This window comes from Ornithodoros turicata, chromosome 1 (assembly GCF_037126465.1).
Source record: "Ornithodoros turicata isolate Travis chromosome 1, ASM3712646v1, whole genome shotgun sequence".
Taxonomy (NCBI): domain Eukaryota; kingdom Metazoa; phylum Arthropoda; class Arachnida; order Ixodida; family Argasidae; genus Ornithodoros; species Ornithodoros turicata.
Genome location: NC_088201.1, coordinates 53427348 through 53571526, shown reverse-complemented (window position 1 = coordinate 53571526; position 144179 = coordinate 53427348). Strand labels below are relative to the sequence as shown.

Sequence of the window (144179 nt, the reverse complement as noted above, 5' to 3'; positions counted from 1 at the left end):
CAATCTTCACTTAGCAACAACAACGGAACTCATTTGTAGGCTGGCGCTCGGCAGTATGTGACAGGCTCCTCTCGGCAGCAAATGCTGAGGCGGCGCCGCTGTTTGAAACGCATGTGCACGAGCCTACAAGGCCCGTTTCACGACGTTTGGGGGCGCTCGGAACCGTATTCCACAGCGCCATTTGCGGTCGTGTAGCGGCTCTGAAAAATCGTGGCGTAAGGGTTTCCACAAATGAGATGATGTTCCCGGTACGGTGGTAAGGCAGGGACCACGCCGGACACGGCCGTCTAGTAAGGGCGCTCCGCGCTAGAGAAGGGCAGTTGACGCTGCGGTCGCCGTGCGGAACTTTGGTGCAACAAGCCCTGCCTTTCCTCCTCTGAGCACCGCGCTCTCACTCCCCTTAGGGAATGACATCACGCCGCCGGACTTCTGCGGCCGTGGAAGCAGCGCTCATCTTCAAAATTCGTTTATTTAATATCTAAGCGCTTTTCGGATGAAACAAATAGCCGGGTAGATTGTCCGCCGATGTCGAACATACTGGTATTGGATTCATAGATGGGTTTCCGTATGCGACCGTCCCTTTAAAGTGGGACTCCGTAACAAAATCACAAAGTTTGTGGTATATCTGTAACTTTTTGGGACGCCAAGAACATGTGTACGAAATACCTCGTTCCAAAACAGCGCAGATTTTATAGAAACGAATTTATTACGAAGCGAGCGCTTCGCCTCTGTGAAGCGGGAGGGCACTGAAAACAACACACTGCTGACATCATCCGGCATCCGGCACGGGAGAAAGCAGGTTTCGAAGCAGACAACATTGCTGGGTGACGTCACGGTATCCTCCTCCGGACGCACTGCCGTAGCATGGAGCTCTGTTTTCTGCTCTTGGCATTTCGGTTTCGGTTTGCTATTGTCATCATTTACGAATTAATTACTCGCGCAAATTGAATGCGAATGTTGTGTTCGGTATCGAGGGCGTGGTTCGTGTTAGGTATGCTGCTCACCTATTTTTAATGCGTTAGCATTAGGAGTGTCAAAATGGAAAAAGCTGTATGTGTATACATATGTGTGTGTGTTCGTGTATGAGATGGTGAAGCCTCGCTGAGGCAGCGCTATATGTATGACACGTAAACGGGATATAAGAGGGTAAATGTAAATGGAGCTAAATGATTTGAACGTATAGTAGTCGAAGGTAATTAAGAGTAAGAGTAATTGAAGGTTATTAGAGGTAATTAAAGGAAATTAAACCAAGGAAGTTGAGTTTAAAGGTAATGAATGCAAGATATATGTAATTGAGAGAAAGATTAGATTACATTCAAGACTACCTCATGTAACCTGCGGTTACCTTCGGTAATTAAAAGGTAATTGCAGTGTATTTGAAACTAATTGAGGCTAATTAAAGGTTAATTAAAGGAACCTACATATAATAAGTGAAAGTGTTGAACCTGAAGTCAAGTATAGACCGGAGGTGGATAACCACAAGTGGAGAACCGAAAGTAAAGTTGGACCGGAAGTGGATAACTCGAAGTCGGGTTTAGAACCGATGTGGACAACCATAAGTTGAGTTTAGACCGGAAGTGGTTACTAAGAAGTCAAGTATGCACCAGAAAAGGCGCTTAATGCTGGCGCATTTCTCCAGCATGTACTGCTAAATTGCCACGGATGTTTTCTTTTCTTTTTTCGAATCCTTGCGAGGTCTCCCTTTAAGACACCGGTCCAACTGGTCCCTCTTCAGGGACTGTCAGCCAGACCTTCTCACCAGCTGAAATGGTCCGTCTGCTCGTTGCAAACTACACAGATTTGATACACATTGGGGTGGGCTTGCGTTGTTCGTCTACACCCCGAAAGTCCCTCACAGTAGCGTGCACAAACTAAGCAATGAAAATATGCGACTTCTTAAGTGCAAACTTTTCACAGTGGTATTTTCCTTTCCTATTACAATACTTGTGGGGAAAAAAAGTGAAACGACATTTCACAAATTTAACCCGCTCCTAACAACGACGTAAGCAGAATCATCGATGATTAATTCGAGTGCGGTAACATTGTGGCGTCTAGGTGCAGTCTATAAAGCATTTGCGCAGGAAGAACCGAGATGATGGACGAGTTCATGCCCGAGCTGGAGGCGTTCCTGAGCATGATGGATGTTGACAGCGGTATGTGTCAATGGTCGGGACCTATTACATTATTTTGCATATAGTATTTGAGGGTTTCTTGCATTACTTGTTGGAATTTCACCACTTGGTAAGTGCGCTCTGTTGCTGCTCAACAAGACATACAGACACCTCTATCGATTGCTACGTCATTTGAAGAATTGTTGGGGGGGGGAATTCGAGCGGTCTGTCTGCCTAGATTGGCGGCGCGTTGCTCGGGGAAGAGAGGAAAGGGGGTGGGGAAGGAGATACGGGAAGGTTCACACGTCTGGTTCTACAGTACCTACACTACAATCGACCGTGATGGTCCACAACTTTTAATTAAAGGCGATATTCTTAATCCATATGGTAAGAATCAAACTTACAACTTTTATTATAACACGTCTGAGGTCCTTATACGCGGATATAGTTGGGCAACCCGCTGCTCGATCGTTTCGAGACCGGACGAAAAAAGTAATAGCTGGGAAATTCCGGGCGCACGGAAAGTGCCACGCGAACATGCAAGATTGCTTGACTGCTCGGGATCTGGCAAAAAAAAAAAAAAAAGAAGAAAGAAAAAGTTGCCACCAAATGATCACCACTCGCCATGATGCTGCGAGGGTGTCCGCCTTGGCATGAGTTGTTGACTCGGCATTACTCGCAACGGTGGTTATCATCGCGATGTTTGTTTGGGTTTGAGACGATTATGTAAAGGTGTATGCTGGCCGATATCACGCGGATACGATGCTGTTATCTCATTGATACGCGCAAAGGTGGACAGCAACTCCAATAAATTTTCCACTAGACCCCGTGCATCCTCATTTGTTTTATCACATATCTGAAAATGCCCCACTGAGCGAACGCGACCACTTTCGCGTGTATCAATGAAATAAAGGCATCGTATCCGTGCGATATCAGCCGGCATACACCTTCACATAATCGCCGCAAACACAAATAAACATCGCGACGATAACCACAGCTAAGGGCAATGCCGAGTCAATAGCTCATGGCAAGGCTTACACCTCCACAGCAACACAGCCACAGTGGGACAGTCGGAACACTATTTGCCTTTATTTCTCGTAAGAGCCGCTAGGGTTGCTCTCTCCCCGAGTTTAGTTCCGCCAGTCGAAGTGGCGTTCCAGTTAACTCTGCCTCGAGATGTACATCGGATTCCCGCATACTTGGTGGGAACCGCTCACCCTTCCTCCTCTCCCTGTTAAACGGTAGACGCGTGTCCTTTGAAGTATCCCGCTTTCGGTGGTTCTGGGCGCTTGGATGAAAAGATCATCTGGAGGGGTATGGGTCGCTGCCACCGGCATGCCCAGATCAACCGAAAGCCCAGAACCTCCGAATATTTTTTTTGAGGAAATGAGCTTTTGGTTGAATTGGGACGTCGGTGGAAATGGGCGTTTGGAGCATATGATCTGCTACCAACGGCACCTGCGTAGATTTCGTGACGACCGGACCGTTCACCACATCAACACCATCTGCAATGATTGGTGAGACCATGAAGCCATCATAGCTACTGTGTAAATAGAGTACACTGTACACTGCACAACAATCTGCCGGTACACTGAACACGCTGCACATGCCTGGTAGGCATGCGAGGCGCTTTGTCCTCCCTTCTTACAATGAGCATCGTAAGGACTGCCGTGCAAGAAACAAAGAAACCAGTGTGAAACGTGTCGAAAACTGTGCCCAGCGTCTTTAATAACCTTTCCGGAAACATATCACAAAACATTTTACAAGCAAATTTGCATACCGTAACGGAAAGTGTTGCGACATTTAGCGACAATGTCTAACGTTTCGTCACCGTCAGCAAAAGTCATTAACAGAGCTCGGTCATTCCACGCGAAAGGATCCAATGAGTGCGCTCGACCTACCACCATTCGAGTCGAAAAAAAATTGTGGCACCTCTTGGGTATCTATAATGTAACATGACAAAATATTTATGTTCTAGTGGTAGCCGTTGTCGCTTCAGGCGCCGTTAAAGAACGAGTTCCTTCTAAAAACCACCAATCGCACGAAAGTTTGTAGCGACGCTCCGCGATCTCCTAGAAACTTGGGATTTTTCTAAATCGTAGAAGGAGGTCTATTTTATAATCGCAGCGAAATTCCCGTCTTTTTACCTTCCCCTGTCATTGCCTACGGAACCCGTCACGAACGCAACTTTCGTGTAATTTTGCGTTTTTTTTTACGCCTGATGAGTCTGCTAAATTTTCGTGAATATTTTTTCACTGGTAGCTCTTGTGACACTGCTCATTCAAAAAAATCTTCAGAACTGAGGGTGTAGTTGGTAATGCATTAAAAATTGGTAAAGTAGCCATTTTTAGCTAAATCTTCAATGTTCGGAGGCGAAATTCGGAATGAGGAGGTCGGTTTGGAAAAATATAGTTTGCGTCGTTGTATGCGACGGACCTTACTGTACAACATATAGAAAAATATCGAGGGTATTTTTTGATAAGCGCGAGAAAAAAAAAATGCCGACCCATACGTCGCCCCTCCGCTGGGTGAATTGGCACCGCGCTCGTGCTTCCACACTTAATGTCGGTGGCCCCTGATAGTTTCCTTTTTCTATTTGCTGTGTATGTCTCGTTCGTCCGGATAGGTCGTCGTGTTTTTGTGACTTCCACATCAACTCACCTAGTCTTAGTCTAAGACTAGTCTTACATTGAATGGAACAGTTCAGTTCCTTTTGATTTGTATTTGCGTAAGTTTTACTTACAACTGTGAGACTTATGTGACTTTTCGTTTCGTTAGCGTTGTCGTTGCTACAGCCCTGCACAGGTCCGGGCCCCCGACCAGGCCTAGCCCTACCCGGCCCGTGGGCTGGGCCAGGCTTGTTAATGGCTGTGTGCCCTGGGCCCACAAAATACGACAACACCGCGGGCCTGGCCGGGCCCGGGCCGAGAAGAGACGCCAACACGGCGGACCCGGCCGACATACATGTTTCAAAGGGTCAGGCTCGACCAGGTCACACAATAATCCCACGCAATGGAGGACTATATCCTGTGCATATATTTGCAAAGACAAGCAAGGGACACTGCATTATGCGTATGATTCGACCCTCTATAACATTCCCAAGGCCACTTTAGAATGCTCCTGACTCCTCACGTATTTCACAATCACGTTCGCAAAGCTTGGTGAGTGGGGTAAGGATTGGGAAGACTTTGTCGACAGCATCCTCACACACAGCATCCCGCGTGCGTCCTGGATTTTGTTTGGTCTCGTGCTGTTGTGGTGTTAAAGCGACCGTTCTTGTACGTTTGTGGCCGTGTCTTCTCTTCTTATAAATTTACTGATAAATTTGTGTGATGAGCGCTAGAGACGCCTACGTCACGGCTGGAAATACTAGCCCGGGATCTGCGCACTGAGTCACAGGGCCGGGCCGGGCTCTATTCACTGGGCCATCGGGCCGCGCCGGGGCGAGCCGCGTAAAAGCATGAAGGTCCGGGCCCGGGCCGGGTCGGGCCATTTTTCGATGCGCACGGGCCGGGTCGGGCCGGAAAAGTCGGCCCGGGCAGGGCTCTAGTCGTTGCCTCTCAACCCACCATGTGTCTTGTTTGATAGAACAGCCACCACAACCCACGCATACGCTGCCCTCCTATCCTTGCCTTCAGGTAATTTGGTTCAGATGTGGATAAAAGAAACCTACCTGGCGGAACTGCAGAGGTCATCTGAGCTTCCTGATGGTCTCGCTTCGTCCATAGTGCACAGACTGATCGACGAACGCGACGCTGAATATTTGTACTCGACGCGTCGCGTCCAGCCTTAGCGACGCCGCGTAGCGAGACGCAGATTCCCTCGCGGAGACGTGGCGATGTCTCAGTCGGCAATTTTTTTCTTCTCGCGCTTATTAAAAAATACCCTCGAGATTTGTTTATATGTTGTATGGGAAGGCCCGTCGTATACAATGACGCAAGCATTATTTTTCCAAACCGACCTCCTCATTCCGCCTCCGAACATTGAAGATTTAGCTAAAAATGACTACTTTACGAATTTTTATTACATTACCAACTAAACCCTCAGTTCTGACGATTTTTTTGCATGAGCAGAATCACAAGAGCTACCAGCGAAAAAATATTCTCGAAAATTTAGCGGAACCTTCAGGCGTAAAAAAAATGCAAAATTACACGAAAATTGCGTTCGTGACGGGTTCCGTAGGCAATGATGGGGGAAGGTAAAAAGACGGGAATTTCCCTGCGATTATAGACCTCCTTCTACGATTTAAAACGAATCCCAAGTTTCTAGGAGATCTCGGAGCGTCGCTACAAACTTTCGTGCGATTGGTGGTTTCTACAAGGAACCCCCCCCCCCCCCCCTTTCATGGCGCCTGCAGCGACAACGGTTACTACTACACTCTAAAAACGGTGACACTTTAGTGACACGTGAAATTGGTGTGACACTTTGGGGCGAGCCCAAACTTGGATTTGGAATGTGTCACAGAGCGAACTTAGTCCATATACAGTTACCGGAAACGCGTTTTTGTTGCCACCGAAGTGGCTGAGGTGTCGTAGATGATTACTGAAGCCTGGGAGGACGTTTGAACACTGGATCTGTGACACTTGCCGCAGCTTCGGCCGTTGCCCGTGACACATGGTTTGATATTTTCGCTGTTTGAACGCTTCGGATCTCGTATGTTTTCTCATTCAGTTACCAACAATGGGCAAGTCTTTGGCATGGAGGTAAGAAACTAAGGAGAGGGCTATAAGATCGGAGGGCCGTGGGACCCCTCTAGCGGTCGCTCCTGGCAATACCACGCCCATCTAGTTGCCCGGTCACGTGATCCCCACATGTTTCGGCGTTATGGCGGTCTGCTTGACTCGGAGGATTGGAAGTTTAGCAAACCTCATCTTCAGCAAACGTCTTACCTTCAAGGAGTAGGAGTCCATTCGCACAATACTTTGAAGGTTATGGGTTGTTTTAACATTTGCCGCGTGATAAATCACAGCAAAAGTTGAGCAAAACAGAAGAGAAGCCAGGCAATGTCACGATGACGTACGTACGTCTTCTAGCGATTTGTGATCTATTGCTTCCACACTGAGATGATCTATCTTGTGTTTCAACGGGTGTGATAACTTCTAAGATGTTATGAAAGCGGAAATAAGTTATTCGGCCGCAGCTCGTCTCTGTATTCAGGTAAGATACGCCGCGGACATGGAGGACGCCATGTTTTATGACGTCTTGGCGTGACGTTTATGGGTCACGTGCGTGGGCAACTAACCACAATGCCTTGCGCGGGTCACAGCACGCTCGCTTGCGTTGGGAGAGGCGCTTAGGGCATCTCCTTAGTTTCTTACCTCCATGGTCTTTGGCCAGTTCAAGCGAGGACGCTCACGAGGTTTCTCGCGTCCGGTTTTATCTGCTAATGTAGCTTATTTAACTCGCTTTCGGGAATACTGTGACGACTCAGACGTTGATGTTACTGGAATATCTCGAGGAATCTGTGCGTATGACCCATGCTAGTGTTTGTCATATATGAGGTCACACCGTTCACACCCGTGTGTACGGCAGGATGGTGCATCATGTGAGGGCATCCTTCAGTGAAGCACGGACGTATCGGTAAGTTATTTGGGGTTTGTTTTCTTTTCGGAACGACGAACGCAATGAAACCATGTGAATACAGGGAGGCTGGAGGATAAATTGGAGCAAAGTGTGCCGCATTGTCTCTGTGTCTCTGCCCCCTGTCGAACGCGAGCACACTTTCGGAAACCCCACCTTGCTTTCCCTAAAGCATTAGGAAATACTTGACTTTATGCATGTGAAATTGTTACCAAGCAGACAATCGCATGCGCGCGTCTGCACCACGGGCACGACGCGTATTCGCGTAATGAGCATCCTTCACCAGTGCATCTGTGCGCCATAATTCTTTGACATCCGAAATCGCAAGTTACAGCGATGGAGAGAAATTCAAAGGTTTTTGAGTAGCTCCCGAGAATGGAGGCTTTGCGGCCTGTTTTTCTTCATACTTCATTGCGCCGTTTCTTCCGATTACGTTCTGCATTTCGTTTGTCTTCACTTATCTTTTTAAATGTGTCGTGATCTAAACTGACCACTTATGTTTAGGACCTGCAGAACCCTTATTAGGAAATTTCAGAATAGCGTGTGAGTCGCCAACGCAAGCGCAAATGAAGCTCTTTTGCTAATTATTCAGTTACCATGCTTCCCTTCAGGACACTCCTGTATTTCGAGATGCAGTTCGAGCAACGATTGCCATCTTAGTCGGGGTTCTACGGAATCAAGCAACCAGGAGGGTCTTGCACTCCGTGCTTGCCGCGCGATTACCTCGCAGTGTATCGATTCTGAAATAAAATGTTTCTCTTTACACGTGACCCCTAGCATGTGAGCGTGCCTTCCACATACGAGTACATCAGGTGTCAGTGTCCGCTGCATGTTTCACCCATCTCTGAAGTCTATGGAGCCACATTCTGGGAGTCTTCTGCATAAAAGTTAAGTAGCTGTCTCATATTCTGTCTCATGCTGTCTCGGACGCTTTGGCTCCTTCCCCGTGTGGGCTCGTGGAAGCGCACTCAATGCACTACCAAGATTGTCAAGTTTGAGATTGAGACAATACACTCAACTTTTATGCAACTAGGCGATGTTGCGACCACGAGGGCAACGTCATGACTGACGCCGTGGGGGAATGTCCGTCCTGTGCCGACATCATATGGCTCAAAGTGTCTGAGGAAAACCCAGGAAATACCCCAAGCAGCACAGCCGGCACCTCTGTGAGGTCGACAACCGCAAGCCATTTCTCTAGCACCACCAGCACAGTCGTGACCACGACACCAGCTGCACACTAAACACAGAGCTCATCGCATAGCACGCCGACGGCAACCATTGTACAGATCGATGTCTCCATCACTGTTGGTTTGTTGAAAACGCGAGGGTAAGCCATTTCGGGACACTTATCATAACTGCATAAGTGTCCCAAAAAGGCTTTCGCATCCTGTTTTCAGCTAACCAACAGTGATAAATGCATCATTCTGTACCATGGTTGGCCTTCGGCGTGCTATGCGGTGAAGTTCTGTTTTTAGAGTTTGCGACGTTTTTTGTGACACTTGTTGTGGGAGCTCTCGTGACACATGCTTCAAAAAGCAAAAAGGAACAAAAAGCGTCTGGAAGTGACACTTGAGCAAAGCGTCACTTTTTTGCAAAAAAGTGACGCTTGCAACGCGTCACAAAAGTGTCACCATTTTTAGAGTGTATACAAAGGGTAAATAGCCGAAGCTCTGTAGCTGCACGTTGAGCATATGTTTACAATTTGATCGTGCACTCCCAGCCAAGTACAGCTGTTTCGTCCTACTTGGGACTCGTCAGCCTGGCGTAGGGAAGTGACACGATCTTGGGTCGGCGCTAACACTGCGTCTCAGCGAGACGTCAATGTTCCACGGTGACGGCCGCAGTGCAAGCTAGCAAGTACATATACAAAGGGTAAAGAGCCGAAGCTCTGTAGCTGCACGTTGAGCATATGTTTACAATTTGATCGTGCACTCCCAGCCAAGTACAGCTGTTTCGTCCTACTTGGGACTCGTCAGCCTGGCGTAGGGAAGTGACACGATCTTGGGTCGGCGCTAACACTGCGTCTCAGCGAGACGTCAATGTTCCACGGTGACGGCCGCAGTGCAAGCTAGCAAGTACATATACAAAGGGTAAAGAGCCGAAGCTCTGTAGCTGCACGTTGAGCATATGTTTACAATTTGATCGTGCACTCCCAGCCAAGTACAGCTGTTTCGTCCTACTTGGGACTCGTCAGCCTGGCGTAGGGAAGTGACACGATCTTGGGTCGGCGCTAACAGTGCGTCTCAGCGAGACGTCAATGTTCCACGGTGACGGCCGCAGTGCAAGCTAGCAAGTACATATACAAAGGGTAAAGAGCCGAAGCTCTGTAGCTGCACGTTGAGCATATGTTTACAATTTGATCGTGCACTCCCAGCCAAGTACAGCTGTTTCGTCCTACTTGGGACTCGTCAGCCTGGCGTAGGGAAGTGACACGATCTTGGGTCGGCGCTAACACTGCGTCTCAGCGAGACGTCAATGTTCCACGGTGACGGCCGCAGTGCAAGCTAGCAAGTACATATACAAAGGGTAAAGAGCCGAAGCTCTGTAGCTGCACGTTGAGCATATGTTTACAATTTGATCGTGCACTCCCAGCCAAGTACAGCTGTTTCGTCCTACTTGGGACTCGTCAGCCTGGCGTTGGGAAGTGACACGATCTTGGGTCGGCGCTAACACTGCGTCTCAGCGAGACGTCAATGTTCCACGGTGACGGCCGCAGTGCAAGCTAGCAAGTACATATACAAAGGGTAAAGAGCCGAAGCTCTGTAGCTGCACGTTGAGCATATGTTTACAATTTGATCGTGCACTCCCAGCCAAGTACAGCTGTTTCGTCCTACTTGGGACTCGTCAGCCTGGCGTAGGGAAGTGACACGATCTTGGGTCGGCGCTAACACTGCGTCTCAGCGAGACGTCAATGTTCCACGGTGACGGCCGCAGTGCAAGCTAGCAAGTACATATACAAAGGGTAAAGAGCCGAAGCTCTGTAGCTGCACGTTGAGCATATGTTTACAATTTGATCGTGCACTCCCAGCCAAGTACAGCTGTTTCGTCCTACTTGGGACTCGTCAGCCTGGCGTAGGGAAGTGACACGATCTTGGGTCGGCGCTAACACTGCGTCTCAGCGAGACGTCAATGTTCCACGGTGACGGCCGCAGTGCAAGCTAGCAAGTACATATACAAAGGGTAAAGAGCCGAAGCTCTGTAGCTGCACGTTGAGCATATGTTTACAATTTGATCGTGCACTCCCAGCCAAGTACAGCTGTTTCGTCCTACTTGGGACTCGTCAGCCTGGCGTAGGGAAGTGACACGATCTTGGGTCGGCGCTAACACTGCGTCTCAGCGAGACGTCAATGTTCCACGGTGACGGCCGCAGTGCAAGCTAGCAAGTACATATACAAAGGGTAAAGAGCCGAAGCTCTGTAGCTGCACGTTGAGCATATGTTTACAATTTGATCGTGCACTCCCAGCCAAGTACAGCTGTTTCGTCCTACTTGGGACTCGTCAGCCTGGCGTAGGGAAGTGACACGATCTTGGGTCGGCGCTAACAGTGCGTCTCAGCGAGACGTCAATGTTCCACGGTGACGGCCGCAGTGCAAGCTAGCAAGTACATATACAAAGGGTAAAGAGCCGAAGCTCTGTAGCTGCACGTTGAGCATATGTTTACAATTTGATCGTGCACTCCCAGCCAAGTACAGCTGTTTCGTCCTACTTGGGACTCGTCAGCCTGGCGTAGGGAAGTGACACGATCTTGGGTCGGCGCTAACAGTGCGTCCCAGCGAGACGTCAATGTTCCACGGTGACGGCCGCAGTGCAAGCTAGCAAGTACATATACAAAGGGTAAAGAGCCGAAGCTCTGTAGCTGCACGTTGAGCATATGTTTACAATTTGATCGTGCACTCCCAGCCAAGTACAGCTGTTTCGTCCTACTTGGGACTCGTCAGCCTGGCGTAGGGAAGTGACACGATCTTGGATCGGCGCTAACAGTGCGTCTCAGCGAGACGTCAATGTTCCACGGTGACGGCCGCAGTGCAAGCTAGCAAGTACATATACAAAGGGTAAAGAGCCGAAGCTCTTTTGCTGCACGTTGAGCATATGTTTACAATTTGATCGTGCACTCCCAGCCAAGTACAGCTGTTTCGTCCTACTTGGGACTCGTCAGCCTGGCGTAGGGAAGTGACACGATCTTGGGTCGGCGCTAACACTGCGTCTCAGCGAGACGTCAATGTTCCACGGTGACGGCCGCAGTGCAAGCTAGCAAGTACATATACAAAGGGTAAAGAGCCGAAGCTCTGTAGCTGCACGTTGAGCATATGTTTACAATTTGATCGTGCACTCCCAGCCAAGTACAGCTGTTTCGTCCTACTTGGGACTCGTCAGCCTGGCGTAGGGAAGTGACACGATCTTGGGTCGGCGCTAACAGTGCGTCTCAGCGAGACGTCAATGTTCCACGGTGACGGCCGCAGTGCAAGCTAGCAAGTACATATACAAAGGGTAAAGAGCCGAAGCTCTGTAGCTGCACGTTGAGCATATGTTTACAATTTGATCGTGCACTCCCAGCCAAGTACAGCTGTTTCGTCCTACTTGGGACTCGTCAGCCTGGCGTAGGGAAGTGACACGATCTTGGGTCGGCGCTAACAGTGCGTCTCAGCGAGACGTCAATGTTCCACGGTGACGGCCGCAGTGCAAGCTAGCAAGTACATATACAAAGGGTAAAGAGCCGAAGCTCTGTAGCTGCACGTTGAGCATATGTTTACAATTTGATCGTGCACTCCCAGCCAAGTACAGCTGTTTCGTCCTACTTGGGACTCGTCAGCCTGGCGTAGGGAAGTGACACGATCTTGGATCGGCGCTAACAGTGCGTCTCAGCGAGACGTCAATGTTCCACGGTGACGGCCGCAGTGCAAGCTAGCAAGTACATATACAAAGGGTAAAGAGCCGAAGCTCTTTTGCTGCACGTTGAGCATATGTTTACAATTTGATCGTGCACTCCCAGCCAAGTACAGCTGTTTCGTCCTACTTGGGACTCGTCAGCCTGGCGTAGGGAAGTGACACGATCTTGGGTCGGCGCTAACAGTGCGTCTCAGCGAGACGTCAATGTTCCACGGTGACGGCCGCAGTGCAAGCTAGCAAGTACATATACAAAGGGTAAGGAGCCGAAGCTCTGTAGCTGCACGTTGAGCATATGTTTACAATTTGATCGTGCACTCCCAGCCAGGTACAGCTGTTTCGTCCTACTTGGGACTCGTCAGCCTGGCGTAGGGAAGTGACACGATCTTGTGTCGGCGCTAACAGTGCGTCTCAGCGAGATGTCAATGTTCCACGGTGACGGCCGCAATGCAAGCTAGCAAGTACATATATACAAAGGGTAAATAGCCGAAGCTCTGTAGCTGCACGTTGAGCATATGTTTACAATTTGATCGTGCACTCCCAGCCAAGTACAGCTGTTTCGTCCTACTTGGGACTCGTCAGCCTGGCGTAGGGAAGTGACGCGATCTTGGGTCGGCGCTAACAGTGCGTCTCAGCGAGACGTCAATGTTCCACGGTGACGGCCGCAGTGCAAGCTAGCAAGTACATATACAAAGGGTAAATAGCCGAAGCTCTGTAGCTGCACGTTGAGCATATGTTTAGAATTTGATCGTGCACTCCCAGCCAAGTACAGCTGTTTCGTCCTACTTGGGACTCGTCAGCCTGGCGTAGGGAAGTGACACGATCTTGTGTCGGCGCTAACAGTGCGTCTCAGCGAGACGTCAATGTTCCACGGTGACGGCCGCAGTGCAAGCTAGCAAGTACATATACAAAGGGTAAATAGCCGAAGCTCTGTAGCTGCACGTTGAGCATATGTTTAGAATTTGATCGTGCACTCCCAGCCAAGTACAGCTGTTTCGTCCTACTTGGGACTCGTCAGCCTGGCGTAGGGAAGTGACACGATCTTGTGTCGGCGCTAACAGTGCGTCTCAGCGAGATGTCAATGTTCCACGGTGACGGCCGCAATGCAAGCTAGCAAGTACATATACAAAGGGTAAATAGCCGAAGCTCTGTAGCTGCACGTTGAGCATATGTTTACAATTTGATCGTGCACTCCCAGCCAAGTACAGCTGTTTCGTCCTACTTGGGACTCGTCAGCCTGGCGTAGGGAAGTGACACGATCTTGGGTCGGCGCTAACAGTGCGTCTCAGCGAGACGTCAATGTTCCACGGTGACGGCCGCAATGCAAGCTAGCAAGTACATATACAAAGGGTAAATAGCCGAAGCTCTGTAGCTGCACGTTGAGCATATGTTTAGAATTTGATCGTGCACTCCCAGCCAAGTACAGCTGTTTCGTCCTACTTGGGACTCGTCAGCCTGGCGTAGGGAAGTGACACGATCTTGTGCCGGCGCTAACAGTGCGTCTCAGCGAGATGTCAATATTCCACGGTGACGGCCGCAATGCAAGCTAGCAAGTACATATACAAAGGGTAAATAGCCGAAGCTCTGTAGCTGCACGTTGAGCATATGTTTAGAATTTGATCGTGCACTCCCAGCCAAGTACAGCTGTTTCGTCCTACTTGGGACTCGTCAGCCTGGCGTAGGGAAGTGACACGATCTTGGGTCGGCGCTAACAGTGCGTCTCAGCGAGACGTCAATGTTCCACGGTGACGGCCGCAGTGCAAGCTAGCAAGTACATATACAAAGGGTAAATAGCCGAAGCTCTGTAGCTGCACGTTGAGCATATGTTTAGAATTTGATCGTGCACTCCCAGCCAAGTACAGCTGTTTCGTCCTACTTGGGACTCGTCAGCCTGGCGTAGGGAAGTGACACGATCTTGTGTCGGCGCTAACAGTGCGTCTCAGCGAGATGTCAATGTTCCACGGTGACGGCCGCAATGCAAGCTAGCAAGTACATATACAAAGGGTAAATAGCCGAAGCTCTGTAGCTGCACGTTGAGCATATGTTTACAATTTGATCGTGGACTCCCAGATCGTGTCGTACAAGGCACGCCTTGTGCCTTGGCACGCGTGCCTTGTACCGATGATGACGTCACACACCAAACCTATTTAAGCAATCTGTAACCCCCTGCGCATCTTTTGTCCTGACGAAGACAGTGCCACTGTCGAAACGTTGACCCCGTTTCTCATTCAACTCTTAATTTCTGCCCATTAAATGAACTAGTGTTTCTAACTTCCCTAAAATCTGTTGTCAGCGTCTTTTTCCTTCCACAACTGTAAAACTTCGTGGCCGTTTGACTTTTGTACTTCCCTCGACCTATATATATACATATATATGTGTGTGTGTGTTTCTGAACCAGATGATGTATAAAAAAAAACTATGAGAGCAGCATAGATACCGTTTTCACAGTTGGATTATGTGGCCAGGAACACATCATCTCATAGAGAGTATGTAAGTATTATATTGTAGTACTACTAATTGAATTAACTACGTCTTCTTAACTATTTGCATCGTCTAAACATTGACATTGAACGGATTTCTTTCAGTGAGCTAAAGGTGATAATGTTTGATTTTGATGTTGTGCTTGTGTAACCTGCACTTGTCTCAATTTTTGAGTATACAACAGTCATTGCCGTGGATTAATATTGTGTTCTCTTTTGCTTTTTTGGTGTGTTGTACTTGAGTTTTGTTTCCATGTCTTTTTCTCCGCTTTTGTACAAAATGTATTGTTCCTTTTTTACCCTAATCTTCTATTAGCAAAAAACCAACATGGCTTGTCTCCGGTTCTGTTCAGGTGCTGCTTCTGTAATCCGGGGACGAGGCTCCCCTCAAGCTTCCCTAAGCTTTTTTGCCTCGCCTCCGTCCATCTTGTGTATGGAAAAATAAATGAAATGAAATGAAACGTAAATTTCAGCGGTAGCTATTGTATGTGGATGCTGACACTTTTATTGCCGATATATGCAGAACTACTTTAGTACTAGGTTACTAAAATCGGGACAAAAGCGGGGCAGGAAAGGCTGAAAAATCAGGACAGTTTCCGGGACTACGTACCGATATCTGAGTATGCCAAAACTGCTTTTATTAGCTTTAGATTATTTTAACTTGTTTTGCATCACCGAAACCGAGGGCTTTGTGACACAGCCACAGCGATTTTCCCGAGACCTTCCCGTTAACAGCTACCCCTGTAAAAAAAGAAAAGAAAAAGAAAGTAAATAAAAAAGGCGTCAATAATAGCTAGCTAAGAACCTGTTATTGTGGCTCCAACTTGTATATAATCCACCAAGAGAACACCTTTGGCATCCTCCCAAAAAATCATCATGACCTTAAGTGCTGATCGCTTGACATTGAAATCATTGGGGATGGAAAACCAGGATGTTTCCATTGTTTTACAATAGACCTCTACCGGAGAAACGTCATCATGACGTTGGTAGACATACTGAAATCGAAGCAAATCGGAAGGGGAGGGCTGGGTTCCACGAATGGACACTTGTTCGCTGCCTCCTACTGAAAGAAAAGTAGGACCGAAGGTCGCGTTCCTTTCAGGGACCTTCGTAATCCCCTCAAGACCGTGGTTTTTGGACACGACCTTGGTCGCCCCATAGCTTCGAGCATATAGTTTGTAGCGGTTGGCAAGAAAGGAGACGGAGAACTGGTTGCTGTTCTGTCGGAAGCCAGAACCGGACTGGCCCGAGATTTATTTCTCGCGCCCGGTGCGCCAGAGGCGCTGGCGGTGTCGCTGGCAGTGTGGTTGCTACAGGGTCCCCCCCCTAGCGCTCTGCTTGAGGCAGAGAGCGATAGCAGTGATAGTGAGAAACCGCTGGGGACCGTGCGACGTGGCGAGTGGCCGGAGGTGGGTCTGTCGGCCTAGCAAGCAGCGGAGATGAGCAGCAGGCGTCCAGCTTCTGAACAGAGAGCGCGGGTGGAGGGCATGAATACTCGAGGTAGGCCGGCTTCAGTCGGTGGAGCGAGATGGTGTCTTGCCGGCCGTCTATAGAGATGGTGAAGTGATGTGGGTCCTTCCGGACGACGGGAAATGGTCCCGTGTATGAGGGCTGCAACAGCTTCTTCACGGCATCGACACGGACAAAAACGTGGGTGCATGTGCTCAAGTCTGGGTGCCGGTAACCGGAAGAGGAATATGCTGAGCGGGTGGGGGCGGGACGGAGGTTGGCCATGATACGACGAAGGCGAGAAACGTAGTCTAGCGTCGAGTCGGGCACAGGGTCTTCGGACGGGGCGAGGAGTTCGCCCGGAAGTCGAAGGGTTGCCCCATAAACCATCTCGGCGACGGTGCAGCCGAGGTCGGGCTTAAGTGCGGCTCTGAAACCAAGGAGCGCGATAGGAAGCGTCTCAGGCCATGGGGTGCTTCTGTTCGCGCGTAGGGCAACCTTGAGTTGGCGGTGGAAACGCTCCACGAGTCCGTTGGCGGCAGGATGGTATGCCGTTGTTCGAATGCGTCTGGTGCCCAACAAGTTGGTCAGGGAGGCGAACAGGGCGGACTCGAACTGGCGCCCACGGTCGGTCGTGATCACTGATGGCGCACCGAAGCGTGCGATCCACGCACTAATGAGGGCGGTGGCGACGGTGGGTGCTGTCGAGTCGGGGACAGGAACGGCCTCGGGCCACCGGGTGTACCGGTCGATGATCGTGAAGATGTATTTGTGGCCTTGGCAGGGTGGGAGGGGTCCGACGAAATCGATGTGGATGTGATCAAACCGATGATCCGCATGCAGGAAGGATGCGGGGGCTGGTCTAGTGTGCCGATGGGTCTTGGTGAGTTGACAAGGCACGCAAGGTCGCACCCAAGACTTGATGTCCGCGTTCATCCTTGGCCAAACGTAACCTGACCCGATGAGTTTCTGTGAAGCGCGCACGCCAGAGTGGAAGAGGGCGTGAAAATGGTTGAATATCGGTCGCCGGAGCGGTAGGGGGACGAATGGTCGAGGACTGCCCTGAGACGTGTCACACATTACGGGGCGTTCCGTGCCAGGAAGGTGAATCTCTTCGAGCTTGAGGCTGCTGTTGCCGTTTGAACGGAGCGCGGCTAGGTCTTCATCGGTTGTCTGCGCGGATGTAAGCAGGTCGAGAGAGAGAACAGTTGATGAGGGGTCCTGGGCTGAGTCCACGGAGCACAAGCGACGCAGGGCGTTGGATACAGGATTGTTGATGCCGCTTACGTGCTATATGTCTGTCGTGAATTCGGAAATGAAAGCTAGGTGCCGGATTTCGCGTAGGGTGTATCCGGTTCCAGATGATGAGAAGGCGTAGGTAAGTGGCTTGTGGTCACTGTAAACGGTAAAAGGGCGGCCTTCCAGGAAATGTCTGAAATGCTTCACGGTGAGGAAGATTGCGAGAAGCTCCCGGCCGAACGTGCTGTAACGTGTCTCGGGGGTCTTCAGCTTCCGCAAAAAAAATGCGATTGGCTTCCAGACGGAAGATACACGCTGCTGGAGGACCGCGCCGACGGCAACACTCGACGCATCCACCATGATGCAGGTAGGTGCATCGTGCCGAGGATGGATGAGAATGGTGGCGTCGGCGATGTCTTGTTTGATCTTGTCGAAAGCAGCAAGGTCGTCAGGAGTCCATTGGAAGGCTGAAGGGGTCCTCTTGCCTGAAGTGAGCAGGGCTTCGAGGGGGGCCAATGTGGCAGCACACGACGGCAGAAACTGCCTGTAAAAATTTACGAAGCCAAGGAATCGTCGGAGCTGCGTAACTGAAGTCGGGCGAGGAAAATCCCGAATCGCAGCGACCTTGGACGGTAAAGGAAGGGTGCCATGTTGGTTTATGCGATGGCCCAAGAAATCGAGTTCCGGTACGCCGAATTCACTTTTGGAGGCATTGATGACGATGCTGTTATCCTGAAGGCGGGAGAAGAGTGTTCGCAGGTGTTCGGCATGTTCTTCGGCGGTGGTGCTGGCAACTAGAAGATCGTCTATATACGCATAGACGAATGGAAGGCCTCGGATGATGGAATCTATGAAGCGCTGGAAAGTCTGTGGGGCATTTCTTAATCCGAAAGGCATGCGTAGGAATTCGTAGAGCCCAAAGGGTGTGACAATGGCTGAATTCGCGATGTCCTCTTCAGCCGTAGGTATTTGATGATAGGCGCGAACGAGGTCGATTTTTGAGAAGATGGTGGCGTTCGCAATGTTTGCGGCGAAGTCGAGGATATTCGGTACAGGGTAGCGGTCGGGTACCGTGGCACGATTCAGAGCGCGGTAGTCGCCGCAAGGACGGCAGTCACCAGCTTTCTTGGGCACCATGTGTAATGGTGAGGCCCAGTTGCTGCTGGATGGGCCGATAATGCCGCGGTCGAGCATATGCTGGAACTCTGCCTTAGCGATAGTGTATTTTTCGGGGGCGAGTCGGCGCGGATGAAAGTGGACTGGTGGGCCATGGGTAATGACATGGTGCACAATGTCATGCTTAACAGGACGAGTCCAGTCCGGTGGTTTCGTCAGCTCTGGAAAGTCCTCGAGGATCGCCGAATAGGCTGACTGAGGTGCGCAGAACGATAGTGTGTGGTAGGGTGGTATGGGACTTCGAATTCCGTGAACGTAAAGTCTGGTGGTAGAACCGAGAAGGCGCTTCCGAGAGACGTCGACGAGAAGCCGAAATTGCGTGAGAAAATCGGCACCTACACTCTTAAAAATGAACTTCACCGCATAGCACGTTCGTAGCCAACCATAATTTCAAATAATATCGTTATCTGCCCTGATTTGTTGAAAACGGGAGGCGTACGCCTTTGCTGTGACACTTATGCTGTTCATAATTGTCACAGAAAAGGCGTACGCCTCCCGTTTTCAACAAATCAGGGCAGATGACGATATAATTCGAGATGATGGTTGGCTAGGAGCGTGCTATGCGGTGAAGTTCATTTTTAAGAGTGTATGATAGCTTGGGAAACGTCGGCGACGTGGTACAGCCAACGGAAGTCCCTTCGGAGGCCGAGATTAAGGGTAAAGGATTGCTGGCCGTATACAGGGATAGTCGAAGCGTTCGCGGCCTTCAATGTGAAGCAGGGTTGATGGCGTCGATGAACTTTAGTGGCGGGCAGCACGTTTACGTCGGCACCGGTGTCTATGAGGAATTGTTTGCCGGACACACGGTCTACGACGTGGAAGAGGCGACTTTCCGCAAAGCCCTGTCTACCTGTCGCCATTAGTGACTGCGCGGGGCGTTTCCCGTCCACGAGCACGGTTGAAAACAATGTCGGGCCTCGGCGCCGAACCGCTGATGGTACCAGCACATCCCGTTGGCCTGGGGGCTTGAGAAGCGGCGGCCGCGGGAAGAGCGCCACTGACGGCGGTAGCGACGGGGACTGGGTGAACGGCTTCGCGTGGCTAGCTGAGAGACCAGGTGGGTGAGGCTGTTCACCTGTTGCGTAAGGTTTTCGATGGCAGACAAGCATGGAGAACGATCATGCAGATGTGCTTGAGCAGACATGGGAGCAGGAGGAATCAGAGGTGGTACGCCTACATTCATTACAGTCGATGAGGCCACTTCCATGACAGTGTCAGCGAGAGTGGCTAGCTCGTCTGTGGATAGGTTCGAGGTTGCGGCGAGAACCATCTGAACGTTCCGCGGGAGTCTTTGTAGGAACAGCTCCCGGATGAAACTGTCACTGGTTGATGATGCTCCGTCGCCGAGTAGTTGCTTCATACGGCGCAACAGTTGTGTAGGGCGTCGGTCGCCGAGCTCTTCGGCCGATAGTAGTTGTTGAAGGCGCGCGCGGTCCGAGCAGGTCGCTTGCTTGAGCAGGGCAGCCTTTAGTTTGTCGTACGGGATGTCCAAGTGAGGCGAAGCAATGATGTCGTAAACCACCTCAGCCGCAGATGGGGAAAGTGCGGAAATGACATGATAGAACTTGGTGGATTGTTCAGTAATGCCGGCCAGATGGAACTGGGCTTCGGCTTGTATGAACAAGGTGGCAGGGTTCCGATCCCAAAAGGGTGGGAGCTTGACTGTGACAGCGGTGACGGTGGCGGGCTGTCGAACCGGGATGAAGGGGACGGTTAGTGGTGCCAAATTGGGATCGCCGTCTCCTGTGGTAAGGGTAAGACTCACGTTCGGGTCACCAGTTGTAGCGGTTGGCAGGAAAGGAGACGGAGAACTGGTTGCTGTTCTGTCGGAAGCCAGAACCGGGCTGGCCCGAGATTTATTTCTCGCGCCCCGTGCGCCAGAGGCGCTGGCGGTGTCGCTTGCAGTGTGGCTGCTACAAGTTCGACTCTACCAAACCGGTGGCTCTGTCGAACACTATGACGCCCATGAAAGAACTAATGTTCTGAGGCTGGAACAACATAGAAGGGACAAATACATACAAAGCCTCAATTTGCATAAGAAATTAACGATGAAAGATGAAAGTCATTGAAAAGGTTAGCCAGCTGTAGGTCTCGAACCCACATCTTCTGGATTGCCGGTCCAGGGCTCTACCAATTGAGCTAAGCTAACACACCTTCTCAGCGACTTCCAGGGTGCGTCATCTGAAGGGACAAACCAGCCACTCTCTCTCACTCATCCTTCTTTGACTCTTAAATTTTTGCTCGCTCACACACACATTCATACGACGGGATCGACGCAGGCGGCAACTGATGAACATGAAAGAACTGATGTTCTGAGGCTGGAACAACATAGAAGGGACAAATATATACAAAGCCTCAATTTTCCTAAGACATTAACGATGAAAGATGAAAGTCACTGAAAAGGTTAGCCAGCTGTAGGTCTCGAACCCACATCTTCTGGATTGCCGGTCCAGGGCTCTACCAATTGAGCTAAGCTAACACACCTTCTCAGCGACTTCCTGGGTGCGCTGAGAAGGTGTGTTAGCTTAGCTCAATTCTTAGCCTCGACGGCAGGCTCTGTGATACAGGTAAAAATATTGAGAAAAAGCGAGGGGCCTCGACACCACAATATTTTTACAACAAAGTGTTTTCAACAGCGTGTTTATTTTATTTTAGTACAGTGTGACATTGTGCCGAAAAAAAAAAAAAAAACGTGTCATTACTCTCGCTAACAGCCTGTGAGAACTTCGCGTACTCGGCGACCCAGTGGCGGCCATTTTTGTTGTGGCACATGTTTGAGGCCAATTTGTTTGATGTTGGAAGAAGGTTTCCAGGGGGTGTTTCTAAATCAAAAGAAAAAGAAGGTATTGCGCGCACGCCTAAAAATTTTGCCGCCGTTTACTCTTATCTATCGTAACTGTCATCATCGCTTAAGTGACACTTACTAAAGCCGTTTAGCAAGCACGCAGTGAAAGTGACGTTCGCTTAGTTGGAGTGCACTTCACGAAAATGACACTAAATTAGCCCGTGTGACAGGGGTATTAGACATGAACGAAAAAGGAAAGCAGCGTGTTACAGAAAAAGTTCGTACGAAAGCCATGCTAGTAATCATGGAAAAAGTGGTTAGGTTTGTGATGTCAAATTAAAGCTGAGAAGATAACACATGTTCAAGCAATTTGTGCGGCACACTTGCCACCGAAATAGGACGGTAGTTTAAGGTAGAAGATCCGTCACCTGTTTTAAAGATGGGAATTACTTTGGCCAAGCGCCAGTCATGTGGAACTATCCGTAATTAAGTAATTGCGAAAATAGCACAGATGAGAATTCCGCTGAGGTTAACTTTGTTTTCTTCAGGACCTTCACATTAATGCTATAAAGGTCACACGACGATGATAATCTGATTTGGTCAATTACATTTACCAAGTCAATCATTTGGTCAATTACATTTACAATTCCGTGAAATGAAATATTGACTCCTTGCATTTGTGTAAGATTATACTCCGGTATACCAGACAGAGTAGCATGTGTGTCACCATCAAATGCAATCCTTACAAACGAACAAACAAACAAATAAATGCACTATTAAATATTTCAGTGCTTACGTCATCAGGTAGGACATTTTCGGACTGATCGTTCAGTGAAATATTATCATTGGACCTGCGATTAATCATTCTCCAAAATGTGCGTGGTTTGGACGACAATAACTTAGGGAATCCTGGAAGGAAAATTAAGCTTAGCAATCAGATACTGTTTTACACAGTGACATGCTGCTGAATGTGCACAGGGTCGGCACTATTCCCTCTGAAGTCTGCCCAGGACTGATACTAACCTCCTTCCTGCTGACCTCTCACCATCTGTTCACATCTGTACGCCGCTAATAGCCACAGTTGCTTCGCGGCAGTAACACGGAATAAAAAAGAAGAATGCATATAGGACATAATTTGAACGGCATTACGCAGGACAGCAATTATTGTCACTGTCCAGTATGCAACTTCCTCCCTCAGACCAAATATTATGGTTAAGAGTAGTCTTTTAAAGGATGGTGCAGTGTATGTTGTATTTCAGCTTTGTTGGAGCGTTTCATTGATTGTTACGGGGAAATTCATTAATCGTTATGAACACCCACACGAACACATTTCACGGCAGCACGTGTTTAGAGGTAGATACCCTTTACATTCTTCACCCCCCTCATGATCACATTTTCCGCGCATGATTATGGGTGAGATGTACACGTAACATGTCTGTACGCAAGATGCATGACTATGTACATGAATTACTATACATGCGTTGACTGAAGCAAAATCGCGCCTCAGGTCGGAAACCGAAATATTGGCGGCCTCTGACCTCAGTCTTTGCTTCACAGGATGGCTGGATTCTCCACTTTTCGACTACGTATACACCTGTGTTGGTTATATAAAGTTACGGTGGCACGTCATTGACTGTAAATACGCGTCGTGGATATAAATGGAAGGGTGGTTGTACCATCGACTCCGAAAGCCGTCTTCCCCTAATGCAAATAAGTGTCGCTGCAGTATGTTGGTAATGCAAACCCGACAAGTCCGGAGCAACAAAAACAAGGGAATGTTGCACTGACGCAGTGGCACAGCTTCCCAGCGTGATGCCCACAGGATTTGTGCCCCGCATGCCGTGACGAGAACGCTAATTCCGTGGCACGACTGTCGACGATGGAAAGGGAGGGTATGTTCGCATACCGCTAAACTACAAGCGGCGCTGTACACGCTGAGGATTTACACTTGCACCTACATACTGCTGTAGAGAGAGAAGCGATTTGCTAGTTATTTCGGTATTTTTTCGGATGCCTTCCGCTTGTGCACCTTGGATGCTATCGTGTGGAGAGTCAGAGAGATTTTACCGTGACACTCTGTATTATATTCATCTGTGAAGACATCGAACAATTGAGGTTGACTTTCTTACGGCGTGGGGATCGCGCGACCGGAGCCCTTGTGGAATTTTTTCTGGACATTACGGCTTCTTACATATATGCTATATTTTCTTCCCCTTTCGTCCTTAACGCGCGCATGCATGCATGCACAAACATGCAGGGGCGGCGCAACGCCTGAATTCAGGGGGACCCTAGATCCCAACCGGCGCCCCCTTCCATGCCCAACCAAAAAATTCAGCATTCGATTCAGGAAGATGGTTTATGGCATTTTATTCCCATGGGGCACCTGAGATAACACTTTGGCGCCTCAGCTCCATGGGAATTTTGCGCCCCCTTCTCAAATTCAGGCGGTCTACAGTAACCCCTGTAGCCCTTCCGCCGTCCCTGCAAACATGGACACATTCATTCTTACTTCTAAGTGGTTTGGAGTAGCCGGCCCCTCGGTTAACGTCATAGTGGTGGACGCACCAGGGAGAAGCAAAAATACTGAGAGGAGCGCATAGAGATAACCTACCCTAGAGAGGCACTAAAATGCCCGCACAAGTTTACTTCAAATTACGTTACACGCTATGTTAATTTCGCACTTGTTGTCGTAATTCCGAACTTTGATTCCGTTATGAAGCTACAACACACAATTATACCGGACTCTTTCTTGCCTCGGCACTATTTATCGAACGTCACTTCGGCTCGTGCATCGGCGCTTTTAGTCCATGCCGCGCGTCCCACGCCATGGAGCAGCTCCGGCGAAGAACATAGCGCGACTACGAAGCGGACTTGTGTCGCTGTCTGAAGGACGCGTCACTAGAACATTTGTGATTACTGTTGTGCGCTACAATTCAATGAATTGGTCTTGAAAAATGCAGCAATGCGCGTCATGCCACGCATGTACGACCGGACCCGTTCCAAATCCACACGCACTCGATAGGCATGTTTGATTGGATGCTGCCAAACTTTGCTTCCCGAGGATTCCATTGGTTGCCGCCAAAGACTGCTCTGTTTTCTTGCCAGACGCTTTCAGACATATGTCGGCACAGTTCCCTTAGAAGTCGGCCCAGGACGCACATTCCCCCAGGGCGTCAGTCGTGACGTTGCCCACCTCTGTGAGGCCGACAACGGCGAGCCCTTTCATCACCACCGCCACCACTACCACCAACTTGGCGCTTTTTTTCTAAACGGTAGCGCTGTGTGAACTAATTTTGCTTGCATCACAGTAATTAAAATACGGACTTTCATTTGAGAACAAGTTGTTTTTGCATTTTAGTGCCCCTTTAACACATTGCCTCTGTGACAATACCATCGTCACGAAGCAAAGCGGTGTCCAACCTCTAGCACTTGGCCTGACCTGCCTCGAAAGGTGTAGTGTCTATGGACTGCGTTGTGGTCGCTTACATGAACACCAAGTGTTTTGCGGAGACCACCTTGCACTCTACAATTCGCTACTTTCACCTATGGTGGCGCCGCACCACGGCTCTTATGTCAGTTACTACGGCGGGGGTGCCGGAGGCAGCGGAGGATTGAGAAGTTATCACGCAGGGTGAAGGTATTTGCGTTTCACCGTCGTTACTGCATTTTACTCGGAGATTGCGGACTTTTGCCGCCACTATGGGCCGACTGAAGCTAAAAGAAAACGTAGGCGACGATAGCACAAGTGCAGGTGCACTCCATGGACCAAAAAGTAAGAAAATGTGCTGCGTTCCGCAATGCCATAACCGGTCAGTCAATGGCCGTGTTAGTCTCCATGGATTTCCCAAAGACGCTGCAATGCGTAAGCTGTGGAAAGCCAAGCTCCGGATTGGAAAGCCGCTAACATCGTTCATGAATGTGTAGCGGGCCGTGGACAACGACGAAGATGGCCACGCGCCTGGAGCACCGGCCTCAGTTCCACCGGCGCGGCCATGGAGATAGGCCACCGTCATCGCCTCTCCGTGGCATACCATCATCGCCGGTCGGGGCTCATGTAGAGGAACTCCACCTCCTCTACATTTGGTGACCCGAACGTGATGAACATCAAGTTCGAAGCAATTCGGCCCTTCTCCATCCCAAATTTTTGACAAAATCGACTAGCACTACCAAGGCAAGCTATCCCTGGAAGCCACCACCATTACCCGACGCATCACGACCGACACGCCGACCGCATCCGTCCCGCTTCCGTCCACGCTACCGATCCGACCGACCACGCAACGTCCAGACTCATCATCCCATGCGCCCACCGACCCGCTCCACGGCTTCCAGGGACCGACCTGCGCTGTCCACGGCCCCCGGCACACTCACCACCCTCTTCATTTCTGCATCTCAACTCGCACCCACTGCCGGCCGCGACACCTGAGCAACATGCTCGCCTGCCGGTTTCGGCAGTCGCGGCAGCCGACGCCACGGCACGCATCAGCCGGCGTCTCGGCAGTCCTCACGGCTACGCAGCCTCACCTGGCGTCACTTCCTGGGACCCTACGAGCTCTCGCTCCCGTGCCGGTTGCGGCACCCCAGGCCACGACTCCAACGCCAGATCACGACTTCGACGTCGTCAACGTTCATCTCTGGCAAGCCTCATCTCGGCCGCTCCCGCCCCACTCATCAACCTCTGCCTGCAACGTGCGCTGTGCCGCCCGTGGACATGTCCAGCAGTGCGCGTCATCCACGGTCACTCTTGCTCTCTCCCTCCGGTATAGACGTGATTCTTGGATCTTTCTTATCGCCGCTCCGCGTCTGATGGGGGGAGCACTGTAGCGGGCCGTGGACAACGACGAAGATGGCCACGCGCCTGGAGCACCGGCCTCAGTTCCACCGGCGCGGCCATGGAGATAGGCCACCGTCATCGCCTCTCCGTGGCATACCATCATCGCCGGTCGGGGCTCATGTAGAGGAACTCCACCTCCTCTACAAATGTATGCAGCGATCATTTTCGGCGAGATGACCTCTTCTGGCACAATGTTGGTAAGTTGATTTTCGGCGGGGAAACTGATAGTATCACGTTCACTAACACAAACTCGCTTGCAGATCACTCTATCTGGACGCCGCGACTGAGGCGGTTAAAGAAGACTGCTGTGCCGTCCGAGAACCTTCCTAAACGCAGCCACGACAGCGTCCACACGTCTGCAAAAAAAGCTTCTGCAGTGTCTCGAGAAGCACGAGCTTTGGCTCGAGCCATCGCGACTCACGGACACAAGAGGTAAAAGACGAAAACCTGACTGTCACGAAATAACGTAGCATAATGTAGATTCCACGTTGTTAGTACCCATAACGATAGTAAGCTGGGACTCGGTTATGTGAACGCATGACTTCCCTGCCTTATTCAGCCGCTTTGCCCCTTGCTAGGTAGCAATGAATCGCCACCACACATCGAGCCTGCTGAATGTGAAAGTGGCTCTGCTGTATGTGACAGTGACAGTGTGCAACTCTCGTCATTGGAACTGCCAAGGACTACTAAAGATGATGGTGTTTGTGAACAAGAGGTACACTGCAGTTGCTGCCGCCAAAGAGGAGAAACTGTTCTTTCCAAGGATGCTTCAGTCCAAGCCGATTCAATGGAACAAAAACTGAGAAAGCTCACCCTAGCAGACTTAATTTCGAGCAAAGGTGCCTTGCAGAAGTTCACTGGTGATAGTTTGTTCGCGAGGCACAGAATCTGACGACTGACGGGCAGAGCATTAACCATGTAATGCTATAATATTTTAGGGCTGTCATTACACAAGCTTGCAGGTAGCACCCCGAAGTCACCATCACGTCATGCGGTGCGTTTGCGGGAGGCCACTGTGTGCATACATTGTGTTCTGACAAGCATCAACGAGGACGAACAGTTGTAATAAAGGGAGCCAGTTTTCTTCGGTTTCACTATTTTTGTGTTTCCCATCCACCGCAGCGACACAGTTTGGGAACTGCCACAACGCTTCAAAGTAACGTGTTTTATCCCTGGATAAAGCTAGTACTAAAAATGCAACATATTGACGTACTTACGTTATAGCGTTTCACTTTGCAATGGCATTATTTCGTAATTATTCACTGGGGGAGCGTCTTATACAACGCGATATGCAAAAAGTGCGAATTCGTAAATTTCGTGTTTTTCCATAACTTTGTATGTATGGATGGGACGGTAACGTCCCCCCCCCCCCCACACACACACACACCAAAAAGAAAAAGATCAGGAAAGATCGTAAGGGTTGTTTGAGTGGTAGAGGATTATTTCCAAGAGAGGTTCTTTTCCCGTTCTAATTGCACTACCAACGGTGCGGGTTCACGGTGGTGAACTCTACCTCGCTATGCCACCGGTATACGCGATGAACGTTTTATTGCAGTGAGTAGTGTATGAAGGCAGTAGACACAAAAACATGGCCTGTCTAACGCCTAAAGTAATGGGGCCAATGAAACGCAGGTATTGGAAGCTACCAGAGGAGGGGATCGGACTTGAACCATCAGATTTTTGCACTCTAAAAACCGAACTTTACGGCATAGCACGCTATGCGCCAACCATGGCGACGAGCTATAGGGTCGTCGCTTCTGATTCGAAGAGAGAGGAGAGCGAATGGTGTTTTGTGTCAGTTACCATTTATCCGAATTGACACAAAGGGGGGGGGGGTAATGGGAGGATCGGCTCGCCGTTGTTTTCCACACAGAAGTGGCCGTCGTCACAACTATAGGGGGAAAAAAAAGGAGCAAGACAGATGGAGGATAGAGGATGAAGGGTGTGTTAGCGAAGTAAGAATCCATCGCCAGGCATCGCTGCTTCTCTAAATACAGGTATCGAATGACAACGGAGGCGCCCCGGCCGACGCCCGAAAGAGAGAACCACGAGACACGAACGAAAGCGGACGCGTGGCCGCACGAAGCGTTTAATTTTATCCTATATCTAGTATGTAACCTACGAAATAAAATTCAGTTATCCCATTACGGATTCACTGTGACTACAGTGCTCACAACTGACAGTGGAGATGCGTAGAGGGTGCATGAGTTCGTCGGGGGGAGCAAAGTGTTAGATGGGTCGTTGAGCAAGACCTGCCTTCTGCTGAAAGAGGACAAGGCTTCTTGCTTTAGCAGAACGTGCGGCAAAAGAACTACCACACACACACCATTCACACAAAAAAGGTGTATGCTCCACCATGTCCTCCAATCAGACGTGAGCGCTATCATTCGCGGCTATGGCTTGCGCAGAGCGTGTTCTGGGGTGACGCTGCTTTACTGTGTTCGAAAGGTGCGACCTTTACACCACACCCGTCTCTGCTTTACATCACACTCAACACCTTTGACTGCTGCGGAGTCACGGTAGAAAACGAAAACACACAGCTTTCATAGCACTCTCTCCTACGCTCTTTCCCGCTCAGTCTTATTTACGAACGCTTTATGCATTTAGAGGCATGCTTAAGCACACATAATTCGAACGAACCTGTTGCAGATGGGTTATGGAAAGACGATCACTGGCTAGTATACTGTCACGCATATTCGTCTCTATACTCTTGTAAGGAAAATGAGCTTCGACGGGGCTTGCCCCCGAACGTCGCAGTAAACGGACACAGCGGCCAGCGTACACTTCGTAGAATGTCACCGTCCACGATCTGTTTATTGTACACTATATACACTCGTCCCAAGGACGCAGCATTTGGGAGACCACAGTTCCCCGAAACGGGAAGGGCGCCTGTCAGCTATTGGTCTGGGAACGGCGTCCACCCACACACGCGGCCAACAGGGTCCTTTCGCAGGCCATTTCGGCCGACTTGAAACAATTCCTCACATTCGGCCATCCTACTATCATTTCGCCCACGAAATGAGATTGACATAGCATCACAACATATATCAACAATATTCCGGCAGTAACATAGAGCAGCAAAAATATTAGCCTTAGCCGTATACAAATACAGTACTCGTATCGTATTACACAAACCTTATCTCATACACATCATCAATGGTAGTACCAATTCCTAATTTTGTAAACATTACTTCAGTACAGGTATGTGAACACATTTGTACCAAAACCGTTTAACAGCATTTTACATATCTTAAAATTAACCGAGCATCACTTCAATTGTGCAATTACTTGATCAAAGTACATTATAGGGATTGCTACGTAGAGTCATTGCACTACCTTGAACTATACACTTCGCATTTAAATCCATTTACGGCACCAGCATATGATCATTGAAACGACCTAATCAGGCCATGGCGAGTACCTTCGTAGATCACGCCTCCTCATGTAGTTAATGTTCCTCGCGTCTACTGTTTGGTCGTCTGTGCTCTTCTGCGGTCGCCTGCAGTATGCTGAAGTTACCGATGCGATACCGCAGTATTCCTCCGTGTTGCTTCGTGAGATGGCAGAACACGGGAAGGGTGGCTCACTTACTATAGACACCTCGTTTAACTCCTCTTCATCGCGATAACCTCCCCCGTGAATTGCACCACATGAGGATGTTGCATTCCTTTCCTTAGCCATTGTGACAGTGTCCTTCGTTAACTCGCTTGGTGACGTACAGGATCTACTGCACGCAGTAACTCCTGCTTCGTGGGCGTTTGCTCGTGGTTGTCGGGCATCTAAATTTCCTTCGGCAGCGTTTTGCTCCTCGTTTTGGACCGACACTATAGCTTCGACTTCCGGTACATCTCGTATACATTGGTCGTCTTCAATTGGCACTATGAGTCCTGCATGTCCTACTTTCATAGGATGGAATCCTTCCTTCTCAGGTGCACAATGTGGCGCTGACGTTTCCGTTACCGTAGGAGTGTGCATCTCATCGTAGTGGACCACATTCCGCGGCTCCTCAACATCGTCTGGATGACGGACGTCATGCTCTGGATCGCTGTATCTTGGATAAAAGCCATTGAATGGACCGCTCTTCGTGCAGTCAAAAAGTCTCACTTGATCTTTCGCTTTTATGAACACAACCTCGTGCCGATCAATGAAATTCCGTCCAATCAACATCTCATGCTGGAGTACTTTGTCTTCGACAACGTAAGCTTGAACGGATGCGAGAACGTCGTCAACTGAAATTTTAAGTGTAGCCTTTCCTAATGGCATTATTTTGGCTTGACCCAGTCCGTACAAGGCATCATGGTCGTTAACCCTCTGTACCACAGTACCGCAACGAAGCGCTGTAGATGCCGTGATAATCGTTGTTTCGCTACCTTGGTCGATGAAAGCTTTTACCATTAGTGTATTGTTAATTGTAGCGTCCTTTATGTACTTTCCTGCGGTGGAGTTTCCTATGCAAAGCGTTTCATTTCGTTTTGTCTCATATAGTTTACAGTCACGCCTCCCATGCCCTTCTTGGTGGCAATTCGTACAGAACAACTTGCGCTTTTCCTTTGGACAGTGTTTAGATATATGACCTGCATACTCATTGCAGTTGAAACACTTCAATCTTCCGTCTCTTGCGGGCGCGTATCTTCCACCTTTCTGCTCTGTCGCACTTGCGTGCTCTTCCTCTCTTTCGTGCGGCGTTTTGGAAGCTGCGCTTGCAAACAGCTCCCTGCGCTCATGCTCTAACTGGTCACATCGTTTCATGTCATGCAACAAATCTTCTACGCATTCATGCATTTTAGGCATCAGCATCTGATACAATCTTGTGTCTAGAGCGCCTAACAAAATCTGATCTTTGGTCTCATTATCGCTTAGATTACATCGCTTGCACAAGTGCAATTTGTCCATGAAATACTGCATGATGGACTCACCCTTCTGCTGCACTCGCTTCCTCATATCGTCAAACTTTGACACCAAACTCACACTTGGTACAAACATTTTTTTAAGGTTCACTTCAAATAAGTCCCACGTCGTACAGTCCTGTACCTTGCTTCTGTACCACTGTGCTGCTGGTCCGGTGAGCTTCGCATGGATCAGCATCAGCTTGGAATGGTCGCTCCACCTGCACTGCGCTGCGAGCTGGTTGAACGTGTTGAGCCATTCCTCCGCCTGCCGCTCGTTGCCGTAGCCGTCGAAGGCTTGTACCTCTTTCGACAGATCTGGAAGAATTGGCCCAGCGAGAGGCACGTCATCCCTGGAGGTCCTGGCTTGCAGTAGTTCCCGTATCATCGAGTCTCGGGTAGCCTCTTGAATTCGCAGGTGCTCGAGTAAGAGATCTAAATCGCTTCGCTGTCTCGGTTGGTTGACATCGGTCATCGTGTCGCACGTTCCGTCGGAGTTAACGTCGTTGTCGTTGTGTCCCATCGTTAAGGAATCTGTCGTTGAATCTGACCCGTTACTTCGTAGTGTGGGCGGCATCGTCGTTGTCAGTTTACAGAAACTTCGTAGCCGTACGTCGTCGGTCGCTCGTGTAGCGACGGAGGGGCTAAAGGGAACTGATCCCACTTCTGAAAAACTGTAAGGAAAATGAGCTTCGACGGGGCTTGCCCCCGAACGTCGCAGTAAACGGACACAGCGGCCAGCGTACACTTCGTAGAATGTCACCGTCCACGATCTGTTTATTGTACACTATATACACTCGTCCCAAGGACGCAGCATTTGGGAGACCACAGTTCCCCGAAACGGGAAGGGCGCCTGTCAGCTATTGGTCTGGGAACGGCGTCCACCCACACACGCGGCCAACAGGGTCCTTTCGCAGGCCATTTCGGCCGACTTGAAACAATTCCTCACACTCTCCTTATGCGCTTTGCTATGCGGAGCGGAATGTATTAAAAAGTGGCCACATCTATTCTCAAAACCTTCCTATAGACACATGGGTTTTCGTGTCGTAGCTCCCGTAGAAGGCTATTTTGCAGACCGTGCTCTGTCCTCAACACCCATTCTTTCGTCCATACCTTCCTTAACCGCTTATTTTCATGGCAACATTCACTATCGTCAATGAAAACAGTAAGAGCCACCATTTTTCGCCTTCTTTCGTCCATTGAATACCAAGCGCCATGCACATAAAATTAATGCTGCAACCTTCAACCGCAGCGCGAACGTTATCGCCGGTCGCTAAGCTGACAGCACATTGGACAACACTATCTGTGTAGGCATTCCAGGAGTGCGTAGCCTCAGTGCCTTATCATTTACCCTCTCGCTCCTTCAGTCGCTGCGCCGTCAGAAAACACGCTCGTGTGAATACACGGTTAGTGACAGTTGGGGTCGATAGAGGTGGATATTGTGCAACAGTCCTCTTGGTAATATTGTGATTGGTTTCTTCTGTAGGATAAGAAATTTCAACAGAAGGCGAGAAAGGGGGGAAGAGTTTAGTTGCATCATAGCAGGGGCAGTAGTGTTACATGGAATGTGGAACACAGGGCCAGAGGCTTAAAAAAATAGAACTCCCGCTCATTAGTAACCCGCTGCTCGTCACGCAAATGCATATCCGGACCGGTTCGTAAAAATATATATGTGCCATCTTCATGGACAACGCTTTTCACTTCTGAGCACACAACGTTCCACCGTAGAGCACAGTATATCTACTCACGTCACTGAGCAGTTCTTCGCCACTATGCTACGAACACAAGAACACCCAGAACACAATATGTCTTGTGTAGTAACACTGTAGCACGTGTCCATAAGCAAGCTGAAGGATGTATCGCTTGGGAATTCCTCCCCGGAAAACAGACTAGCAACACGACAGGACGCGGCGAATAACAAGCGCAATGCATACAGACAAGAGGAAGCCAAATAAGGGCCACGTGTGCCTTTTGCTCAAAATGCCTAAGAGTCTTTAACGTAAAAGGACACTTCCGGCTTAGTTCGTGCATGGCAAACGCGCAAGACAACCGTGAATTTATAATTTCATTCAGAACTTCATGTAGAGTTCTACATAAAAAAATGCAGAATAATCTATAGAACGGTTTGTCTCGTTTTCGCTTTTGTTTTTCTGTAGGATATATCTCGGAGTTGTGTCGAGTATGTACCACCTGGCCTGCATACACTCTCTTTGCTCCTGTAAATGATGTCCCGCAGAAACACATCAAAGGAAGCAATAATAATGGGAAATAATGAAGCATATCTCAACTCGACTTGACAGGAGAGAAAAAAAAAGAAGTGTTTACATGTGTAAAGAGGACCGATACAGATAGGTGAAATTCACTGCCTCATTAACGCTAGTGTCGCATGAAATTACGAACACTGTGAAAGTACCGCTAGCAATTTTCAGTCGAATACGCAGGAAGGCTTGCGGCTTTTTCAATCTTGCTGTCTCTGATTGCCCTTTCGTTGCTGCGGCTTGGTTTTGCTTCGATGGGGACACTTGAAATCCTTTCTTCCTTGCACTCGCAAACAGAACTTCACCACATAGCACACTCAAGGTCGCCCATAGTACAAAATGGAAGTGTTATATCACGCATGAATCGAGGACTGCACGTGGTGTACGGCTTTCTGTGAGCGCCAGCATGAATGCAAAGTGTTACAAAAATATATGTGGCTCCCATTTCCAACAAATCGGGAGCGACAAAAAACACATTTGGAATGATGTCTGCCTATACAGGGTGTTTCACCAAAAGTGACAAAAAATTCTAACTGGCGACGTACTCGCCGGAGGATTGTGGGACTTTCGGCAATTACCTTCTGGAAGCTTTTACCGCCATTTAGGAAGGCCTTGGACGATTTTTAATTGAGGGAAATTTATTTTTTTCAATTGAACTTTGAAAATTGCCAAGCGAACCTCACTTTTTTGACAGAAATATGAAGTCCTCCACGGATAACCACAGACCCAACAACAACTATGCACAGTATCGCGACAGTAATAGTCGAAAAAATTAGTAAAAATTCCGCTTTAGCCCCACCTGTTTATTGTCGCGCGTCGCTCATGATCTCAGTTGTCTCGCAATGTAAACCCCCAGTTATTATGTTTATTGTCGCAAAGAAGAGCGCACGGAAGACGCGGGGAGAGGAGAAAGTGTTCTCGGCTCTTGTTTGACCTTTCCTTCCCCCACTATGACCTTGATGCTGGTGACAACCGTTTTATCACAAAGAAAAGAAAATAGCCGTCTTATCACAAAGAAGGCAAAACAAATGAAGGCGGCGACACTTCCTCCTCTAGACGCACATTTCGCGCGCGCTTCTTTACGAAAATCAAGCAGGCTGGGCTAAAGCGTAATTTTCACTCATTTGTTTGGGCCATTTCTGTTGCGATACTGGGCGCAGTTTTTGTTGGGTTCACGGTTATCCATGGAGGACTTCATATTTCTGTTTAAAAAAAAGTCAGGTTATCTTGGCAATTTTCAAAGCTCAATTGACAAAAATAAATTTCCCCCAAATAAAAATTGTCCAAAGCATTCCTTCATGGTGACAAAAGTGTCCAGAAGGTAATTGCCGGAAGTCCCACAATCCTCCGGCGTGTACGTCGCCAGTTAGAATTCTTTATTACTTTAGGTGAAACACTCTGTACAAGAGCGTGTTATGGAGTGGAATTTTCTTTTCGCTGTCTCTACGTCAAGAGACGAAGGCCAGACGGCACGGTAATTAAAATACCGTACAGAACATTTATCAAGTGCTAATGTCACGAAAGGGCAAAACAGGGCTCTCTTGGAGTCATCGCTCTCCTAATAATGACCCGCACCATCAACGCAAACGACCTCAGTAGCCATGTTATTATTCGTCATTATTCGTATACACATTATTCGTCAATCATTACAGATGACAACTTCTTATTAGCCAGTGTTCTTTCACCTTTTCTTTTTTTTTTAATTCCGTGTTAGCGCCGCGAAGCAACAGTGGCTATCAGCATCGTACAGAAGTGGACAGATGGAGAGGACAGCAGGAAGGAGTGGGGGACAGGGGGTTAGTATGCGTCTTGGGCCGACTTCAAGGGGAACTGTGCCGACATTCGTCTGGAAAGTCTGCCGGAAGACGGTGCGGGGATTGGAACCCGCGTCACCTCCCAGTCTGGTCGTGGAAAGCGGGCATTCTAACCGCTATGCCACGGGAGCTGGTCAGTAGCCATGTGCGAATATTCGAATACCGAAGCGAATAATTCTACGTATATTCGATTCGGTTTCCGAATCGGATACCGAATACTAAAATATTTAGAATCGAATCCGTGTCTTGTCTCTTCCAAAAACGGATTATATTCGAACAGTTCCGAAGCCGCACAGGTAAGATCGAAATCGGGCACGAAAAGGACACGAAACAACCAGTGCCACTTCATATTCTGGTCCGTATATGAATATATCGCGTATGCATACACATGTTCATCTCCGTACATGTGCTGCAGGTGTGTCTTAGTTATACAACTACATAATTCCCTTCGTATTCGATTCGGTTTTATAACTATTAGCTTCGTATTTGCTGTGTATTAACTATGTACACTGTTCGAAAAAAAGTCGTTGAAAAACGGCCATTCTTGCGGATATATTTATGCAATAGATTTGCCCATTTTACAGGTCACGGAATACCGCTATTTTACAGTCCTCTTCTCCGTTCTCCATTTTTAACGTTGCTCGTGTTCGTACGGAGAGTGCTTCGCCTTTTAGTTTACAATAAGGCGGGAATCTACCACGATGTAAGATATCTTTATCTTACACCGTGGTTTCTACGGACGATGATTCGCTCCGCTATTAGGGTTCTCCGTTTATTTAGGAAGAGTTCGTTTGTTTCGTCCCAGCCAGGCGGGTGTCCTCTTTATTCCAACTCGTATACTGCACCTGCCCTGCATCCATGCTCCACATTATTTGAGCTATAGCTATGAGCAACTGCTGCAAAGCCCAGCTATTCAAATTTTTTCTTCTTTCTTGCCGGTATTTACCTGATAATAGCATAAGCTAATACTGCAAGTAAATGAGGACAAGTTTGAACTACATTTTGGTAGAACGACATACTATTTATTCAGAGCACAGCAACATACATTTGCGTTACATGTTTTTGGCTCCTTGAGCTGTGAATTCTTGAAATGTTGGTGAAACAGCTGTGGTGCGGCTGCTGGCGTATGAGGTCGACAAGTTTTAGTGCGTTCTTGTTCTCCTTCTTCCTCTTGTACTTGGCACCTCGTTGCTCATGATGTGCCTGCAAAAAAGAAAAAAAAAGAGAGAAAAGATTGTAATTAAACTTCAAAGCCCGCAGACATGCTGATACTCCCACTACCGCAGCCTGAGCGAACGAGCAGATGTTCACTGCTGGTGGTTTAATTACCTGGTGCGTTCTTTTTTTTTTTTTTTTCTGCAGGGTTGTGACTCAGTCTGTATTATGTTGTATGTGCATGCAATTTGAGTAAATATACTGAACAAGGTAAAGCAAAAGGGATGAAAAACTGTATTCGATTAAACAGTCTGTCTTACTAAAAATGCAGAAATTGGTATGCATTTTTAGTAAGAGTGACTGTTTAATCGAATACAGTTTTTCATGCCTTTCGTTTCACATAAGTCTGCAAGTTCTGTTTTACATAAGTTAGAAAGATCAGCTTGCGTAATTGCATGTTGATTTTGCTGTATCGCGCAGGACAGCTAATGTTAATCATTCTGAATTGAAACACTTACTGCTCAATGAACTCTAGTGTGGCGATGACTTCGGATGGGTATTCTATGTAGTACGCAATGAACAGCAGTAGGACAGCATAAAGAAATGTCCGTACAGCTTCAAATAAGATGACATGCTCTACGACAATAAAGAAGCAATTTTTGCTGAATATATCTCCACCTGTAAGTAAAGACATTTAATCAGGAACATTTTGGAATTTCCCTCCAACGTTATCACTGACATTCGTCGATCGACTGACCGAAAAGACGGCTGACGATTTTCTGCGACGTCACTGTCGTCGCACATGAGAGAGGGCATGTGTTATTCTGTCACTGTCGGTCTCTGCCCGCCCGTGCTCCTTGTGAAGCCTCCTGATATGAGAAGCAAGCGAAAGGTATTTGCAGAAAACCGCTGCACAGTACTCATACGGGCACCGTACGCCGTTGACGACGCTGAAGTGATACCGTTGGTGTTGGAAGTAGTCGCCGAGCTTCCGAAAATGCTTCCGGCAAAAGAAACACTTGAACGTCATTTTGCGCCCGATTAATTTGCTCCAGCTTCAAGCAGTGAATTCCTCAGCAGTAAGCCTCCGCGCAGTCTTCATTGTTTCACGCGTCCAACCCTATCAAAGGCGAAAGCAAGTTCTGTAGAACAGTGTTCCCGTACGTAAAAGCAACGTTCGATGTAACAACCACAGTGCAAGCCAATTCACTCAGACGCTACGCATACTTTGCCCCGGCCATAGTACAACCATGCTTTCATCTTTGCGTCCACATCGACAAAACTGACGCAACGGCAAAGCTTAATTGTCGCACTGACATTAAGACAATGCCAAGAATGAGAAAGGAAAGGACATTAATTTCGTTGAAGGGGTGCCGAAATAGCAAGTTGACGGCGTGTCGCGTTTTAGAGCCCCTGTTCAGCAAACTTTCCATTCTGGTTGGGCAATGATAAGCATAATGTAATCAATAATGTCAGTGCATGCATCTGCTTACCTTGTTTTCCCGGAAAGGCACCAAAATTGTCGATTATTCTGATACGTATCCTCGTCGTGGCTCTTTCGCAATCACAACGGACGCTCTCTTTCAAAAATGCGTCTCGAACGCGGGAGGGCGGGAGCAGTGACGGGTGCACAGGCGCGACCTCTGTGGACGCAGCGACCAGGAGTGATGACCACTCTTTGGAAAACGGGCGCATCTCCTTACACACGCGTTCTACAAGATTACGCACGAATCCGCATTAAAATGACGGGCACTGTTCCATAAATAGAACGGGTCATAATCTAAATATTGTGGGAAAACTACCGCCCCTGCCCAACTGGGCACAGGGCTCCCACTCTCGGGGCCTTCCGCATCCGTTCGCCTCGCCGGAGGTAGTACGAAACAACCATTCAAATAGCAGAGAAACAACAATTTATTACCATACTTGCATACCCTGCGATGCCAACGATCCGTGACCAGCTCGAGGATCCCCCGGGAAGTGTCCCAATACAAACACTCCCGCCCCTTTTAAGGGTATCGATGACAGCCTTCAGCGCCCCCTACTACTACACGTGTACGATATCAACGGACGATAAGCGGCTGCACCGGCCGCGAGATAAGTCACTATCTCTAAACCCAACACTCCCCCGACCAAAAAGCTCGACGTGCCGTCACGGCACTGAAAAACAAGAGATCCCAAGGCGCGATCACACACGAACCAGTTCAGTTCTCATATTTTCAGAGAAGGTCGTCCATGTCGTCGTCGGGGATGTCGATTAGGACGTCATTTCCTCTTGGCGGCTCTGCGGGTTGCTGCTCCCTGTCCCGTAACATTTCCGGTCTGTGTCTTTGGATGATCGAAGGGCTGCTACCACATCGGCATCTCGAACCCTCGAAGCTCGTGCGGCCTCTGTCCTGGGGCGGTGGAGGAACGTGGAGGTAGGGGCCTCCTGCGACGAGAACTTGCTCGATTCCGAGGTTGCTGGGACGCCTAAAATAAAAAAAAAGGAAAGGTAATACAGGAAAGTGACCAGAAGGAATCTCCTGACGAAGAAGCGTTGTTGGACCCTCTAATCACTATGAAGTCGCGGTCGTGTGAATGACAGCGAACTGGATGCCAGGACGAGTCAGGAGCACTACGTCCTAGTGACCGACGTTTCGGCGGCCACCTACACGGCCTGTAAGGTCGCATACTGTAGGCAGTACTGTATCGGTCGTGAGTCCGTCTGCATGTCGGCGCTCAACCGAAATTAATCCCCGTCGAACACGTGCAACGCGGTTCTAACGCCTGATCTGGCGCAGGCGGGGATGGTATTTGAGTTCAGCTAAGAGGTCGCATTGTATAGCACGAACCTCCTACGTCATCCTTCCCGGCTGGTGAAGTGACGGGCTCGAAAATCGGGCGAACGCGTGAGTGGCACTGACGGATAGCCGATGCGACCTTCCGCGCTTCAGTCGCAGAGGGAACAACCCTACTGAACGGCCGAAGTGAAGCCCGAACGAATTCTACATGGCTCTCGTCGCAAGGATGAGTACGCTTATGCAGCTCCTTTCGGAAACGGCGCTCGTAATCCGGCGGGAGAAATTCGTTCATGAACCGTGCTGGGAGTCATGGAATGACCTGTACCTCGGCTGCAGCCGATGCCCGCGAACGGCCTCTCCGAGCGTGCCGCCAGCGCAGCTGACGCGGCGTCAGGTAGCGGTAGCGTGTGCACTGCGGACGCTAACCTGTGCGGAGTCGTGGATGAGACGCCATCGATACGTCGGACTGCCGCGCGAGCCCTGCGGGTACTACTGCGACCAAGTCAGGCATCTTACTAGAGCAGGGCCGGGGAACTGCGAGTGCCTCAGTCTTGCTCCACAGTCGCAGCCACGTCGCAGCCTACAACTGACCGGGAGCGACGAGCTGGTCACGGAGAACAAACATAAAACAATTAGCAACGCCGAAAACAACTTGCCGGCCCAAACCGCCAACATACGTGGCACATGACATACGGGAACCCTCCACCGAACGGACTCGGGCCCCACGTTGGGCGCCATTGTGGGAAAACTACCGCCCCTGCCCAACTGGGCACAGGGCTCCCACTCCCGGGGCCTTCCGCATCCGTTCGCCTCGCCGGAGGTAGTACGAAACAACCATTCAAATAGCAGAGAAACAACAATTTATTACCATACTTGCATACCCTGCGATGCCAACGATCCGTGACCAGCTCGAGGATCCCCCGGGAAGTGTCACAATACAAACACGCCCGCCTTTTTAAGGGTATCCATGACAGTCTTCAGCGCCCCCTACTACTACACGTGTACGATATCAACGGACGATAAGCGGCTGCACCGGCCGCGAGATAAGTCACTATCTCCAAACCCAACAATCTGTAAGCAACGGCCTGTTATGCCGCTATCGTAGCGGACGGCCGGTCGTCCGTGGAAGTTTACGGACGACGGTACCAGAAAAACACTTTTTTTTTTTTTACAGTGTATTTATTTGTATGTATGTATCATTCATATTTACTATGTATCGGGTCGCTTCGTATTCCACTTCGGTTCTGTAATAGTTATTTGCTCGTGTCTAGACTTCAGTACCGAAGCACTACAAGCCTATGCTTGTCACCTGAGTTCTCGTACCTGGTTTTCATGCATTTGGTATTAAGCAAGTTTCGGTTTGTTTGGTTTATTTTTTCCACTTTCAAAGTACACGCACACGTACGCTCAATTGGAAACGAGTACCGTGGTCTCTTCCCTTTGCGATGTCGAAGCCTACTTATTGGACATTCTTAACTACGTTACCCAAGCGGGACCTGGAGTCAAATCACTCTAAAACCCAATGTCGTCCGATCAAAGCACCGCTGATTGGCTGAATCACTAACGAATATTTGTCGCTGTCAATTGATTAGCCCTGCGCTCACATAATTCATGCCAACCACGAGGGAAATTGGCCAAAGTAGGCCGTCGTGGACTAACTCTGACATTTAATTCGGTTTTAGTAGTTTGGAATGATTTACGCAAGCAACCTTCTACGTACTCTCATTAAGATCACGTTTGCTAATCCAGTGGTTACTCCGATTAGTGAACAGTTTATATACTAAGGAAACTGAAATGTTGCACCAGCATAGGTGATGTACTTATCCCCATCGTACGCTTGAACAGTGTTGTTATGCAGCCTCTGTATCAGATTAATGACACTTCAGAACGGCGTCTGGAATTTGTTGTGTGAGAAGGAAGTGGTTCAGAACGCCAGACATTTTAGAGGCGCTAAAACCCCGGTGCAGGGGAGAAAAAAAAGGACTGAAAGACAAGACCACCGGTCATTGCACGGAAGACATTTACGATAATGATGATGATGATGATGATTAGTATTTTTATGGTGCAGCAGCGACGAAGGCTATAATGCGCCAAAACGTTGTTAAAAGTGTCATCAGTTAAAATGGAATGATAAGGTTAAAACCGGTGCATGATACAAATTAATTCAAGTATTTTTTTAATGTTTCCTTAAGATTACAATGCATTTAAAAAACCGGTGTCTCTAATAAAATTGTAGACTCTACTAAAGGGTAAAAGAGCTTCATCATCCAGCAGTAGGGCTGGGTGGAGCGCACCAAGGTAGAAATTTGGGGTAGTTGGTACATAGCCATGAGTAAAATCTTGCAGCCAAACAGAGGACGGAGACACAACGGTAGACATACACAACAGTTCCGTTGTTGTGTGTTTCTACCGTTGTGTCTCCGTCCTCTTTTTGGCTGCAAGATTTTACTCATGGGTGGAGCGGTAGGCATTGGCGATTAGATTATTTCTTGGAAGAATGGTGGAACTTGGAATTTGCCTTCCTGCTTCCTTGCAACAACATTTAACAAAAAAAAAGTATTGCTAACTCTATAGGTGCGATAACTAAAGGTGGATTCTAAAGTCGACTCGAAATTCCTCTCTTAGCAACAGTTGTATCTGTCGGCTTCTGGTTTGTGAAGTTTGTCGAGATAGGGTACTAAATCTATTTAGGCTTAGCTTTTTATTCGTGTTACGATTTCCGCCCTGACTGTATACTTGTCAGTATACCTGTCAGTATACTTTGGCTACGCGTAATCTGTACGCTTGCGCTCTTGAAAACGGTAGCACGTTTGTGACACTTTCTGAGCGTCACTTTTTTGCAAAAAAAGTGACTTTTGACAAAAACTGATGATTTTGTAAAACACGACCTCTCAGGTTGCAACAGAGGAGAGGGATATGGGGTTCAAACTACGTGATCTTAATTTCACACATAGTACATATTACAAAATCGGCTTAGAACATTTTTGATATCGTTTTGATATCAGATGATATAAGTGTCAAATTTGATCAAATTTGTCATTTGACCTTCGCGAGTGCCGTTTTGGAAGCGATTTTGTGAAACACGACGTCTCAAGGTCGAACCGGAAGAACAGGTACGGGCATAGGTCGGCGAATTCACTCACAATGGCCATCACGGACATCATTTGCCATCATATCACTCAGAATGATGTGACATTGAGTGATGGGCAATGAAGTGATGTGATGTTGAGTGATGGGCAGTGATGTGATGTGATGTTGAGTTTGGTGTTGAATGGTGGCATTGATGGGTATGATGCGATGTTGAATTATGGCCACTTTAATCATGGTGCGTGGTGGTGTATCATGGGTTCTTCGCATCATGCACCATGATTAAGGGGGTCTCGCGTATTTCAGAGGGCTCTGCTGCCTCCTTTTCCGGGTCGCCTTCATTACAATCCCAGTAGAAGTGCATAGCATAAGCGTTGGTAAGATCTCTTTGGCACCGTGATGCAAGTGGTTTCGTTCGTTTTGCAGTGCTCTAATGCCGCCTTTTCCGTATTTTGCGGTCGCCTCTGTTGCAATTGCAGCAGAGCTCTGAATCCCAGTAGAAGGGCATAGCATAACCCATTGGTAATATGTCTTTGGCACCGTGATAGAAAGATTTTCTCTGGTTTAGAGGGCTCTGCTGCCTACTTTTCCGAATCTTGCGGTCGCTCTGTTATGTGATCCCAGTAGAATGGTATGGCATAAACCATTGATAATTCGCGTTTTTCGCCAAATCGACGCCGCACAGCAGTGAAACTCGGGACTAGCCGATCCAGGTACACACGGCCTACCCCGCGTTCTATTGCGGAGAAGTTGCTGCTTTTCGCATGGGATCGCTGACCTGCACCTGTATTTTGCTGTTGAAATCATCGATGAAGGGAACAGTGCAGAGAACGACCAGCAAATTAAACCAAACTACCTTTGTTCGGTGCCGCAATGCGACTCTGCGCGCCAAGGGGACAGCAGTTTGTCTTTCCGCGTTCTCTTCTTTCCACACATGGAATACCGCACCTTTGACGCATCCTCGGAAGAGATGGATTGAGCGACTCGAAATCAGCAAACCTGTTACATCAGCAATGGTTGTGTGTGTATGGCAGAGCTCTTGGAGCGGTACTGCCTACATATCTGTTGAACGTTCTTATTATTCTTTTTCTGAAGCACACTTCTGTGCAACTCATGTCAGGAAGGGAAGCAAAACCTTGTCTAGGCAAAACAGAACGTTTTTTTTTTTCAAACTTGAGTAGCCATTATGTGCAGGAAAGCGCAGGGGATAGCGCGAAAACGTACACCAGGTCAGTTTTGTAACTGTGCATTTCAATCAGCGCGTCAAATCACTTGGGGAAAGAATTCAGAAAGAATGCGACGTTTCGTTAAGGTTTCCCAGAAACATGCGCACCAGTGACACACGGGTGTGGCAACCTTACCCTGTAAATTCTAAGCTACATTCCTACACGCGCTACACACTTGGAAGATCTTATGTGTAAGAGAGCATCAGCACAGATATCGTGTGCTTGCATGTCTCTGACATTCCTGCAGCGGAGGACCACTCGCTGCTTCCTATTTCGGCCTCGCAACCGGTAAACGTGAAACTCACCGTCACGGAGTGTGCTTGATCGAACAGGCCGGAACTAAGCTAATAATACGCTACAACTATAGCCGTCTCTTTGGACAACTCGGTTACGCCTGCCATAAGTATATGAGTAGCGTTTAATAAACGTTCGCCTTCAACGCATCAAGAATCAACATTGCAGTTCAGCAATCTCAAAATCGAAACTAAGCGACAACCTAGTTACGTCCGCCGTGTTGGAGGTTAGATGCGCCACCTACAGGTCGCGCAAAACGCGAATACGTCTTTCGCTCCGTGATACAGGGGGTGTCGCCCGTTTTAAAGGGCCCTGCTGCTGTCTTTTCCGAATTTTGCGGTCGCCTCTGTTACAATCCCAGTAGAAAGGCATAGTATAAGCCGTCGCGAATATGTCTTTGGTACCATGACACCACGGGGTTCCGCCCCTTTTAAAGGTACTGTAAAGTAGCATCGATCAAATGTCATTTAGTGTGGCTATTCGATAGTCCAAGCCACCAGGACAAAAGCTGCGTAGGTTTCATTTCAATCGACGGTGTAATTAATTAGAAAATTACAATTAAAGATTACGGGCAACACTGTACTAGGTATTCGAAATGAATCCGTACTCCTGACACATACGGCGGCAACCACATTGCATGCGTATAACTCTGGGCCCGACATAACAATCCACCACAATCCACCATAAAACCCGCCCCTACAATCCACACAATGATCCACATCTGAGGATAAACGGATAATCGAACTGAAATGAAATGCTGAGCCGTTGAAAAAAATGTGTCAGACGTTCAAGAAGCCAGACAGCGTCGGGACTTGTTCACAGAGGTTCACAGAGCGAGTTTGTTCGTTCGAAAGAGGCCGCGAACAGAAGGAGGGCGCAGGCGCAGCAGAGAAGTAGGGAGAGTCTCCATCGAACAGCGGCCAGCGCTGGGTTACTTCGCAAAAACAGGGGTTAGCAGGTTAAACTGTTAACAGGGGTTTCAGAATGCATAGGTAAACGGGAAAACTAATGATATGGTTACTAAAATAACGAAGTTCCGATGTAATAGTGTGTAATACCAATTTTCAGTGTTGCCCGCTGTACAGGGTGTTGTCTGACACCAGGCGTCGCACCGCTCCACTACGCCGCATCTTTCATGGCAAATTAAAAATATTTATAGCGCGTTGTCGGTCGTATGGTTGCGCATATGGTATTTAGAAGCAACAAAGGCTCGAGTCACATCACCGGCATATCATGCTTGTCTGATGCTTTATCTGTCTGTCTGCTGCTTGTCTGCTGCACTCTGCTGCCGACTTTTCCGAATATTGCGGTCGCCTCTGTTACAATCTCAGTAGAAAGGCCTAGCATAAACCGTTGCTAATATCCATTTGGCACCATGACTGAAGGGGTTTCGCCTATTTTAAAGGGCTCTGCTGCCACATTTTCCAATTTTTGCGGTCGTCTCTGTTACAATCCCAGTACAAGAGCATAACATCAGTTGATGATAATAGCTTCGCTATGTAGAATACACCAGTAACCATTTGTACTGAGTGATGAGTACTGGCTTGTCATCATATTCCTTGGACGTTCCTGCCCTTATCGGGGTTGCATAAATTTTTTTTCTTCTTTTTGCAAAGAAGTTGGCAAGTGAGGCAATGTCTCAGAAGGAGACTGTGGGTCACCTTTGCCGTCAAGGTCATTGCTTGAATGTAGACGTGCACACAAAGCATGGACTTATGGACGCTTCGATAAAAATAAGTCGATTACCATGAACAGTGATGTGCAAAAGGCTTCGTAAAGGATGCGAATTTTCATCTATCAAATATTCTCCTGAGACTTCAGCACCAGCGCTGGTAGGTGTCCCTTGCCGTGTAAGTGTTCTCACTACGGGATATTTGTCGTGCAAGTTCACTTTTCTGTCTTGTATCTTGGCAAGCTTTTGACTCTTGCCATATCCTCGCGGCTCTCTTAAGCGAATTCAAATGAAATATATAAGCTTTTTGGCCAGTTTCGCAACTCGTGTCAGCACCGAAGAGCAACGGCAATTTCTTCTTTGTCATTGTTGTTGCGGCTGGCACTGCACTAGCATCAGTGCGCGTAGAAGCCAATATACGGGACAGGGTGCGATAAGATGTCTGCGTGATTTCGAGTGGAACGAACCGTCCCGAAAGACTACTGTACAACTACATTCGCATCTGTATTATGTCGGTGGGCTAGTTTAATACCACACTTCAGACAACAGTGGCTGAAGTATCTGTTCCAATTATTCAAAAGTGAATTCAATCGCCACACCTGATAGCAGATGCACGCGTCGCAAGACATAAGCATTCTCTGGCCTTACAAGAAATACCGGTTCGCACAGACGTCTTCAAGTTTTCTTTGTTTCCTCGCACAGTCGACGAGTGGAACAATCTTCCGGCGAACATTGCTAACGAACAAAATGTCTCTGTTTTTGCATCGAAGTTAGAAACTGTCTTGTAAACATCTGTTGCAATTGCTTGTTCTTGTTGTCGAGTGAAAGAGACGTGGTTTGGTTCACTCGGCAAGAAAAAGCCCCTTTATTGTTCACGTACATTCTTTCAAAGGCACCGCATCAGTATGAGCGGCCAGTAACAACGAACAGATATATCACCTACTTCAGAGGCGCAACATTCCTGATAACAGCAATCGTGTCTGGTTATCGCTACACTTAAGTTGTTGTAAATTGCCCACTGCCCTATCCACCTGTGACTACGACACAAGACGAGTCAACAGTGCTGTAAATAAAATAAAATTCCCTCAATGCTCTATCTTCTCACCGCCTCGTGGGTCGGTGGCCTTCTCCATTCGTAGCCACTGCAGGGATTTGGGACGCCCTCGATTCTGAATATAGTTGTATGTATTGGGATGTAGCTCGTAATAACTCTTGATATCAACTAGATATTGAAGATGTCATCATTTAATTACGTAGACTGTATATCGTCTGCGGACCATAGCTGTTTCCTCTGCGGCCCTCTGAGAAGTCGCACTTGGTCAATTCGTCGTCCAGAGTGGCTAAGTTCGTTCAGTGTAGGGATAACTTGATGCGTCGAGATAAGTAATCGAAACACGCCTATTGGGCAACGCTGCACACGGTGCTGCCCACTGTCAAATAGACCGTTCCGACTATTTTTCTCGTCGCATCGGGGTTATCTCAACACTGAACGAACCTAGCCTCCCCGAATGCAATCACAGGTGCCAAACTGCCAATTTCATCTCAATCTGCTCGATACCTCGAATGTCTCGTGCTCATTTCCACTGTTATACACCTCTTCTTTCACTACGCGCAGGTTCCTGGGCGTTATTATCATGTGTACCCGGTTTTGTTATCATGTGCATCCGGTGTTATCATGGTCATGCCGCCTCAGGTACGTCCTCCTCTCCGTGCTCAAATATTTTCCTCGCCGCGTGACTCTCGCACTACCGTGTAAAGTTAGCTTCCTTGCGTAATATTCTGCTATTATGCCAAGCCGACTTTCAGAAGGTGTACGCCGGAAGCGTATTTCCAAATCCGCTCCTGTACAACAGATAGCCACCGCCGCCTCCAGTTAGCGTGGCGGCGGCGGTGTACTGCGTATTGTGGCGGCGGTAGAAAACCCTGAAATGTCATCGCGTACCTGCAAAAACAGCAAGTAGCGCATGTACTGAAGTCTGTACGTAGTGACGTAAACACAACACTTAAGTGTGTACGGATACGTTTCGAACAGCCTGCAGATTACTTTTAGTGCCCTGATACATAAAACACAATAATTTGGTTACATGGCAGTGGCTGACATTAGAAAATCCACTTGTTCAGAGGTTCCAAGGAGCGGAGCAAACGGTCACAGTTGCTGAAGTTCATCAGATAAATCAGAAGCAAATGTTAAGCAAACAAACAAACAAAAAAAGAGCGAGTGAACTGACTTTTGTAATGCAGCCTGCAACTTTTTCATTTGCATATTCACATTGCACGTTGGCGTCACAATATAAAATACCCAGTTACACTGATGTAAAGTATGTACTAGATAAGTGAAAAGTTAGTGTTGGTGAAGTTAGACCTGTGCTTCTATTTCATTATCTCAACTTGGTAAATGCCTAATATTAGCATCGGACGCTGGAAAACCTTTTATATTCACGCTTGCTCGTGCAACAATGGCCTACTCATGAGCTGTCCTGAAGCTCCGGGGCAGGACAATTTGCTGAAAGCCATAATGCTGTACAAATTCATCACAGTCCCTTTGTGGCCTTTTACAATATGCCAGTACATGAATTCGTGCTATTGAAAGCGTTCTGGTAGTTCGAGTTTGGCATTGTGGGTCAGAATAGTCTCAATATTTTGTACAAAATTTAATTTTAAGAACTACTGGTGGGTGTTTTCAGAGCTTATCGGATAAAACCAAAGTTTTATCCCTAGTCATGCGATACTACCATAATTAATGTGCCGTGTTCTGCCCATCAGACTGAGATAATAAAAAGCTGCTACTGTAGTGGCAAAATAAGGTGAAGGCTGTTCAAGCATTGAAGGGTGTGTGAAATAAATGAAAAGGTTTCAGTACCAAGACAAATGAGCAGGCACTATGATATGCGTGTAGATCAAGCAAGTAATTCGCTCTGCAACATATACAGGGTGTCTCAGTTAAATCCCCGGGCTAACTCCCAAGCAGCACAATGTACTGAAAGTCGAGTGCGATAGGGGTGGACGGTATGTGTCTTATCAATGTTCTTTAGTTCCACCAGTCTGTTCAAGGCATTTTACCTACCCGTCCACCCCTATTGCACTCGACTTTCAGTACATTGTGCTGCTTGGGATAATTCGCGAACGGGTGCACAAATCGAAGAACGTTCTGTTTTACAAGTATCTGTCGGATACCACCTACAGGCTGCGCACCGTGTGAATGAGTGGGAGGTGCTCGTTATTTAAATAAAAATTCAAATGAGTTTCGTGAAAAACATAACTTCTAAAGCAGGGCGCCGTCGGCATTAAAATGCGTACTACCCCTTTTAGAACCTTCAGTGGACACCTTTTATAGAAAAATCTGCCACCGAAGCGGGTCATTGGTTGCGGTAATTAATTGGTTTAGATTTACATTTTTTTGTCGCGGCTGGTCGCGGTGAAGTGCAAAAGGACGCTCTTCCACTCCCTTATCCATCAATGAATTACGTGTTCTACACTCTTAAAAATGAACTTCACCGCATAGCACGCTCCTAGCCAACCATAACCTCGAATGATATCGTTATCTGCCCTGATTTGTTGAAAACGGGAGGCGTACGCCTTTTTTGTGACACTTATGCTGTTCATAATTGTCACAAAAAAGGCGTACGCCTACCGTTTTCAACAAATCAGGGTAGATAACGATATCATTCGAGATTATGGTTGGCTAGGAGCGTGCTATGCGGTGAAGTTCATTTTTAAGACTGTAGAGCTTACTTCGCAATGGGGAGTGCTGAAGAAAAAATGGAAAGCATGTGATACCAAGATACTATGTGATTAACTGTGTTTCGTCCGTGCGATCCTAACAGAGAAAGGGCGCATATCAGTCAGATAAGCGGGGTGGGGACTGGCGTAGCCTGTTTGACGCTGTTATTTTTTCTCCAGCACTCCCCGTTGCGAAGTAAGCTACCGAACACGTAATTCATTGGTGGATAAGGGAGTGGAAGAACGTCCTTTTTCGCTTCACCGCTACCAGCCGCGACAAAAATATGTAAACCGAAACCAATTAATTACTGCAACAAATGACACGCTTCGGTAGCAGATTTTTCTGTAAATGGTGTCCACTGAAGGTCCCAAAAGGCGCCGTACCCATTTTAATGCCGACCGCGCCCTGCTTTAGAAGTTATGTTTTCCAAACAACGCATTTGAAGTTTTATTTAAATAATGAGCGCCTCCCACTCATTCACGCGGTTCGCAGCTTGTAGGTGGTACCGGACAGATACTTGTAATAAAGAAAGTTCTTTGATTGGTGCACCCGTTCGCGAATTATTTAGCCCGGGGATTTAACTGAGACACCCTGTATAGCGATTTCATGGAAATGACACAGCTGCGCAACACTACAATATCAGTCTCTCAGCACTTTAGATTCTGGAAGCTGGGATACGTTAGGAAACATGATAATGGCGAGATGAACAAAGATGACACATTGCTCATCTGACAGGAATAAGTTATGCCTTTTTTGCATAGCACGGTAGCGCATGATGTTTTTTACTGGGCTGCAGTGCTCTTGGAATTGCAAACGCAGCATCATGTGGCACTTAAACCTCAATTTACACGTATAGATGTATATGTGATGTAAGGAAGTAGTGACATGATGGTTTGAGTATGATCAAGATGAGGTCAAGTGAGTGAGTGAGCACGGGTATTGGATATTTTTTTAGGTAACACCTACGCCGTTTATATATTCACCGTCTGTGCGCCATATGTGCTCGGCAGTTCCGGGCCGAAAGTACGACTTACACATTGACTACGACTACATTGTCAACAGCACTTTCACCATAGGAACACCCTTCGTTTCCGTCTGTTCCAGATTGGCTGTAACGACTTTTCGTTGGCCGCTCTTCTTGGCCTTGTCTTGCACCCCAACAAGTGCACAGTTCCCTTAGAAGTCGGCCCAGGACGCACATTCCCCCAGAGCGTGAGTCGTGACGTTGCCCACATACGTGAGGCCGACAACGGCAAGCGCTATCACCACCACCACCACCACCACCACCCCAACAAGTGGGCTGTCACTGCCGCTCTCCTCGGTTTTCTCCAAGCTTCAGGCCTCGTGAAACACATGTGACTTCGTTCTAGTGTCTATTTCCTTGTTTCTTTCTTGCCTTTTCCTTCTTTTTCTTTTCCGTTTTCTTTTTTGGAATAGCAACCCGGCTCCTTGCCTATATAACTTTTCCTATCTATTTTCTTAGTATGTTTACTAAGAAAATAGATAGGTACGCCTTGGCCAGTAAACGTGTGGACCTAGAGGTCTGTTTGCCCACTGTATCACTTCTTTCCTGGATAATAATAACCTGAGCACAAATTTACACGAACATACACGTACGTTCGTGTTGCTCATGCTCAAGCTTATTTCGTCACGGGTTTCGTCCACCACCTACACTCTTAGAAATGAACTTCACCGCATAGCACGCTCCTAGCCAACCAGCATTTCGAATGATATCGTTATCTGCTCTGATTTGTTGAAAACGAGAGGCGTACGCCTTTTTTGTGACACTTATGCTGTTCATAATTGTCACAAAAAAGGCGTACGCCTCCCGTTTTCAGTAAATCAGAGCAAATAACGATATCATACGAGATGATGGTTGGCTAGGAGCGTGCTATGCGGTGAAGTTCATTTTTAAGAGTGTAGACTGCGTTTACGCTAGTTTATCAATCACAAACGCCTTAGCTCCATGATTTATATCTGTGGCGCAAGTATCCTTTGCTATGTTCTGCAGAACGAATGCGGCTTTATTTTACTGTATTATCCCTAACAAAATACTCACTTTTTTTTTAAATTGATTTTGGTGCACTACTTTTGTACCACAAACAATGCAAAACAGTGCACATATTAAGGATTTTTACTTTATATTTAGAAGATTTTCAGCGCATAGTTGCATGCATATTTTGGCAGTGTTTAGTGCACATTGATTCATGCTCTAATAATAAGAGCAAGGATCAGCGTTGGGGGCACCTCATTATTGTAAAGCTACCTTTCTTTATTCAGACAGCTGATGAGAAGCTGACTACATTGCGGGTCCCCCTGTATACTTTTAAACCTAACTTGTCGCTTTTGAGTTCCGGTAACTTCTTGAAGAACTTGTTCCTTTTTTAGGTTACTTGGTCAGAGTAACTTTGGGTAAGTTCCAAGTTCCTTTTGAGACCCAACATTCCCACAAGAAGAATATCCCAGCAAATCTCTGTCTTCTATTGTATTTCCTACATGATTCAGAACTGACAGCAGAAGGGATGCTGATAATTTGACCAAAACAACCAGGGACACAAGGTACAACATGATGTAATGCACTAAACGCGGGCACTCCTGAGCTTTTGATGAATTGCTTGCTATTAAGAGTGGGATATCAGAAGGAAAATGATGAGGGAAACTCAGCACAATTAATTTACGTGAAATGCATGCAAAGGGGCATGCAGGTTCACATGAAGTGTGACAAAGTGCTGACTGTGGAGTGCGCAGTGGAAAGCACGCTGCGAAGATATACAGGCAAATCCGAAATGAAAGACACATGAGATACAAAGCAAAAATCTAATTGACAGACTGTGGTTAACATCACAAATGGCCATTAAATTTAGCTTTGAATATTCCTTGTGGAATGTGCAGTGGGGGCATGTGGTAAGGTAGAAAATCAAGTAATGTCTTATCTAACTACGCAATAACGAATTGATAAAAACCAATGAACATATCCCTCCAAACAACAAAAAGTGTGAATGGCATTCTTCACTGTGATGTGAGTAATGCAGCATGCTTCATAAGGTCATCATGATAGGTACCTATAATCTTGTGTTGTCCTATTCGTATTGTGTGTTCCTCAAACTCAAGGAAATGTTACCTCTTCCTATGGTTTTCGTCTTTGCTGGTAGCCTTTCATTCTGTTTTATTCTGTTGCTATTTGGTACACTTGCTGTATTTGAACATACTACGTTTTGTGCATATTATGCATGCTATTTCTCCTGTTCGTTGCCGCAATTACGCACTTGGAGTCAGAAGTACTGAAGAAAAAAACATCATCAGGAGAAAAGCTCCGTAGATTCTTTGTTGTAGTAGACCGTACAGTTGTTCAAAACTATTGGTTACGTAAAGATAGTGCAGCGTCTCCACTTATACCTAGTGTACATCATTTTTATGTCAACTTGAAAGAAGCCAATAAGTACCAGCAAAAAAGTCTAAGCAGAAAGAAAAGGACATCATCTGAATGCATTAGCAGGGCTCCATTTCACAGCGAATTATAAGTTGGAAAATACAACCCGAATCACACATCCACCCCCGAACCCGAAAAGTTAGGACGCACAGGTGTCCTTACACACAGAAGTGCTATCTTTTGTGCATGTACTATGTACAGACTTCAGTACATGCAGTACATCTTGCTGTTTTTGTAGATGCGCATGACCATGTCATGTCATAATCCGACGACGGTTTATTGCTTTAATTACTTAATTCCAATGTTCCTCGTAAATAACTTCAGAGAGAGTGGTCGCTATAAAGAATCGCAGTAAAGAACGTTACGACGGGATTGGCAAGCGTTATTTCTGATACTGGTACACTACATCGAAGGTGCCACACACAATAAACCCGTACTCTATAATTGGTTTTCACGGTTCGCGCTTTGTTTCTCAAAATAATTTGAACGACAATGACCATTCATGCCATCGCAAACCGAAGACACTAAGCAGCAGCACATCATCACTTTCACTGAAAACGTTGACTATCCGTGGTCTCACGTTCCCAAAAGCAAGACACGTAAATGTTCCAAGAACTTGTACATTGCTTATCGTCATCCAAAGACACCTAAACACATCTATAATTTACTTTGCACTCATTATCCGTACCGTAACACACTCTCATCACAAACAGCCAAACATAGCAACATAGGGGGGGGGGGAATATGTTTAATGATAACAAACAAACAAACAAAGAAGAGAAACGAGGGAAAGGTCAGCCAGACAGGGTGTCGGCTTGCTATTCCCCCAAAAAATAATATTAAAAAATAAAAAAATAGAAAATAAAAAGAATATAAAAAACAAATAAATAAATAAAGAATCAGAGAGGGAACATAGGGTGTATGCTATAAAAGGTCAGTCACATTTTCGCGCGTGGCGCGATACCTACTTGACAGACAGACTTCCGCTGCCGCAGAGTGAAGAAGTTGCGCCAGGAATCCCTACAAAAAAAATCGCCGTTATCAGGCACTGAGTTACAAAATAAATACGGCCACGCAAACTTTCGTCTTCATGAATTTCCTATGCGCTATATCGACGTAAACACGCCAGTCTGTCGATAGTTGTTTGTAGCTTCCGCATGGGGCGCTAGTGGCGTTGAATCCGAAACAAACTCATGTGGGCGCGTATTTCTGTTATGCACGATACGTACCCGTGGTACTCACTGACATTTACGTTTAACGAAGCTTGATACGATTTGGTTTAGATGTTGTCTGCACATGTTGCGGTTCGTATGCCGCTTCCTAGCGAAACATTTCAGCTCCTTCTCTTAGCAGACGACAGTCGCTCTTAGCAGACAGACGACGACGAAAGGACGGAACTAAGGTAGATGGAACAAAATATGTATTGCCATAGAAGTGAAACGAAAAAGAAAGAAAGGTCTCAACGAAAAAAAAAAAAAAAAAAAAACGGTTTGTCGTGCCCCAGCAAACACACATGATTCCCAGATCATCCCGTTTTCATCTCACGGCCTCATCGGGATGAGTTGATCCATGCATTGTCCCCCAGATCTCCGGGAGCGAGCAATAGGAAATCGTCCCATATTCATCCCTGTGAGAGCTGCCTGCGAGAATGCAGACGCCGCGAACCCTTCGCGCCTCCAACTGCGCTTGCGCGGTACGCAACTGCGGCTGCATTTCGTAACGTTACTACGTGATCCTTAATATGGTCGTTACCGAACACGATGTAAAATTTATCAATTTCATTCTTCATATTTACGCATGGCATATCCAGTATTTTGTGGTTTTAATAAGGTACGCGACTTGCGCGGCTTCTAGGCGGCCAGTGGGAGCGATATTCAAACGTTCAAACCGTTAGCAAGCTCGTCCGGGTTGCAGGATGGATGTGTTGTGGTGTGATGTTACAATTGTGAGCGAGTTGTGCGTTGTGTTGTGAGTTGTGTGAGCGACTTGAATTGTGTTCATTTGTTTGACTGCTTGTGAGTGTAGCTGGGAGAAAAGACACCACTCTGGAACCAGACTGTACGCTGAGGTGCCAAAAAAATGTGGATGCCATCACGCACATCTCGACGAAATGTCAGTGTTCCCGTGAGTGAGAGCCTGCAAGCAATACGTTCGTAAGGTACAGCGGCGAAACTAACAATGTGACGGCAACGAGGGTAGCCGGTACCCTCAGTCAGGGCAAGATAATACGAGTAACAGCGGTCCAATGCTCTTGGAACACGGCGCGTTTCTATCCCGCAATTCTCAAACAAGTGGTTCGCATGTCACGGACATTTATGAAGACGCTTCCGATGAAGGTATAGAAGAAGTACATGTGCTACACCAGCGAGGGTCACATATGGCTCATTTGAGCAACGCTTGTACGGAACAGGCGTTACCGATGGCAAAGTGTCGATGACTAAAGTGCATGGACGCTTGTACAGATGTTCAGTCACAGGTGCAATTCTGAAGGACACTCTCCACTAACATACATGGACTTGAGCGACGTTCAAGGTAAATTAATCTATATTACCACAATTTAGGAAGCGTAGAGTCAGTATATTTTTCTTTGTAGAAAATTCTGTCACGCCAACTTCTGCAGCATGACTGTTCTCCCGCACTGAAAGACCTCCCTTGTATGTCAAGTGAGTTATTGTTGCAGAACATGATCACTCTTTGTTGAAAATAGGAGAAATGCTGTCACGCTGTCTCTGGTGCAGCGTCAAAAATCGCAGACCAATCCAAGATGTGCCGCCTCCACCTACTTGGCAACCTTATTCTCACCGTATGATTCATTCCAGTGTTTCATGGCCTTGCATTGAACGTGTTGTACTTTAACGCTGGTAAAATTAAGACATTCATCATGCAGTGAATGAAGCTGGGCATCCGGACCCTGAATTTCCCATCGGGGTACGCAGAATTATGTATTTCCAGCCATACAAAACGCTTTTGAACATGCTTTCAGCATGGTTGGCAAACCAGTCCAACCTAAATTTTAGAACCGCTGGATGACCTTGACACTTTATGCGCTTCATATCGCTTTCGACATTGTCACACAGAGTCCCACACAGTCCGCCAAGTATACAAGGATGCAATGGCAGACGAGGGAAATGAATGAGCGTCTACTTCAGCCAGTGTGGCAGTCAGCCCAGCTGTCTCAGTCCCAGCGAATAAGGCAACCAGACGCACAAACTTCACAGTATGGTATGCCAATAGAGATTCTCCCAAACGATATTGTGATGCGTTGACTGTTGTATGGTGAACTAACTGCAAAGCAGCTGTGCGTATCCCAAGCAGAAATCAACAAGATGAGCGGCCCCTCCCCCGTACTGCTGCAGTGTATATCCTGCACATGGTAGGAACATTTTCCTGTATGTTAGAAGTGCATTGCAGATCATAATTCATTCTGTAGTCAGCATCATAAAAAAAAAAAAGGATCGCGTACTATACCAAGCATACGATTCCCTCTGTCATTACTTTATTTCCTTTTCTTTCTCCCAGATATTGTGCGTGAGTAGCTGGTGCTCTTAATGAGTGCCTACATCTCCATTTTTCTTCTTTTTCATTCCATTCACGTTGCACATATTTCCAAATCTGTAAACATATTTTTAACACTCTGTACTCATGAGACAATCATGTGCTTTGACGTAAAAAAATGTCATCTCCTGTTTAGATGCCAACATCTTGCAGCGGAGCAGATGCTTTTCACATCGGTCACAGGTGATCAGAATATTTTATTTAACATAATTATCTAAGTACACAAGTCACAGGTATGTAGCTTTCAACGTTTTCCTTGATTTTGTGGCAGATTGCAACTTTTGTACGTTGTTTCTTCTTCTAGGTCTTGGGGTGTTAATAGGTGCTTCTCGAGGGCTGTCTCAGGGGATCTCCCCACATCGGAAGTAAATACCTCCACTTTGCCTCTTTGCTTGCAGCGAAAGGGCGCAAAGCAATTAACGTCATTTACTTTAGCCTTTACAGCTCAAGTGCTCAGAATGGTGCATACCATGAAGCTTATTCAGGAGCACCACACCGCGTGGCTTGACCTCATATAGGCCAAGTTAACAACGGCACCAACGGAAGGGCCTGCAGAAAATGACATCTTCAGGGAGCCATTCTAATATCGTCAAGAGCTTCTGCGATTCGATGTCTCTCCTTACCATCACAAAGGCTATAATTGGTACGTTCTGCACAATCCACGCGCATTGTCTACATGTATTTTGGATAAGGTTGTGCGTAAAGTTCTGTTTTCGTCAGTTGAGTATCTCATGGCTTTTCTTAATGATGCGCGAGCACGTTCTTCTGAGATGTGGGGGCAGTGACGAAAGAGACACCACTAGACTGATTTTGTGTGAACTTATGTCAGATGATGTGGCACAGAACTTCAGCTACAAGGGTCGTAAAGGGAAAAAAAGAACTTAAGCGCCCTCAGTCTGGGGCAAGATTGTCATTCGTATGTACTTTACTCTGCATACTAAAGTGCTCATAACACTCAAATCATGCATTTGCAGCCTTCAAACTGTCTTGTCAAGTTCTCATGCATGCTCAAACGACTAGAATGTAGCCCGCTCGAAGCTTCTGCTTGCCAAAAGTGAAGAGGGGAGTTATACTGTGATATTTTCTGGAGCATCGTTTATCTAATTGAAGTACTGTATACAATATTTTCTTGTGATCTGACTTAAAACGTTGTTCCTTAAAACTTTATTATGCGAGGTAAAAATCGAAGACTTTTGTCATGTACAGTATCTGTCAGCCACATATGATGGAACGAGGAATGTAACAAGAAAAGGCTATAAGTGTTGTATATCAAGAACAGTTGTTGAATGTTTCGAAAAGTAGTATGTTTTGGTCACATGTATCTTTTCCTTGAGACAAATTAAATAGCTGTGAGTAATTGCCTAATAATGCCTTACGTAGACGATGTTCGTAGCAAAAAGATCGCGAAATTACCACAATACGAAATAATATCAGAAGTGACAATCTGTCACGAGCTTTGTGCCTTTCGATAGAATAACGTCCATGCTTATGTGAAAAAATGTCACCTTTTCTGTGGATTTCCAAGCTGCAACGCGGTGCATTTTTCTTGAAAAAAGAAAAAAAGTGTACTTTGACTGAGACACAGGGGTAGGTGTTTCTGAACCCAGTCTGTACCTTCTGGTTGACACATAGACCCTATATAAGAAGTGAAAAACTTTGCTTTGTTATCCCTAAGTTATTTATTAGCAGCATTGGGGGGAAAACGGGTAGGCAGATTAACAAGGTTCATCAGCTGCTGTTCGCGTAGAACGCTTCGCCTGTTTTAATACCGTGGTTCACACTATCTGGGACACCCTGTATACAAACATTTCTCAGTTTACTGTTCAACCCACCCTTTTTCTATTTTCTCTTCTGAGAGAGATGAGAGAAGTTTGTGAATGTGTTTGTGAAGCGAGAATAGGTGGAACCTTGCACCTCCACTGAGTTTCAGAGGTTTTTCCAACAGTGTGTTTATGTACTCTCGTTTGTAGTACGTGTTGTGTACAAGGCCATGTGCGCTTAGGAAATAAATATATTTTACTGAAATTCCAAAGCAGTAGTTTCAGTGCTCTTCGCCATTCTGAGCCACGGCAGTGGGCGGGTAGCGGGAGGAGGAGCTACCGCGATCTCTGGGCTGCATGCATGCTCCACTGCAATACCTCAAAAGACGCACGCAGTATCGTCCCAGCTTGATCGCTCGGGTGATCCCCGGGTAGCTTGCGGGGACGTTACTCGGGTGGCCAAGTTGTGCGTTTTTCGGAGTTTTTTCGGGGATTGGCATGCCTACCGGGAACGAACGCATCGCCCCAATGCGTGGTTCGGGGTTCATCGCAGGTATGGATTTTGGTTTGCTGGGGCGGTTCGTTCACGCTGGCCGCGGAGGTGCCGGTGTTGATATTTCTGCGGTGGGTCATGTAGTTAACACAACTCTGCCCGTAGTTTGGTGCCGCAGGGCATTACATTACAAACTCACCGATAGATACGTGCTTGACGGGAAGGTGCCCGCACATGATGCGCCAGCTTGCCGGGTACAGGAAACGCGAAATGTTCATTCTGATGATGATGATGATGATGACTAGGGTTTCTCTAGCGCATCGACAACAATGGCCATAAGAAATGTTAATTCTCATGTAGGCTGTAAGCACTCATGAGTCGTTCATGCATATCCCTCGGTGTGTTCCGACAAGGTGGACGCATGAGCACTCATGGAAACTGGTGGAAAAGGGAGTTTCCAAGAACCGCCACCGGACGCTAGCAATCGCGCGGGCGTTCATTGCCAAAACTGCTGGGCTGACGCTACCGTTCCTTGCAGACGAACAAACAGAAGCAAATATCCAGGAGCCACTTTTTCAAACGACGTACTACCAGCAACGACCACATCTTCCACGAGTGTCACAATTCACAATGTCACGGCCCCGCCGGCAGGCTAAAGGAAGGCGATTCGTTTACTGCAGGTCTCTCAAACACATTGCCCGCGGGCCGCATGTGACCCACAATGACCTAAAGGCGGTGTGCAGAGCGACCGCCGCACCGTCATGCGGGAGACAACCGCAAACGTGCTGGGAGTCGTATGCTGCGGCTGGATTGAGAGACAAGCAAATCCACAAGGAGTGATCCAACTACCGTGTTCGTTCATCACCGTGTTTCATGAAAAAAGAGTCTGGACGCTTCTCTCCACAAGGAATGACATGCTGGAGATTATTTCTGCGGAAATCAACGGCGTTCGAGCATCCGACGCCTCCGAACTGCGCCTCCCGTACAAAACCTGCCCTCAGTAGGAATGGCAGCTACGAATTACGGTCTGCACCCTCTATTGTATTTTACTCTCTTTCTTGTGAAGGAAGGAGAATTCGACATTGTGGTGGAAATTTGGCTTGACTGCTTTAAAAGGTGTGCGCCACCAAAAGTGGTAAAATGGAAAGGATTTTGCGATTTTCTTCTTTTGGCAACTGACATATCTCACTTTTTTTTTTTCGAGCAAGGCCACATGAGTAATTTACAATAAAAATCGGAAGATATGCTGCTGGACTAGCTATCCGACAGAAAAAGTCGCCAAACCTAGTACTTTTAGACAGTTTTTAGAGAGCCTACAGCGAGGCTAACAATACGCTATGCGAAGGATGGTAAAAAGGTAGCAATTAAATATAAAGGTCGGCACGCATAAACCGATCTAATCTGGCTCTTCGAACTCCAAAGTTAACAAAGTAAACTTAACATTTGTTAGTCCATCACCTTGCATAGTCCATACTATTGCAATAGGAACACTGCCATTTTTGCATTGCATCTGCGAGAAGTTTACATATGAAAATTGTCGCTTGACTAAGCGGACGTTGCACTTGGCCTTCGCCTAGAGTGACTCATTGTGGAAAGAGTGACTTTTTTCTATTTTCTAGCTCAGTTAATCGCATTAGTTCAATTAACGCGTGACATTGGTGCAATCTGCCGTAGTCGTCCCATCCCATCCCATCGTCATTCATGTATTCATTCATCATTCGTCACTCATCGTCATTCATCGTCTTGTTGTTGTCGTTGTTGCCGTAGTGTATGGAAAAGGTTTTGTGAGTGTAAGTCACATTCTTGTGTGGTGCAGACTATTCTCAAGAGTTAAACTACCCCCTCTAGACATAAGTGCAGTTTTCCTTTCTGAGAGACCCAGTCGAGTTCGAACACCATGAAACAGCGCCATCCAATGATATTGTTAAATTGTAAATATATTGTTTCCACTTTATCAGTATCATTCGGAAGTGAAACTAAACAGCCTTTTTAGCTTTTGTAATAGCCTCGGATCTCCCAACGAGTGTGCCCACCATTCTGGAAATAGTGAAGGTGAACCCAGCAATCAGGATATTCGCGAAAGCCGAGCATTGCTGTTGAAAAGGAAACAATTTCTCACGGGTTCAGGAGTTTTGACAAATGGAGGAACATCGGGCGAGCTGCAACCCGCTGCATGTCAAGATATTGAGGCGGTTTGCCTGAATGCCAGCAACGACACGTGAGTTATGTGGTAAAAATTACGCACGTTTTACCCTTACAAAGAAGTGCCTGCTCGAAAACTGGACACACTACATGTAATATGAAGCAATCCTACGAGAGTGTTGCAATAAACATGAATGCAAACGGGCGCAGCGTCGTCTGCTAGCGCTGAACGTCTCCCAAAGCATTTGCGCAATTTCTCCGCCAGGGGAACGAGCAGCAGCGCCCCTATAGGCACTGCACACCGCCTATTCTGTGGCCCGTGGTCCCTTGACCACAAAACAGAACGAACCTCTAAAAAATTAATAAAGAATCAGGAATACAACCAGATTTTCATGTACCCTTGCCCAGCGTATAGTGTTACTCCTATCCGTCTTAGGCAGTACAAACGCATGTGAGCACTTCTTGTGGCTCATGAAACTCAGCAACATAGGGACACAGCAACCTCTTCGCGTGCACTTTGGTAAACTACATTCTTAAAAAAAAGGGTGTACTTTGACTCCTTTTTTTTTTTGCCACATATATAACACCTTTTGGAGAGTACAATTACGCTCAAAAGGGTGTCTCCTCACTCCCTCAAGGGAGTAGCATAACACCTTTCTCCCTACTGGAGAGTAATGTTACTCTCCAGTAGGGAGAAAGGTGTTATGCTACTCCCTTGAGGGAGTGAGGAGACACCCTTTTGAGCGTAATTGTACTCTCCAAAAGGGTGTTATATATGTGGCAAGGACAGGAGTTAAAGTACACCCTTTTTTTAAGAGTGTACAACCACAACTAATGTAATGTTTGAGATGGCTCATCTTAATTATCATCCTGAGTTAAATGGTGATAGACTAACAAAAAAAAGAGAGCGAGAGAGATTGACAGTTATGTACAAATGCCATTGTATTTTTAGGAGTCATACTAAAATAGCGAACCCGAAGCCATCCATACTCAATAATGTGAGCTGGCAGTTTCTGTCTGACTTTTGTATTTCTTTCCCCAATCTGAAACTGTGAGCTAAGGCTGTAAGCTTCAGCATACCGTGTGTAACTAGGAGATAATTTCACTGCTCCTGAACATTGACATCCCACCGTATTTTATTCGAATCGTTTTTCGTATCTCTTAATACACGATTTCTTTTTAATCTGTTAATACACGTTTGTGTGTGTGTGTATTTTTCTTGCATGTCATATTATAGCATTTCATGGTAATTACCGTCATTTCTTTTCTGCGTGGCCCTCTTGATGTGGTCTAAGGTCAATGCGAGCCTGCATCTGATAGTTGCAGAGTCGAAGTTTGTGCTGTGACACTTTGAAATGCTTATTTGACGAAGGCAAAAAGTGTCACGCCAATCACGTGATCGTGACCGATTTTAAGGTGTACGCTTGCTCCTAACCCAATGTGGTGCGATTGCCGCGTTGCGGAAATTAGAGCACCAAATTCCTTATAGCTATTCTAAGCCATCTGTCTTTGCCCTCCATGGTCCCAGCAAAAGGCACAAATGATGCCCTGTCTCCATGTTCTTTCTTTTATTTTCTTTCTGCGTTTCTTGCTTTCTCCCTCCCTCGCTTTGTTCTTTTCCCCCGTCTCTTCAGTGCAGCTTGACTGTGAGATGTATGGTTCCCTACCAGGCATCTGAAACATTCCAGACACTTGTTCAGAGAAATTCGTCTTCTTGTCTTCCCGACCGCAGTTTTCGAAATGTGCCAGACGAGATACAGGTATGCGTTAGACAGATCGACAAATGGCAGATTCTATGGCATGGCACCTAAAGACTTAAATCGATGTGAGATGTCGAAAGCTGGTCAAAATATTTCGGATGTCGGTCACGGTTGGCGAATCCAGATCGTCTCGAATTGCGGTCCATACCACACTCTAAGAAAAAGGGTGTAAAAAGGTGGTGGCTTCTATAGTTCCCACCTAGGTCAACGTAGCGTCTGATAAACGGTGTAAAAGGGTGGCAAAAGCAATTATCATATATCCAAATTGCTACAAAAGGGAGTACGCCCACCTCGCTCGCCGAATCAGAAGCGGTGACCCTATCATTGGTAGGTAGCAGGTAGATCTTTGCAACCATTTTGCACAACATATGCGACAACTATTACCTCTTAAAAGGTGCAACTGCTCCACCCTTTTTTTCTGAGCGTGCAGATTCTTGCGAAGATAATGACCTTTACAAGCTCGGCAAAGATGTCGCGGGCGTTACCTTGCCTACACTCTTAAAAATGAACTTCACCACATAGCACGCTCCTAGCCAACCACCATCCCGAATGACAACGTTCTCGACCCTGATTTGTTGAAAACGAGAGGAGGAGCCTATTTTGTGCCGTGCATAATGGGCACAAAATAGGCTCCTGCTCCCGTTTTCAACAAATCAGGGGCGAGAACGTTGTCATTCGAGATGGTGGTTGGCTAGGAGCGTGCTATGTGGTGAAGTTCATTTTTAAGAGTGTACGGAACTCGCCTTTGGTCGGTACCCCGTCATTTGCTTTGGATCCCAAGAAAAAGAAAACACCCATACAGCACCAGTAGCTGCCGGCGCAGGCACCCAGTCACCACGCAGCTTCAGCATGCAAGACAGTGCAAAGGCGTCTGTCACCCGAACGATGACATTCGGTATTATGTTTGGCTAGGTTGGTTTGGCTATCGTTCTGCCCCCTGATTGGTTAAAAACAGGAGGAGTACGCCCTTTTTTCACAGTCACGCAGTGACTTTAATTGTGACAAAAAGGCATACTCCCCGCGCTTTCCACTAATCAGGAGTGATAACGGTATCATTGCGTCGCATTGGTTGGCCTTCACCGTGCTATGCGGTGAAGTTCTGTTTTAAGAGGGCATCCTGCACTCTTAAAAATGAACTTCACCGCATAGCACGCTCCTAACCAACCATCATCTCGAATGATATCGTTATCTGCCCTGATTTGTTGAAAACGGGAGGCGTACGCCATTTCTGTGACAATTATGAACAGCATAAGTGTCACAAAAAGGCGTACGCCTCTCGATTTCAACAAATCAGGGCAGATAACGATATCATTCGAGATGATGGTTGGTCAGGAGCGTGCTATGCGGTGAAGTTCATTTTTAAGAGTGTGCTAGGGGCTCTTGGGCTGTCTGCACTCTAAAACCAGAACTTCACCGTATAGCACGCTCTGCGCCAACCATTGCCGCGAATATGATAGGGTTGTCGCTTCTCATTCGAGGAAAGAGGGGGGGGGGGGGGCGAACGCCTTCGTGTGTCAATTTGAATATATGATAATTGGCACAAAAAGACGTACGCCCTGCTCTGTTTCTTCGAATAAGTATACGAACTGAAAAAAGCTCCGGAATGCATGCAACTATGCACTGAAACTCTTCCAAATATGCAGGAAAACCCCTCAAGATATGCAATGATTTTCATTGCTTTTGGTACGCCCTATAAGCGATAACCCTATCGTTTGTGGCCGTGGTTGGCGCAGAGCGTGCTATGTGGTGAAGTTCTCTTCTTCGAAGACAGGGAGAGAAGTACCACGTGCACCATTGTCACCCTATAACCTCAGGCTGCACAGCATTATAATTGTGACCATTGCTATGACCTTCGCGAGGGATAAGCGGGCCATCTTCACTGATTGAACTACTAACCCAGACATTTACGACGCCCCCCCCCCCCCCCACGTAGTCTCTCATTTGCTATGTGCTCTGTCATGCGTGTGTGTGTGTGTATGTCTCATCTTTTTCATCGCCATCCTACTCATATATCGTACATGCACTGAGGTGTGGTATCGCAACTGTTTCGGTGAAACACCATATCCCATCGTCATTCATGTAGTTGTTCTTCGTGAAAGCATCGGTGCTTTGATGAAGAACAACAACTACATGAATTACGATGGGATGAGGTGTTTCACCGCAACAGTTGCGATACCACACCTCAGTGCATGTGGGATATATGAGTGCATGAGTGACCTTTTGTGCTCTCTCGCAAGAGAGCACGAATGGTCACGATTGAAGAGTGCTATGGAACAGTTACCCCGTATTACCCAAAAGGTATCAAAATGTATCAAATGTCACACTTGATGCACGGCTTTCGTTGCCACATGTGGAACGTGTAACACGGTTGTTCGGCTATTTTTCTAGCGTACATTATGCTCTTTCTAGGGTATCTGGTATTGTGAGAACATAAAATGGAAGCCCGAGCACGAAATTACTAAGTCATCTTACTTGGGCATTACCTCGGCGTCACAGTTTATCCTAATCACTAATATACCCTTATATCACTTTCCAATACAGTATGTTTGGATACAAGGGTTACAGAGCAATATAACGTTCTCATATACAAATGTGCACATTAAAATCCGGACCATGGTGCAATAACGCCTTGCCGATGAACTGCAAGCATGCCTGGATGTTGGCTGGCAGGTCCAGTATAAAGCAAAGGTGTCTTTGTTTACACAGTATTTCATTAGCTTAGTGAGCGCCGAGTCCCAGGGCGACGCCGAGCCCCGAGGAAGTGTACCCAATAAATACCCTCAGCCGGGGCAGTCTTGATTGCCGTCCTTGCTTTTGGAAAACAGCCTTACTCACTTGAATGGGGCCACGTGTGGGAAGAGTTGCAATAAAATGCTCCGAAGAAAATGTTAATGCGAGATTTAGATCTGCGCAGCGGCTTAATGTGCTCTCCTATGAGCAAACTCACCGGGGAGACGGTTATGAACATGGTAAGTCAGCAGGATACAAAAAAGAAAAAAAAACGCAACACTTATTAGAGAAGGCGCAGCGCACAAAACGTAACTGTTTACGTACGTCGGTGAATGGATAAATACATGTACGCTTGCAGAGTTTCAGTGCTTGTGAACGCCTAATATTGCGTCGTGCCCACCATTGCTGTCCATGCATGGTATGCAGTTGGGAGAGCTGACAAATCGTGATAAGACCTCAACGCATTACCATCGTCATCATCATCATCAAATCCTTAGGATTGTGAGGAAAAACTAATTCACAAGAACACATACATCGAAGCTGCCTTGATTCACGAACCATAGCCAGAGACTTCTGTGTGAGAGGAGGTGAAAAGGTAAACGTGGAAACTCATTGGTTGTCTCCCTTCCAATCGCTCGTCGCAAGTGTCAGGGGAATTGAGGAAACCTAGGGAAATCGGGAACACGCGCTATGTGAATGATCACATTGACATGGTCACAGTTCCGAATGAGGTCGGATCAGAGCGTGTGGTGGGATCAAGTTATTGTGTTTGGAGTGTGCGAAAAGGAAGCTCATTTAAAAGCCTTCTTCGTTCTTTCTCTACTAGCGTACACTATTAGATAGACAGTCGAACCAGAAATATGTGTATGAAATAAGTACCACAATTCCTTACACCGTTCGACGATTTTCTATCCTGAAAAGTGTTGAGATACTAAACGAACGAGTTCTATAAATGAGCATTGCCTCTGCAGCTGAGGAAGCTCCAGCGGCAAAAATATCATGGTGACGTTATTTTTGAAAGGCGAATCAGAGGGCAGCACGCAGACGATTGGCAATGTTCCCGTGTTCGTCTGCTTAGCTTACCATTCGCCTTGCAGACGCTCACCGCCGCTCAAATGGCTCAAGGTCGTCAAGATCGTTCCCTCATTGGTCGCTTTGATTCTGACGTTTTCTCATACTTTCCCAGAGAGGGTGGTGGTGGTGAAAGGGCTCGCCGTTGTCGGCCTCACAGGGGTGGGCAACGTCACGACTGACGCCCTGGGGGAATGTGTGTCCTGGGCCGACTTCTAAGGGAACTGTGCCTACATATGTGTGAAAGCGTCTGAGGAAAACCCAGGAAAAACCCCGGGCAACACGGCCGGCACCACACTCTTAAAAAGGAACTTCACCGCATAGCACGCTCCTAGCCAACCATCATCAGGAGTGATATCGTTACCTGCCCTGATTTGTTGAAAAAGGGAGGAGTACGCCTTTTTTGTGACACTTATGCTGTTCATAATTGTCACAAAAAAAGGTGTACGCCTCCCGTTTTCAACGAATCAGAGCTGATAACGATATCATTCGAGATTATGGCTGGCTGGGAGCGTGCTATGCGGTGAAGTTCATTTCTAAGAGTGCAGGATTTGAACCCAGGTACCTCCCAGTCTCGACTGACATGGCCAGCACGCTAACCACTGAGCCACGTTAGCTGGTAACCCCAGAGAGGGGCTTCAGCCATACTCTCAACATCCGGCGTCTGCGCCGGCAGTGTGTTTCATCCAATCACACAAAACCTACGTCATTCCAACCATTGCACAGAATGATGCCATTATCACTTCTGATTTGTTGAGAGCGTGGGGAAAACGCCTTTCTATTACAATTAATCTAACCGCATAAGTGTCACGAAAAGGCGTACGCCTCCCATTTTCAAGAAATCAGGGTGGAGTGCGATGCCATTCGGGACGATGGCTTGCTATAGGAACATGTTGTGCGGCGAAGTTGCATTTTAAGGGCCTATACGCCGCTACGCAGGACTCACACTAGTCATGGCAAGAGCTGGGAAACATTTGCGCGAAATGGTGCATCCGAAATTAATTCTAAATGAGGCTGCATCAAATCTAATCCGCAAGAATGAACTAATTAACGAACTGGTTAACTTTGGTGCGTGACGTTTGCAAACTTTTTTGAAATGCGAAAACCCATGTTGCGCGGTGTAGCCTGGCAGACGATTCTGTAAAGTGCTTGAAATCTCAGCACATGGGGAATTCGGGCTGAAGGCTGCATGAAATTGCAACTGGTATGACACTTGAAAGCTATACTACGTATTCTTCGCAGGAGGAAAGCAATAAAAGTCTGCCACTGATGAGGAAGTGAAGAGAGTGGGAGAGGTAGTACATCGAGATGTGCGCAGCTCTGTAGCCTATTCTGTAATCTGCTCGCAAACACCTTGTGGCCGCTTCCGCCTCAATCGCGCGTTCTCGCATACCCTTTCGCTCAAATTCTTATTCATTTAATTTCCTTACTTTTCCCTATGTTTGCAAGCGAGGGAGACCGTACGCACTATCATGATTGAGCGGAAATTTGATTAAGTGATTTTGAATCCGACGATAAACGCGAGCACAGGCTAAGTATCGTCTGAGAGCGTTCTTCTGCGCAACGAAATATGCAGGGTGAAACAAAAGTGTCCTACCCTTTTGCTATTTGTAAGCTGATGTTACGTGCGCAGAGCACGTCCGGAGCACGGAGCACATCCTACACTTAGTATGGCTTTGAATGGCTTAGTATGGTGATTCTCATGGCGAATTCCGGTGGTCATTTCGTGGCAACTTCTTTTGCCAGATCCCGAGCAGTCATGTTCGCTTGGTCAAAGTGCAGTAATCTCGCCTGTTCGCGTGGCGCTTTCCGAGCGCAAGGAATTTGCCAGCTAGCACTTTTTTTCGCCCGGCCTTGATAGAACCGGGCAGCGGGTCGCCCAACTATATCCGTTGTCGTCACATGCGCACTGCGAGGGTGACGCGGGCCCGCATTGGCCCGCACGTTGCAGGTTCACGTGGGCGAGGAGACGACCTAACCCGAAAACGCGAACGCGACTGCGACGCCTCTAGCGTGATCCAAGCGACTAAAACCGCTAGATTCCGGGCTCTCATGTTCGGGTGGCAACTGTCACGTGATCCAGCGCGAGCAACAGGCTAGCAATTCCCGAGCGCTCGGCCGTTTTGCCACATTTTGATCAAGCGAATACGCCATAAGAGTGCCACCTGGCAGGGTCGAATCCCAGCCAACCGCTGTGCTGTCTGCTGTGTTTGCTGTGCTCCTCACACGCTTTAAGGCAAATGTCAGCACAGTTACCTGTACTCCCCAGTTGTGTACGTAGAGATGTAATATTTCCGGAAAGAAAGAAAAAATTGTTGTTTTCACGTTTGCTTAAACAAATGAAAATTTGAAAAACTTGCCATCATTCATACTCATTCTTGTGAGAAGAGGATATTTCCCGATGGTTACAGACTACAAACCGGCAACGCAGCAACTGCTCATTGATTTGAGCTTGTGCTGTTCATCCGTGTCTCCTCAGACGGAATGAAATATTGTCTTTCTCGTGCGTGCAACTTAATCATTGACAGCTTGAATTTTCCCCTCTGTCCCCCACATCTTCTTGCTGTTCTCTCTGCATCTGTCCACGTCTGTACGTCACTCATAGACACAGTTGCTTCGCGGCGCCAACATGGAAATAAAGAAAAATTTAAAAAAGCTGGACTTTTTCTACAACTTCTTACTTTGTTCATATATTTATTCCGTAACACTGCAAGCTGCAGCACGGACACATACTACTGCACTGCTATACCGACACTTCACTGAACTTGCGGACGGCTCGCCTTCTTCCTGGAGTTCATGATTCGCACATTAGTTTCCAAGAGTCCACGTGTCCTGCGGAGGAAGAGCTTTGCAAGATTTTGCTATACTCACATTGAAAATGGAGAAAAACCCATAAGTGACATCCGAAAATTAAGATGGTGATGTTTCGCTGATTCACCCTGAGGTACATTAGTGCATTCTGAAGACAAAACCGAAACTGACAGTGCGCAATCGACATGATGTTGTAACAAAAACGCCGTTCGGAAAGTTTGCTTTTTGTTTTCCACTTTGAGCGCATTGAAAAACTCGAAATAAATCGTTTCCCCTCGTATTTTTTATTCTGTTTCTCGACCGTTTACATCTCTACGTGTCCGTGTGTCCCTGTTACTGTGTGTGTTATCGGTTACCCTGTGTTCCCTACACTCTTAAAAATGAACTTCACCACATAACAGTCTCCTAGCCAACCATCCTCGCGAATGGCAACGTTCTCTCCCTTGATGTGATGAAAACAGGGGGCGCGTACGCCATTTTTGTGGAAATTATGAACTCCTTAGGAATTAGGGAACTGCTGTGCGGTGAAGCTATGTTTTTAGAGTGTAGAGTGCACCAATGTTGGTCCGATGCAAGGCCTCATGTTTACACAACTACGAGAAATTAAGATATATTAATTTGGGAGTATAATCCGTCGTATGGGTATGCGCCAAAACAAGTATAAGGATGGGGTAAATCTTTAACTGTCCATTAAAAATGGGAACCCATTGAAGGTACATAGATAGAAACCGCAAAATAGAAAGAATTTTTTTCAAAACCATTCTGATTTACGGCGTAGCATTGCGTCTTACCAAGATCCTCGAAACTGTAGAAGTAAGAAGAACGCTCTTTATGGGTTCTTATTGGTTACCAAGCACTAATGTCCAATAAAAATTCCCAATATGTCGTCTGTCCGGTGATGTAGTTCTTACTATTCTACTTCGGTTATGCATACCTGTAAAGGTAGACAGTTCTCCAAAAGCAAACGGCTATTACGAGAAGCCTTGACCGTTCAAGGATTGGGAAACTGTGTTAGCGAGCCGTCAGTTGTGCTCCACCCATGGTTGAAGCGGCTTTATAATAAAGCGCACTGACCCTTTTACCTTTGCTGTGAAGGCTGTTGTCACTTTCCGTTTGCCCTTTTCCACACACTGTACTGTAAATTTTTTTTTGCTAGCTTTAGCAAATTGCTGTTGCCGGCTTGAGCTCTCTGCGTTTGCGTTTCGATTGTCCTGGTTAACTTAAGAAGGAAAAGAAATCTAGTCCGTCAGCTTTCAAAATATTACTGCGCCGCAATAGAATGGCTGGGTGCAGAGAGGTGGTGCTCCCTCCTGCGCCAGACAATGTAATCCATCGTAGTCACTCTGCTTACGTTTTGGCTGGTAAGACTGGCCGGATGACACTACGCTGCGGCAGAAAGTGCCCTCCCCTACTGATGGCGCACGGCGGCGCTGCAGTATTTCTCTTGGCATTCTATTACTTCTCCTTATCTCCAACGGCGTATGTACACTCTAACAACACAACTTCACCGCTGTGCGAGAATCATTGCCACGAATAATAGGGTTATCGCTTCTGATTCGAAGAGAGAGGGGGGCGTACGCCTTTTTGTTTCAGTTTGGATCACTCTTAAAAATGAACTTCACCACGTGGCACGCTTCCAGCAATCGATCATCCCGAGTAACATCGTTCTCTCCCCTGATTTCCTGGAAACGGAAGACGTATGCCATTTTGGTGGCATTATGCTGTTCATAATTGCCCCAAAAATGCCGTACGCCCACAGTTTTCAGCAAATCTAGGGAGAGAACGTTGTCATTGGGGATGATGGTTAGCTCGCACCGTGGGGTGCGGTGCGGTGCGGTGCGGTGAAGCTCTGTTTTTAGAGTGTACGATAAATGCTACAAAAGAAGGCGTACGCCTCCTCTCTCTTCGAATCAGAATTAATAGTAATACAAATTATGAACTTCTAGTATGCATTTTCGTAATTTTGCGGGAGACATAGCTGGCTTAAATGATCACCGCCTAACATAACTCAAGACTGTTAGATTTGACGATCAACTATGGCTGTAACTGAATGACATTTTGGTTTCTGTAACATTTCCTGTCACACGCTTAAAACAGAACTTCACTACATAGCACGCGGGGCATACACCTTTTTGTGACAATTACCAGAACCACATAAGTGTCACATAGAAGCGTACAACTCCCGTTTTCAACAAATCAGGGGAGAGAACAATCTGATTCGGGATGATGGGTGGCTACGAACGTGTTATGCGGTGAAGCTCTGTATTAAGGTGGGTCTTTAAGGTTATTAAATTCCGTATCAAAGCCCCGCACAAACGACCCCCACTTGCTTGACCTGTAACAGACCCGGGATACTAACACACATCATTATGAGCTGTGATGGCTGCTCGGAGGAGCGCAGCGAATTGTTCAAGACTCTCCTATCTGTGGGCAGCCTACACCCCGGGCAGCCGTAATCACCGAAATGTCGTCAAACAAGGACTCCTCGCCTTTCTGCGGCCCACCGGGCTGACACACACGCCTCTAACCTACCTACGACCCAACAGTCTTCCTCCATGCAACGCATGCCATACCTTCCCCAAGGTGCCGCAGGACAGTGTGCGAACGCGTTATACGTTATACGTTCACAACCCGCCTTTTCAGAAAGAGCTGGCGCCAGCTCTCGGCTAACTGGCGAAGTATATAGTAACTGGTTGTCAATCATGGCGTCAACTAAAACCATGTGCGTTCTATCTCCGTTGGTCATAAAGGGTTGTATTGTTGACTCATTCGATGAGTCGCAGAATTAAAGGGTTCATTGGACACAACATGAAGTTCATGGAGCGTCCGGGATACCTGGAGGGTATTCATATGTCATCACAGGTTGGAACAAGGCTATTACCGGTGTTCTGTGCCCGAGCAGAGAGTAAGCATTGGACTTCTTCTGCTGAGGGTTAAGTCGCTTGCACGGAAACCGCAAAAAAAGCCAAACTTATCACCCTTGCTGTACTTTGCTTTGCAGCTGCTGAACTACTGCTACTACCAGCGTTATCAAAGAGTCTTCTGCTCCATAAGTTCACGAAATATTGCCTCCCCAAGCAGCACAATGCACTGAAAGTCGAGTGCAATAGGGGTGGTCGGTATGTGTCTTATCAGCGCTCTTTAGCTTCACGAATCTGTTCAAGGCCTTCCACCTACCCGTCCACCCCTATTGCACTCGACTTTCAGTACATTGTGCTGCTTGGGTCTCACCGCAAAAATATGCAACCCGATACCACGTGGATACGAATGAGAGACGACGAATGACAACCAAGCGGTTTCGCCGAAGTCCCGATAGGATACGTCACTCACTGTCTTGCGCATGCTCCGTTAACATTTTATGAAATGGCCCATTGTGCTCTACCGTTCCGTGTTTTCTGAGCATTTCATCCCGGGACTAGAGCCGCTTCCCCAGTGCTCGTAGCCTTTGCTGCCCACATTTGCTGCCGCGCGTGACCAGGACTCGCTTGCCCTCGAAAGACAAGATACCAGAGTGACTGGGCTCGCGGTTTGCATTGGTGCTTTGGTCTTTATCTTGTTTTTAGCAGCTTGCCGCCGTTATGGCACGCAGTCCGCTCAATATCAACGGCACACCACTGCACGCCGTATTAAGAGTGCACTTAATTACTTTCAGACGCATGTAGCTGGGACTGTACCGTAATTGCCTTTTCTGAGCAAGTTACGCAGCTCTGATGACTGGACATCAGAGCTATGCTATGTATAATGAGTGTGCCACAAAGCATCACCATCACTTTGCATGTAATATATCCTCCAAGCGAATACGCTAAAAATTACAGTTTACATTCTTGGCACCTCCAATCGTGTTTTTTTGGTTTTTGTGATCGTATCTGAAAAACACCATATTCCACAAATTCGAGTGTGTCCGCAACGTGAGTCATCTTGGTCAGAGCGAGCTTTCACATGGCACACACTGTTAGAAAAATGTATACCTTTTGGGATATAAATCGCCCGTGCAATAACTTGTACCTTTTAGGGTATGAATTCGTACCTTCAGAAAAGGTATAAACAGTTTATACATTAGTGGTGATCTAAAATTTAGAACTCTAGGGGTATATAAAGTATACCCCAGCAAAGGTATATATTGTGCTGCAGCCTTGAATGTTATTTGTATACCTCACGGGCATAAACATATGCACCATTTGAGAACGTTGTGGTGTAATTTCGCAAAGCGGAAGGTACGATTTATTTCGACGCTATCTCGGAGTGCCATTCTCCCACTTCAGCTTGCAACAAATTTAAAAAAGAAACTGAAGTACAAAAAAATGTATTTTAATAACAACAAGCACCACGAGAGGGAGAAAATATTTCGACGCACATACAGACAAACAACTCTTATTCCCAAAGCTTGGATGTGAACCAGAAAAGAGCCACGTAAAGTGAAATGTGATAGGGAACGCGCAAGAGTTTGGGATTTCCTGGAGAACAGATACTGATATGCCACACGGTGCCTTCACCCGAAAAGCGACTTTACCTCGAGGACACCTAAATGAGGTCTCTCCTGTATTGCTATTATACAGGGTGTCCCAGAAAACGTGTCATTGAATTATAATAAAAAAACTACACCACCTAGGGTCATGCGGTCAATGGCATTTGTTCTTACTGGGTTTTTGCCACCTCCTCATGTGAATGTCGTGTAACGTAAGTTTAATTATGTAAATTTTTGCGAGCTTAAGTCGGAAATTTGCCTAGTAAAGGTCACTTTTTTACCCCACCAACGTGAAGAGCGTGTCTAATTTAGTCAAATTAATGATAATTGACAGGGATATTCAGGAGCTATCCCATCCGAAAAAATAGCCGAACATCATGCACTACGGAGGTCGCACAGAATAGCGCACGATGAATTTTTCAGGGCAATCTTTGGGTGCGTTCCAAAACCTACTCAAGTCAACTCGGGAGTAGCTCTCTACCCGAAGCGCCGTTCCAAAACCGGGTCGAGTAACCCGATGACGTCACTACCCGCGTTCCAAAACAAGGTAGAGTAACCAGAGAGTTAACTCGATTCAACTCTCCTCCGAAGGCCGGTCAGGGAAAGTTCGCTCGAGTAATGACGTCATGCGTTTGTCGTCTGCTCTTTTCCGCGCAAGCGCGGTATCGAAACCAGGTAAACGTGAACCAGGTGAAAAGCCTCGACCTCTGCGACGGGTTATCAATACACAACTGGACACCGAAATGGCAACACTCTTCCGATGCAGATTGTGCGACATGATTTTTGAGGACCAGGGGAACGCCCAAAGACATGTCGGCCTGATACATTTCCCAGGACAAAGTGAGTGCGCTGGTGCGCTTTTCTATTTTGTCTTACGTTGCTTTTTCATTATCTATTTCGCATATGTTCACTAACAGCTGCCCTGCAATGTTTATTTTTCACTGCCTTGTAGTCACGTGGTCCTTGTAAAGGCACAGCTCTATACGTTCAAAACTATATTAAGAGCAAGGGCTTTTACTGACCAGCACTATTATCATTATTATTACTTTTGTGTGCGTGTGTCGGAAATGGTTTTTTAAATGGAATTTTACTTTTCTTCCTTTACCTTCACAGTTGTAAGACGGGTTGTCGGTACGTTCGCAGGTTTCAGGAAAAATATGTACCATAGGTGCAGGCTAGCTGGTGGATAAATGCCTGGGTGGAACTTGGATGAATTCTGAGCTGTGGAAGGAAGGGACAACACGACAGAACTCTGTCACGACTTTCCCGTCTTTTCGCCCAAGCTCAGACTTCTTTCAGGATGAATGAAACAGGAGGCTTTTGCGGGCTTCGCGATACGTGTACTACCAGAACCGCTTCATCGCGCTCTGATTAAGATTTTTGTTTCAGCCTTTCAGCCAGACTTGTACGTATTTGGAGTATTGTATTTAAAATACTGTATTTTAAATACAATTTGCGGTATTTTGGTACTCTACTCAATACTTTTTGTTTTGTGTATTTGTACTCTATTTAAAATACATTTTATGGTATTTTCTACTCAATACTCTAATTACATATTTTGGATCTCCCTCTCAAACTTTCTGTGCCCCGTCTTTACATTATCCTGCTTGTTGAGTGGAAATTTCCTGAGTCCCTCGGACTTGACCCGGATAGTGACTCTAGACCCGGACCTAGACCCTGGCCCTTCTTGGAAGTCTCCATTTAGAGATCTTGCCCCGTGTGTACTAATCCTTGGCCAGTGAGGGTTCTATTATGTGTGAGCCTGACGCGGTGACGCAGAATTCTGACCTCGCCGAGCAGGGACCTGCTAGAAGTTTGCTTTGTTCTGGGTCACATATACTTAGTGGAGTCATGTGGTACCTGTTTGTCATCTTTTTGGGACTTCTGTTTAGATGACTGCTATCACACGGCGGCGGCTAGCGTAGTGCGCGGGGTTTAGGTGACTCATGTGACATAGCGGCGACTTGCCGCCTTGACCAGTGAATTTTTGCGTTCAAGGATAAATAGTATCTTAATTGTATTTCAAATACTTTTTGAAGTATTTTGTACTCTATCTTAATTACTTTAATTTTCATGTATTTATACTCTATCTTAATTACATTCTAACATTAGTATTTATTATCTTATCTTAAATACATTTTTAAGTATCTTGTACATGTCTGCTTTCAGCTCACATTAGACTTCGACGCCGCGGACATTTCCGTGACTCAAACCACGCCCGCACCACTACCTCAGCTGGCAGCCTCAGGAGCTTCTTCTCCCAAATTGTCAGACTCTTGCGACGGAGGAAGGGCCCCAGCAAAGTGGACTGAGGCCGCAGTAGACCTTCTCCTGACAATGTGCGAGGAAATCCCCAAAAAGGGGCCAGTTCCGCAAGTGTTTTGGTCTACGTTAGTATGTCAGTAATTGCACTTTTCTTTTGTCGTCATGATGTTAACATTTTTCTTTTTTTATTTCATTTGATTACCAAATGCAACGGGACGTATCCACTTCATTCATTTGGGGTAGCTAATAGTACGTGAAAAATTCCTTCCCACAAGCAAATAATAAATAAATGACGACATGTCAGCTGCTTTTCCCTTTCATTCTCCATTAGAGGGGCTTAAGAATAATTCTGCAGTGTATTGGAAGAAATATTACCAGACAAGAAATCTCTGAATGTAACTGTACAGTAAGTAACTACTAAAGTGCTGAAAAAGCTAAATGGCCACTGGGCTGGCAAGACAAAATTCATACTATAACAATGCTAACCCCAACCTAGCCAAATTTCGCACCCCTCCATGCTTGTGATAACAGCATTCCCACTTTTATGCTCTCTCAACTATCTCATCCAAAATATGGTATGCTCATCATCATTACACTTTCATCCCTCACTAGCACTTCAATAGCCCTTCAGGAGGCTGGTTACAACCTCACTTCACTCCAAGTGGAAAATAAATGGAAAAATCTAAAGAAGAAGTACCACGAGGTGAAGGATCATAATAGGCAGAGTGGAAACGACAGGTAAGCTGGGCTAATACATTTTGTGCGGTATGCATGGCCTTGTCAGTTACGGACTACAGGTGTCAAATATTTTCTGAGAATAGGAGAGACTGGCCTTTTCTGGAGAAGATGGATGTACTCCTCTGCAAGAGTCCCGCGACAACTCCTGTGGCCATAGCAAGTTCCGCCACTGGCCTTACCGTTCAGGAGACAGATGTACAGCCTAAACTGAAACCAAAGCTAGTCCAAGAAGATATGCTCGAAGTCCTTAAAGGGACTATGAAACGATTTTTTTCTTCGTTTCGTTCGAAAGAAGACATTTTTCTGTGTCTAGAACCGAAATTTTACTTTCGTCGCGCGAGCGGATTTCTCGGGAGCGAATTTAAACGGAGCGACGAAGGGAGGACAGCTGGCGCCGCGCCGTGCCGAGCTGCCGAGCGGAGACACAACGGGCAACTTGACGCGACCACGGCCGGCTCAGCAACACGTCATCGTGACGTGTTGCCGAGCCGAGGAATCCAGCCAGGAGCATGCGCCGTAGGATCCCGCGTATGCGTTTATCGGGAGTGGAAATCTCCATGACAGCAGCTTTCGCGCGATCGGCAGATTTCGGCAGTGGCGGCAGCCACAGCGCGAGCTCGCGGCATTACTTGCCATTGTGCAACACCGGTGACGTAACGGGGAACCGAAGTGCGGTTCGTACAGTTACACCATCGACAGGGAAATATGCGCGGGAGAGGAGGAACGCGGAAGAGACATTTCCAGCGCGCGCTCCTCGCAGAGTGGAGCGATTTCGTCCGGAAAAATTTGTGGCATATTAGTTTCTCTGTGGGAAGAACAGTTTCCATCGAAAAAAAGTATGGGGGTTCGGGAAATTTCATAGTCCCTTTAAGAGGAAAATAGAACTAGAAGAAAGGAGAGTGCTGGCGGCCGAGAGCTTCAACACTTTATTTGAGCAGTACATCAGTCAGACACGTAATGAAAACTTGTAAACATGCGTCTACCTTGTGTGAGTCTTCCTTTTACATTAAATTCATTATGGCATCACGCTTCTGTGTGCCAACCTGTCTCTCACCTGCGTCGTCCTCTACATGTGGTGACTCCTCTTGCTCCACCTCATCCAAGTGGTAGATTTGTCCCGAATAGTGATCACCCCACTCAATGCACGCATTGTGTAATATGCATGCAGAAATGATCAAGGTTGCAGCAATGTCCAGGCGCCTTGTCTCCATATAAATGAGACGTCTGAAGTGAGACTTCAGGAGACCGAATGCGCGCTCAATGACAAGACGTGTTTTCGAGTGTTTGACGTTGAATGACACGTGTTTTGTGCTGAGGCGTCCATTGTTTTTGTATGGCGTTATTAGGTACCCTTTGAGGGGATAGGCCGCATCTCCCAGGATATGGCTGTTGTACGGGAACATATCTGCATTTATATTCCGTGCAAAGTCTGACCTCCTAAAGACACCGGCGTCCTGTAGGGAACCTGGTTCTCCAGCGCTGCAGTGTAGGAACTTGAGCCTGTCGTTGCATATAGCTTATAAGTGTAGGGCATGGAAGCCCTTCCGATTCACATATGGTTGAGGGTCTCTGGTGGGGCCTTTATGGGAATGTAGCTCCCGTCTATTGCTCCGATCACCTTAGGGAATCCTGCCTTGCCCTCAAAGCGCATCATACTTTGCAGTGCCTCTTCCTGTGTGGGCCACTTGATGAATGTTCGTGCCCTTGAGATGAGTGCTGTGCCGACACGCTTCGCTCTCCGGAACACGGAAGACCTCGTGATTCCGAACCGGTCTCCAACTGATCTGCATCATGTAAAATTGTGCTTGATTAATTTATATTCATTGAAATAATGAAATTACATTAACTGGAAGTTATAGCTACACATACATGTCCATAGGTGCATAATTCATCACATTAATCTGTACACCTTCAACACAAATTGTGTTGCTATCTTACCGAAAGCCTTCCATGTTGGCAAGGTACCAGACGAATAGCATCAGCTGCTTCTCAGGTACTATGGGTGGCCTACCCACAAGAGCATCCGGTGTAAGGATCGGTGCCAGCAGCAGCACCATCTGCTCAAACGATGACTTTTGTAGCCGGAAGTTACTCTGGAACACTTGTGGCGTTTGGGTGGGCACTGTCGTTTCGGCATACTGCACTACTCGAGCCGTGACCCCTCTGCAGCAAAGAAAGTGTTGCAAGTAAGTACGGGGATTACATATTGGATTAATAATTCATCCGGGGACATTTGTACAAGCCTCCGACATATGACAACATATAAAATGTGATTGAGGGATTTACACCACAAACAAAGAAATAAAACGCATAATTTACAGAAACTTTAGACGATATTGAGCAAACAACCGGTACGCATAGTGTAGTTTACGAGTACGTGGGCACAGCTGTATGTATTCCTTGCTACTTCCAAGTTGAATGTCTGTGTTTTCGAGATCTGCGTGTAAAGCGGGTATACCCGAAGCAGATGGGTGCGTTGCAAACGCAGGTGGCAAACCTGCGGCGCCGGTGTGACACGTACGGTCGTTTCATCGGCCTAGCAGTGCAATCATGTCAGATAAACGAGTAGAAGTGAATGGAGCCATCCCAACTTCCTTGAACCTTAAATTGCACCAAATGACACCTTCCGTTGTACCTCAGTACCGGACTGACCAATCGACCGTAAGTCTCACATCCGTTCATACGGAACCGTTGGCTGAGTATAGTAAACATGATGTGTTATACCTATGTCCGACGGGACATGGTGGCTCCTGTAGACAGCTCACAATACATTCCCAGTCGTCGTTATCGTCGTCTCTGTAAAACAAATCTGACGCGCGCGAGATGAGAGCGGTGATGACGCCGGCCTCCATTTTAACTCGGTCGGAGTCCCCCATGCGTTCCCAAAGCTACTCGACCGGGCGCGTACTCTGTGGTCACATGGTACAACTCGGTCATGTGACCTACTCGACTCGAGGGTTTGTTTTGGAACGCACCCTTTGTCAGTCCGACGAAAGGAGGTTGGAAACCCAGCCCTCCCCGACATCGCAGAAAGAGATAAAACAGGCACGGCTTATCACGTCCGACTTTCACTGGGATAATGCTTTCCCTCTCCCGATTTTAGGAATTGTTACTTTTTCTACTATCACTCTGTGGGCTGACTTCGGAACCTCCTTTCGTCGCACTGAGAGCGATTGCGCTCAAGAAGTCTTCGCGCGTTATGGTCCGGTGCCCCGAAAATCATGATATTCGGCTATTTTTTCCGATGGGATAGCTCGTGAATATCACTGTGAATTATCATGAATTTGAGTGAATTCGGCACGCTCTTCATATTGGTGGGGTAAAAAAGTGACCTTTACTTTGCAAATTTCCGAGTTCAGTTCGCAAATATTTACATAATTAAAGTTGGAGTACATGATATTCATTTGAGGAGGTGGCAAAGACCTAATAAGAACAAATGCTGTTGACCGCATGATTCTAGGTGCCGTAGTTTTTTTATTATAATTCAATGACACGTTTTCTGGGACACCAGGCCTGTATGCTGCCATAAATCATGTCACCTGTTGATTAAAATACTATTGCACTGACGTCTGTGTTTTAAAATTAAATTACTGTTTAACAAGGGTGATACCGCCTCTACCAAAAAATTAATGTGGCGCAAGACGGTGCGCAAGTAAATGTATAAACATGGCTGAAGGTATAAAAATAATACAGAAGTTCCTTATTACGTCCCCAGCTAACCGTCTGATGTATGAAACTGTAGTGCAGGACATAAAAAAGATACAGCGACTGTTCATTATACCTCTTTTATGCCCTTGAGAGAGGTTGAGGTCCAAAGGTATAGATTCGCAAAATAGGGTATTAAAAAGTCACAGTGGCCCATTATTATACCTTATTTATACCTTTTTTCTATAACAGTACATTTTGGTAGCGCGTCACAGCGTGCAGTGCGATGGATTCGCAATTTCGCTAACATTGCAAGAATGACACGGATCAGAGGGTCGTGAACATTCGTTTGTGAGTTGCCCCCAGCAGCTTTGTTACTTATGCCCCTCGTCTTCAATGGTCATTGAAACGAGCGTCCATTGAACTGCGCATAGCGCCACGTGACAACCTGTCAGGCGACATTGGGTACGGGCCACAACACTATGGTGAAAAAGATGAAGCAATGTGGACCAGACGTGCAGTTGTTGTGGTTTATTAGAGAGCGATCCAATGAGACCGTTCTACGTGGACGAGGGGAAAGGGAAAAGCTGTGGGTCTCCGCGAAAAGCTGACCTACTTGCATAGCGTATTGGATCCAATGCTCTTTGAGAACATGTTGCACGCTAGGGGGGCACTGCGTGCATGTTCAATGGCCGTTGGTCTCAACGATCATTAAAGATTGCTTCTGTGGCAGGAGTACAGTGAACTAGAAGACGGCAGTGCAGCGAACGGAGGGGACAGCGCCTTGGGAGGAGAGTCAGAGCAAGTGACGAAAGTAGCGGCGGCGCTGCTATCGCCAACTACAGTGTGCGGGCTCGTCGTGGGCAACCTTTGCAAAGCGTGTCGTCTGCGTCTCCACAATTTTACGAACTGAGATTTTTGTTATCTTCTTTCATGTTGAGAACTATTATAATTAATTGTATTCTTATTCTGGGCGTCTACTGCTTAGTAACCCTGTGCCTCCACAGCCGTCACTAACAATGGCGGCTGTGGAGTGTAACAGTTAGGGCTGTGGACTACGTCCACAGCCGTAACTCCACAGCCGTCGATTGCAGCGCCGCCGCTGACTGTGGACGCTGCGATTGTGGGAGAGCGCGGTCGTTCCACTGTCCTCCTCTAGTATGGTGAGCTAGAAATATGGGTGTGCCAATCGGCAGAGTTGTACGTATTTGGAGTATTGTATTTAAAATACTGTATTTTAAATAGAATTTGCGGTATTTTGGTACTCTACTCAATACTTTTTGTTTTGTGTATTTATACTCTATTTAAAATACATTTTACGGTATTTTGTACTCAATACTCTAATTACATATTTTGGATCTCCCTCTCAAACTTTCTCTGTCTCGTCTTTTCATTATCTTGCTTGTTCAGTGGAAATTTCCTGAGTCCCTCGGACATGACCCGGACATTGGCCCTTCTTGGAAGTCCCCGTTTAGAGATCTTGCCCCGGGTGTACTAAACCTTGGCCAGTGAGGGTTCTATTCTGTGTGCCTTGAAGTGGTTACGACGAATTCTGACCTCACCGTGCAGGAACTTGCTAGAAGTTTGCTTTGTTCTGGGTCACATATACTTAACTAGTGGAGTTATGTGGCACCTCTTTGTCATCTTTTTGGGACTTGTGTTTATATGATTCCTATCAGACAGCGGCGGCTAGCGCGGTGCGCGAAGTTTATGTGATTCATGTCACATAGCGGCGACTGACTTGCCGCATTGACCAGTGGCCGGTGACTTTTTGAGTTCAATGATAAATAGTATCCTAATTGTATTTCAAATACTTTTTGAAGTATTTTGTACTCTATCTTAATTACTTTGGTTTTCATGTATTTATACTCTATCTTAATTATATTCTAACGTTAGTATTTATTATCTTATCTTAAATATATTTTTGAGTATCTTGTGTATGTCTGCCAATCGGCCTATCCAATGCATGGGGAAGGGGGGGGGGGGTCCCTCAAATGAAGGATAGATCGAGTCGTCGCTCGCAGCGAACCATGCGGATTCGCCACGAACTACAAAGGAAAACTAAGTGTCCGCCTGTGTCTCCGTGCACTCTTAAAAATGAACTTCACCGCATAGCACGCTCCTAGCCAACCATAATCTCGAATGATATCGTTATCTGCTCTGATTTGTTGAAAACGGGAGGCGTACGCCTTTTCTGTGACAATTATGAACAGCATAAATGTCACAGAAAAGGCGTACACCTCCCGTTTTCAACAATTCAGGGCAGACAACGATATCATTTGAGATGATGGTTGGCTAGGAACATGCTATGCGGTGAAGTTCATTTTTAAGAGTGTGTAAGCCATAAAACATTTTTTATGTCGAAGCTTTCTTCAGCGGCAACTGTTCCTTCTGCTTGCATTTATGGTTGTCAATTAGGGGACAGTACGTCGAAGTCGTCACGTCACAACGGCAGACGGGTGTGCCTAATGGCACACACCTGAACGTCTCGATGTGATAACACATGCCATGCTGTGGATGTTCGTTCGTCACCTTATCGTAAAGCGCGCGGCGTGTACATGCTTTGATTCCCAAGTTCGGTGAACAAGAAAATAAACAAGGAAAAAAGAAACGCTATCTCGTCTACTTCTTGCTTCGACAGACGTAAAATGAAGGGGTTCTCGTGGAATAATATTCCACTGGTGAAAATATTTCCAACATTTCTAACATACAGTGAGATCAGTAGACAGCAGAATGGTTCCTGTTGTGGTTTCACAGTGTACTAAGGGCCACAACAGATTTTGTTCGTCAGTTTGTGTTACTATACGAGCGACTCGAAAGTATCGTCGATTCGCCTATCTTCACCTGCTGAGAATCTTTGTCACAATTTTGCGGCGTTTCGTATGAAACCTGTCCGTCGTATCGTAAGTCATAAGTCGCAAGACATGCCACTGTCGTCATATGGTACTGTGTTAATGCTTGATAGAATAGATTGCTGTATGGAGTTTCTTGTTTCGTCGGGCTGCCTCAGTTCGAAAGCAAACAAATAAAAAAGCAGTGAAGGCCAGCCGCGGTGATACCTGCAACAAAACAACTGATATCGAGTGACTCGTGTCCTTGTTTGTCCGTATCGCATCCCAAGCACTGACAATCGCACACCAGCGCTCTTGGGCAAACTGTAGTGGGACATCACGTGACTTAGGAAAATCCGCCAGAGCGCGGCCCTATCGCGGACTTCAGCGTCCCTGGAACATCCTTCATTTTTGGGTACCCGAAAAACTTGCCGATTGGCACACCCGTATTTCTAGCCCACCATACCTCTAGTTCACTGCAACAGGGGTATCAGGTTGCGATTACGGCGTTCAGATGCCTTGCCTTTCCCAAGAATTTGTTCAATGTGAACTCCCGTCTTACGCCTGACTAAAGTCTCCAACAATGCAGAAAGTTACTGAATTAACACTTAGAATTAGAAGGGTGAATGTTTGGGCCTGTTGGTACATAGTATTGGAGAAAGATAACCAGCGGTAAAAAAACAGGACAAAGGTAGTTGAAGAAGACACATGGACGCTGGTATTATGTACTTAGAATTACCATGTTTGCTTCAAAATCGATCAAGCGCATTTGCGATGTCGAGTACGAAATGAATGAATGAAGTACGATATTATATATAATGAGCGTCATTACCTTTTGAGTCATACATTTCGATACTCACGTAGTAATAGCCAGCTTCGGCAAGCTCACAATCCTGCTTCTTGTATGCACATGCTGGTTTCACGAATAGCTCGTATTTGCAAATTAATGTGAAGGAACGCACTCCCATTGAAACGAGATAATGATGGGCACGGCATGGCTGCATTCCAGTTTCGTGTCCATCTTTCCATGAGCTATTGCCGGTTAGCAACCTACAACTATCACGGAGAGTATTGTAACATCGACCTTGCATGGAAAACGCAATAGTATATATCGAGATCAATAATTGGAGCATAACAAAGAGAGGAAAAGATAGGAATAGATTAAAGGGGAAAAATACAGCACTCCACAGGCAGATATAAACATACCAATCCGCAGCTCATTAGTCTAACACGCCATGTTTTCTTTTTTCGTTTGCTATGGCAAACTAACGTTTCACACACACTGATGGCGAAGAACCAACAGGGACTACAGTCCCGTCTTCAGCTTCATCGTTATGTTTTAGGTTTTCTTCTGGGATCCTGTCATTGTGTTGAAGTAAGCCTCCAAGTATAAAAGCGTTACTGTTCTCATCGTTAAGAGGCATTTAGGGTGAGTCTTGAAGCCTAGCGGAGGAACGGAAGAGTTGGTCATTTTGTGCTATAGCAGTACACACAATGACTAGAGATGAGCTTCATATATTTTGTGCAAGGTTACACAAATATGTCGTACTGTTCTATCGATTCACCGTCATCGGTTAACAAAATGGGGTCATGAGATCGACGTTGTAGGGTCAACGACGTTGCAATAACAACAAGGAGCGAGATCACATCGGTATCATCACAGTTTTATTTACCTGTCTTCGTTTAGCTATTACTATACGCATGCCTCACATCATGAACAAAAACATGAAACACAAAATCCAACTACACTTGAGATTTCATTTTTTTTTTATGTTGGCCTGCGTCAACAGGCTTGACACATAGTAGAGGTCTAGCGTCTTAATTTTGTCTGTGTGTAAAAAATACACTATGGTTGCAGTGAACAGGCTAACAAAAAGACAGGTGAACAGGCTGACAAAAAACAGGTGAACAAAAAGAGCTGAGCTGAACCGTTGACTGAACAATTTTGCCATTTTCTTTTTGCACGAACCTCGGTAATTTTTAACGCGCTAATGCGGGTGGAGTGGGGCTTGAGGGAGTTATCTGGGCTCTGCAGATCAGTCCAAACAAATGTAGACATTACACGGGACGTTCTTTCGTTCTAAATTGAGATAGACACAATTATTGGCGTTTCTTAATTGAGCTTGCTGGGCGGTGCATGGCGTACATCATCTTGACAAATCTTGACTGAACTATATGGGATGATCAAATACGTCGCCAAAGGAAACCCATTCAGGCCGCAAACTGAATGTTTACAACGGCAAACAACAACAAATTTTACAGGCACGTGGGGATTGCACCCGCGTATCCCGGAGAGATCACTAGAACGGTTGTCGGTTCCATGAATTTTTTTCTGTCTTTTTTTTTTTCTGTGGAGCGGTTCCAGAGACTTTTTGCAGGACTGGTTCACTTTTAAATGCATGGTTGAATGCGAGGCTTCCAGTATGGTAACTGCTTTTACTGCGTTTAGTATCAAAGCAGGTTTGTTGCATTTACCTTTTCCTCCCTCCCTTCCTCCCCTCTTATCCTCATACCCACACCCATTGTCATCAGAGACATTTTGACTTGCACACAATTTTCACATCAAGGAGATTTAATAGAGACGTATTGCACTGAAATTGTCACCTCAAAATGGGTCTTTTCCATCTTGTGGCGACTGATTGTAATGCAGCTACCATTGTATCGCAAGACCTGTTGAGATCCACGGGGCATGTCATGGTGTTGTCGCAGCAGATGACATCCAAAAATATACAAGAAGGTCAAATCTTAAGTGCTTCGGTTCCGTCCGTGCATATTGGCTTGTGAGTTGCGCCGCACAATAGCACGAGGACGCGGTAGAGTGTTACCGATCCGGTGCAGGCACAGACTCCTTTGATTTTCTCGAGAGTGAACGCACGAACTTAGGCGTAATTTTTTCCAACAGTACAGCATTACTGAAACTTGGACTGATTGGTAAGTATGCGAAGGCTGTATTCTGTACACGAGCTCGTAGGAACGGCAAGTCGTAGCAGTCCTTTCCGGTATGAGGCTCTTCACTCCCATGTCCGTGTCCGTGAGTATGGCCAACAAGACCACGCTCCTCTGGGGTACCTGAAGTGAAGAACGCATGATATACGCTTACACCGTGCGATATGTTCTCGAAATAACAACCGATTTGAAACCTATTTTGCGTGCAGGGATCATCCAACTGCAAAACAATTATCATATGCAAAATCAATATGCAAAACAATTCGCCTCTGTAATGTGTCATACTTTCGTAGCTCGTCCCCTTGACCGCTGATACTTTAGCGACAGAGACCACAGGCATTTTGTGGTTATGGATCAGAGCTTTTTATGTTTCCAACAGATCATAGATCTGTTGCTGCTAGCGACAGTGGGGTGGGAAAGTGGTTACTCCCTAATTTGTTCGCCTCCCCCTAGCTTCTCCTAGTTACCGTACGCGTGTAATATGAACGGTTTTGGTACGAACCAGAGCACCGTGAAGTTTGCGGTTTAGAAAACCTAATGAACGGTGCAATGTGGACCCTTTGGCGACACACTTCTGCGTAGGCGTTTGGAAATTCTAACTCGTGCATGAGCGGTTAGCCTGTCCTTTGGAGGTGCCAAAACGTACAAATTGTAATACCGATAAACATCTATGTCTAAATAAACGAAATAAATTAACATAAAATAATTAAATTAGATGCACGCATGCTAATCTTGAACAAACGTATCTCTCAGACACCACAGCATCTTTTCTCATATATTGTAATCATAGAAGTGCATCCGAAATGTTCCAAGCGCAGTGACAGCATTGGGGAGAGTCAAGTTGTCTCAAGCGGTAACGTCACTGCGCTGTAAAAGCCACATTGAGGCGCATTCTTCTGCATTGATTGAACGCTCTGCCCTCGAAGCTCTCTTCACCTTTCTGGATACCATAGGACTTCGATCGTTATTGTGAAGGGACTCATTATTTCATTCCCCATATCACCACCAGCAATGGGGTAGAGTATCGCCCCTGGCGATGAAACTCCCCATTCATCATCTCACAATAAACTTGTTCTTGTTGTTGTTCCAAGAGCCAACGAAATTGATTGCCTATGTCATTGGGATGCGAGTATAGTGATATCATTCTTAAAAGGGTCAAACGCTATTGTAACTAAATTGGAAAAGTAGAGAAGGTGGAATTTCCCAAAAGGTGAAGCAACACGAGCTAGCTAATGCGCCACTGGAGCTGGTTCATTCAGACGTATTCTGAAGAATTACACCTACGTCCAAGGGAGGTTTGAGCTATTTCGTATATAGCTCAAACTTATATAACTTTCACAGATGATTATTCAAGATACACCTCGTGTACAGCCGTCGCCACACTTAACCGTAACGCGCGATCGCGTGGCACGTGTGGCTACCAGAGTCACCAAGCGGCCAACCTTCGACGGTGCGTTCGATACATGTGAATCATTGCACAGCGCCGCCGCCTCTCGACTGTGGTTCGGCAATGACTCGATATGCTCTCACCTTCTGATGTTGTGTTTGTGCGCCCTCACCCAACGGGTGCTTCGGCCATGAACGATTGCGAATGTGAAAATGCGCGCTTATCTGATGCACTCTACCTTGCCGCGATAAAAGGAATAAATAAGTGTTGTGAGTCGGCTATAGGTTTGATACAATCCTATGACCATTCTTTTGAGACGAACGAAGCTTCAGCTCTTGTCCGTTATCACCGTTCCTGAATATTGACTCCTTCCTTGGTGCTGAAGGCATATCTAGTGACGTCTTTGGAGGCTCATTTTTAGTTTTTAATTTATTCTCCGCATGGGGCAAGCGCGCATTCCCTTCCCAATGTCCCTTCTCAGTCGCAGCCGGCCCGCGCGCGCGGAACGAGCGTTAGCCCAGAGTAGGTGAGGGCAGTAGGTGAAACATGCGGGAATCCGAAGCCACCGTCGAGAGGGGGCGCTTGTGTGGAACTATCCAGTGTCTCGAACCCAGTGTCGACGCCTGACGGCGCTGACGCCTGTGGGGCCACGCGATCGCGCGTCACGGTTAAGTGTGGCGACGGCTGTACTCATGAAGACCAAACGCGAAGTGCTCCAAAGATTCGACGAGTATAGACCCCCCCCCCCACAATGGTGGAAACATCTCCACAATACAACAGTGAAGACTTTGCGCAGTGACAACGGAGGAGAGTACACCAGCAAGGAGTTCAACGCGTACCTAGCCAAGCATGGTATAAGACGCCAACTGACCATTCCCGGCACGCCTGAGCAGAATGGCGTTTCAGAGAGAATGAATCAGACATTGCTTGACATGACGAGGTGAAGAGGTGAGCCACGGATATCACCAAAGAACTTTGGGCTGATGCAGTTGTCACCGCAAGTCACATAAGCAATAAGTGTCAATCTAAGGCAATCGAAGGAAAATCGCCAGAAGCTCTGTGGACAGGAGGAGAAGTGAGAATAGACCAATTACGAGTATTTGGATGTCGAGCATGGAGCGTGCGAGGCAGACGATGCAAGGGAAAGAAATTCGACCCGAAAGCTGAAGAATGCATCCTTGTTGGTTATCCAGAAGGCGCTGAGGGCTCTAGACTGCGGAACTAGAAGGATGATCGTTTCCTTGCAAGTCGGGCCATCGTTTTTGACGAAAATTGTTTCCCGTACAAGTTTCATCAGGCTGCAAGCACCAGTGTTGGGACATGTGACAACGGTCACGTCACTATCACATTTGATGTCGATGACAGCTTAGGTGAGGCGCACAATACCGGTCAGGAAGACCCGCTATCATATTGACGAGCAGGATGGCACAGAAGAAGGTTGTCTGCCGTCACCTGCAGAAGACGAAGCAAGCAGTAGCAGTATCCAGCAGCTGCCTAGCACGACAAATGATGGTGCTAAGCCATTAAGACGTTCAGAGAGACTGGCGAATAAGAGACTGCATTCAAATGTTGGCCACGGCTGTCACTTAGTGAAACAAGTCACCTCCAGAGATCCAAAAACTCTGGATGAAGCTCTCTCAGCTCCGGATAAAGACGAATGGAAAGCAGCTATACAATGCGAGTTAGATAATCTCAAAACTTTCAAAACGTGGGAGCTCGTGTCGCGGCCAAAAGACAGACAAATGGTCAAATGCAAGTGGTTGTTTCGTAAGAAGTATAACGCAAATAGAAAATTGGAGCGTTACAAGGCACGTTTAGTAGCATGCAGATATTCCCAAGTGGAAGGGATAGATTTCAAAGAAACGTTTCTGCCTGTCGTGAAGCTCAAGCCGATTAGGGCGCTGTTGGCCATAGGCAGTAGAAAGGGTCTAGAAGATTCACCAGGTCGGCATCACAGCAGGGTAGCTGAATGGGACACTAAAGGAGACTGTCTACATGGAGCAACCTTTTACGGAAGGGGGTAAGGACAAAGTCTCTCTTCAAAAGAAAAGTCTGTACGGACTGCGTCAATCAGGAAGGGAATGGAATTTCACTTTGGATAAATTTCTCAAGTCAGAAGGGGTGAAGAGATCCAAAGCAGATCCATGCGTTCATGTCAGCCAAGATAAAAAACTCATCGTAGAAGTTTACGTGGATGACCTGCTCATTATCGCAAAATATGAGAGCAAAATCGTCAATTTTAAGGGACGCGTATATCGCAAGAGTTTGACACAAAGGATTTGGGAGAGGCAAGCCACATCCTTTCCATACGGTTGAAAAGGGGACAACGATGGGACGCTGTCGCTCGATCAGATACTTTATGTCGAGGATGTCCTGGAGATGTTTGGGATGGCAGATGCGAAAGGAACATCATCTCCGTTGAATGGAGCAAGCAAGTATCAAAGAGCGGACAACAGCAACAAAGCAGGGGAGACCTGGATCACAAATACAGACAAGCAGTTGGAGCGTTGCTGTACCTTGCCGGAGGCACCAGACCAGATTTGGCTTTTACAATACATACATGAGCCAGTTCAATGAATGTCCATCTGAAGAGCACCGGAGTGGCATAAAGCATATCCTTCGATACGTAAAACCGACAAAGAATTATGCACTCGTTTACCAGAGAAGTGGGAAGTGCATTCAAGCTTTTTGCGACGCAGACTGGGCAGGCGGTACAACAGACAGAAAATCCTTCAGTGGATACGCGATCACGTTAGCTGGTGCTGCTATATCTTGGAGTAGTACAACGCAGCGAACAATTGCGCTGTCAACAGTTGAAGCCGAATACCTGGCCATGTGTTACTCAGCAAAGGAGGTGCTGTGGTTTCAGCATTTTATCGATGAACTCGGAGCTAATGATCTCGTAAAGGAACCGCAAGTTTTGTTCGTCGAAAACCACGGGGCAATTTCTCTTACTAAAAATCAAGTCACGTATGAAAGAAGCAAGCACATTGACCTTAGGTACTTTTTCCTAAGGGAGACGATTGAAGATGAGAAACTTGACTTGCAGTATGTAGAATCGTCCAGAAACCTTGCGGATATTTTCACAAGAGCCCTGAATGGAATCAAAACTCTTGAACATTGCGTACATTTGGGTGTAACGAAACCGATGGACATGGTGTCAGTCCATTAAGGGGGAGTGTTGGTATTAATGTTGTAATGTGCTGCCACCAGTGAGAGTGTGGATATCTTTTCCTATGTTACGCGTATCAGTGTCTTAACGGCTCGAGCACGACGAGCGCACGCATTAAGTGTTTGAAGCTTGAGAGCCTCGTTCATCCCGTTGTTCCAGCGCCATTCCATACTAGGACCGGGTCACAGTGCGTACACATTTTTAACATAAAGTGGGCTATAAAGGGCTATATGAGACGCGGGACAAAACATTTTGAAAGTGAACATTTTCGACACAAGTATGTCCGGTTCGGTCAGGCTTCGGTGAACACAGAACTCCAAACAGGGCGAAGGTAGGATGTTACCAGTGGCCACTCCAGTCACCGCTGAAGAACGAGGCAAGCCGACTAAAAAAAGGTAGGCTGGCCGATTTGCTTTAACCCTGGATGGGGTCTTGTGTTCGCGACATTTTTTTTTTTTTTTGCTTGAGGGCATCTATCTCGGACACACACTGCTTGACGAACTTCGCGCGTTACTGAGAGATGTATCCACGTGTTCGCTCTATTTAACTGGGTAATTGTCGTAATTGGTGCATGGCGTTCAAGAGAGAAGAAAACATCGTCTCTTCAGGTCGCCTGGAGGGTGAGGAGTCGCCAAAAGGGGCGAATTTCTTTACTTCTTTTTCTCTTCATGATTGCAGCGGCGGTAGACACGTCTATGTCGAATTAAGTTCGCATTATATTTGTTTATTAACTAGATTTGTACAAAATATAGGCTCTCTGGGATTGCCGTTTTGAAAAAATTAATTAAGTAAGAACATGCACGCGACAATGTTTCATTTAGAAAGGCATACGCAATTTAGGTCAGTTCATGCTTGTTCCTGAGGTATTTCTTTTTAACCTAGTGTCTGTGATGCTTCGAGCGCACGAGGAACACATCGATTTTTCGGGACCTGAAAGGCAACTTAAAGCAAAACGAAGTGTCCCAGAAAAGCCAGGCACATGCGTTCACAACAGACGTGCGGCAGTGCCTTATTAACCAGGGACAAGTACACCTTAAGCGGAGAATGTGCTCATCAAGGTTGCATTGGAAATCATGAAGTTCACTTTGCTTGCTTTCATTGCAAGAACTAACCCGCACGGTTTATTTCTGGGCTGTCTCATTTTGCCGGAAGGGCCGTGGCAGAAGGGGACGATTGTACCATTTAGATTTCGCAGTATATATATACTGGAAGAAAGGGGTTCGGGCGACCGCGAAATTAAATAGGTACTAACAAAATCAGAGGCAGACAATGAAGATGTAGGAAGTAGGAAAAGGGGGAGTTATTTATTTACTAGTGGAAAGTTGAGGGGGAAGTCAACGTTGCGGCGGAAGCTCGGCCGCCTTCGTCAGGACTGAAGAATGACAAATGCCACTTGGAGTTTTATACAATGCTACGCTGCTAGCATGCTAGTGCTATACAATGCGCTATACAATGCTAGCATTGTATAAAACTTTCCACTAGTAAATAAATAACTCCCCCTTTTCCTACTTCCTACATCTTAGTTGTCTGCCTCTGATTTTGTTAGTACCTATATATATATATATATATAGATTAGAAGCTTAGGAGGGCGGTTGACCACGAGAATGAAATAAGCAGGAAAAATCAGAAGACGACAAAGAGCTTACAGGAAAACACAAAGGGGAGTTTATTAACACATATAGGGATAGGGGTCGACGTTTCGGCAGTCAGCGCTGCCTTCGACGGGACTGCCGTCCCGTCGAAGGCAGCGCTGACTGCCGAAACGTCGACCCCTATCCCTATATGTGTTAATAAACTCCCCTTTGTGTTTTCCTGTAAGCTCTTTGTCGTCTTCTGATTTTTCCTGCTTATATATATATATATATATATATTTTGTGTGTGTGTGTGTGTGTGTGTGTGTGTGTGCGTGTGCGTGTGCGTGTGCGTGTGCGTGTGCGTGCGTGCGTGCGTGCGTGCGTGTTAGACTTCGTCTCCTGCAGTCACATTTACGAGACCCCCAAGAACGCTCCTGTGATTAATTTTCCGAAATTGAAGTAAAATAAAAAAAACGACGTTCATTTGCACATTTGTGTCTCACTTTGCTCTACCTTATCCAACAAAGGTATAATGGCGGAGCATTTGGTGATCATTCATAGAAGCCTTTCAACGAAGCAAATCGTAGGAGAAGCACACCACATAGCTCAGCTTCGTGGTGTGCTTCTTGTCCTTCGTTTTACTGAATTCTCATGTTTCCGTTTTGCACCTGCAATGATTCTGTGGGTTCGAACCCTTCTTCAAGAATTGGTATTTGATGGAGAAACCACAAAAGCCGGTTCATGTCATGACACTTCTTATGTAGGCAATGCACCATCCGTCGCAGTCCGCCACCCACCCACGTTGCCAAACATGACGTCGAGGCAGGCAAGATATCTGAATAAGTAAAGTAGGCTGACATACCCGGTATCGTGTTATCCAGAAAGATGCCAATGACGCCACCAACGAACATACTAGTACTCAACAAGATTACGATTGTCTGGTCCATGATCTTGTTTCCTGTAAAAAGAAAAAAAAGAAGCAACCGTGTCAGAACACAAAAGCATAGACATGTTTCTGCGTGCCAGGTGGCGCGAGTGAGCAGCAACGTCAGCGCCCCAAAATATGCAACGCGCGGTAGTTAGCAGACGACGACGGCACTTTCAAATACATGGTCTCGAGTTGTTCGCATTTGGCAAGATGCACCGCTTTTTCAGTGGATTTCCTACAGGTTTTGTCGCTTTCCTTGGCGCCATGCCGCTTGAAACACCATGCAAAACACGCTAATGAAACTACAGTTAACCCTCGTTTTATGAACCCTCGATTTACGAATTCCCTCGGTTTATGAACGGCGTCACAAGGAACCAAACTTTTTCCATGTATTTCTCCCTCGGTTTATGAACCCTTGATATCCGAACTGTGAACGGATTTTCAGGGAACGAACCGCAAAACCATGTGTGTTCTGACCTTGATTTATGAACGGGGTTGTGAACGCACGGGGAAGTACTGGGATCGCGTCCATAAAGATGAACAAAGGATGAAGGTCAAGCACCCGTACAGTGTCCCACAGCCACAAGAATTAGAGAGTGAGAACAGAGGAATGCATTTCCTGTGCTGACGGTGAACACATATCTGAGCCGCATGATGACGGTGCTTTAGTAAAGTTGTCAAATGATGGTACCCAGGGTTATCATAGTGAAAGTGAAGATAACTAGCATTGTTCCGAAGCTGTGACAGCTCGCTCATCGTGGAATCACATCTACAGTGCGACACAGTACTTAGAGGACCAGGCGGACGAGTCAAGTTCCAGACTTCGGTCGTCTCTTCTGTAGAGGATAAATACAGCCGAATGCATGGTGCAGAGCACAACTACGAACTGTTTTCACAAGAAAACGTAATCTAGTGCATTTCCTGTCGCGCTTCAGCCCATTTCACTTCAGCGCACCTTGCACCTCGATTTATGAATCCCTCGATTTATGAACGATTTCTCGACAAACGAAGGGTGTTCATAAATCGAGGGTTGACTGTACCTACTTTTGGATATGTGGCCGCTTGGGCCCGAAATGGCGCTGTGCAAACTTCTACTGCTGTGCTGCACTCTTGGAAATGAACTTCACCGCATAGCACGCTCCTAGCCAACCATAATCTCGAATGATATGGTTATCTGCCCTGATTTGCTGAAAACGGGAGGCGTATGCCTTTTTTGTGACACTTATGCTGTTCATAATTGTCACAAAAAAGGCGTACGCCTCCCGTTTTCAACAAATCAGGGCAGATAACGATATCATTCGAGATTATGATTGGCTAGGAGCGTGCTATGTGGTGAAGTTCAGTTTTAAGAGTGTGCTTCTAGGGTGCCTGAATACTAGCTCCCTCTGTGTAGGGTGGAGTCACCCTTTGTAGAAGCGAATGCCGCAAAGCCGCCATGTTGAGGCCCACGCTTACCATGCATGAATGGTGTGTACCGATTTCACCAACTTTTTCAAACCTCCTCTGCTGTGTATTTACACAACTTGTAATGTGTCGCTAGGCGTATAGTTACACTTTTGTGAACGCATCGCGAGCTGTGCATGGCACTCAAATGGCGGAAATTCGTAGCAGACAACGCGGTTGTCTTCACCCTATGCAGAGGGGGCTAGTATTGAGGCACCCTATTTGCTGTAACAGCCCTATACATGCCTATAGGTACAGCCTATAGGTACATGGTGATCGCCATAAGGCAGGAGAATGTGACCTTCCGTATCAGTCTGCATGTGTGTGTCGTGTTTGTTCTCAGGATAAAGAACAACGTTTTGAATCTGCTGCTAAAAGTGCCGTACTTTCTATGAAACTTTATCCTTCTCATTGAATATTAAAGCTGTGGCTTCTGCTATCCGGCTACCTAAAGCACTGAAAAATAATCGAAGAAGATACGGTGAGAATCTACTATAATCCTTTCGAGCTGCGTCGCAAATTGCTCCAGTGGACTTTTTATTTATTTTTTTAACCTACAGTAGTACAGCTTGGAACAAAAGTTTACGGAACACCGAACTTGCGTATTTGTTCATCAGAGCGGCCCCCTGCTAGCTATCAGGAAGAGACCGAATATGAAACGGGTATTCTATCCATCTCTCAATATGTGTGTCCGCTCCTGCTTGCTACTAGGGTGTCGCTCCAATGAAGAAATGCGACACCCCTGTGCTCCGTCAACTTTTGTCCTAAGCTGTACAGAGGTTTCTTTGTCGGTGCAACATATCAAAGTTTCTGTTTGTGTTTGCTGAGAGTTTCAAAACAGGATATCTAAGAGGTTCTGGGGTCCCAAAGATATAAGACCTCGTCCCTGTAATGGATGCCCGAAACCTATACAGTGTCTTCCGCGATGCGCACTGACGACTCCCTTACCTCTTTCTATACCTTATTTTAAAACTCGCTAATAGCCCTAGCTTTATATCAGAAGAATTGCTCTGTTCAGAACGCCCCGGAATTCCAGGACATCATGCGTGAGCATGTAGTAGCACCGCGTCCTTGAACGTAGTCTCCTTTCTTTACCATTGTTTCACTGCGACAATGCCCTTCACGATGTGACAAAGGGTTTCTTGTTAGAAGGGATGTGCTTGGTCGTCTGAGCAAGCACTTGCTTAAAATAATAATCATAGTAAAAACAACACAATTCACGCCAGTGCAAGAGTCTCCGCTACTATATGGTTATGCACATCTACTACAACATAAATATAAGTTTGTATATTTCTTTGCTCTCTCGCCCCAAGCCGTAAGTGATGGATGAAAGTGTTTAAAATGGAATGCAAATCATATTGAAAAAGCGCAATAAGTTGATTGCAAAGTATTTAAGGCACAGTACCACGCTCGGGATTCGCACCATTCTGGAGTTAGCCGAATCTGCTCAAACATTTTTGCTGGTGAGACAACACGAAAAATCGAGAGAATAAGTGTGGCACCCTTGCCCGCTTCCAATTTACTGACCTCTCCTATTGCCTACATTGCTCACTGGCGAACGCGGCCAGCTGCGAACGCCGCGTGTTAGCTTAGCTCAATTGGTAGAGCCCTGGACCGGCAATCCAGAAGATGTGGGTTCGAATCCTACAGCTGGCTAACCTTTTCAGTGACTTTCATCTTTCATCAGTTTACATGAGCTTCGACACTGCAACGTATGTAATGGTATAGTTCGTGTGTCATTCAGTGTATTTAAAAAAAAAAAAAAAATTCAGTCTTTGTCTACTCAAAGGTAAATGACTCATGAAATTCCAGATTCTGGGCAACTCTCTACTTGGCTTGTATTACTCCACTCTCGAAACGGACACTTCACCACATAAACGTGCTCCTACCCAACCACACTCTTAAAAATGAACTTCACCACATAGCACACTCTAAGCCAACCATCATCCCGAGTTTATGAATAGCATATGTGTCATAAAAAAGGCGTATGCCTCCCACTTTCAACAAATCAGGGCAGATAACAATATCATTCGAGATGATCGTCTAGGAGCGTGCTATGCGGTCAAGTTTGTTTTTAAGAGTGTGCGGCACATGCAACATGTGACCATAATGTAGGCTGACACACCTTACGTGTGAATCTACAATTACTTTTTTTAATATTAGTTGTTGTTTTACTTGTTTTTAAAAACTCGAGCGATAGCACAGCAGCCTCCTCGTCCTTCTTTCACCTTTTGTTGGTTTACCCTTTATTTCCTAGTTCTTTTCTTGCGGAATGGCAAGTCGACACATTCGTCTAGTTGATGTTTCCTCCTCTTTCTTTTTCATTTCTGTCCTAATAAATATATACCCCTCTCCCTTCTCGAGTTCAACTGCTTTGCAACTGCTTAAGCTGTCGATGCTTACTCCGAAGTGAAATCACGATTTCATCATGGCGGCCATTGTTCCGTAACAATTCGGCGATAACGAAGCGTTCCTGCGATTTCTCTCGAAGCACCCGCTTCCACTTCTGACGTAATCCAGCACTTCCCTTCAACGCTTACACGTCCAACTTCCTACAACAATTACACTTCCCTTCAGCACTCAAGCTGCGGTCTGCGATGCGATGCATGCGTCCGGTAACGAGCTTTGGAACTATAGGCAGACACACACACAGACGCACGCACGCTGTAGCGGGTCTTATTTCGGTTCTGTGGCACCGTACAAGCGGGTCATTATGGGTTCGACCCAGAAGCATCTAAAAGAACGAGTATAGAGCGTAGAGAAGATAAGAAAGCGTGATTGGGGGGGGGGGGGAGGAAAAGAAGCGGCATTTTGAGTTGTCCAGCGTTAGTTACCCGCGAAAGAAAACGATGAGAAGCTAGTGCCGGCAGTCTGGGCTCCTGTTAAGGAGGAGATAAAATTTCATTTAGTCCCGAGTGTCCAGTTATATTCTCATATAATAGCCTGGGCCTATCGGCAAAAACTAATGAATGTTTTTTTAGTCTGCATTCGTGAAGGTATTAACGCGTGGTCAAGCGCTGTAAGCTGGATGTGAACCCAAGAACGCACGTTGTACGTCAAAACTACATGTGACGTAAAGGCCAGTGTACACATCGTATAAGACTGAAACCACCATATGTATGAAACCAAAGTATGAACTACCTCCCGTACACGCATGTTAAAGAAGTCGTTGATGTTTTGGTTTCCTACTTGTGCATGATGATGATGTTATCAGTAGAAATATTTTGTACAAGAATGAAAGATTATGGTTCGTGTTTAACCGAAAAAAGTGGTTTGTAAGACCTCCTACATGCTGCTGCAGCATAAGTTTCACTGAAAAAGAACGACAGGAGCTGAATGAACGAAGCAAGAACGTTCACGTGCAGTTTTGGCCTTAAGCTGAACAGTCTATGGCTTCCGTGAAAGCGGGCCAGGCTGGATCTGATTGGATAACAGGTGCGCTTGGAGAAACGATGTCAGCACAACAACATTAGTTGCCAATGAGGGTAGCTGTACGAATGACACCTGTATGACAATGAAAAAATGGCTAGGACACCTGTACGTCTTTCCTTTCATTTCGATCGACAGAGGTGCATAGTTCGACTTGTGGGAAATCTCACCTTTTACTTTTTCCACCTCAACGACTACACTACGCGTGCTGAAGGAAGTGTTTCCTTTCGTGGCACAATGAAACGGCTAAATCACGACTGTGCGGTGTCATTGCCGCGAGCGCTGGTTGCACAAGATATTGAGCGTGCTCTATGGGACACGGGCTGCAGCTGAGCAAGTAGGAGTAGCCGCTACACGCAGACGTACGTGCGCATAATAGATGCGGTAATTTATACAGAGAAATGAATAAGTGAAACTTAGGCGCGGGTTTGCAGGTACGGCAGAATGTTAGAAATTTCTTTGAGTTAAAGTGGGTACTTACATAATTCTAGAGAAAGGAAATGTGCAGTGGACGGTGCTCAACGCGTGCAGCGCTTTCCCTCTGACCATATTACAGAAGCTACATACGCATGAACACATAAGATAGGTAACAGAGCGTTTCAACTGGATAGAAGGTTGAGCCACATTAAGGACACTTAAAACATAAGATCCACTCTTGGGCCACCTATGATCATTTGGGGAAACTAGATCAACAGTTATTCTGTAGTCATATGGCATCACCTATAGTCGGAGTGATGTATTCTGCTTCACAGATATGACCTGATTTTGACTTCTACTTCAAAACTGCTTCTATTGTGATCCCATATTAACAAAGCGCGGTCTGTAATGGGAACAGGTTTCAGCATGTAAAGAAGCATATTAAGTTACGTGAATCTCTCTTCTCTGTCCTGCGATTTTGTGGCTTGTCTTGGCCCTCATCATGTACCAACCAACCCAATTACTTCTACTTTCATGCCTCACCTGCCAATGATCAACTCTTACACGTGTGAAAACATGTACCGCTGCACTCACGTACCTGTCTGAATCGCTTCTGGGTGCTGGCTTGTCCAGTTTGAAATCATCATTCCGAAAAAGAGGGACGATCCTAACACGAAGAGATTCCTTGACGAGTTGAGATCCACGTTCTGGGCTATGGAAAGTCCAACAGCCGCAATCATGGCGAACATGACGCTGAAGACACCTCCAATTATGGGGTCCGGTATAGTAGCGAACAGGGCCCCTATTTTGCCGATCACTCCTCCAAGGATCATATACAACGCTGCCCATTGCACCACTGAGCGACATGCGACCTGAACGAAAAGAAAGCAGTAAAATATGATCATGACACCACCTCAGTACGCATCAAAACATCTATTTGTAAACAGACGAGACAGACGCCTGTTTTAACCACTTTGTCATGTCACAGATCATATCTTCACTGGGAGCACAGTTTTCTCTTGCTAACGAGCATGACCTAACTGTGTCAGACCAGTCTGTTGTAAAACAACTTGTTATGGGGCTATAGGTGAGTATACGCATCCTCTGTGGGAGCTACACCTGTTCGGGAGCTAAACCATGGTAAGGGTGCTGATGCTTTGCTGTCCCAAGAGCTTTGGAGGACTACGAGGGCAATACTCGTAAATCGAAGCTCAGTTTCCTTTTTGGTGCCTGTATGAAGTGAATATAATAATAACATTAATAGTATGTATTTGATCACATAATTTGATCACATAAGTGACTGGAAGCATACACAAAAAGTCACCTTTTGTGGCGTAATCTGGGCGCTATACCTGACGATCTGCGAATGAGACTAAGTCTGTTATTCAAGGGGCACCATAAAAGTGGTCCCGTCAGTTTTGCTGTAAAACAGCGTCGCATATTTAAAAAAAAACTTTAGGAAAAGTTAAGACGAACGTTTGGATTGGTATGTAGAGACAGAGCATCGAGGAGACGCACACAAAACGCAAACAGGGAACATCAGAGTTACTATGCTTCAAAGGCTGTGTATGTGCGCGGTCTCGTTTTTATTTCAACCGCAGATGTCAGCTCGAAATCGCGTTCCGAGTCCCCGAGATGCATCAGGAAGAATCCTGAAATCCCGGGACTGAAAAAAATAAAAGAAAAAATAAAACAGACCTGGGATTCTGGACAACAATAATGTCAGTTAAATAAGAGACAAACGGGACCGGTTGGTATACATAACAATAGCAAACAGACGAAGCGAACACCGAGACAGACAGGGAACGTAAATTGTACAGTGCTGGACAAAAGTTTACGGAATACGCTTCGGCGCATTCCGACACGCTAGCAGCGAATGGTACCGTACGGACTTACAAACCGGTGACTGGGTTACCTGTAGGCACATGCCTGTAAGTCCGTACAGTCGCTGCTATCGCTGCACTCTGAGGAAGGAATGCGCCGGAGCGTGTTCCGTAAACTTTTGTCCAGCACTGTACCTGTCTGTCTGTCGCCTTTGCTGTTGTAATGTCAGTTATGGGCTATACCAACATGGTGTACATGTACACTATTACAAACACGCCCCCGAAGGGTCGGTTTGTGGCATGGAATTTTCCGTAAGCAAACATTGTCATTTTACTAGGCTGCAGTGTCGTAAGTAACAATGTAACAGTAAGGCATAGTGTCGCTAGTAACACAGCTAGACCTCTTTTATTTTTGATGAATGTTGACATGCTCGCAGTGGGCACATCCACCACCGTTCAGTGGACCCGAGCACGCGTCGAAGACCGACGAGATAGTATGCCACGTACTATCACAGATCGCCACTATGTAACCCGCGTGTAGTGCAGGTCCTGTTGCACCTAGAAATTCCTAAAAATTCGCTGCGTGAATATTCGCCTTACTTCGTCGCGATTCGGTCTCGTCTCGTACAAACAAAGCTTATTGTCCGCGTCTCTGTCTTTTTTTTTAGCAGACAGCGCAGTTACCCATAAAAGTCAATGGGGCTATTCACACATTTTCTAACAGACACGAGAGTCCGTTTCATGAATCCCACTTCATGTTGTATTCATGTCGTTTTATTTTTCCGACCAGACTCCCCCATTCAGGTTACATGTCCGTAAAGGAATGGGCACACGGATGCAAAACGGCTGTAACACGAATGCAGAGCAGGGACGAAAAAAAAAAGGGGGGGGGGGTTCATTGCATCAGCTTTTTCAGAAGAAAATCAGTCGTGCAAAGGCGGCCTTCAGGAGCCCTGGGGATTTTGTTTCGTGTTTGCTTGTTTGTTGAATAACCATGTTCGCGGAATTAGTGCTTCGCACGAAGACGCGTATTGATAACAAGGCCTTACCAAAGCAAAATATCTGGGAAATTGTGTTTGCCGTGAGCCTTTTAATAATGTATAGTTTACTCAGCTTCCTCGCGAGTAAACTTTATCCAGGTCTTTTTAACGAGCTTAGAAAGTAGTTTCTTCTTCTTTCTAGCTTTTGGTTTTCTTTTCTATACTCCATTCAGTGCTTCAATAAATACTGTGCTGTGTCTCTTTTACTGGACCTCTCTACGGCTGCTGATGTGGCCCCTTCACATTTGTGGCATATCTAGGTCATTCATATGAAAACAGAAATGTTTTAGGGTGTTTGTTTGTTTATTCGTTATTTTGGAAGGATAAAACGGGTCAAGCATCCTGTTCGCGCGTGTAAGTCTTTCGATTATGTGGGCTTTTCGTTTTGTTGCTAAAAGACCTTCGAGAAAGATAAAGTGCCGTATGGGAAACCTAATTTGTATTCCAAACACGCCAAGCAAACGAAGTTGTAACTGTGCTATTCATCCCGTTCTCGAAATAAGGAAACTTGGAAAGCTTCGGTTTGTCTTTGTGGCGCCATTCTCTGGCAACCCGATAAGAAATAAATGTTGGCCTTAATTCATTTTGGATTCATCCGAAAAAATCCGAAAATGATACGAAAAACTCCGCATCTGAGGGTTCCAGTATGCTCAGCAAGAAAAGCCATGCCCTGACGACTGCTTCATGCGGTTAGTTGCCTCTTGTGCAGAGATTGCCTCGCAACGCGGGTTACCGTTACCAGACGCTCCGAGTACGGGTAATGGTGTTGCCTTCAGCTGTGTATCGTTTGCCTGTTGGAACCCATTTGAGGACGATTCTGTGTGGTTGAATTGCTAGTCATCAGTAGCGTTATATAATCCAATTAAAAGGAATGACGATAAACGCAAGTGGATGCAAATTTCTCCGCGAGTTTATTTAAGCAAGTAGATACATAGCCAAAGCAAATACGAAGCCAAACGAATTTGAACGCGAAGCGAATAGCGGTACAACCGGACCGGATACACACGCAGCACATGTACAAATATGCGTACAGAATGCTCGTACGTATATACGCGATATATTCATACGTAATAGAATACAACGCTGCGCTCACTTTGTTTTATGCCCTCCCTTGTGCCGTTTTTGGTCTTACGTGTGCAGCTTCGGAACTTTCGAAAATATGCGGTTTGCCAGCAACATCGATTCGATTCAAAATGCAAATATAAAATTCCGCATTCGGTGCGGAAATCGAATCAAATATAGAATTATTCGCTTCTTTGTAACACCAGTGGGATAATTCAGACACTCCCTTTGTTTCCCCTAAGTGCCACGAGGGTGGCTCCGCAGCGCGAAGCTGCGTTCAAGTTAACTCTGCTGTAGGCACTACTAAGTGGGAAAGAGAATCAAGCACGGAAGCAAGACGGGACTTTAACCGGCATGCTGAACCAGCGCTAGAACCACGGAGGAAGAGATATACGGGACAGGCGTTAACCGTACCATAGCGTTACCACTTCGTCCGTGTTTCTAGCGCTGGTCATCGTGTTAGACATTCACCGACTCGCACTATTTATCACCGCTATGCAATTCGGACTTTAAGCTTACTTTCGTGACGGCGATTATGCTGATATTCGTTGAATAGGAGGTTAGACCACAGCCTCCACCCCAGAAACCAGCAAGGATGCAACCGATGCCTTCCATCCAGATACCCCTATTGATGGCATGCGTTGGGGGCGGGGGGACATGGGAAAGCCTCGCACATGCGTAGTAGTCACCGACGGATTCCACCACGGAAGCGAGAATGGCCGAAAGCATTCCTAGTACCATTCCGACAGAAACTGTTGGTAATCCAAATTGACCTGCACAAGAAGTTCCAGGAAAAGGCATGAAAGTTTCATACTGATGTGTAGGCTAAAGTGGGGCAAGATGGGACAGAAATTAACAATTGAATATGAAACTTTAATTTTTCCTGTTAAAAAAAAATAACTAGCCATAGGCGCGTTTTCAGGGATCAAGAGCTTCAGACATGTAAATGCAGAACGGGCGTGGCCGGTGTAAGGTAAACAAAGAACAAGAAATTCAAAAATGCAGATTGTCTCATCTTGAACTCTCAGCCCTCATCTCAGCCCCTCGGCAAACCTCGGATGCCCTCGGGGCAACACGAGACATCGCATGGGGCAAGATGAGACACGCCGTGGTAATGAATTACACAAATTAGTTTTTGCAATCCAAGCAGACAAAGTAAAGCTCTTGGGCCCCTATACAACCCCCATGAGCCCACCGCGCACATGCTGTGCAATGAAACTACACAGAACTCGGTCTGATTTTGCTCCACCGTCCTTTGCATACAAGGCACCGCCAGTCTGGTCGCTGGTCGCTCGCTTTCGCGTGCGATTCTGCTTTGCTGGAAATGAACATGACAATTTACTGGAAAATCATATGCAAACAATTAATATATGAGGAACAAGCATAAAGCCACATAATAGTTGACTTATCTGTTTCCAAGGTGCATTAAATTTAAATTACATTAAATTGTCGCGTCTTGCCCCGTACACATCATCGAATGATTTAATTTTCCTGTTCAACACCGGAAAACCAAGAGTGCCCATATTTTCCATATATCTAGATGAATGAATAAAGAAATAGAATGTGGACTTACAATAATAGAATAAGCTTTCGAAACGCTGCTGCACAGATGAAAAGAGAAAAAGACTACAGAAAATCGCGCCCTTTTAGCGGGTCTTTACATTCTAGGCAGAAGTAAGCGATTTTTTTTTCTGCTCTTCAACGCATACACCAATCCGGACAATGCTTACGTGCAATAAAGCGGACATGCGCGGGCACCTATGAGTAAAGTTTCAAGCACATGGATCAACGTGTCTCTGAGAGAGACAGTGTCGGGCAAACAGGTCGCGTCTTGCCCTGTGTCTCATCTTGCCCCACCTTACCCTACACAGTGTATATTTGGCTTCTCTGTTACTTTCATCAAACAGTATCGTTTCGCTTTATCCTTCTCAGGATCCAATGAACCATTTCCAATGCTTGTCGCTCCCAGTGGCGAAATGTTGAATGTCGTGATATCCTTTTTCTTCTTCTTATCCTTTTTTCAGTTATCTTTGCTACGGTCATAGGGACTGGCACGCCATGTGGCAAAGTATCAAGAGAAGACATGCACAAACAGTGATAGAGCTTCTCATGCATTACGAATACGCAGCGTGGACTAGTGTCAGCCTACAAAAACGTGCACGTAAGCATGAAGCCTCAGGAAGACGATGTTTTCTCCAAATATAAGATAGCGGCCGCCAGAAGGTGGCTGCGCATGCGTATACGCGTACTCGGAAATGATCCATTAGACGCATGATCAGAACTGTGCGATGGTACAAACAAAACCAACAAATAAGATTCATAGATGAACAAAATACGAGGAAGCAGGCGAGCTGGTGTAAAACTGACGATGGCAGCAGCCTTAAGTTTGGGGGACAAAGGGACACGGGAGACACAAACGTAACGACACAGAAGACTCAAAAGAGTTCGAGTCTCCTGTGTCGTTCCTTTGTGTCTCCCGTGCCCCTTCGTCTCTGTAACCAGTGGATGCTGCCTTCGTCAAATAAGATTCCTCAATCATTCACAGTAACGTTACAGGTGCGCTGGAAAGATCGTTTAGAATTTCAAGCTCTTGTTGCCTTTTTTCACTCCCACCTCCCCCAGAATTCGACTATGCGATTATATTACATTCGTAGAAACGGCCCAGGCAGCAGAGAAATGAAAGCATGATCAATATCGAGGCTCATTCTTGTCCCTCATCTAGCGTTCTTTTCGCGACGTCACTATAGCAAGAACCAATCGCGGACATTTACGAGTATGTTTCCCTCGCAATAGTTAACGTCACGAAAAGAGCCATCCAATACAAAATGGCAGAGCACGAGTTGTGCCTTCCGCTAAACGCAAGTTTTGTACCTCTACTGTGGGCTGTACTAGTATGAACACAAGAATGATAAGACGTTTATGGTGCACGTTTCGCACGTACAGGAAACTAGATTTTCCATCATAACATGACGCAGCATGTTGCATGAGTCACAGAATTACCTGGATATGGAACTCGTATCCATGGGCTTTTCTCGATTATGCTCGCTCGTATGTCTGTTCTACCAGGATCTCCTAAAGGCAGGTACTCTGTGCTTGTCATCAGGTGACAGGCACCCCAGGATATCAGGATGGCTAACAGGATCTGTGCGGTGTTAGGCAGGGTCAGTCAGGCTTCCTCAAGAAATCTCACCGACTATAGTGCATCATATGAACTCCTACTGAAGACATGCGAGTTTGTTAAAAACGAAGAATTCGTGCAGATTTAGGATTAACAAATTGATCTTCTTCTTAGAAGGCCGTCGATTATATTTATCCCCCTAAACATCATTGTTATTCTCCTTGCGTTTAGTGTCCATCAGAATGGTGGGTGTTCAGGTACTTACCGGAAATAATTTGAAGATTCCGATATACTTCACTGTGAAACCTTTCTTCCGTTCCCAATATGGAACAGGGACGTTGATGTTTGTAAAATATTGTGAGAACAATACCATCAAAATGATACTCCTGAAAAAAAAAAAGACCAATTAAAAGGTTGTTTTAAAGCATGGCACTTGAATGGTTTCTCATAGAAATATTTGACAAGCATGGTCATGCACACGTTTAGTCCAAGCATAACAGAACTAATAGTTTTAGTGTTCCGGAACAGAATCACGACGATGGCGAGTTCGGGGTGTCATTTTGTGGCGACTTTTTTTGCCAGATCCCGAGCAATCCCGAAGACGGGAGACCGCGGTGCCCCTAGAGTGATCCAAGTGACTAAAACCGCTAGATTCCTGGCACTCATATTTGGGTGGCAACGGTCATGTGATCCAGCTCGGGCGCCGACCTAGCAATTTCCGAGCGCTAGGCCCTGTTGCCATGAAAGATCACCCGAATTCGCCATTAGAACGTCGTTACTATTTCCGAAAGGTTTTCCGAAAAGCTTCTCCGTGGAACCGGCATTCTATGTACATAATCTGCGCAAACTATATAATATCCTGCGAGGAGATTCGGTGCCGCTCAGTAAACACTACTATGTAGAAGCCAGGGATTCTTACCGAAAATAATAACGTTTCAGTTTCTGTTACTCGAAGATGTCCGCTTATGGTTTCCGTTTGGGTTTTCCTTTCCGATCAAATTTTGGTATCGGTTTCCGTTTCCGTTCCTAAAGTACGTATTTCGTTTCTGTTTTCATTTCTCCGCTATTTCTTGTTTCGGGTTCCGTTTCCGTTTTAAAAAACAAAGAAACAATGGATGTTCTAATGTAGGCATCGCGGTATTCACGGCATTACTTCCCGTGCAGTATTTAAAGTAAGAATGGGCGAAGGAAGATGATGGCCTTCCTTCAGCGTTAGACGTTGGATCTAGCACGACAAAACAGGCGCGCCCGACTAACGGTCACGAATATACGGCTTGATATACACGGATTGGATTGTTCTGTTTAGTCCGGAGCGCGCCTTCACGGCCGGCTGTCGACTGCTCGTTTGCTTCCGAGACGTCTGCACCAGCATCACGGTCGCCAATTTGAAAGCCATAAACCACAGTGCTGGGTAAAAAAGGACAAAGGAGCATAGCTCGGCGTTTCGGGCCTTCGAAACTCACAATCACAATAATGTGATAAGGCGTGAGTTCGGGCCCTGCTACGAACTCAGGTGAAGGTCGACATGGCGTATCGGTGAGCTCCATGATACCGGATGTTCGCGCACTCACCAGATAACATCACACCTGCTCTGTTTACAAGTGATGTTATCCGGTGAGTGCACTAATGTGCGGTCTGATCGAGCTCACCGATACGCCATGTCGACCTTCACGTGAGTTCGTAGCAGGGCCCGAACTCACGCCTTATCACATTATTGTGATTGTGAGTTTCGAAGGCCCAAAATATCCAAACGACAGAACAAGTACAAGGCACACCAAATGGATTACCAACCTGCCCAGATTTTAACGGTCGCCAACATTCACACTCCGCGTTTAGTTCTAATTTGCTATAATACGCTGTGGATACCGAATGTAGAATAAAGAAATTGGTGGGGTTGCTTGTTCAGGAATAACTGGGGCCCGAAAACAGGGCCCGCTTGCACGAAACTCTTTTTGCACGAAATGAATGAGTTTCGTGCAAGCGGGCCCTGGTTTTCGTTATGGTTACTGTTCCTTGAATTCCGTTTACGTTCCGGTTTTTCGTAATACAAACTTTTTTTCTTTTTTCTGTTCCGGTTTCTGGTTGTGCCAACAAAAATATTTTCGCTTCTGTTTCGGTTTCTGGTAGTGGTAACGAAGATATTTCTGTTTCTGTCCTCATTTTTGTTTCCGATGGAATTCGGGTAGAAACCGTTTCTCGTTTCCGTTTCTGTTTCCGATAACAATACCTGGGAAATACCGCATCTGCATTGTTGTTCTTTTATCGGGAAGTGACACTGCTCTCACATGGAACATGCTCCCCAGTTGCCGGAACCTAGTCTTGCCGCTTCCTCGAAGAGTGACAGCCCAACCAATGCAATGAAAGGTGTTATTCCCAGAGGGGTCATCCAGCGGAGGAAGAAGCCCACAATACCCGTGAAACCAAGCACCACTTCAAATAGCGCAGACACTATGATGGCCCCTGAGATCTGTGCAGGAAAAGAGCAAAAACAAAAGTGTCCAGGCGTGCGGAATGAACAAGGGACAATCGAAGACTTTCGTCAGAGTGATGCTAAAGCTGAGCTGTTTTGGCATGTTTTACAATTCGTTTGTAGAAGTACGCCTTCGAAATCGCCGTTACATTAGGAAGTCTTATACCCTAGTCAGACAGCATTTCAAACGTCAATTGCGAGAAATGGCCTTCGGCCTCTCAAATGACCTTTGTTCGGGGGCGCCTGCAAGACAGGCGGGAAAGGAGTGCTCCTCAACTGACTGCCCTCACCGGCTCCCTTTTTCGGTTTCGTTTTCCCTGTCTGATGTGGAAATTTGAAGTTGGTCTGTGCACCACAAATCAAGATGCAGAAGCCATATGCACTTCTCTAAATAGGATTTAAATACGTTTACACAGCTTCACTCTATTATCCGCATTTTATAGGTTTTCCTACATTCAGCTGCGAAGGTAGCGAGGGTACAATGGCATAACACTGTTGTCGAGATTGCTCCTTTCTGCTCCTCAAATGCCGTTGGGGGCCTCCTTTCGCGTTGATGGTCATTTTTTAGAAAGGTCCTTTGAGCTGCCGTCTGACACGGCTATCAGAGGTCATTTTTTGCAAATGAAAATTCCCCGAAGTCCTTCGAGCATGCCGTCTGACAGGGGTATTAGTGCATCGGAAGCATTCTACGAAAACGATACCATAAAGGAAGCTGTCAAATCAAAGACCAGAGACGTGACGTCAGCCCATTCGAAGAAATCATGCGATTGGCTTATCATATTTTCGGAAACGTTATCGTGAGTACCTTCCGATATACTAAAACTCGCTATTTATCTCCCTTGAATGTGAGCGAAGTTGTACGGAGGTAATCATGTCGACTGATCAGGTTTACCTCAAATTACGGGCGCCTCTCCTTGTCTTAAAACGTCTGTCATCCAAAGAGGTAATGGCAGAGGTGGCGCCACGCTGCGGAAAGTGATTTTGATGGAGAGTGCACGGCGTGAGAGTGTATGCATAAAAATTTAGGCGACAGCCAGAGTTGTGGAATTCAGAGATGAAGGAATTCTGAGTTCCTTAACTGTGGTTGTTTCCTAAATTTTTTCACCAAACTCAGGGAGATGCTCTCTCCACACACAAACAAGCTAGATTGCCTTTGGTTATTCCTTTCTTCGTGATTTCGATACCCTCCCTAAAGCGGCCGTAAACCGCCAAACATTTCACAAATAATGATACCCCATGAAAGAACGCAGGTCACAATACCCAAATATATCACGACGTGACATGGCCAGCACGCTAACCACTGTGCCACGCGTGCTGGTGCGCGATCCCGCGTGACTCAAACCAAACTCAAACCAAAGCGCAGACCATTCGTAGATGACGAAGATGACCCATCGCGGAACTGTAGTGCCGGATATTCATTCGCGCTCGCGGTGTGCTGCGTGCTACTGCGCGGAAAACGTAGTGCGCGTGCAATACCTAAATTGAACGCATTTCTTTTCCAGTTTGAGGTTGTAACTGTTTAGATTTTGAATAGAAGAAGACTCACATTCATTTAGTCCATTTCCGCAAGTGACGTAAAGTTAGAGCGCAGGGCTGAGCTAAAAAGCGAAAGAGTGCAGTGAATATTTCATCCGTATGCAAGCGCTTTTTGGTTTTCAGCGCTAGTAAATGCCAGGAGCTTTCACTGCATAAGTTGCAATAATATAACGCAGACAAATGCGCACCTTGTATACCTGTTTAACCGTATAACCGTGTATAACTGTGGTTGTTTCCTAAATTTTTTCACCAAACTGAGGGAGATGCCCTCTCCATACACACACCAGCTATAGACTGCCTTTCGTTCCTTTTTTCGTGATTTCGATACTCTCCCTAAGGCCGGTTTCCCACGAACGTCTTTCTCGGAGGGAGGGAGCCAAAAGGGACCCATTGGAACCTGCGGAAATCGATTGCCTTTGGGTTCTGTTTTTCAAGCAAACGGACGACAAACGCGGTCGTGTGAAACCGGCATGAGACATCGAAAACTCCCGCGATCCGGTGAAAGTACATCGAAGCAAAACCATGAGGTCTGGAGCCATCGATATTTCGAACAGAGACACGACACAAATATCGGTAGCTCCTGGTTTGATGCATCTTCTTGGACCTCTCCAATACAGGATGTCAATCTATCTATTATACATAGAAGTGAAGATAATAGCACGTTTTGACTGAGACAATGTCAAATAAAATAGAAAGGACGTCATGACAGAGAGGGCGCGTTCATAGCACGGTCAAAAGGGGGACGTCACGTTAATGACGAAATTTTTTCTCAACCTGATCTTCAGAAGCTCGGCAAGATACATTTACAACACCTGGAGTATGGCCGTGGGGGCTAAGACAACCTCCTGGCAAAGACGTGGAGTACACTTTTGTCCCGAGTTTGTGCCTATTTATTGAATGAATGTGTTATACGCGCATAATGCTGGCATTTGTAGAACCTCGTTGAGGTAATAGATTCTGAGCAGTGTGAACTGTAATACAGAACGCCACGTGCTCTTCTGTTACCACGTTGTGCCACTGTCCTCCAAATCGAAAATTGTGCAAAGAAAAACAATATTTTACCTGACGCTCTTCCAGTCCTAGGCAATCCCGCACTTCTTCCCGCATAACACCGTATATTTGTCGGAATTTCGGTTTCGAAGCGCAGTGTGAGGAACACACAACCCTACAGTCTTAAAACAGAACTTCATCGCATAGCACGCTCTTAGCCAACCAGCATCCCGAATGATACGATTCTGCCCCTGATTGGAGACCCTATTGGTTAAACATTGATTGGTTGGTGATTGGTTAAACATTGGAGGCGTACGCCTTTTTTGTGACGCTGATGTAGGTATGTTAATTGTCACACAACTGTACTGCACAAACTGCATAATGCTACAAAAATGGCGTACGCCCCCCGTTGTCAGCAAACCAGGGGAAAGAACGAGGTCAGTGGATGTCACTGGTTGAGAGCGTGCTATGTGGTGAAATTCACTTTTTCTAGCGTAATTACTTTTAAATAGGACGCGGAGACAGTCGTTTGGGGACGTGCAATCACTCGGGCGCCCTTCTATTTTTCTGTCATACTGTTCCCGTATACACTCTAAAAACAGAACTTCACCACATAGCACACATCGTTCTGCCCCTGATTGGTTGAAAACGGGAGGCGTGCACCTTTTTGCAACATTTATGCTGTTTCAAAACAGGCGTACGCCCAGCGCTTTCCACAAATCGCGAGTGATAACGGTGCCATTGTGCGCAATCGTTGGCCTTCATCGTGCTACGTGGTGAAGTTCTGTTAGAGTGTAGGCGTGGGAAGGAAGTGTCCCAACTTCTTGACATTCATCACACGCCCAGCAGCACTCTTAAAACAGATGGTGGTGTTGATGGTGATGGAACTGCTTGCCGTAGTCGGCCACGCTCAAGCAGGCAACGTCACGACTATAGCAGGGGGGATCGTGCGTCCTGGGCCGACTTCACAGAGAACATGGAACAAAACAGAACATCACCGCACAGCATGCTCCTGCCCAACCATTGTCTCCCACCCCATCTGACATCGTTCTCTCCTCTGATTTGTTGAAGACGGGAGGCCTTCCCGTTTTCATGACACTGATGCATACGATTATGCTAATTTTCGGGAAAATTATGCGTACAATTATGTTAATTGTCGCAAAAATTATGCATACGATTATGTAAATTTTCGCAAGAATAATGCATACGATTATGTTAATTTTCACAAAAATGTGTACGCCCATCGCTTTCTAGGAATCAGGAGTGATAACGGTTTCATTCGGTGCAATGGTTGGTCTTCAGGGTGTTATGTGGTGAAGAGTGAGTGGTTGCCCACAGGCGTTCGGTACCGGGATTCTAGGGACCTTGCCAGCTACGATATTACTCTACACTGTTAATGTCTGTTTCTGCATTTCCTCAACTATTCCATCAAATACGTACCTCCCTCAGTCGTGCCTGCCACACTTCGGTCCACTCGTCGTCTGTCGGTGGCCCCGTGACGTTTACAGTTGGGCTCCTCGCAGCGACCAGGTCTTCAGCCGATGGACATCGCCACTCCGGTAGTGACATCGTTGCTAGAATGGGGACCAGGAATGTGACGCTGCATCCTTGGACTATTGGTAACCTGGTTGACAAAAATCACGCACAAATAATGAAGAATGAGGCTGAATACGCTGGAACAAAATCCTTTCTGTTTCCTATGAAAAACGCATTATCAGTTTGCCTTTGAATGCATGTAACACAGCTTAACGACTTACGAGCGCATTTATAGCGGGGCTTTGAATTTTACGGGAATCAACGGTGAAGAATTGGTGTGCCTACCCCAGATATCGGAAGGTGATGTGATAGATAACAAGCAAGTCCTACTTGCGGCGTAATCTCCATTGCAGTATAGCCCTTCTTCAGAAGCGACTGTAGTGTCCTAAGCTTCTTCTTCTTCTTCGTCCTAAGCTTGTCATATGTATTCAGAACAGAGATAGAACCGTCTTTTTCTTCGTCATCCAAACGCTTCCTATTTCAACGGCCCGCTCATGTTCACCTATAGTCGCTCAGTCATATCAATCCATTACTATGTACTATTTGGAGACTTCAAATTAGCCTTATTTACTACAGGCAACGAACGTCCTGTCTCACGCATTGGAGGAGAAGCACTTCTAATGAGGCACGGTCGTGGGCCGGTGGGCTTCTTGTAGCAAATGGCACGGCCGTCAAATGTAGCAACTATAGCCGTTATCGTTTGTTTGACACTATGCGACCGATTAACCAACACACATCGCTGCTATATACGTTTCAATTTTAAATGAACTAAGAAGTGTGGCGTCCCCTGAGCCAACGAAGTTGTGAGAATGCAGCACACCGTTAGCTCAAGGGACTCCATACTCCTGAGTTCACGCTATTGTGTCCTGATCGACTCACAGCCTTTGATCGTCGAACTCCTGCGACTTCCAATCTTGGAGGAGATGCCAACTTTAGGCCGACGAAACAAAAGAATCGAGTCTGGAGTTTCAAGGTCACCTATGCTCTTCATTGCTTGTGCCATTCGCAATCGATATCCGCACAACTTAAACGGCGCAAAGCCATCCCCAATTTAGCTATTCAAAATGCAGACTTCCGCATCGTCTGCTCCGTAATTTATACCTCGCTTATTTTCTCATTGTGGTCCGCATCCACTCTTTTGTGGCCGCCACCGCTGCATGGAAACGAATGGCCCGAACATTAACAAGTCGTTCTACGCAAGAGGATACGTTTTCTTATTGATCGTCTGCCCCCAACTCTGCTAACGTGGCTTTGTGCCCCTTTTCCTTGGCTTTATGTACTTGATACAGTTTAATCTCATTGTGCCATCGATCCCTGTGCGCGCTATCGTTGCAGGACACGGCGGAATGGTAAAACACAGAAGCCATAAAGCTGCATATAGCTCAGTCTCAGCGATCAGGGGGCGCCGTCTATCGCATACGACAATAAATGACCATGGTTTCGACTTCAAGACTTCGGGCACCCATATAGCTATCGCCACTCACACTGAGCACCGGACCTCCTTTCCAAGCTTACATCATGAAGAAATGATCGTTTTGAAGGGTAGTGCACGGTAGTGCATGAAATGTAAAAAAGAATATCACGTTTGATGCGAATTAGTCTTTGTAACAGCACCCATTAGAACGACCGTTCGGATACTTGAGTAACGTTGATGCTTGGGCGTGCTGGTACGACATGTAGAAGAGTGGAAGTGCGAAAAACGACACGGACGACAGAGCGGAGGAGGCAAACAAGAACTTACGTTCAGCAACTGAAGGGGGGGGGGGGGACGTGATAAAAAAGTTCGTGGTATCCTAAGCGTGCGCAAAGCGCACCGATGCCGCTCAAGAATCTACAACCTCCGCTGTAGCCTTCTTGCGGGACCCCGTCAGCAACATCATTTACGTCGTGCGTTCATAAAACAGAACAGAACTTCACCACATAGCACGCTCCTAGGCAACCGTCATCCCGAGTGATAATGACCTCTCTCTCTCTCTCTCTCTTCCAGTTTGCTGAAAGTGGGAGACGTCCCAAGCAGCAAAATGTACTGAAAGTCGGGTGCAATAGGGGTGGACGGGTAGGTGGAAGGCCTTGAACAGACTCGTGAAACTAAGGAACATCGATAAGACACATACCGTCCACCCCTATTGCACTCGACTTTCAGTACATTGTGCTGCTTGGGGTACGTCTTTTGGGAACGCGTTGGAGTTATGCTAGAGGTGACAAAAAGGCGCACACCCGGCTTTCTCTTCAAGTCAAGGGTGATGACGGTTACATTCTGTGCCGTGCTTCACACAGTTGCGGGAAGTTGCGTGTACAGAGTTATTGAAAGTTCTAATGCATAAGGGAGACTGCCAGGGTAACTTATCAGCGCTGACCGTGAACTTTATTGCAATCAGGTGGTATACAGAAAAGAGGCGGTGCGGGTAACATGCTTTGTCTGCAAACAGCATTGATTTTTGCCCCCTTCGGCCATCCTGTGTTGTATAGTGTGCGTATCTGTTTCTTCTTTATTTCGAAAGGCAAGGGAGAGCAGTTTGTGATAGTAATTGTTGTTTCAAAGCATGTTACCCGCTTTAGTACAGCTGATCCATTGCTGTTGTTTCTTACGAATCATCTTTGAATCATCTTCAGAACGAATTATCTTACCTGATTCCGAGTGATGTCTGGATGAAAGTTCCCAAGCCAGATATAAAGAATATCGTAGAAATAAGGTAACCGCGTGCTGGATCTTCCTCACGAATGCAGAGGGCGGGAAACAGTGCAAATGGATAGCTTAGACTTCCCGAAATGACGATCAGGTAATGCTGTAAACAAGCGTGACATCGGATGGTAAGCAAACTTTTTAGCAAAATGCGGTTCACGAGTAAGTAGATCGCACAGGTATGCCAAAACGTGTGCTGAGTGAGAGCAATGGCTCTAGTTCTCTCGTTGCTTTCCTGCATGGAGGTAAGAAACTAAGGAGAGGGCTAAAAGATCGGAAGGCCGTGGGACCCCTCTAGCGGTCGCTCCTGGCAATACCACGCCCATCTAGTTGCCCGGTCACGTGATCCCCACATGTTTCGGCGTTATGGCGGTCTGCGCGGAGGCTTTGAAGTTTAGCAAACTTAATCTTCAGCAAACGCCTTACCTTCAAGGAGTCCATTCGCACAATACTTTGAAGGTTATGGGTTGTTTCAACATTTGCCGCGTGATAAATCGCAGCAAAATAGCAAAACAGAAGAGAAGCCAGGCAATGTCACGATGACGTACGTATATCTTCTAGCGATTTAGTGATCCATTGCTTCCACACTGAGATGATCTATCTTGTGTTTCAACGGGTGTGATAACTTCGAACTCCAAATATGTTATGAAAGCGGAAACAAGTTATTCGGCCGCAGCTCGTCTCTGTATTCAGGTAAGATACGCCGCGGACATGGAGGACGCCATGTTTTATGACGTCTTGCCGTGACGTTTATGGGTCACGTGTGTGGGCAACTAACCACAATGCCATGCGCGGGTCACAGCACGCTCGCTTGCATTGGGAGAGGCGCTTAGGGCATCTCCTTAGTTTCTTACCTCCATGCTTTCCTGACCTTTTTCTTTTACTTCTTCTTCTTCTTTTCTAGCTTTTGCATTAACCCTCGCAAAAGAACAAAATGTTATCCCGTGTCGTTGCCGGTTGCATTCGGAGAGATAAGTGTCCCACCGGAAGTGAGCGACACTTCACCGGGATGCCACCAGTTTTTCGGTCGGCTGGTCAAAAGGGGCTTGCCAAGCCATGTTGGAAGGTAACCGGACGTCACAGGTATGTCCCACACCCAGCGCTTTGTGATTACCCTCAAGCAGTATAGCTCGTGGCGAAATCACCATCTTGTCCTGACCGCACGTCATCGTTCTGAGGTCGTGTGACTTAGTATATATCCTGTTTTTGTGGTCAGGTGACCGTATTTCGCTGCGGCGAATGATACGATGGTCCTTACTGGACGTGGTATTCATCCGAAGTCTGATCGCATTGCGTCGAATGGGTGTCTTTGTACCAGCGTCATTATCGCATCATTGGGAGTGACCAGCGATACGAGGTCACATTTGCAAACCTACTTATTCCACTGCAATTTTATTGGATGAATAACTGAGGACTAAAAGTCGTTACAAATGCATTTGCATTGTTTATAAACGGTATGGTCTCCGATAATGGGCGTCAAAACTTTCACTGTCACGTGTCTGTTGACGTTTGCAATGACGTGTGATCAGGACCTCTCCAGAACACGTTACACTCGCCAAAAGTTCAAAAATCGACACCCCTGTGCTGCACGAAGCGGTATGGGATACAGCACGCGATAAATTCAGCTATGTTACAATCACTTGGCTCTAAGTGAAGCAGTTTGACTGGAAAACTGGGTAGACGTCTCAAAACAGAACCTCCTTTGCTATCTCACGTGGTGCAGTAACTGGCTCCCACACCAATACATCCATATGTGTGACCTGTAGCTAAGCGGTGCAGACTCGCCAGACGTGGAAATCTCGACGGCGTCAACAGTGGTGGGAATCTCCATGACTGCTGTCAACTACGATACATGGTTAATCTGCGCACGCAAGGTGAGCGCCTCGGTAGTAGCAGAGAATTGGAACGAGGCTTAACGTGGCGGCATTTCAAGTTAGACCGCCAAGAAGCTGTTTGACAAAAGTTTTGGAACGGACCTCGAAGTGTGTAATCAAAGCAATGTTTTCCCCGTCCGTGCGCGACCGGCAGCACACGGTCGAGCAAAACGTTCGTGATAAGCCTCCATAATTTTCATAGTGCCGTCACGTGGTCTTGGCTTGGCCAGACACAGCCAGCTGTATGCCGCCATCTCCCGCTCAATGGGCTTAGGCGCTAATCGCGTTCTCCTGCTAACCACAGCGTGTAGGGTGATCTGTCTAGACAATTCTCGCCGGTCTAGATAAGATATAAGAGGCGATTACGACGGGATAATACATGAAGAATTGATGGAACGCCACGGTGTGGGAAGCTTGGTAACAGTTCCGCAATAGTCAGTGTTCGGCCTTTGTTTACTAAGCCTACCTTGCCATGCAGAAAGCATACTCCAGGTAAGAATAGACAGGGCCAGAGAACCTTTCATGTGGATTTCCCAGTGGAGCGAAGGCACGCGCGACTAACTTGTGCGTATTCAATTACCATAAGTGGCTAGCCTGATTAACGGTCTGACCTCTTCGCTCCCATCTTGAAGGAAGCACCACAACATACAGCTCTATATCATGTTGTTTTGCATGGGAGCGGACGGCAAGCTCCCGGGCGCTTAAAGGTACTGTAAAGCAGCACCGATCAAATGTCATTTAGTGTGGCTATTCGATTGTCCAAGCCACCAGGACAAAAATCTGCGCAAGTTTCATTCCAATCGACGGTGCAATTAAGTAGAAAATTACAATTAAAGATTACGGGCAACACTGTACTAGGTATTCGAAATGAATCCGTACTCCTGACACATACGGCGGCAACCACATTGCATGCGTATAACACTGGGCCCGACATAACAATCCACGACAATCCACCATAAAATCCGCCCCTGCAACCCACACAACGATCCACTCTGAGGATAAACGGATAAGCGAACTGAGATGAAATGCTGAGCCGTTGAAAAAAATGTCAGACGTTCAAGAAGCCAGACAGCGTCGGGACTTGTTTGTTCACAGAGGTTCACAGAGAGAGTTTGTTCGTTCGAAAGAGGCCGTGAACAGAAGGAGCGCGCAGGCGCAGCAGAGAAGTAGGGAGAGCCTCCAACGAACAGCGGCCAGCGCTGGGTAACTTCGCAAAAACAGCGGTTAACAGGTTAAACTGTTAACAGGGGTGTCAGAATGCATAGGTAAACAGGAAAACTAATAATATGGTTACTAAAATAACGAAGTTCCGATGTAATAGTCTGTAATACCAATTTTCAGTGTTGCCCGCTGTACAGGGGGTTGTTTGACACCAGGCGTCGCACCGCTCCACTACGCCGCATCTTTCATGGTAAATTAAAAATATTTATAGCGCGTTGTCGGCCGTATGGTTCCGCATATGGTATTTAGAAGCAACAAAGTCTTTAGTCACATCACCGGCATATCATGCTTGTCTACTGCTTTACAGCACCTTTAAGACTTTCCGTGGCATACTTCCTGTTGAGCGCCGGCGGAGTGGCGACATTCGAAGTGTGCGCTCGGAAGCAAAGTACGGTCTTACTATGTTACCCGATGCTCCGATTTCAGTAAACTGTAATATTTTTATAACGGTTATCGTGATTTTTATTTAGTGGACAACTTCCACACGGATATCGGCGGTTCCTCGCTGGAAATGTAGCGCTTTAATTCAGACGTCTTCACGTGATGCAGTCATCTTCACAGTAAATAGCTCCTATATGGTGTCTGTTACAAATTCCCATCTTTCCTATTTCGTTCGCGGTTACAAGGAAAAGTCTTCACAACCGCCGTCGTCTCCTCCAACGTTGGTTGTAGGTTCAAACTAAGCCAACGTGTCCTCCGTCTGTGCACTGTGTGAGCAGACAACAGGAAGCGGCGTCAGCGAGCGAGCAGTGTAGCGCTCCAAAGTTGCTTTTCGCTGTTCAGTGGCCGCTCCGGGTGTCTCACACTCCCGATTTGAGTGCGCCAAAAGAGGGGCGCCCACTGAAACCCCACCCACCGCGGGACAAAATTGCTCTCCCAGTGGAACTCACCATCAGTTTCAGTAACATAGCTTCCCTCGGTAACATGGCTGAATTCTCTGTTGTCGTGTACAGGGTGTCGGAGCGAATCGAAAACCGGAACCGAAAAAAAAACAAAAAAAAAAACGCTATTTTGGTGCGAACCGGAACGAAATCGAAACCGTATACGTTTTTTTCGCTCAGGAGGGAAACGGAAAAATTTATTTAACGGTTTTCGGTCCAAGCAAAAACTTCGCCGGTTTAGACTACCAGTAGGCGAATGAAGCTATCTAATGTGTTCTGAAGTCATGTCATGGATACTTTCGAGGGTTACGGTAACGGTGCAATGTATGACGGTAGACTATGACCCTTAGGCTCCCTTTGTAACGTTTTATCGTTCGCGCACATAGACTTAGACGTACATGTGACCGGTTGTGACTCCCTACCAATGTGCGACCCAAGGGTGCTGCGAAACGGCTTCTCTATCGGTAATCTCACGCAACGTGTCCCTTGTTTGAGAGCAGCGAAGTTGAATACATGTACGTATCCGCGAGGCATGCGCGTGCGAAGTGACGCCTGTTTTGTGGACAGGACACAAAGAAAAGAAAATGGAGCCGTCGAGCGCGTTTGTGAGTGAAGGTGTTCCTCAATTTGCGTCGTACTCGTGCGGTAGTGCTTGCTGGTGAGCAAGCTCAACAGGCATTCAGATGGGACGCGATCGCACCAATACAGCAAGAAAGTACTTTACGTATGACATCACGACAAACAAGTCCGTCTGTATCATGCGCTTGAAGAAGACAGAAAGCCTATTTGAACAGACAGTCACCTACAGGAACCAGGAGCTACCAATTTCACAGCTGCCTATTAATATTAAATGCGATGTATGCATATAAACGGGTTTACATTTTGCAGCATTGATTTTTTTTTCTGGGAATGAATATGTCCACCAGAAGCGGAACCGGTTAAAACCGGTATGAACCGTTATGTTTTTGCTCCGGAGCAGAACCGGTACTGCACCGTTTATGATAGAACCGGAACGAAAACCGGAACGAAAAACGTTTCGGTTCGACACCCTGGTCGTGTATGTCTGAGCATGTGTCATTCTAGGGAAACAGCACGTTGTAACGTCCATTTCTGCATTCGGTCTCACTTATAATAGAATAGCCTTGTGGTCTTCATTTTGTACTGCCTGAAACATTTAGGGTCATGAGTTACTCCTACGCTTTGGAGGTCCGACAACCTTCGTATTGCGTCTTCGGGTTCCCATAATCGCTCGGCTGTCCATAGAACACGAATGAACAAACCCAAGTTGTGTCGCATACTGTTCTGCTTGTGTATGGCTATTGAAAACTCAATTTTAGGGTCGTCTCAATACCGACGAGGTATTTGTTCCTCGAAATCCCGCGTGCTTCACAATCACGATTTCCGCATTCGATAGTGCCGACAAGCACAGTGTTAACGTCTACACTGCCATATTTCCCCTAAGAGATAAAACTGTTGCCGAGGGAACCTCCATTGCTGCAATTTGAATTGTTCGTTGTGGCGTCTGCGGATGTGGCATCAGCTCATTTCCGGCAAGGAGTGCACGCTCGCTGCCATTTGTTTTCGTGGTAGCAGAGTTTGGTTCCGTGTGACTATAGTCTTTCTTCAACTGCTTTACTCTGGGTTGCCCGTCAATTTTGCGGGGGGGGGGGGGGGGGGCTTTGCAGCTATTGATGTTGATGTTCGTTGATATTTTCGCTTTCTCTTTTCTAACAGCGGCGATCAATTGTTACGCATAGGAACTGTATGTGATCAAGAATAGCAGAAGGAGCAGCGCTCCGGCAGCATCGTCACAGGGACCATGCGGGGTGTGACACTGTTCGTAGACATAGTTGGACTGCCAACGGGGATTTCGATCACTTTATTTCGAGGTACAGCCCACACAGTATCAATTATCAGCTAGTTCCAAGAAATCGGGAGGGGCACCGACATCATTCGATATGGTTTTGCTAGAGACGTGTTGTGCGGTGAAGATATATTTTTTTTAGAGTGAAGTGTGGCTTATTCCTTTCGAGCAACCTAATCGGGACCCAAGGCCTATTTTGTATAGTAGCGATAGGGCGCCCGCAGTGTAACAAAGCACAGCAGGCGAAGCCTCGGCCACTGAACAAGTACATGCTACCCTCTGGAAACAAATAGCGATGGCAGTGGTACTGCTGGAAGAGCTCACCGTTGTCGCCTCACACACTCTAAGAAAAAAAAGAGTACTTTTGCTCCTTTTGGGGAGTAATTGCATTGCCACAAAAAATAGTCCCTTTCGGGAGTAAATGCACGGGACTAAATCAATGTCACAGAGTGAAGACCGCATTTCACGCGCTGTTGTAAGAGTCCGAGGTACATAATTGGTGCGCATGCACGAAAATACTTTGAAGCAAACCGACAACCGTGATATATCGAGTGATATAAAATCTTGCGCCATACTAGGGCACAATTTGCGAAGAACGGTGCGCTAACTGTTTCTTACTTTGTGTGGTTTGAAAATTGCTACGTTGTCTGAGTTATACAGCCTTATGTCGTTCAAATTGACCAAGGGCACATATTTACGTAGACTGTTGCATTCAGGAGACCATTCGCGAAGTTTAGTGACAATTTGCAGTCCTGGGGAGTAAATGTCGGGACTAAATGTTGGGTTAGGGGACTAAAATGGGGAGTAATTGCAGACTAGGGGAGTAGAAGCTGCAATTACTCCCCGTTTTACTCCTTTTTTTCTTAGAGTGCAGAGGTGGCAACGTCACGACTAACGCTCTGGGGGAATGTGCGTCCTGGGCCGACTTCTAAGGGAACTGTGCCGACATATGTCTGACATCGTTCTCTCTTCTGGTTGTTGAAAACGGGAAGCGTACGCTTTTTCGCAACAATACTTATGACTGCATAAATGTCACAAAACGGACAGAACGATGTTATTCAGGATGATGGATGCTTAGGAGCGTGCTATGCGATGAAGTTCTGTTTTAATCGTGTAGGAGATTATTGATCTCCTTCATTGCTGTTGTCAATGCCATGACAACAGTGGCTCCTGAGTGGGCTGTGTAAGTGTCCGCTCTCTGCTTGATGCTCGTGGACTCTGAGAACAGAACTTCACCGCACAACACCGTCTGTGTTATTCGTTACGCCGAATTAGGCAGTTGTTTGTGGCTTCTGATTTGAGGGGAGTGCGAGGCGCACGCCTTTTTGTGACAATTAGCATAACTACATAAGTGTCACAAAAAGATGTACGCCTCCTCTTTTTGAACAACTCAAATCAGTTAACGATGGTATTCGGGATGATGGATGGCCAGGGGTGTGTTCTGCGGCGAACTCCTGTGTTCAGAACGCGAGGTCGCTGATGACGTGGCGTTTAGTGTTACTGTAGCGTGAACAAGCCGGTGCTACACTCTATAAATACAGCTTCACCGTATAGTACGCTCCTAGCCAACCATCATCCCGAATGACAACGTTCCCTCCCTTTATTTGATGAAAGCGGGGGGGGGGGGCATTTTTGTGGCAGTTAGGAATTGCATAATGTCATACAAATGGCGGACGGCTCCCGCTTTCAGCAAATCAGGAGAAAGAACGATGCCACTCCGGATGGTGGTTGGCTAGGAGCGTGCCATGCGGTGAAGTCATTGTTAAGAGTGTAGCGTGCGGCCGTGAAATTCGACCATTGACGTAATACAATTTCTTTCTTTGTTTCCTTTGCATCACAAAACACTTCAATTCTTGTCACTGAGGATTCGTTGCTTTGTTCTCAGCGCCCACAAAAGTTTTGATTTTTGTGGTGATTTGTGAAGTGATTTTTTTTTCTTCTGTAAGAGGAACCATTCATCGTTGTGATCCAAACTAACAATGTGATAGTCAGTTCGTATGCACTCGAGCGACTCCCACTTAGTCTCCAGGGAGAGCTCTGTCTCAAAAAACGTTGTGAAGAACTCTCTTTCTTTCTTTTTTTCTGTATGAAGACCGGAGCATAAAGCGACGCAAAAAGTGACGTAAAATTTGCTCTCTGGAATGGAATAGAAGTTCTGTGGGTGCAACATTTATCAAGGCAACCCCTTGAGGCCAGAGTAAGTATTCGGTGGTGAATAATGTTGTACTTCTGTTGAGGCCTACCAAACATAGAACCCATGGTGTCGCATTCACTTTGACTTGCGTAAGGGAAAAGCTTAGGTTCTTCTGACATGCGTCTGGTATTTCTTCATTAACCGCGTGTAGATCATCTTGCTTTTAACGGGGTACGCATTCTTTCTTGCTCTTCGCTGTTACATGACTGCTTTAGTTCGCGTTTTTTGCACGTTCATCCTCTATTCCAAATGAGTGGCCTCTCTGGATCTTCTTACACTCTTGGAAAAGCGCATGTGACACGATCACGACACGGCACTATATACAGGTACTTTTACGAACACAACAACTAGAAAGAAACGAGCTGGTGGCTGGAATCCATAACGCGAAAACCAGGTACAGCGGGAAGGAGCCGCTTAAACAAGACCTTGTAACGTTTTCCAAGACCTTTATTTGAGTGTTATTTCTTCTTCTTTTTTCAGTAGTTTCGTTCTTTCCACTCCTAGTTCCCAGGCTTTCCATAAATTACTGCTTGTTTTGTGTCAGCTGCTAAAGTTCTGGTAATGTGGAACTGAACAGGTCTTTGGGATGTGATAAAGATTTTCCTTCTGACTGTACCAGATCCGCTTACTGAATTCAGGGCTGATCACTTCCATCGTTCGCGAGCCAACAAGGGGCGGAGCTCTCGTTCACACGAACACGTGACACGTTTCACGTGACGCGCTTTTTTCGTTAATGGGACAAAGGCGTAATCTCTTGCTCGCGTAACGACCGACGGTGTCGTCTGCCTAACCAATGTGTTCACGTGCTCACAGGCTCCATCGCCTACATGGCTCATGATTATACAAGCGCGAGGCACTTGGGAGCTCGAGCACGTGGTGTATGACGCGCTCTTTTCGTTAAAGTGACAGGGGCGTAAACTCTCGGTCAAGTTACGATCGAATGAGATCGTTTGCCTAACGAGTGGGTCTACCGACTCGTTAGAATGTGAAACAAATTCATTTGGAGATTTGCAGAAACGGAATTTCTGCAGAAACGAACATGTATTGCTCCACGACTCTGTACGAAATGACATGCTCCCCCTTTCATCGTATTTACACCAGTGGCTACATGAGGGCTGTGAGATATTCTCGAGAAGATGGAGATGAAGACGAGAAAGAAGACGAAGAAGTGACAACGACAAGCCATAGACAAGCCATAGACAAGCCATAGACAAACCATGCGAGCAATCCAAACAAAACTAAACAACCTCATTGGTCGAAAAGATGGCAGCCTCGTTGGCAGCTGTAGTTCGTTCAGGGCGGTGACATCAGAACACGTAAGGGCTCGTTACGAGCACGATAGCCTCAACGAAGAAGCTAAACGAGGAGCAGAGATTGTGTCACAGCAGAGCATCGATAAGGTTCTTCGTTTCGTTACTCCTGACGACTCGCTGACGTTGAAGCTGCCCATGAAAGATGGCGGAGGGATTCTTCGCTTGGGCTAACACACAGCGGCTAACTGTGCCCCATGGACGTGATGGCGTCAGGATGCTTTCAACTGGACGAGACAGATTTTGTAAAGTTCTTCCGTCCGCCAAGGAACGCTCTCCGCACCATTTGTGACGACTTGCGACCCGTGTACTTCACTCCGTCTTGATAGCTACGGGTGTTGTGATGAACAACAAAGGCGAAATGGATGCATATAGTAGTGTTCGAATTGTTCTCTTTAATAGTACATTGCGGACATAGTGTTGATGTAGGAATGAACGCGAAGAGCAAAGGATTCTGTGGATTTCCTGAGGTCGATCGTCTTGAATAGTTCCATAACATTCTCTTGCTTCGCAGTGCTAACACGGAATTAAAACAGTTCACTAACGTTCTGTTCAAGCTCACTAGAAAAACGTTGCACTGCGAATTTATTTTATTTTAGGCATCAGGATGCCTTTCAACTGGACCAGATAGATTTTGTAAAGTTTTTTCGTCAGGGAAGAAATGCTGTTCGCACTGTTTATGAAGCCCGACAGTAAGGCTGCATGTTGTACTTCCATGCTTGAAGGAAAAAAATACATAAAGTTAACGAAATAAGTGTACACGTTGAGGAGAACGGGCAGCCTCCTCCTCTTTCTTCTTTTGGTACTTCTGATACCATTACGTCTTTCCTTTCTGGTCTCGGACTCCCACGTGCTCTAGAACTCAGCACACACTAGTTCTCGTATGATACTTAAGACCATTCTCACCCGACACCATCGTCAGGGCAGGAAAATGATTTACAATTTTTTGCGTATTGCTCGACGATTATCCTTAGAGTGACGTACTTGTTTGTTCATTATTTTCACACGACTTTCGAGCCATATGTTGAGACGAGAAGAAAAAGAAGATGATGAACGAGCATGGGAACGAACATCGGAACGCAACGAGCATGTATGAGAGTACGAGAATGCGAGCTATCGGAACAAATGAAAGAGTCCTATTGGTCGGAGAAGATGAAGCCTCGCCGCCAGCCTGCTCTTCGCTGTCCTGTGCTGTCTGGGGTTTTTCCTGGGTTTTCCTCAGACGCTTTCAGACATATGTCGGCACAGTTCCCTTAGAAGTCGGCCCAGGACGCACATTCCCCCAGGGCGGCAGTCGTGACGTTGCCCCCATACGTGAGGCCGACAACGGCAAGCCCTATCACCACCCACCACCACCACCACCACTGCTCTTCGCTCAGTGCGGTGACATCACAACACGTGAGCGCTCGCAACGTGCACAATAACCACAAAGAAGAAGCTTCACGAAGAGCACAGATTGTGACCACAGCAAAGCATCGATAAAGTTGCTCGTTTCGTTAGCCTGAACGGCTCGTTCAGCTGTCTCGTGCCGTTAAGTTGAACGTGTGAAACGATTAAGCCCCCAGGTCGAGTGCACCAAAAGCTTTGTGGCATGGTATAGGAGTTGCTCAGAAGAGTCGTCCTGCAAACGATGAAACGGGCTGCATTAAGGGCGGCCCGCATACGAGGTTTTCTCGACGCAAGAACGCCGAGCGCTTGACTTTTTTACGTTCAGCTCCCCGAACAATAGCCGTCGAGCGTGGACGCCGACATCTCAGGTGAACAGATCTGAGTGGCAAGTGCAGGAAGCAGCGTGTCCGTCTTGACCTATCGCGTGGCTAGCCGGAAACGACCGTCTGCCCAGCCGCTCAGTGGGCATGGACGGTGTGGTCGCGAAGTACGCGCAAGTGGAAGACAGAATGAAGTGGACCAGGCAGAATTGGCTGCTAATAAAAATAATTGGGGACACGGGAGGGACAAAACGCATTACTATGTCCCACTTGCTAGCCATTGTTCGATTGTCGTTTCCGGCCCTCTGGCCTAGAAATCGCTGCACCCAGTATACTGGGTGCAGCGATTGAGTGAGGATGTTGCTAAAACGGGAGGAGGAGCCTATTTTGTGCCCATTATGCACGGCACAAAATAGGCTCCTCCTCCCGTTTTCAACAAATCAGGGGCGAGAACGTTGTCATTCGGGATGGTGATTGGCTAGGCGCGTGCTATGTGGTGAAGTTCATTTTTAAGAGTGTAGAGTGTTCTGGGCGTCTTCTTCAATCCTTCTCCTGCAACGGCTGTCAGTTTTTGAAAAGCAGCTTTTTTTTTCTTTTTAGCTGCAGAAATTTTCGACTTTCGTCCATACTGTGAGACGCGGGAGTACAGTGGACGGAAGCCGAAGTACAGGCAAGAGATTTCCACGTGGATGGTCGGCGCACCGTGTTTGTTGCCTTTGGTTACCCGATGTTGTGTCTATACAAAGTTATACTGCATGTTTTTCAAGTCATATCTGTCGTGTATGTTATGCCAGCCTTTAATAGCTCGCACTCATGATGAGAAATTCCGCCAGGGGCCGCGAGTACAAACTTTGCGCCGGCCCCATTGCCACCTCCTAGGCTGCGCTGAGAAAACGCCGTTTGCGGGTGGGCTGGACGTTTCCTCGTCGGGAGTGACGTCACGACCTCAAAACTCGGCGTATCTGCGTCGAGAAAACGTCGTATGCGGTTCCCGCTTTATCCTGAGAGCTGAACACGCGTTAAAGGGGCTGTGAACTCTCCCAGGCTATCCCGCCGACTGTGTCGGCTCCAAGCGGCGATTTTAACTTGTTGGCTGTGACACCTTTTGTATAGATGAATCTGATAGGGCCGTACCTTCACCACATATAGCACCCTGCTAGCTAACCATCATCCCCAATGACAATCTTCTCGCTCATGATTTGTTGATAATGGAAGGCGGAGCTATTATGTAGCATTATGTACGGCATTATGGCTATACAAAATAGGCTCCGCCTCCCGTTTTCAACAAATCAAGGGCGGGAACGTTGTCATTCGGGATTATGGTTGGCTAGGAACGTGCTATGCGGTGAAGTTCATTTTTAAGAATGTAGAGCAGAACGTTATGTGCACCTCCGCGTTGGCATCTGATTGGGTGCTACAGTTCTTTAAATGACGTAACGATGGATAGAGGATCTGGACGTCTACTCGCCCGTATCCGAAAAAAAGTGCGTTTCTGTATTAACGCTGCACACGTTATGAAGGAGAAGTATTGAAAAGTAAATTGTAAATAGGAATTACGAAGCGTAGAAGAACAATATTACACCTATTACACCTGTAACTAAATACCTGCGGAGAGGAGTTCTTACCTCCTTTAAACCAGTTGAGGACGTTTCCTTCTGTCAGCCGAACAGTAATCAACGGCTATTTTTGTAGTTCATGACCACATTCTTGGATTCGTAACACAGGTTACAATACCTACTCCAAACGGAATGAGAATATTTAAAGATGGGACAAAGGCGAAACCGCAAGCAGAGAAAATGAAGAGAATTCCGCCGTCTTTGGGCCGCCATTAGCACCACTTTCCTTTTTAGCGCAAGATTTATCATGTTTTCGTGACTCTTCGACGTCAGCTCGCCGGTAAGATGTGCGTCGTTTATAAAAATTGAATTAACTTTAAAGTGTACAGCTTAACCTTTGATGAAACGGCCGCGTTGCCCTTACATGTGGCGTAGCCGTCATAAAGTACCCACACGAGACGGGCACGTTTTCCTATTATTTCGGCTTCCTAATATTCACGTCTGCTGCAAGCAGCGACACGGCGTCTGTCTTTGCACGTCGTTGTGCGGTAGTGATATAGTTCTACCACGATTGCAGGTGTGGGATTTTCGTCTGGTAGCACAATACGTAATGAATTACTGTTTTCTGTAGACGTCCTCACGACACGACACGGTTGTGGTTTTGATACTGTTGGAGACGCGCGCAAGTTTGATTTGATTTAATTCATTGAGTTGAACAAAGTGCAAAAGCATATCGAAGAGGGACTGGCGAGACATTCGCTTGTATAGTTGAGGACATAGTAAAATAAATCTTCTTGTTCATGATGCATCGAGGCTGCTGGTAATTTGGCAAAACGTTTGAAATAAGAATAATATCATTCACGGAAACTGAGTAATGGATTTATTCGTCTGCAGGCTTTTGTATGCTATAGGTACCCGAGACTGAGCCACCATTCATTCTAGTTGTAGATGAGGTATGCATTTTTGTAGCTGAGTATGTCGTTCTCTGCAGGTATTCGCACATATGTTTTGTAACTATGTACTTCCCCTCTCATGTTTTCGCAGCTGCTTATATTAAATTTTCTGCATGTCCACAAAAGAAAGAGGCGTTTTCTGGCGTCCATCGCTGGAGAAAGCCCCTACAAGGACATTTTTTATAGCACAAAATGCTCAACAGAATGATGTAGGGCCTTCAAAGTATACTGCTCTGCAGACGTTCGTATTTTTCGAATGCCGAAGCGAATATATGATTCTATTTTCGAATTTCGAATCGAAGCGATTTCTCTTTCAAACAGAATATGTTCCAGTGATAGAGTTCTCAAGTTGCACTCGTAAGCGCAAAAACGATAGAAGAGAGGGTATAAAACAAAATATGCTGCTTCACGGGAATATCCGTATGCATATATCACCATTGCATGCTGCATATCCATGTGTGTATTGATGAATTGTATTTGTGCATTGTATTATACATATGTGTGTGTATTGTTTGTTCTTCATTTATTATTGTTGTTGTTGTTGAAACGAAAGTACTCTTTCTTTCTCTTTTACATTTCATACGTTCGCGAGCAAGTAATGAAGTTACGCCGTTCTTGTGAGAAAGTCGTGAGGAGTTTCACCATGAGATTAACAACCTCGACTATCTTGGCACAGGTCTATGCAGACGGAAATACTGCTTCACCTATAATGAGCAACTGTCTTTCGGGATATTACTTTGCGATATAGCCACAGTTGCTTCGCTTGCTAACACAGAAGTAAAAAAAAATATATTGCTTCACCTCACTCCCAAGACGTTCGATGCAGACAGCACAGAGTACCACTGCCGTGACTGTATGGTATATCTGCGTCGGGCTTTCCAAAGAGCTTGCTCTGCTATTGTCGTGAACAGAACAGGAACCTTGCGTTCTGTAGCACCGTTGTTGGTTTGCAGTCCAGGAGGGAACCGCAAGCGGTATTTCCGCGAGAGTATTTACTGTAGTAACAGTACACTGCTGGTACCAGTGCTGCATTCAGTAGTATTTAGTGTAGTAACAGTGCTAGTCACACTGCTCCGCAACCGTTAGGCCGTATTCCAAGACACAGTCCAAAGCAGACCGAGGTAACAAAGGTGCTCTCGCCCTAAAAAAGAAGAGCAGGCTAACTTTGCCCCTCCCCCCCCCTCCAACTGCCCTCGCGGATTTCACGGTAGACCAGAGGTAGTATTGTTGCACTCTTTAGCGACTTGATGAGCCACAGAAGTAGCGATCAATAGTATTGACCATACCCCGCGGGCCACAAAGCATTCCAGTTTTAGAATTACCCGCCGATTGACTTCGAAGGTAATGTCTCGTTTGAATTTATCATCTTCAGTTATGGAGGTTCAGTGATATTAATTCTTTTACAGCGGTAGGTGGTAACGGGAAGGTCTCGGAAGAACCCTGGTACTGTATCACAAAACACTCGTTTTTGGTTTCGGTGATGCAGAACAAGTTAAAATAATCTGAAACTAATTACAGCAGTTTTGGCATACTCAGAGATGGGTACGATGTCCCGGAAAGTGTCCCGATTTTTTCAGCGTTTCCTGTACCGCTTTCGTCCTGATTTTAGTAATATTTTGTTACGCTAATCCCAGCTGTACGCATCAGCACTCACTTCACAGATCACAAAGCAGTACTCGCCACTCTAAAGTAGTTGCACATATATCAGCAATAAAACTGTCAACATCCACACACAACAGCTACCGCTGAAATTCGCGTTACACAATCGTAACCGCTCTGTAATTTTTTTCTTCGAGTGATTAGCTAGACGATTTATCATGGATAAACAGTACTGCTGCTGTCAGGGATAGTACTTGAAAGGACAAATGCAATGCCCAACAACGGAAATGTTTTTTTAAATATTTTTTATTATTATTATTATTATTATTATTATTATTATTATTATTATTATTATTTTGTTGTTGTGGTGGGGGGATGTTTGAGGTCTGCATAACGATTTCACCAAAGAAGAATGGAGGACATTTCCTAGACATGTTGCGGAAACGCAGTCGCGTCCTGCGTCGTGAACTGTACCAACAAACGTAAATACTTGTAGCATGGGCATCAGCCCGTGTGTGAAAACGTTCCGTGGTGTCCGAAGACTACACATCAACAATAGAAATGCAACAGATTTCGTTTCTCGGGTCTTGCATTGCTCGGTGGAGTCAACGGTCACTTATAAGTAATGATGGTAATCCCGAGAACGATCGCATGAAGTTTCTTAGATCGCACGTTTACGTGAAAAATTCAAAATCTATCAGCCTTTTAGACATTATCCCATCTTTTTTGGAACCGCTGGCGGCCTCTAAAGTGGTAACCGCATACGACGAATTCTCGACGGAAAACCGGCCACCGTCACCGTTTTTCCGGTGAGCCGACGCGAGCATTGGGAACTTCACCAATTTCTCGACGACAGCGGTGGACAGAAAAATCCGGCGAAGAGTGGAAACGGCCGCTCGACGGCAGCCAATAGGACCGCTCCACGCGCTATCGTTCCACGATCGGACGTGGCGGGCATTTCGGATGCCTGTATGACCAACCTGGGAACTGGGAAGCATGCTGTCGCCCGCCCGCTGCTGTCTGAGGGCGCCTTTGTAGCGCTTGCTTCGCGAATATGCTTTGACCGCAAGAACTTCTTCAAAATATGTATCAGTTAATTTGAAGTCAAAATTTAACACTGACTAACGAAACGCCCGCTAGGGCGCCACCGTCCGCCGCAGTGGAAACTGTGCATGCGGTTTGTCCCGCACTATCCCGCCGTTTTTCCGTCGAGTTGTCGTGCCGGTGTGAAAGTTGGCCGTTTTTTCGTCGAGAAATCGTCGTATGCGGTTACCGCTTAAAGCGGAATTTACGTTGGTGGCTGCCACCGTCGCGAAATGAGCCCGGAGCCCCGTCAACATTGTACGAATTGTAAGGATGTGAAATAAAGGATGTAGTTTAAGTTGAAAAAAATGAAATGGCAAAGGAGGTATATGTTTATCCGAAAACCCTGAAGGAAAAATCAGTTAAACGTACTTAGAGCCAAGCATTATGTGATCGTGTGAAGAGTATCAAGATTCTTAAACCAAATACAATTTGTAACACATACACATGACCGGAAAATTAGAGGTCTGCCGTACTATATTTTGTTCCAGTTCAGTTTGTTGTTCTTCTTCTTATCGACTTCGAAACACCTTAGCGCGGAGGCTACCAACCGTGCAACCGCACGCTTTCAACTCAGGGGCCTTTCAAACTTGAGCTGTGACTACGTATTTTCTTGCTCAGAGTACGAACTCGTGAGCATAGAAGCAGAATGCTGGCAGACTGGTGTACCAACAACTAAAACATTCGTTTCTTTTTTTCTTGGCGTACGTACATAATATTTCCGTTGATATGACATTTCTCCTACCAAAGTCCGGGCTATGCTACCACATTAATGAGCTGAATCCTAGTGTGACACGTAGTGTTTCATCAGGTTGTGTACTTTACCTGGAGCCCCAGAAGAGCGCTGAAGTACCATGGTGGCCTGTCGTCAACTCCGTAAAACGTAGCTTTGTTCGCAACCTTGGCTTTCTTCTCGGGATGGATGTCCTGAAATCCATATTGTCCAATATCGCTTTCATAAGGAGACACAGTTGCTACGCAACGTAAGATGCATTCATAGCACCTACTAAAGACAAGAGTTCACAGTGCCAGGTACACCTGTCAGTGCTTTGATAGATTGGGTATCGACTCAAAACAAAAATGATGCGCATGAAATCACATTCATAATCACATCTTGCACGTAATGCAGACGCCACTACTACACCAACGGTGATTTTTTGGTGAACGCTGAAAGCATTTTGATAAGTCGCAGATAGCAATCCATCTAAGCGCTTCTTCACACAACTGTAACAACATGCAATACTATAGCATAACAATACTTGGTATAACCTTACCTCGTCATCCTCAAACATCACGGTTGCTTCCCCTCCCGAGGCAGTATTAGCGAGGCTTGTGAGGATAGCTGTTTCCTTGATATCCTGCGCATTGGAATTGATTGCAAAACACTATATTGTGCGTGCAAGAGAATGCTGGCTGTCATGGGATAACTGTGATGAACTACCTGCGGGACCCTATGGCGCAGACGACGGGTTCACTGATAACAACGAGAATGCAACACCTGAGTGAACCAAACCCGCTAGGCGGAAGTGTCTTCATTCACTGCACGGTTTTCACTTCATTTTTTTGTGGCAGCTGACGACGTCTTGCTGCTACAAAATTGGTTTGAGTTTCTGAAGTTCTCGTGCGATCGGGAACCGGATGCTCCTTCGTGTATCCCGACATTTTCTGTTCTGTCAGAGACACAGGGAAAGCCAATTGCGGCCCAATTGACTGCATCAAACTTGTGTGTTACTGTAGAATTCAACGTCCTATCTTCCTTTATGTTTATTTCCTTATTTTTCCACCTCTGTTTAAATAAATTTCCGCTAAACGTTCTGTCGAAAGCACTTTTTAAGTCCAACAGCATTCCATTTAAAACTGCGACTTTGCCTCCCAAGATAACGCAACACTATGAGAGAGCTCAAATACTTTTCAGGCAATCACGCCATTACGACATTCGCACTCTATTCCGTAGAGCCATGCGAGAAGAAAGCAAAGGACGCAAAGGGAAAGCCAGTAGGATATGTTTTTGGAGAAGAATTTGTTGCGTTTTCTAAGTTGTGGAAGCTTCACATAGAAGAACAAGATACGCAAGTGTGACAGTAAACGGCATGTGAAAATAACCTCGGTAACGGTGTGTCGGATGAAAACGATATGACACTCCGCCTGAGTGATGCCCTGTCATCGCGTTAAAGCTGTGGGGCCGTCACGTCTAACGGGAAGGAATAGGGCAAGAATATAACACATTTCCCAATTTTCGGTTCACTCTATCATATTCACGAACGCATTTTTTATGAAGGCTCGATCGGTTCTCCATATCTTTTTGGTGACTGTCTTGCGTTCGTCAACCTTATTCGTAATATGCGATCATGTTTTGACCACGAAGAAAATACCAAGGCTACTACCTTTTTCACGAAGCTTGGATTCGGAAAAGTGAAGAGAAGCAAATTCTCAGCTGCCTGCATTTTGTCTCAGCACCAGACTGCCTTGACCGAAAATGGGCTACTAGCTGGAGGTCGCCCGAGTGTCTATAGAACATTCCATATCATGGCACACGCGATAAGTTTGTCAACAGATTGGCGTGAAGTGAAGTTTGACTCTGTTTTCGACTGGAAGGGCTCATAATGGAAGGAGGACAGCCTAAAATGCTCTGATAACATGCAGAAACGTATACTTCTGGCAGCTTCGGAAAACGTTTACACGAAAGAACATCGATACACACGACGGGCCGTCCCTTGCACTAACTTCTAGAGTTCGAAGTCTTCTCTTGGGCTCAGTGGCTCAGTCTACGTAGACAAGAGTTATGTGCAGATACCTTTGGAGGTTTACAGACATTGCCGATGACACAGGTAATCGCAGTCACCGTTAATATTTTGATCTGGGTTATTCCAAAGCTTTGGTATATTTGCATTGCCACAAATGAATGGGCTATCGCGTGTGATTCCAAGAGAGTGGAGCGAGGCGTACGCTTTTTCTGTGCCAATTTGAATATAGGATAATTGAAACAAAAAGGTGTACGACTCCCTCTCTTTTCGAACCACAACCGATAACCCTATCATCCGTGGGAATGGTTGGCGCACAACGTGCTATGCGGTTAAGTTATGTTTTTACAGTGTGCAGAAAGAAGGAAAGATGAAAGAAGGCGCGCGGCGCACTATTTGACGGAGGAGGCGACGTCACAGTCAGGGTTGCCAGATTTGGCTACTTTCTAATTTTCGTGGCGCCGAAATCTGGACAATTCTTGGCGTGTGACAATTCTTGGTATGTTTGAGACTTATCTGTACCTAAAACGAGACAATCTTCAGCTTGGTGACACATCTAAAGACGAAGTATACAGGAGTACAGTGCGTTCATGATGATCGGTGTCCTTCAGGCTGTCTTATTTCTGTGCTCGACTTGTGCCCTGTGCTGCTAGTTCTAATGATTATAGTTATCTCGCGATGTAAAGACGCGACTTATCATTATACGAATTACCATGAACTTTCTCTGCGATTAGCCGCTGGTCGCTAGTCTGGTTATATTTCGTTCTCTGGTCATGTTTCACGTGGAACACAAATCATGTCGACACGGCCTGGTCACTTTTTTCCCCTCGAAATATTGTGTGCCTGAAGCTCTCGACACGAACTGCTAATTGATGTATGTGTATTATATGTGCTCTATAGTACAAATTTCGTGGTATAATTTCTACAGACGATTTATGGTCATTCCGTGTAATATATGCCAACACGACACTGGCTGCAAAATTGGCTGCGTACACGATATATTGGCTACTTTTGGCTACTTTCTCAGGGCGCATCGGCGACCTTTGAGCATTTTGACCAGGCAACCCAGTCTGGCAGACGAGGGAAGAGACTTTTGTGACCCGGGAGATTCGAAAGCTCTCTGGCATACTAAGATTCCGCGCTGCGCGCGTACTTTTTGTGCGGATATATCTCCCAGGACTTGCAATCCTAATTTCTACTCCACATGACATATTTTTTTCGAACACTTCCGTGCTCGTTTAATGTGCGTAGCCTTGCTTATTCTGGCTTCAAGTATGATATTCCTGCGATGTGTGGTGCCCATTCCTGTTTGAACATCCACAACGCTCCATGTAAGCGTGACTTCCACCCGTCCCGGCGTCTCGGAATTGGCTGAGAACATCCGAACTTGAGTATTGCGCTTCCGGGATCGTATCTGCTATTCCACTGTCACGCAGAAAAGAATATACAGGGTGATTCACGAACCATGTCATTTGGGGTTTTATTTATTTATTTATTTAGAAATACTACGAGCAACGAAATGGCCCAAGCAGGAGGGAATACACAGTGTAAACGAGAAGAAAAAAAAACAATTTGACACGTACACACACAAAAGAGAAAACTCTTACAGGAACATTAACCATCTCAACCAGTGCAAATGGCGTCGACAAGCTCTTCGAATACTGCAACACTTTCACTCCGAACAATACCCACAGGCAACGAATTCCACTCAGGAACAGTACGAACAAAAAACTTTTTTTTTAATTTTTAAATGTTGGAGTACGAGCGAATATTGTTTTAAAGGAAAGAGGATGACGATGGCGCGTATACCGTGGCTGGAGGCAGGTGGGTCAAGCTGCCGTTAAATCAGCGTCAAACAGCGGAGGCTGCCATCTTGTGGAACGCCGTTGCCAGACCCTGAAACCCGAAGTTCGCCCGTTCCGGCGGTACAAAACGCCGCTGTTTTGTTTTTGTCATATTTGCTTAAACAAACGAATTTATTGAAAAATGATGCAGTAAACGGATAAAAATTAGTAATAACTAACCCACGTTGAATTTGACATTCTTAGCGATTGTTGTAACGCTCGCATTGTAACGCATGTACAAGCTAGCATGACAGTTTCGGTTTCCTGGTTCCCGGTTTTGGCGTGCTACATATCTATGATATGCAGGCACATCTGGAACTACATGTTGAGCCAACATCTTTTTGAAATGTTTCTGCTAAGCGTAAAACCTAATTAATAAAGGCAGACGTCCAAAGGTCATGAAATGTGGACTACACCTCGATGGCATAATCCTGATGTAAAGCCTCCATGGACCAGAGAGGAAGGCATAGCAAAAAAAAAAAAAAAAAAAACACAGAAGACACCTACCAAAACGTTACAGATCAATGACTTCATATTTCCTCTTTCCCTCTACGTGATTATTCGAGCAGCTCATTTCTAAGGTACAGCAGTGACGAACTCTCACAGCACACTGGTGGAGTAGCCTGCACTCTTCCTGCACCAAAACGAGTAGCCTACACTAAGCGTATATTGGTATGATGGTTGACCAAAGTGGGAACAGCATACTTCTGGTTATGGAAGGCAGTCTCAATATAGCGTATCCCTCCTTATTGAAGAAACTTTTCTTCACTGTGGTCAGCATACATACAGGCAAAGCGCATATGTTGCTTTGCAACCACTTGTCATCTGTGCAATTTAGATGTTCGCATAGAGACAACGCTTTGGAAGTGCACAAGTGAAATATTTCACTGAAGGCACAGTGCACGTGATTTCAAAGTTCCTCGGAACGACGTGCCATTCAGACACAGGTAACAATCATGGTACGTGACAGAGCTCAGGCCAGATATGTTGTACACGTCCATACATAAACAAATTTTACTTCAAAACAATACGTATTTATATCCAGCAAAGGAATGGCACTATGTGTGCACACATTCTGTGTACACAATGACGGTGTTCCACATTTCACTTCTGTCAAGCATGAAGCGTTTGTATGGAAAAAGCAACAAGCATATGGTTCGGTGAATATGAATTTTCCAGATACTAGTAACGTGTCATACAAACCATTTACTTACAGTTTACTGCTGCACAGATTTCTTTATTGTATGCATGCCTCGACTCATGTGAAAGCGAAGCAAATAAATTTTGTTAAGAAATCTAAAATCAGTGATCTACTACAAAGTAAACTTCATTTGTGCATATACTTTGTGAACGTAATCACTGTTTCACATCTTACGTCTAATATAGTTAAAAACGATAAAACCCTCAGTGCAGAAAAAGACGAGAACGAAACACAAAAAGACGAGGATACCACACTGAGCTACCAACGAAATATATTTATGTTGTGAAACGAGGCCTTAAATACATAAGAACCTTCCTCTCCCCCTTTATTCTCTCTGGTGTTGGACTTCCAGTTTACATCATCATCTCTCGCACACACAACCGGTATCATTAAGTGGTCGACATGAATGCTGATATGTTTTAGGAAAGATAAATACAGGGGTTACAGACGGGCAGTTACTCCCTGCTTTTTTTATCTCATGCGCCTCTCGAAATAGAAAGCTAACCTGTTTTTTACACCTGAACAAAATTTTTGTTTTTTGGAATTCTGCCTGACATCCCACGCTTGTCAATAAGTGATCCCCCAACATACCATGCAAATTGACATTTGACATGACAATTGACATACCATGCATGAGCAAATTTCAGAGTTCAATTCAGAAATTTCAATTTATTGCAATTGAAATTCCACAAAATTATTTTTTTGATGATGGCAAACTTAATTGCCGCACGGAAGCTGTTGACCGCATATTTTTCCGTTCTGCCGTCTTCTTATAAACCCCAAATGACATGGTTCGTGAATCACCCTGTATAGGCGAAACAGGTAGATGCCTGAACGAAAGACTCAACCCAAGCAGCACAATGTACTGAAAGTCGAGTGCAATAGGGGTGGGCGGGTAGGTGAAAGGCCTCGAACAATGAAACTAAAGAACATTGATAAGACACATACCGTCCACCCCTATTGCACTCAACTTTCGGTACATTGTGCTGCTTGGGAAGGAGCGCAGGAAACGGATGTGATACGATAGGGACCCAACCCGCCAGCCACGTTGCGTCTTGCGGTTGCTAGTCGGTGTATAACGCCACACGTGTGATTAGCAGATCAAGAGATGTGTATGTTCGTCAGTAGAAACGTCGAAGATCAAGCGGACCCAAGATGATTGTATTATATTAATACCCCGTCGACAGCCTTGACAGATAAACAAGCAGATCTAATCAATGCAGATTCGTGGCCTGGCTAACGGGTTATCCTAGGAAGTGTTAAACGTGTGTCAGTGTATTTTGTTTTCATTTGTCAGTAAAAGCGAAAATGTTTGCGTAAGCCCGTCCGAATCCGGGCGTCGGCTGTGCTGTCTGGATGTCTTTCCGCGGTTTTCCTCAGTTCCTCAGCACAGTTCCCCGTGAAGTTGCCCGCCTAAGCGTGGCCGACTACGGCAACCAGTTCCACCACCACCATCGTCCAACGTCTTTTCCGTCACTGCACTATGGATAATAACCAATCAATCCAACTTCTGCTTCATTTGCTTGTACAACTCAGGTGAGAGTGCTGCTGACGTGGTGTAACGGCATCGCTGACCGGATATCAGGAGGCGTCGTCGCCCTTTTCTTGGGTTATTTGAATTTCATTGATCCTTGGGCGTTGGAGGCCTATTGGTTTGTGTCGTCCATGTTTTTAGCCTACCTGGGCTAATTCTCGTTATATACGTTGCTTCGCTAGGGCCCTAGGGGTAGGGCTGTTTATGTGAATATGTCAATATACCTCCAGTAGACGTTTACCGCGCCGAGGAATCGATGAACATCCCTGACGGTTCTCGGTGTTGGATACCGTGTGATTGTCGGCAGCGCAGTTCATGACCTCAGCTTCCCCACGCAGGTGGTTTGTCCAAGGAAGGCAATCCTCGCAGTGGCAGACTTAGATTCCTTCTAGTATTTGAGTTTCACGTTTTCGGATTTCAGGGGTTTTAGGACTGCTGGAAGATGCTCCAGATTTTGTTATTTTGTATTCGACTGGATGACGTCGTCGAAATAGTTCAGTACGTTTTTGAGATTATGCTTTTCAATGAATTGAAATTGAAATGAATAAATTTTCAATGAAGTCCGAATTACACGGTGCAATGTGGCTTGAGCATCCCGTAAACCAAAAGGCATAACAAGCCATTCGTAGTGGCCATTATGGGTGACGAAAGCTGCTTTTTGAATGTCGTCTTCTGCCATGCGCGCATGACAGAGCTTCACCACATAGCACGCGCGTAGCCTTGAATTGCCAACAAATCGGGAAAGAGGGGATACTGTGAAACCCTTAAGGTGGATTGACACATGCGTTTGTTGAGGCGGAGCCGCGTCCGAGGAGATGCGAAGCGGCAGACGTGAAGCGTTTCGAGCCACCTTTCGAGAACCGTTCCATGCTGCAGCTCTCAAACGCGGATCCGCAAATGCTTTCCATCCAGCCAAACGGAGCGCTCGCGGACGGGCGGAATTGGCTTCATTTGGCGCCAGCGTGGATCTTGACTTGAGTGTGACCATGTGTGTTTGTCGACGGCAGGTAAACAAGTGTATCGCTTCTTCTGCCGTCGCTACCCTGCATCTGTATTATACTGTGTCACGTCTGTCGTTCCGACGATTGATGGTGAAAGCAGAATTGCTTCACAATGTAAATGTGGACGAAGAGTGCAAGAAGTATCTGTACAATCTTGACGTAGCAACAACGAAACGCGTTTGCAGGCTAGCGGCTCGGCTATGTGTAACAGGCTCGTCTCGGCCGCGCCGCGAACGCTGAGGCGCCGCCGCTTTTTGAAAGATATGTGTGATGAGCCGCTATTGTTCGCGAGTCCTTAATTATGGCGAATTTCCTGAATTTTCGTCAAGGAACAGTGATCTATGCTTCCGAGAATGATTTGCCTCTCTTCACGGCTACGTAGCCGGCTCTTTTTCGTTTTGGGCCCAGCGTTACGCGCATGCAATGCAGTTCTGCTTACTTTACTTGACGGCCAACGCTAAGTTACAGCGAATTTGGGCACATTGTTGCCCATAGTTTTCAATTTTAATTTTCTAAAAACTTTGAGTGCAGTTGGGAAGGAAATTGTGAAGCGATTGCGACTGAGGGCTCATGCTATCAAATAGATACATTTTCTCAGGTTGCACTCTCCTACTTTACGGTACCATTAGGGTGTAATAAACTTCTAGTTCACTGTAAACTTCTAGCAAAGTATCGCCTAATTATTTTTCTGTATTACTGCGTGACTGTCCGAACTCCCCCTTCGTGTCGTCGTATTACACTGTAAGAAAAATATCCGTAATTTTACAGTACAAGTGACTGCTAACTCTGTTGCCGGCATATGTGCCGTAACCTACATGGTGCACAGAATCCGTTTGATGTGTACACTGCACAGTTCCGGACTGGGTTTTCGCAGTTTGATATCCCTTTAATGTAAGTCGCTCTCTTTTCGCTTTTGGGAGCTGTGCACTGTGTACTCCAAACATTTTTCTTTTTTTGCAATAACTACTACTACAGCACATATGCAGGCAACCGGGTTAGCAGTCACTTGTGTGTAAAATTGCAGATTTATTTTACAGTGTATACAATAGCAAAGAAAGAAAGAAAACGCAGTCACGTGGTTGTATACACAGATGGTTGCAGACCTGTGTTGAAACGTTCGTACAGTCGAATATTTACTCATCTGATTAGTGGATTACAGTTGCGATATTCCGATTAAGCTATAAAATTACATGCAAAATGACGGGAAAATGATGCCGATGCAAGGAAACCTTCGAACCGAGTTACGCACCGAAAAAAGTAAAACAGGAGAAAGAACTAATGTACATGTATCCATCTACATATATGTACAATAAATGTGCAAAACACCACAAACATAACAGCACTGCTTCAACGGAAGAAAAGTGAAAAGAACATCATTGGGATTTTGTTCGTTTAAAACAAAGTCCCCAAGAGTCCTCTATGCTGCGTAGCAAACAGTACCCCTGTAGTAATTCTATGGCTTGTAATGGAGGGATGTATTGTTCCTTACAGTTTCCTGAGGCAGACGGTTCTCTTCCACCAAAGGCCAAGCCTGGTCAATGTCCCCTTCCTCGTGGCGGATATCCCCATTTTTCGCCGGCACATCCATGTGACTACGAGGCAGCCCTCATGCCATCTCTCTTATGGTATGTGTTGAGCTTATATACTGTTGTTGAGTCTTAATTGCTGTGCGATTGGCAGCGTTTGAGACAAGATAAGCGGATGCAGTGACTTCCATCACTATTGCCCCGATATTCGGCAGCGTCGTGTGTTCTTCAGACCTACAGCGAACGCTTTATTGCAGCAGTCGGTCTGTGACTAGTAATACGTCTCGGGTATTAAAATAAGAAACAACTCATTAGCCGAAGGATATTACTATGGGTACAGAGTGCAGCCCTCGTTCATAACTGATGCTCTGGAACAAAATATACGAATCTTTGCACTGAACCTTTGCCGTCATAGCTGCGTTGGTTGCTTCAAGACCGCAAGGGTTGCTTCATTACCCATTTGACATGTCACGTGTTCACGCAAGATAGCTTTCAGACTCGCTGGTCCACAGCAGTGCAAAACGTCGCCCACGTTACCTTCTTCCACTTCACGCACCTTTTTAGAAGGTGACCAAGTCCTTACACTGGCTGCCAATATTGAGGGTTTCTTGTGGGTTTTACTGAGACGCTTTCGGGCGAATGGTAGCCGAATTCCCTCTGAAGCCGACCCAAGAAGCGCTATGTCTCTGAACAGCCCGCCGCCAAGCAGTCAGACAGATCTCCCAGCACTCACCCTGTCCAACCTTAATCCCCTCGTGCCAAAATAATGTGTCACATGTGAAATTAATATGAGGTTGCATTTTATTTATTTATTGTTTGATCATACGTGAAAGACCCGTTAGGGCATTACACGGAGGGGGGCACAGGCACGTAGGATAAACACAGCTATACAAAAACTAAACGTGAGAGCCACTTACTCAAATAAGTACGGATAAGGATAAGAAAAAAACTAATAAAACTAATAATTATAACAAATAAAACCCACAAAACGAAGTGCGAACATGTAACATAAACGAATATCGACAAAAGAGAAGTCTCTGGTGAATCAGGGGTTACATGTCCAAGAAATACCTTGATATAGAAGTTCCCTTGTTATAGCATTTCTGAGGGTCGTGGAGCGACGCAATATGCTGGGGAAGACCATTCCACTACTTAGCATTGTGGCAACAGTAATTAGTCATGATTGGTCAGTCTTAGCTCGAGCTTGAAAATGTGATCCCGCACCAGAGCGACGAATACTGCTCTATTTAACATATCTGCGCTATTACGAAAAATACGAGATAAAAAAAATAAAAGAAGCTAGAGACCTCCCAGGCGCAGGTCAAAATTCGGTGTCGAAAGTTGAGCCACGAAATTCTGCTCTCAGGGCGGCAATTGTCTAACAGAACGAATTGCTCGGCTTTGTACTGCTTCAATAGCTTGGGTTAGGGTGATTTCATAAGGGTTCCACCTCGCAGAGGGGCATATTGCAGATTCGGTCTGGCAAGCGTAGAGCAACCGTTTATTCACACGAGCGACATCATCACGGAATATTCTAGTGGAAGAAAAAGCGAAACACACTGCTCGCGGGGCCGGGGTTCCGCCCCGTGTTATGTTGAGCACGGTGCCGGAATATCTGGAGTGGCGTACTGCGCACCTAGCAGACGACACTTAGGCAGATGACACCGTCAGCGTCTTTTCAAAGGGAGGATGAGGGGGAGTTGGTGATAGTTCATGTCGCTACAATGCAGCACTCAGACGGGACGAAGGGCGGTTGAAACAAGGAGACAAACGTATCTGCAAACTCTCAACTGGCAGGAATTTATTCGCATTTATTTGCTAGATAATTGAAGCCTTTGTATTCGCAGAAAAGGGATGCATTGTATCAGTGCCCCGTCCCTTGCGCTGACTGACCTAGAAAAAGAGTTTCTAAACGTGGAGTGTGGGGTAGACCTTGCGGGCCCACGTGGACCACACTAAGGGAATGAAATTTTGTGTAACTAGTGCGCCACCTATTTTTCTTATGATTGTTTAAATATGCCTGCACAAATAAATTCCTGTCAGTTGAGAGTTTGCAGATACGTTTGTCTCCTTCTTTTAACCGCCCTTCGTCCCGTCTGAGTGCTGCATTGTAGCGACATGAGCGTCTTTTACTCTCGCCTGCTACGGAATATCTTGTGGCTGTGTCGCAGGATATTCCCCACGGTTAGCAGTGTACGTGAAGACACGACGTTGAGCGCTCGCGATCACGTGACAGCAGAAAGCTATGACGTTTTTCGCATCTTCTGTGCGGAATGTCGCTCATGTGAACACACGGTAAGCGACCGTGTTAACCGCTAATTGACAATGACCAAGATTAGGGCGTCATACAAGAGTGTGGCTTGCACTGGAAATGGTGCGCGAAATGTGACTCGCCCAAGACATGTCACAGGAGAAATACACACCCATGTGTTTGTAAGAAAATAGAGCCAGCCCGAACGGCATCGTCCTCTCCACCAGCTCCCGTGGCATAGTGTTTAGGATGATCGCTTTCCACGCCGAGACTGGGAGGTGAGGCGGGATCGAATCCCCGCACCGGCTGTGGTGTCTGAGGTTTTCCCCGGGTTTTCTATCAGACTTTCCAGAAATCTGCCCAGGACGCATACCCCCTGTCCCCCCACTCCTTCCCGCTGTCCTCTCTCCATCTGCCCACGCCTGTACGCCGCTCATAGCCACAGTTGCTTCGCAGCGCTAACACGGAATTAAAAGTGCTGCAGATTGGCAGCTTTTTGTCCGGGGTTACCGCCATCGTTATAGATGGCAATCATGAATGGATAATAATAAGAATAATAAGAATAATAAGAATAATAAGAATAATAAGAATAATAAGAATAATAATAAGAATAAGAATAAGAATAATAATAATAATAATAAAAATGATAAAAAGAACATCGTTCATTCCTCTGATATTCTGAAAACGGGAGGAGTACACCTGTTTTGTGACACTGAAGCACTTATGTCAACTGCATCAAAACGGCGTACGCCCAGCGTTTTTGACAGATCAAGTGTGATAACTGTATGATTCCGTGCAATAGTTGGACTTCGGCACGTTATCCGGTGAAGTTCGGTTCCTAAACTGGGCAAACGAAACTCGCCCACATAACACGCTTAAAGGGATGGTCTCGTACTCCCTGCCCCTTTCATAAAGTGTACCATTCGATTGCCCTTTGTTGAAAATGAAATACTGCTAATTTACCCGACAAAACACGCCACAGTTATTAAATAACCGAATTAAATTGATAAAGATTGCAGAGCACGCCACGATCTGTGTTGGCAACAATAAGAACGGCCACGTCGCCCTGCGGGTAAGTCCGTGATAGGATACAGAAATCGTCTGCTTTTGCGCCTTCTAGTGCATCGGTGTGAGCAGACGACTTTCAGAAGTTACTGGG

At 46.4% G+C, this 144179-nt stretch overlaps 2 protein-coding genes and 1 long non-coding RNA gene across 3 annotated transcripts; 1 reads left to right on the top strand and 2 right to left on the bottom strand.

Annotated features, from left to right (window-relative positions):
* The first annotated feature begins 55295 nt into the window (after window positions 1-55295).
* On the top strand, window positions 55296-56054 carry LOC135398994 (uncharacterized). Its single transcript, XR_010424166.1, has 4 exons — window positions 55296-55390; window positions 55452-55521; window positions 55597-55786; window positions 55936-56054. It is a non-coding gene; the product is annotated as an uncharacterized LOC135398994 (long non-coding RNA).
* Window positions 56055-75876: 19822 nt separating this feature from the next.
* On the bottom strand, window positions 75877-79524 carry LOC135391706 (putative nuclease HARBI1). Its single transcript, XM_064622118.1, has 5 exons — window positions 79373-79524; window positions 78587-78811; window positions 78202-78432; window positions 77999-78148; window positions 75877-75976 (listed from the first exon to the last, which is right to left on the bottom strand). Exons 1-5 carry the CDS (start codon window positions 79522-79524, stop codon window positions 75877-75879), a joined length of 858 nt encoding a protein of 285 aa, XP_064478188.1.
* Window positions 79525-85676: 6152 nt separating this feature from the next.
* Window positions 85677-140847, bottom strand: LOC135378258 (solute carrier family 23 member 1-like). The gene is made up of 12 exons (XM_064611237.1): window positions 140733-140847; window positions 132197-132280; window positions 131748-131849; window positions 114624-114781; window positions 111900-112083; window positions 107749-107930; window positions 105729-105849; window positions 105346-105487; window positions 102865-103118; window positions 99019-99292; window positions 93066-93161; window positions 85677-86193 (listed from the first exon to the last, which is right to left on the bottom strand). Exons 1-12 carry the CDS (start codon window positions 140829-140831, stop codon window positions 85946-85948), a joined length of 1944 nt encoding a protein of 647 aa, XP_064467307.1. The 5' UTR covers window positions 140832-140847; the 3' UTR covers window positions 85677-85945.
* Between the last annotated feature and the right edge of the window lie 3332 nt (window positions 140848-144179).

Bases quoted from the DNA above. Each gene is read 5' to 3' on its own strand.
- LOC135391706 (XM_064622118.1), bottom strand. From the start codon at position 79,524: ATGGGGGACTCCGACCGAGTTAAAATGGAGGCCGGCGTCATCACCGCT. The intron at 78,812-79,372 runs GTATAACACATC...TCTTTGCTGCAG, and splicing joins CCATGTCCCGTCGGACATAG to AGGGGTCACGGCTCGAGTAG. The intron at 75,977-77,998 runs GTACCTAATAAC...GCACATTGTCAG, and splicing joins GCGGCCTATCCCCTCAAAGG to GAGAAGGTCTACTGCGGCCT.
- LOC135378258 (XM_064611237.1), bottom strand. From the start codon at position 140,831: ATGGATGTGCCGGCGAAAAATGGGGATATCCGCCACGAGGAAGGGGAC. The intron at 105,488-105,728 runs GTAAGTACCTGA...AACACCGCACAG, and splicing joins GAATCTTCAAATTATTTCCG to ATCCTGTTAGCCATCCTGAT. The intron at 99,293-102,864 runs GTAAGCTTAAAG...CTTTTCGTTCAG, and splicing joins GCATAATCGCCGTCACGAAA to GTCGCATGTCGCTCAGTGGT.